The sequence below is a fragment of the Grampus griseus genome, assembly GCF_964374135.1.
Source record: "Grampus griseus genome assembly, chromosome: 1".
Classification (NCBI taxonomy): domain Eukaryota; kingdom Metazoa; phylum Chordata; class Mammalia; order Artiodactyla; family Delphinidae; genus Grampus; species Grampus griseus.
The window spans coordinates 287,315-431,493 of record NC_139017.1 but is presented as its reverse complement, the minus strand read 5'-3'; the positions used below and the strand labels follow the sequence as shown (position 1 = coordinate 431,493).

The window sequence follows — 144,179 nt, the reverse complement described above, 5'->3', positions numbered from 1 at the left end:
GTCTCCACTCTGCAGACAGATGTGCACTGGGAATTCCAGGGCCACCTGCCCCACCACCCAGCCAAGCCCACTTCTTACGATCAGACTCCAGCCCAGAACTGCAGCCACAGGACTGCAGGGCTGGGAGGGTCCCGGGGAGCCACCTAGTTCAACCCCTTCCATGTATAGGCGAGGAGAGCAAGAAACGGGCTTGCCCGAGGTCACACAAGGTCACACAAATGGGAGGCAGCACGTGGAATCAGACTCAGGCCTCCTATCTTAAACCAGGACCCTCACCACAGCACCCTGAGGCTCAGTGAGAAGCTACTGCGCATCTCGACTGGAGCAGAGCCAGAGGCACCCCCAGGAGGCGTCAGGTTAGACTCTCCCGGCAAGGGCAGCGAGGTGCACGGAGGGGTGCTACGGGCCATCACGGTGCAGACCTTTCAGAACCTCCACCTCATCCTGGACACAAGCGTGACCTTGGGAGGCCCCTGACACCCCCTGAACCCACAGGCCTCCTGTCCAGCACTGGGACTTTTCTCCAGGAGAGGCCTTGCCCCTACAAAGAGGGTGGGCGGTGTGGGAGATTCTGAGTCTCACAGCCCTGCTGCCTTGTTGGAGAAGGGAGCTACAGTTTCCCCAGAGGCTAGGTCACAGAAGGGATGTGCTGAGCTCACCTCACCTGCGGGCGGGCCAGGACTGAAGGGGACTTCAGACACCATGAACTCCAAACCCCCATTTTCCAGATGAGGATACTGAGGCCCAGAGGGATAAGTGAGCCGTCCAAGGTCATAGGCGGGGTTGGTATGGAAGCTTCCCGACTCCCCCCAGGCACGCTGCGAGCGCAGCTCCACACCACACCCCCCACCCCCGCCGCCCTCAGGAAGGGAGCGCGGAGCTGCCGCAGACAGGTGGGAGAACAAAGACGACTCATTTCTAAGCGCCCAGGCCCGGCAGGTGCGCCCGTGGGCTTGTTCACCCACTGCCCTGCCCCCACACGTCCCCGCTCCCCACTGGGGAACCACGCACCCCATCACCCGGAGATCAGAGATGTGCAGCAGCTCGTCCAAGGTCACACAGCAGAATGAGTAGAGCCTGCTCTCCTACTGCTCTGCTGCTCCTTCCCCACCCCCTCCTTGGTCTCTCCAAGCTCCGCCGCTTGCCAGGATCCTGGGGTCCTTGCTTCCCCCGATGTACCGGGCAGCGCGCTGGCTCGTGCATGAAAAAGTTTCGTGGAGAGGAAGGGGCGGAAGACGCCGCCGCCCATCCCCGGCCCGGACGGCCGCGGCCTGGCGGGGGGCGCGGAAAGGAAGCGAGCTCCGTGCTCCGCCAGGTCCCCGGCGCGCCCCGCTCCCTCACCGTCTCCGCGGGGGTCCCGCGCCCGCACTCACTCTCCAACGCGCACCCACTCCATCCGCCCCCCGCGGCGCCCTTCCCGCGGCTCTCGGAGAGGGGTTCCTGGGATAATTCAGGACACCTCCCCAGGGACCATCAGGGTAATTCCGGCGCAAGCGGACTCCCGGAGCCCCGTCCCGCACCCGGTTCATCCGCCGCGAGCGCCGAGCCCAGAGTCCGGGCGTCCCAGGTGGGCGCCTGCATCCGCCCGCGCCCCCGGCCCCGGCCGCCCCGCCCGGCCGCTCTTACCCGGGGACGTTCCGGCGCGGTGAGCCCGAGCTCTCGGCGAGGGCAGCGGGCAGGACGCCGCGCTCCCGGAGTCCAGGCCCCTCTCCGCCTTCCCGGTGCCCGGCCGCTGCGGCTCCGCTCCGCCCGCCCGCTCCCTCGCGCGCCGCAGTAGTAACACCTGCCCCGCGCCCGCCGGCCAATCAGATGCTCCTCACATCCGCCAGCACGCGGCGCGGGCCGAGCCTCCGAGGGCGACCCCCGCCGGCCGTAGCGCAGGTCCCCGCCCCGCGATCCTGCCCCCTCTCGGGCCGGGGCGGTGGCTGGCAGGAGGCGGGGGCGTGGGCGGGGAGGGGGAGAAGTTTGCGGTGAGCGGGGCCGGCCGCGCGACCCCAGAGCCCCTCGGGGAGCCCGTCGCTGCGGAGGCGCTCCCGCCCGCCGCGCGCCCCCTGCGACACTCCCCCCAGCACCCCGCCACCCACGGGCTTGGGGATTGGCTGGGAAGGACGGCGGGCGGGGGGCCTCCCCGCGATCGGGAACCAGCTAACGGGTGGGAGGGAGCCGATTTGCTTCGGGGGCTACGGATGAAGGTTTTCCTGAGTCGAGGAAGAAAAGAAAAGGGAGGGAGGCGAAGAGGAGCGGTGGAGACAAAAGGGGCGGGGGAGGCGGGGCGTCGGGCCCAAGAGCCCCGACAGCCCCGGCCCAGCACCCCCGCACCCGTCCGAGCACGGAGTCCCGACTGGTGCCCAGGGCTCTCCCCCCCGCGCCCCCCGCGTCTCGGGGAGGAGAGAACGCGGGCGGAGGGGCCCTGCGGGGGAGGAGGAAGCGTCTGGGGCACAGGATCCCGGACCGGCTCCCTCATGAGAACCCACCGCTTCTCCCTCTCGAGGAGGCGAGGCCTGGGCCCCCTGAACAGAGGCAGGTACTCCCCACACCCACAAGGCGGGACGGGCAGGGAGGACGCCAGCCCGGGGTCGCCTCTGTGCCTTGGTCTCACTCCTGAACCCCACACTGGGCCCTCAGCGCCCACCGCCCAGATCTCAGGACCCCAGTTCAGCCGCGCAGCACTTAACGCTGGCGCCAGGCGGCCCCCATCCCCACCTTCCCCCCTCCCCTCCGCTCTCAGCAGCTCCTCCCCGGTTGCTCCCGGTCTGCATACTCAGAATCCTGGATCAAGTTTGGGGTTCGACCCAGGAAGTGACACCCCCAAATCCTGTGTGTTGGGGGAGGCCTTACTCAGGCTTCGGGGCTCCTCATCTCCGCGGAGTCAGAGCAAGGAACCCCTGGAATTCCTGGTACCTGCAACCCCCCTTGTCTCCCTCCTCCCTGCGTCCCCAGCCCGCCAGCCACATCGCTGGGAGCCGGGCCACTGCAGTGCGGCGGCGGCACCGCTGCTCTCGCTGGGCTGCAGCCTCCCTTTAGAGCCAGCCAGGCACGGACCCTGGTCTGCAGAAAACGCTGACTCGGCGTTTCCAGGCTGCCAGCGTGGCAGAGGGCGTGTGCCACCCGCATACCTGGCTGAGGGGCACGTGGGCGGGAAGAGGGGGACAGGACTGATGCCCGAGACCCTCTAGTCAGTGCTGCTGACCCCTCACCATTCCTCCTGAGGGTCAAGGGCTCAAGGTCAGCTGTTCCGCAGGAGGACACCAGGGGGTTCCCCCCACCTCTCCACACCCCACACCCCAGCTGCGGGTCTCCCACACTGAGGGGGGACCTGTCACCTGGCTGTCCCTCTTCTGCTTCTCCCTGGAGAAGGAAATGCTTCTCCTTTGAAATCCCACAAAAGCATCTTTTGCCGCTGGACTCAGGTCAGACACTGGGATTTCCTGATGCCCAGGGTCCCGGGATGCCATCCTGCTTGATTAGAAAGCCTGTGGCTTAATGATTGGACAATCATGCTGCTGGGTGCAGGGGGATGGATGAAATGGCCCTCATGGCTCCCTCTGGTAAAATGGATCAAAAGATCCCTGAGCCTCACTCAAAGCTGCCTCCAGTAAAATGGTCCAAGAATTGATAAAATGGTCTCATGATGGGAAAACAAAGCATTTGGGCAGGGCTGTCTGCTCCTCCGGAGGGTACCTGTGTTTGAGGTTTGCGCTCCCTCCACTGCACCCTTCTGCTGGGGGCTGGGGTTCTGAAGGGTCAGGTGACATGTGCACAGGCAGGGCCGGGATCTAGACGGGGAGGTGGGAGCACCGAGGCCCCTTGAAAAGAGGCAGCTTGGAGCCTCTCAAGCACCAGAGGACCCCTCTCCCGGGGCGTGGGGGGGCGGCGGTGAAAACGGCTTACAGCCTTGATTTCACTTGAGTCTTTTCAACAATCCCAGAGGCAGCGAGGCAAGGACGGGACAGGTTTTCCCTCCACTGTGGCACAGGAAGTGCCCAAAGGCTTCCCAAGGTCCCGTCTCCGTGCCTCACTCGGCACGGAGTCGGGTCCCGTGACCCCACATACTGGCCCTCCCCTGGTCCACACAGGCTAGTGCACAGCTATAGCTGCGCCTCTTCCTCCCGGGGGCTCCTTACCTCCCCCCCGCCATTGCCCCTGCTACCCTGTCTTCCCCCGTCGGCTTCCGGTGCACGTCACTAGATGTGGCCCTTACCCAGCCCCCAGCCTCACCTGGCACTGCCACGCTTGCCTTCTGTGCTCCAGCTGCACTGATCCCCTTGCAGGTCCTTAAAGGGCTGTGCTCTTTCCTGCCACACACAGAACCTCTGGCCACGCTGTCCCCTCCACCCACACTGTCACCCACCACCCCCTTCATCCTGCCAGTCTTTCCCCGACGCCTCCTCCCCTGCACCATGCTTCTCCTCTGCAGCACCTGTCGCCTGTTCTTGTTCTTATCTCCCCGTCCCCAGACCGTGAGCTCCAGGTGGGAAGGACCTCAATAAATCTTAGCGGTTCTGAGGCTGGAATCCTGGCACTGCCGCTCGGATGCTGTGTGATCTTGGGCAACCTCTCTAAGCCTCGGTTTCTCACCTGCACCACAGGGATTCTAACTCTAATTCTAAATCAGAGTTACTGTGGGGATTCAAGGAGTGATGTACGTACAGAGACCAGCGCGATGCCGTGGCTGGCGCACGGTGTCAGCTTCTGCTGGTAAAGAAGGAACAGAGGGTGGACACGTCGCTCTACTGCCAGCCTTCTCCCCAGGGACCAAATATATCTGCTCTCCTTGACCCCCAGCCCCCTCTCACTTAGCGGCTCCTGAACCCTAACGTCGGCCCCCGGCTTCCGGGATGAGCAGAGAGCGGCTGCAGCCACTCCTTCCTTCCCCGCCCAGGCCTGGCCTCTCCAGTGCTGGCAGCCGGGTTCTCTGCTTTCTCCCTGCATTGGCCTCGGGTGCCAGCACAGCCCGGGTGTGGAGCCCCGGTGGCAGAGCCGGGAGGCAGGGTGGCCTCTGTCACACTCTGCGTCAGCATCTCCCCGAAAGCCACGTCCAGTGAAATCCGCGTCCCCAGCCTCTGGAGGGGTCCTTTGGCGCCTCCTCTGCAGAGACCCCCGAGCTGCCCCAGACCTGGGCTGAGGCCAGCCCTGCAGGATCGGGTGGGGGCAGTCAGGAGGGGGCCCCAGGGGCCTTGGTCGTCTCCCTGGGTTGGCTTCCTGTTGCCCTTCCATGTCCTCCTTTCTGTCTGATCTGGGCCTTCGTGAAGGCCGCTGCCAGGGAGGTGGACGGCCCTTCCCCAGCCCTATGGCCTGACACCCCACAGCTGGTCCCCTGGGGAAGTAGCCACGGTGGCCTGGCTAGAAACTTCCCCCAACCCCCAGCCCGGCCAGCTCAGTGAGGGGAGAGGGAGGAGGGAGGGAAGGGAGAAGAGGCCTCTCTAAAGCCTCTTGACCGAGTTCCTCCCCACTTCAAACCTGTCCAGACAAAGTAATGATCCTCAGCTCTTCCTTCCAGAATTATAGCAAATGGGTTTCTGCAAAGAGCTTCTAAATCCTGCAGTCACCGCCGTAACCACCACTCGTGCTAACGGTGGCCCTCCCCCTCCCTCCTCCCTTCCTCCCCCTGGGCTTCACTGGACAATCTAAGCAGCAGTCTGGGACCACAGACTTTGAAGGACGGGACCCTCACTGCCGTCCCGGCCACATGGTGGATGCTGTCGGGGTTAAGAACATAGGCTCCGCAGCCAGACGCTGGGAGTGAACCCTGGCTCTGCCGCTTAGCAGCTGTGTGACTTTAGGCAGGTTACTTAACCTCTCTGTGCCTCCTCTGTAAAATGAGGACAAAAATTGTTTGTGCCTCATACAATCACTGTGAATATTGCATGAGTAAAAAAACATTAAAAAACTTAGAACAGTGTCTGGGATGTGACGGGTGCCCAGTAAGTGTTAGCTCTTTTTTATATTATCTCTACAGATGGGTAGACAGAAAAGCAGCTCCTGTTTACCGAGTGCCTTTCCACGTGCCAGGCGGTTCGTATGTCGTGACACAAGGGGTGCAGGATGGGCCACGTCAAACCTGAGGAGTCTGCTGACACCCCTGATCCGAGAATTTATTTGCATCCACTTGATGTGGGGCTAACGAGCGGCACCTGGGGAAACAAACTGCGTCTACAGCTGGGCTCCAGGCACGGGTGGCGTATCTGCCACCCGTTAAATGGGGGTCTCGGATGAAGAAATGGTCAGAGAGAAGGAATGCAGCTGACAGTGAGCCAGACCCCACGACAGGGCTTGAGGGCCCGAGGGAGGGGCCCGACAGCAGGGGGAGAGTGGCTGGCCCTTGACCTCCTCTGACCCGGTGACCTGGGAAGCAGGGCAGGGCCCCGGCCACCTGCTGGGATACCTACCCCCGAAAGGAGCATTTCACCCCTGAGTGTTCTCATTCGCTCTCTGAAAGAGTGAGAGTGTCTCGGGGGGCACGAGACAGCCCAGCCGCAAGTGGACAAGCGGCCGCCCAGCAGAGAGGCGCCCCGCCGGGCAGCCTGCGGAGGCTCCTGGGACGCTGGCCAGGTGAGGCCGGCGGGGGTGGGGAGGTTTCCTGGAGGAGCAGGTGGACAGGTTCGGGTTCTGAGATGGTGATGATAGGAGACACACCGAGTGTGTGCTTAATGTTTCTTATTCCCATTTGACAGAGGCAGACAGAGGTCACAGGGCAACCTGCCCAAGGTCGCACAGCAAGGGAGCAGAAGACGCAGGGTATGAGCTCTGATGTTCTGCTCAGAGGCTGCACCCTGCCCGCCTCCGCCACCTGCTTCGCTGATCGATATTAGGCCCCTCATTCCTAACTGTAAGCTGGACGGGGTGTGGGCACTTGGGTCCTACCTAATCCTTACAGCTACCTTATAAAACGGGTGTTTGTCCCCAGCTCACAGCTGAGAAAACCGAAGCTCAAAAATGCAAAGGATTTGCCCAGTTCCCGTAGCTGGGAAGTGCCAGAGCCAGGGTTCAGGTCCCCCTGCCCAGGACCACCGGCGGCCATAAACCCAGTTCCAGCCTCCGCTGCGCAAAAGGCCACTCCCCCTGCCCAGGACCACCCGCGGCCATAAACCCAGTTCCAGCCCCCCCTGCGCAAAAGGCCACTCCCACACGCCCAGGACCACCGGCGGCCATAAACCCATTTCCAGCCCCCCCTTCGCAAAAGGCCATTCCCACATGCCCAGGACCACCGGCGGCCACAAACCCAGTTCCAGCCCCCCCTGCGCAAAAGGCCACTCCCCCTGCCCAGGACCACCGGCGGCCATAAACCCAGTTCCAGCCCCCCCTGCGCAAAAGGCCACTCCCACACGCCCAGGACCACCGGCGGCCATAAACCCATTTCCAGCCCCCCCTTCGCAAAAGGCCATTCCCACATGCCCAGGACCACCGGCGGCCATAAACCCAGTTCCAGCCCCCCCTTCGCAAAAGGCCACTCCCACATGCCCAGGACCACCGGCGGCCATAAACCCAGTTCCAGCCCCCCCTGCGCAAAAGGCCACTCCCCCTGCCCAGGACCACCGGCGGCCACAAATCCAGTTCCAGCCCCCCCTTCGCAAAAGGCCACTCCCACATGCCCAGGACCACCGGCGGCCATAAACCCAGTTCCAGCCCCCGCTGCGCAAAAGGCCACTCCCACACAGGCTTCTCCCAGGCATGGGAGCGATTCCAAGGTCTCTCCGGACTCAGGCCAGACATGCAGGCCACCGAGTTTGGGAGAGACCCCCAAGAGGAAAAGAAATTGGGTCTGAGCTCGGAGGATCTTCCCAGAGAGTTCGGGAAGCCAGGATAACTGACTCCTGTGACTGGGGGTGTGTAAACAGCAGTCCGACAGAGCTGGGACACAACCCCTGCCCGTAAGGGTCTGCATCAGGATGGAGCAAGGGGCACGGGCTCAGGGCAGCTGTCCACCTGGAGGCCTGGACCGGGAGGAGGGTGCCTCGAGGGGGCGGAGCCATGGGAACTCCCTGGGAAGGGGAGGTGCTCAGCCAGGGCGCGGGCACCGAGTGCTGACAAGCATGGAGGCGGAGGCACCGGGCAGAGCCGGGGGAGGGGGGGGGTTCACACACAGGCCCTCTCCCTTTACTGTGCTTCGCAGACTCTGCGTTTTCACTAACAGAAGGTCCGTGCAGCCCCCGAGACGAGCGAGCCCATCGGTGTCTTTTTTCCAACAGCCTTTGCTCACTCTGTGTCTCTGTGTCACATCTGGTAATTCTGAGAATATTTCAACCTTTTTCATTAGTGTTGTACTTATGATCTGTGAGCAGTGGTCTTTGATGTTCCTACGAGAGTAGCTGAAGGCTCAGGTGATGGTTAGCATTTTTACCAACAAAGTATTTTTAAATTACAGTATGCACGTTGTGTTTTTAGACATCCTGCCACCACACACTGAAGAGGCCACAGGATGGTGTAAACATAACTTTATGTGCACTGGGAGACAGGAAAACTCGTGTGGCCCGGCCGGGCTGAAGGGACCAGCTTTGACCCACACGGGCAGCAGGGCTGTTGGGTCAGGGGAGACGACCCCGCCAGGCTAAGGGGGAGACCCCACGCTGGGCAACTGGATGGGGTGAGGGGACACGGGGGTCGGACGGCTCCTGGGTCTGGCTGGTGACTGGAAGGGGAATGAGGTCGTTCATTACAAGCAGGGGCACGGTGGGCAGGGGTCTAGGGAGGTACGAGCTGGGAGTCCACGTGGGGAGCAGGGCCAGATTCAGGAGGAAATATCCAGGAGGCGCTTGGAAACGTGGCCTGGACCTCAGGAAGGGGGTTTGGATGGGAGATGTGCCTTTGGAAGACACTGATTCATAGAACATGGAGAAACACTTGCTCTGAAGATGTTAGTAACCTAACAAGGGACAGCAACCAGCTTTGGTCCCAGACTTGGACTCAGGCTGGTCAGTTCTCACCACCTCAGTGCTTCTTTCTCTAATAGCTTCTATCTCAGGTCTGAGCAGCTGTGAAATGCCCCCAAACCATCTCCTTTCTCTTTCCTAAAGGTCTCGGGTGCGAGTTTCTAGCCACATATCGTTCTACCCATTTTACAGAATTGGAAAGTTAAGGCACATCTTTACTAAGCCACGCAAGCTGACTGTGGAGTCTGAAGTGGTGTCCATCCCCACCGACCTCAGCCGGGAGAGCGGTTGTTTTTTTGTTTGTTTTTTCTGGGGGTTTTCCCCCAAAGGAAAGCTGTATTGACAAATCAGCCATTATCTACTTTAAGGAAAAGATAAATCAGTTATTACACCTGCATCCTGCCTTCCCACCACCAGAGATTCCGACCCTGAGGAAAGAGCACAGAGCAGCGTTCCTCCCAAGTCACGAGTGTGGACTGCAGCCACCGTACCCCCCACTGCGTCTGAAGTGACCAGCAGACACTCAGGTACCAGACAGCACATCACGGTCGACCAGAGAAGACACTGAGCTGACGGCCCCTCCCCTTCGAGAGTGCACAGATGCCGGCGAGGTCTCTGCCCGCTAAGAGCCTGTAAGGCACAGAGCTGCCCCTCCAGGCACGCCGGACCTGGGGCCCTGGGTGAGAGGCTGCTGGGCTGTGGCAGCATCGGAGCGGAAAGAGATCTCTGTAGCTCCTGAGAAAGGGCAACAGCAGAGTCCCAGCCGACCCGACGCCCTGGCCCTGACCTACCTGCGGGTCTGCCTGTTGCTCGCTGGCCCTGGCCCTCAGCTGAGCTGCTGCAGGCGATGCTGGGGAAGGGGTGCCGCCCCTCCGCGCCCCCCGCCTGGCTTGTGGGGAGAAGCAGGCGTGTGTCAGCGTGGTGGTGACGGCAGAGCATGGAGCGCTGGGGCCGTGCACACGCGAGGGCTCCAGCCCCCGTCTCCGCTGCCCCCCCAGGACCCACCACACAGCCCCTCAGCTCCATCTCCCACGTCTCCCTCAGTTGCTGGCGTCTGGCTTCCGCGGGACATGGTCCCAGACCAACGCTGACGCTCAGGCTGTCTTCTGTGCCTTCGGCCTCCGCGAGCACAGTGCACGAAGTGCGTGGTGACAGGAGTCTCCCCCACGGTGGGACGGCGGGAGCTCGCTGCAGCGCAGGGGTCCTCCGCCTCTCCGTCCACCAGAGTCACCTGAGGAGCTGGCAAGAAGGACCGCCAGCCCCCGCCGCAGACCCACCCCTCCATGGAAAGACCTCGACTGCAGAGCCGGGCCTGCCTCATGTTCCCGGTGGGGCTCGAATGAACGAGACACTGAGCTCCAGGTTCTTCTCCTGAAGGAACATCCGTGGCCGGTTCCCCGAGGGAAACACACAGGAAGCACAGTGCCTGCGGCTCGAGCTGGCCTTGGACGCACGCGCACCGCCACACCTCCCAGCTCCGCGGTGCCTGGGGCTTCCTCCCAAGCCGGTGATGCAGTCAGCCCCCCGCCAGCATCTCCGGGAGGCGCGCACCTCCTGACGGCACGACGGCCTCACACCTCCGTGCTGCTGCCCCGAGGACCTTGGTGTCACCCTTTCCGGCTGCACCCACCCGAAGCACCGTTCCCAGCTCCTGCGGCCCCGCGCCCAGCGCCGACTCTCCTGAACCTTCTGCCACACAGCCTCCCAGTGCCCACTCTCCGCCTTGACTCTCACTGTCTGGCTCCCCTCGCGGCCCAGACGCCGTCGCTGCCCCCTGACGGTCCTGTGCACACGCGTCCAGCACTGCACACCTTCCTGCACCACCCCACTGGCTCAGACCGTAAACCCCTGAGGCAGCACAGATCCCGGCACCTGGTGGGGCGTCATGAGCCTTGACCCTTAACCTCACGTGGGGTGACAAAGAGATCAGGCCGGGTGCAGAGACTGGGACAGGGCCAAGCGCACCCCCAGCAAACTCGTGCTTCAGTCTCCAGAGCGGGGGGCAGACTGGTGCTGAGGCAGCGCTGCTCCTGGAGAGCCAGACCTCACCGGGCCTCCGCGGTGCCACCTCTGTGGATTTTCTCCTCTTCTGGTTCTGATCCGGAAGCCCGGGAAGCTGGGTTCTGGGTGCCCTCATGGGGCGTTCAGTCCACTTAGGGACCCGGCACTGATCGTACAACCACAGACACACACGGCAGACCTTCGCTAAGGTCGGAACTGTGACAGAGAGTGGAATGGTGCCATAGGGCTATTAGAGGGCCTTCTCAGGGAGATCAAGGACAGCTTCCTGGAGGAAGCAGCGCCTGCGCTGAGGCTTGAAGGCTGCCCAGAAATTAACCTGGCAGAGTGAGCAGCTTCTGCAGGACCCGGGAAAGAGGTGGCCGTGGCCGGACCGGGTGACGGGATGTCGGAGGAGGAGAGTGAAGGGTTGGATGTAGAGGCGCGGGGGTGGGGGTGGGGGCACTCACAGAGGGGACGGGAAACCTGGAGCCGGCCCAGGCGTAGGCAGGTGGGTGAGAGCATGAGGTGGGTGTTGGGCCACCTGTGAGGCATCCAAGTGGAGACTCTAATGCGCAGGTGGGTGCAGGCGGGCTTCAAAGGAGGGGTCCGGGCTGAAGACCTGTTGTGACTCATCACTTAGAGGAGGGGGTTGAAGCTGAGGGGCCTGGACCCCCGAGACGGCGACCCTTCTAGAGGGACACGCACCCCGTTTCACAAGGCTGTCCGTTCAGCTTCTCCATCTCGGACTCACTTAGGTCCCGTTTCCTTTATCTGTTGTTAAACCAACAGCTGACCAAGTGCCCACGAGCCGTCGGTGACGAGCAAACATCGCTGTCAGCTGAGGCACGGGGTGGGGGCTCCCGCCAGCTTCGTGCTGTCTTTCCACGTCCCTCTCGGCCCTCAGGAGGCAGACATCCCTGCCCTTGTTTCCGGAGCAGGACGCTGGGGCTCAGAGAAGCAAAGCCCTGCCCGGTATCAGTGTTGGACGCCTTCTCACTTCCAGGGCTGCTTCCCCAGAAGAACGGCCCGTGCCCAGAGGGAGGGCGGCATCAGCCAGCCACCACCTCCATTCCGACCTACTCCCGACCTGCTCGCATCCCCGATGGACCAGCCTCTGCTCACACAATGCTGGCAGCCAGTGGCCCACTTCTCACATCGTTAAGCGCTATTAGAGTGGATTCCTTATCTTAACTGAAATCTGTCTCGCTGTGGCTTCCTCTGCTGGTCAGTCCAGCCGTCCAGGAGACGGTCATCCTGCCTCTCTGAGAACAGCTGCCGGGCCTCCCTGGATGCCTGTGTCTGGTCAGGTTCACTCCTGTTCCAGTGTCTTCCTTTGCCTCTCACATCCTGGCCAAACTCTTCTGGACAAGACCCAGTATGTCTGTGTCCTTCTTGAAACGGGATGTACAGAGGGGTACAACCCACCCTAAACGTGAGCCAACTCGCCCAAAATCAAGGTTAGATGGAGGCAGGGCCAATCTCTTTACGGTCAGTGGTGCATCAGGCCCAGGCTTGAGCGGAGCTAGTCCAGACCCACTGCACAGGAGGCGTGTCCCAGTTCTTAGGGGACCACAAGAGGCGCCCAGGACTGGAGGGCATCTTTCTGGACCCAGGAGTCTCTTCCCTGCAGGAAGGCCCAGAGCCTGCTTCCCGGGCCTCCCTCTGTCTGGGGGCCGGGGTACCACGGGGCCCTGGGGAGGAGTTAGGGAGGGAGCAGGCAGTCAACGCAGGGACCCGGAAACCCTGGTGGGTCCCCGCTCGCCTCTCCACCCCACACAGGATCCCGGGGCGGCAGGTGGGAGGTGCCCCAGGCCCGCCCCTTCCCTGGGGCCAGCCCAGAAGCTGGTCTGGAAGCCGGGCCGGGCCAGCAGCTGAGGGTGGGTTCTGCCTCTGGAGGGTGGGGAGCACAGGGCTCCAGGGAAGCTGGGGCGATGCCAATCGTGCTGACCCCATATGTGGCGTCGGAGCCCAGCTGCCCCACCCACTGGCCACCTGGAACAGCCAACCAGTGGGTCCCCAGCCACATCCTGCACCAGCCTGGGCTCTGCTTGGGACCAGCTCTGCCCCCCTTCACTGACTGACCCCGTCAGGGCATGTCCCCGCTGGGGGCCTCGGATCTCTGTTGGCCCAAAAAGCTGAGCCTAGATGGCGGCGCGGGCCCTTTAGCCCCGACAGTTCTGAGGGGTTCGGGGGGGCTGGCAGTGGGTGAATGACCGAGGCTGCCTGGCTCCTTTTGGAGGGGAGAAATGGTGAGCAAGGAGATTCAGCTAAAGGGACAGGCTTCAGCTAAAAGCACCCTCGAGGGGGCTTCCCTGGTGGTGCAGTGGTTGAGAATCTGCCTGCTAATGCAGGGGACACGGGTTCGAGCCCTGGTCCGGGAAGATCCCACATGCCGCGGAGCAACTAAGCCCATGAGCCACAACCACTGAGCCTGCGCGTCTGGAGCCTGTGCTCCGCAACAAGAGAGGCCGCGACAGTGAGAGGCGCGCGCACCGCGATGAAGAGTGGCCCCCTCTCGCCGCAACTGGAGAAAGCCCTCGCGCAGCAACGAAGACCCAACACAGCCAAAAATTAATTAATTAATTAATTTAACAAAAAATAAAAGCGCCCTCGAGGATGGGGACCCACGGGTGTTGGGATGAAGGCGGCGGAGGCCAGAGCCCCGGGAGCCGCCCCCCGCCCAGGCCCGCCCCCGTTCCCCACTCTGCACACTCCAACTCTGTCCCTCGGGTCCTGCCCCGGCCCTCAGGGCCAGGAGGCCCCTGGAGCTGCACGAGGACAGGAGGGCGAGCCTGAGGCAGGAGCAGCCCACACGGTCGCATCGGCTCTGCAATGCAGTGCTACGCTTTTTCGTTCGTTTTTTTTTTTTCCCTAAAAGTCCTCATTTCCCACGGAAAATGCAGCCAAGTGCTTCCAGAAAGGGGTGGCCACGCTGCCTGGGGACGCGTCAGCCCTTCTGATTCCGGGACCTGGCAGCCGCTCCTGCCCCCCCTCGGGCAAGCAGCTCTGCCCTGGGCTCTGTGGAAGAAGTAGGAGGGGCCTGGGGCGCAGCCAGGGGAACCTCAGGGATCACGGACTGCAGCACCTCTTAGCGCCGACCCCAGGCCTCTCTGGCTTGGGCTCCATCACACATGCAGAGACGCCTCAGATCCAGGGGGCTCGACCCCCTCCCACCACCCCACCCTCCTTCTCTCGCTCTGAATGAGCTTTCTTTTGGGGGGGGTGACAACATCCCCCTTTGTTGTGTCAAATAGCAAATCTGCTGCAAGGCTCTCTGGGGGGAAGGGACGCCTCCCCTTGCCCACTACATGACACACTTTCTGCACACACTCTGCCTCTCTGTTCTCCTCCTGTTCTTGGGTTTCATTTTAAGGGAACTTTTCGATCCAGCTCTGCCTTCCCAATTAAAAAGGTGATGGGTTCAGTCACCTACGGAAACAAACCCAAACCCGGGCCAGTGGAACGGGAAGACCCTGCCTTCTCCCCAGCGGCCCCAAGGAGACGGAGAGCAGCAGAAGGAAAGGGCCGGGGGAAGAACTGTGGTTCCGGCCGCTGCCCATGGCTGGGTGAGTGGCACCCCCCGGGGGGCAGGTAAAGCTCTCGGTGCCCTGAGCTCTCTCCCCACGACCGGGAGGGGCTGCAAGGTCCCGTCTGCCCTTCTCCTCTGACGGCAGGTCTCTCAGGCACAGATGGCTCTAGCTCGGGGGCAGCCAGGCCAATCTGGGCACAGCCCAGGGAGAGGCACTGCCAGTCTGCCATCTGCCACCCAGGTGACAGCCGGTGACGCAGAGCTCCGGGCTAGGAGGTCAGAGCCTCTCCCTGCTGCCACCAGCCTCCCAGGGCCTGGCAGGAGGTGCCTCTAGGCCCTGAGGGGCAGTAGGTCTTTAAATGAAAACAAGCCAGCTCTCTGCCTGGGAGACACTGCCCTCTGCAAGGTGTTTCCACCAGGGCACAGGCTGTGGACGCAAGTGACAGCTCTCTGCCCCGAGCTCGGGACAGGAAGGGGGTTGGGCCAGCCGTCGGGGGGGACACCCACCGGGAGTCAGAGGGAACCCCGTAGGCAGAGTAATGCTGACGAGCCTGGACTGTGGTTCCCCCCTCCTCTGCCTTCTGACCGTGGGTCCCAGGGCAAGTTCACTGACCCCAGAGCCCCGGTTTCCCCACCTGTAAAGGGATGGAATCAGCCACAGTCACGGGCTGCTGGGAGGGGTAAAAGGCCGAGCGCACCTGTGCCCTCAGCAAGTCATGCCTCCTGTTTACTGCAAATACCCCTGGACGCCCCACCTCAGCAGCTTCAGGCAAACGCCTGCCAGGTTTTCATGTGCATTAAACTCTCCTGGAAGCTCCGTGAATGCAGATCCCCAGGCCCGGCCCCAGAGATTCCCATTCAGTAGGTTGAGTTCAGGCACCCGGGGGATTATGACATTTTGAGAAGCAGAGGACAAGATGGTCCCCAGCCCGCGGGTGTGGGAGCGTGCGGGCGCGAGCCCAGGTCCTCACCACGTCCAAGCCCTGGCCCTGTCCCCAGCCCACCGCAGTCTGGCTCCTCTCCGCAGAGAGTCCCCAGCGCTTTGTTCTTCCTGCTGCGTCCCATCCCTTTGCACCCACGTTCCTCGAGTCAGGGACTCACGAGCCCCCCCGCCCCCCGGCTCCAGACTTTTTCTAGGGCTGGGGGTCAGACCGTGGGCCAAAAATACCCCTCACCCTCATGGCCCGCGTAATTCTTTATTCACTGACACGTGGACTCGTTCATTCTCCTCATTCATTTGCTCACTCATTCACTCAATCATTCATTCATTCACTCACTCATTCATTCACTCATTCATTTGGTCACTCATTCACTCATTCATTCAACACTTCTGCGAGCCTACTCTCCACAAGTCACGACACTAGGGGCCAAGGTTGACATGTGCAAAGCCCCCCTTGTCAGAAAAAGGCCAAGGAAGTGATGGTCCTTAGAAGCCACATGCCCTCGGGGACCCTCAGCTCCAAACCCAAGGGCAGGCTCAGGCTGACTGCCCCCCACCCCGCCCAGGAGGCGGCAAGAATGGGCCTCCTGGGCTGCCCTTGCTTGCCAGGAGGAGAAGCTGTCTGGAGAGGGGGATGGCCCTCCCCAGCGCACTCACCGTCACTGCCAGGTACAAAGTACTTTTTCCTCCGATCCAGCCCTGTCCCTTTACATAATTCTATGCCTTATAATTACGTGTGAGGACGGGCCAATTCCCCCAAACACGGCGCTCCCTGGATCCGCCAGGCAGGGAAGCTCGGCCATGGCCTCGATTCTTCCCGTCGCCCCGCATCCAGCCTCTGCTCCCAGAACAGGCTGCAGGCGCAGGCCACTCCCCCACCCACGCCGTGGAGCTCAGAAAGCACCCAACCCCCTCATCCTGCAGAAGGGCGACAGGCTCCGAGCGGGGCCTGATTTGCTCTGGGTCGGTCACAATCTAGTCCATTTCCTCCATTCACCCCTCATTCATTCATTCGCCCAACACCTTGAGAGTCTATCAGGTACCGAGGCCGTGCTGCGCATCGGACACACGAGGATGACCAAGACGTGGTCAGCACAACTGCCAAAATACAGCACAGGAAGTGCACTGAGGACAGAGAGGGGCCAGGGCTCCGGGCGAAGGCTTAGGGAGAGCAGGTACAGCACAGGAAGTGCACTGAGGACAGAGAGGGGCCAGGGCTCTGGGCGAAGGCTTAGGGAGAACGGGAAACACACCAGCACATGGCATGGGAAGGGCACCCAGGCACAGGGAGTGGCAAAAGGCTGGCGGCAGATTTGGGGCCAGGCCCAGATCCTCAGGTTCCGGTGTCTTCCTCCTGCCTCCGAGGCCTCGCTGCTCCCTAAGGCTTCCTGACCCCCTCCGTGGACCTGGGCCTGCCTCGGGGAGGGCTCTGCACGCAAGGCGCCAGAAAGTTCACACCCTCAGGTTAGCAGCGATGTTCAGAGCAGCCCTTCAAGGGCACGTCAGGGCCAAGGGCTGCCCTTCACCCACTCAGGGACAGGACAGCCAGGCTGCCCCAGGACATGGACCGGTGGTGCCCCCAGCTTCTCTGGGCAGGTGCCAGGTCACTGGAGACACTGTGCACGGAGATGACAGACGCAGCTTGGGCATCACACACCGCTTGTTTCGACCGCTGGCTCAGCCACTGACCATCTGAGGAGACGCGGCAAGTCAGGTCACCACTCTGAGCCCCAGATCGTCATCTGTGAGAGGGTCAGTAACAGCCATTTAATAAGGTTGGAGGAGTAAACAGAAGGTACACAGACGGTCCACATAAGTGCACAGGGTCAGCAGGTCTGTGTGATGGGGTGGAGGGACACGTGGCTCGTTCCTTCCCAGAGAAGGGGCAGCAGCAGAGGCTCCGAGTCCCCGGAGAGCCTGTCCTCCACCCGAGTCACTGTGTGGACCTGCGCGAGTTGCTTAACCTCTCTCGGCTTATCTCTGGCTGTCTTGGGTTTTGCCCTAGTGGAAATGGAAATACTTCCAGGGTTATTATGAAAATTAAATCCCCCTATGCACGGGAGCGCCTGCCTGCGGTGAGAGTGCAGTGAACACTTTCCTTCCTTCTACAGAACCAGGCTCCTGCGCCACCCTCCTCAGCATCATCTCAGGTTCTATGCCCTGAAGTTTTCCTTCCTGAGACTGAGGATATGGGATGTGGGGCAAGGGATGGGGTCGAGGTCCCAGCCCAGCATGGGGGGTACCCTTCACGGTCACCGAGAGACAGAACTCAGGCATCCTTCTGCTCCACGACAAGGGGCATCACCCTTGGCAAGAAGAACAATTCTCCCCATCGAGTGCCCCAGCTTTGCCTCCAAACGGGCTCCTCCTTCAGGATTCCCAGAGCCCATTCACGGCACCTCGGGCCTCTGTCTGCTCTGCTTCAAAACTCAGGCAACGTCTCACAAAGACATTTTATTACAGACATCATCAAACTCATGCAGAAGCAAAAAGAACGGCCTCCTGTGCTTGGCCCCCAGCTCCAACATTTATGAACATTTTCCAATCTTGTTTGCCTAGATCCCTCATGCTTTGTTTTTTTTTTTTTTTTTTTTTTCCTGGAGTATTTTAAAGTGAGTCCAGATATCATGTTATTTTTTCCCATAAATACTTCAGTATAACTAAAAGGCCTTTTTAAAAAATATCTCTCAACGAACTATGGTTACCGGGGGGAAGGGTGGGGTGGAGGGATAGACTGGGAGTTTGGGATTGACACGTACACACTGTTATCTTTAAAATAGATAACCAACAAGGACCTACTGTATAGCACAGGGAACTCTGCTCAATATCCTGTAATAACCTAAATGGGAAAAGACTTTGAAAAAGAATAGATACATGTATATGTATAACTGAATCACTTTGTTGCACACCTGAAACTAACACAACACTGTTAATCAACTACACTCCAATATAAAATTAAAAAATTAAAAATATATATATATCTTTTTATGACTATCTGGCCATTATCACACCTAGCACAGTAAGGTTCTTTAATAGTATTAACACCCAATCCACATTCAAACTTCCCTGATTGTCTCAAATTTTGCCCTTTTTTTCTAACTCCTATATTTTCTTCTAGGTTTCAGGTCTTATGTTCAAGTCTATTTTGAGTTGACTTCAGTATATGGTGTAAGATAAGGGTTCAGTTTTCCCAACACCATTTATTGAAGAGACTGTCCTCCCCCCTTTGTATACTCTTGGCTCCTTTGTTGTAAACTAATTGACCACATACATGTGGATTTATATCTGGGCTCTATTCTGCTCCATTGATCTGTGTGTCTGTTTTTATGCCTGTGCCATAACGTTTTGATTACCGTAGCTTTGTCATATAGCTCTTTTTATAATTTTATTTAGTTTTTTGGCTGCATTGGGTCTTCATTGCTACACACGGGCTTTCCCTAGTTGCAGAGAGCGGGGGCTACTCTTTGTTGTGCGGCTTCTCATCATGTGAGAAGCCCCGTGTGCGGGCTTCTCATCATGGTGGCTTCTCTTGTTGCAGAGCACGGGCTCTAGGCACGTGGGCTTCAGTAGTTGTGGCACACGGGCTCAGTAGTTGTGGCTCGCGGGCTCTAGAGCACAGGCTCAGTAGTTCTGGCACAGGGGCTTAGTTGCTCCATGGCATGTGGGATCTTCCCGGACTAGGGCTCCAACCCGTGTCCCCTGCACTGGCAGGCGGATTCTTAACCACTGCACCACCGGGGAAGTCCCTGTAGCATAGTTCTTATAAACTGATGGTTGGATCTCGAGGCTCCATTGGCTGCAGGTTAGATTTCTGCCATGACCCACTCATCTCATGTTCACCCCAACTCTCCTTCCCAGCACCACCGGCCCAGCCACAGCTGTGTGCCCTCTACACTGCGGCTTCCTCAACATCTTGTAAATCCTAGACGCAGGCTCTCTTTCACCTCTAGGCCTTTGCACCTGCCGTCTCCTTCTTCTGCTTCCCTGGGTGGGATGTAACTTTTCGGACGCAGTTCAGAGACACTTGTGTGGGTGGGTGCATCCCCTGCTGTGCCCACTCCCCCTCACACTTCCCGGCTCCGGGCTCCTCACTTACCTCTGTCCTTGAATGCATCCCCCACCCAGACTGGGAGCCCCTGAGCTGCAGGACTGACACTAGTCCTCTTCCTACCCCCAGGGCCTGGCACAGAACAAGCATTTAATCAGTGTTTAGGAGTGGACGCAACTTGCCCAGCAGCAGCGCTGGCTCACAGGGTGGTAGAGCAGTGATGGGGTTTTAGAAATGTTCTCAGGCCGGGCGCTGGATGAATGGCTAGCACCGGGCAGCAGCAGAAACCCACAGGCCAGGGAGAGCCCGCCTTCTGCGGGGGTGGGAGCAACAATCCAGCCAGGCTCTCCTGGGCCCCAGAGCCCGTCCTGCCCTCAGTGAACTGGAGACCAGCACTCCCCAGGCTGCGCTGCGTAAGGAGAGCCTGCTCTGCCTCGGGCTGGTGGAACTGTTTGGGGACCCATATCACAGGCCTTCAGGTGGAGTCCGCAACCACAGCCAGAGTTAAACGTCCCCAAATGTGTCCAGATGGGGCGTCTTGACTGGTCACAGCAGGGGCCTGGCAACATCACACGTCACGTCTTCCTTCATTTCTCTCCTTTCCGCTCATTACGGCCTCCAAGCACGTTCCCCCCACCCCCTTTGCTCTATCTCCCTTCCCGTCTGTCTTCACACCCATCACACCATCCCTTGTTCTGTTTTTCCACATTAATTGGTCATCAGTCCAACATTTATATTTTTATTACTCGTTGTGCTTATTCAGTAGAATTTCGTGGTCACAATTCCTAATTTAAGAAGCAGATAAATGGGACACCAATGTGTTTCTTCAAAGAGCTCACTAAAATAAGTCAGTTTTGTCAGCAGCTCTCAACAGGAAAAAAAGGTTATCTGGTCCCTGGTCCTTACGATGCCAAACAATTCATTTAACTTAAATTTCCCCAGGGATCTGACAGCTTCACTGGCTGTTTCAGCAGAATCTAATCCAAGCTACTAGGGGAAATGGTAAAATTCTCTTCACCCAGAGAACTTCCCATCCAGGAAACTGGGGCAGACTGACGCCCGCGGAGCAGCCCGATGGCTCAGGCCTCCCTGGGAACCTGCGTCTACTTTATGTCTCACGCTTAATACCAAGAGGAGGGACAGTGTGGGGGCAGGAGCCAAGCAGGGAAACTCTCCCCCAGAGGGAGGCGCTAGTAGGAAAGCACAGCTTCTCCAGCTGGCAGAGGGATGGCTGCAGGGGCAGGGGGCGGGGAGGGGACGATGAGGGCCAGAGTCTGGACCACCTGTTAGGAACTAGAGCCACAGAGGACACCCAGGTGGCTGCCGGAGCGGCCTCCTGAGCAAAGGGAGAGGGGCCTCCCCCCGCCCTCCAGCCTCAGCCTCCAGCCTCAGCCTCCAGCCTTGCCAGCGCCTACCTTAGAGCTGAACATGCCCAGGTTCCAGTTGGCAAAGGAGCCTGGGAGATGTAGTTCCCCGCCTTCAAGGCCGAGAAGAGGGCAGGTGGGGAGTGGGTCTCAGGGCAGCAGGCAACCAGCACAGCGTGTGTGTGTGTGTGTGTGTGTGTGTGTGAATGTCGGGTCTGGCCCGAGAGAGGCACTGACACTTTAGTGTATTCTGGTTTCCCAAGAAGCCCCACGAGGTAATGACCTGAGCGCAGAGCAGGGCCCTCCCCTCGCTGTCAGGGCCCCGACGCCACGAACGGGGTGGACAGCTCAGCGGGAGCAGAACAGAGGCCAGGGTCTCGGGCCCTCCGGGACGCAGTGCCCTGAGGGTCCAGCAACAGTGCAGTCGTACCCACGGACACGTGTAAGCAAACGCCACGCGCACGCCTCCTGACTCATACGTGCACGGCACACTCAGACACGCACAGGAACTGTGGCTGAAACTCCTCGCATGCGCTTTAAATCTTCTTCCTAACGTGGTCTAAAACTCTCAGATGTGGTGTGTGGGGTAAACAGGTAATCGTACCTGTGAAAGTGTTTCTAAAGTTCATGGCGCGTCTCACACAAGTGCAGAAACGGCACCTGGGTCGTACCGAACCTCTGTCTGGTCTGTGCTCCATCGGCTGGGAGTGGAGGCGACACAGACGTCACAGGTGGAGTCACTGTAAGGGTCACAGGGTTCAGAGGTGCCCCTGACCTGGGGGAAGGTCGAAGGACGGCACCGCCCCCCGTGGAGCCCCCCAGGACCGGGTGTCTCACGGGCGTGGCTCTGCGTCACCGGGAGCCCCTGCCTGTCAGGTCAGGGCGCGAGCCAGGCCCCGCTGTGGCCTGGTGACACTTCCCCGCAGCCGTGGGAGGGGCTCCAGGGAATGCAGCGCGCGGGCTCGGCGAGGGGCCTACAGCCGAGCAGCCCAGGAGGACGGAGGCCCAGGGACCAGCCTGGCACCGGGAGCCGGGGTCACAGCCAGGGCTTTCAGGGCTCCATGTGAGCCTGGACTTAGAACACAGCCCCTGCAGCTTGGCACGTCCCCTGCACGACCCCACCTTGGGGCTCTGCGGGCAGACAGAGGGGGCCCAGGGGCGCCGTTACCCCCAGACCCAGGCGGGCGGGTTGCAGGGAACAGAAAAGCTCTTTGGCCAAGTTTCCTTTGACACCAGGGAGCTTCTGGCTGACACTGGGGTTAGGTTCCTGAGACCCCCGTAGCTGAAGACCCGCAGACCCCCCAGATCCCCAGCTGCCATCTCAGGAAGGACATTCTTCCCGAGCCATTTACGAGTAGAAGGAAGGGGTCAGGCGGGGGGCGGGGCAACTACACCAGCCACTAAATGGAGATCAATGAAGTTCCTGCCAGGACTAATTACTGCACTCTCGAGCCGGGAGCATTTCTACCGGCCAAACGGCCTCGTCTGCCTTGGACAGTGTGGGTGGGATGTGCTGGTGCCTTAAGCCCCTGGCGTCTCCGGTTTGGACGCAGCTGTCAAGGAAGCAGGGTGAAGGGGGGCACAGCCGGCGGCCCGGGGTCGCGGCTCTGCACTGAAATTCATCACGGTTTGTCCAGCTCCCTCATCTTTGCTCAGCACAGGCCCTGAGCAGGTCACGCAGCCACTGGTGCGACAGGCGGGTCCACACGCGCCACACCGAGGCCTCCCCACCATCTGCTCGCGTGGGCAGTGCTGGCCGAGGCGAGTCCAGTCGGGACTAGTGACAGGTCACACCCACGGGCCACTGGCTGGTCTAGAGAAGCAGCCAGTGCAGCACAGCCCAGGGGTGCCGCCCCCTCACTTCCCCGCGGCTTCCACGGCCGGGCCAGCCCTCAGCCGGAGCGAGCGCAACGTGGTCTTCCTCCGACTCTTGAAGAAAACCTGAAAGAGGTTTTGGGGAGAACAAGGACCAGAAGCTCCGAGCTGCAGAGCAGCGTCTGCAACAAACCCCCAGCTCCAGATGCCAGCCCGGTGTGCCTCAGGCCGAGGCAGCCGTGTGTGTGCAGGACAAAACAGAGGGACCCCCTCTCAGTAAAGGGAAACTAGGCAGCTAAGATCAACCCTCCTCGAAGGCAGCTAGGAGAAGTGTGATGTAACACAACCATCATCTTAAAAGTATCCAAGATGCAACAAGGTAAGAAGGAGACACTGGGCTGAAATCTGGCATTGGGAGTCCAGAGGTAAAGGCACTTCTGTCCTGAGAGCGTCCGTCCACCGTCTGGCAGGAAAATCAGCTGAGCAGCCTCCTTGGGGTGGGGCCCACCCGGCAGGGACTCTGATAAAAACGCCTCATCACGGATGTGCATTTCAGAATGGACCAGACGGACCTCTGCTCTGACCTTTCACCCTCTGGTGATGGAAACCCAAGCCCTGAACTTGAATTAAGGTGCCTGCTTGAGGAATGCCCCCAGCACCTGCCGAAGCAAACAAAAATCCTCTCTGGGGGAAGAGAGCAAACGATTTGTCACACTCGATGCTCAGCAAAAAACTGAAGATGAGGTGCAAAAGGAAACAGAAGCCTTGAGTGCAGGCTGTCAGGAAGGACAGATGACAGGAGAGCCACAGGGCGCCAGGGGGTCAGGATTCGCAGGTGCCGACCCTAAATACGAAGGCTGTAACTGCTAAATACAATCAAACCCGGTGCACAGGGCTCCCTGCAGGTCTGACGCAGCTCAGGAGGAAACGAACGAACTGGGAGACAGCGCAGAAGAAGGCGTGGCGCACAGCGGCGAAAACTCGCCAACGCCCTAGGAAGGGTAAAAGACTGTGAAGCAGACGTAGACGTCACTGGAGTTAGAGCGAGGAAAGACAGACGACGGGGCAGAAAGGTCGAAAAGGATGCTCAGGGCTGAGAAAAGACATCAGCGCACAGATTCAAGAACCCCAGCAAATCCCAAGTAGAAAAAATAAAATAAACGTGCATCTAGACATATCAGAGAGAAAACAAAGAAGACAGTTCTAAAAACAGAGACCGGAAGACCAGGTGCAGAGTGGGAGAGAGGCAGGTGCCTCCTGATGTCCAGGAGCTGCTGGGACAGAGCTGACGAGACCCTGTCCCTGCTGGACACCCAGGCCTGCGGGTGGGGTGGGCAGAGTTAAAAAGAGCAAAGGAAACCTGGGGCCAGAAACAAACGTAAGGGTCCCCCGACGGCAGGTGGTGGGCCTGGGTCCCTGATCATTGTAACAAACCTCTGGAAAGGGGGAAGGTGCTTCTCAGGCTGGCTTAGAAACTGACGGAGGACAGAGAGCAGGACAGCCTCCAGGACAGGCCTGTGTGGCCCAACAGCTTCAGGGCTGGAACGCATAAGTTAAAAAGTGGGTGTTGGGGATGTCCCTCGTGGCACAGTGGTTAAGAATCTGCCTGCCAATTCAGGGGACACGGGTTCGAGCCCTGGTCCGGGAAGATCCCACATGCCGCGGAGCAACTAAGCCCATGAGCCACAACTACTGAGCCTGCGCTCTAGAGCCCACGAGCCACAATTCCTGAAGCCCACGCGCCTAGAGCCCGTGCTCTGCAACAAGAGAAGCCACCGCGATGAGAAGCCCGCACACTGCAACGAAGAGTAGCCCCCACTCGCCGCAACTAGAGAAAGCCCGCACGCAGCAACGAAGACTCAATGCAGCCAAAAACAAATAAATAAATTAAATTTAAAAGAAAAGCGGGTGATGACGGCCCAAACGATCATACAAAATCATGGGCCTGAAACCTCAGTTACCTTCCAGGAAAGAATCAGTAATCTGTGCCTAAATGAGGCCCAAACAAACCAAAAACCAGATCATCTTGCCCACGTACTCCAAGAGCAGTCTGCAGTGAGTCTGGACTCGACTAGCATCGAATGACGTGGCTGTTTCTGTGTCAAGAAGACCTACCCTCACGCTGGGACACGTCGGCTCCAGCCGTCTGCCCTGGGGTGACCTCAAGGGAGCAGTGTCGCCACACGCCTGGCCCCTGCCCCGCTCTTGGGTGAGCAGGGAGCCCAGATGCCGGCCGCCCCTCGAAGATTTACTGCTCTGTTCCCACCACCGTCTCCAGCCACCTCTCGTCTCTCAGCCGGTAATGCATTTTCTACATCCGTACAAGACGTATTCGAGGTGGGGAGGTTTATTCAGCACATTCAGGCCCAACAGAGAGGACGGCTCCTCCTCGAGTTCCGAGCGCGTTTGCCGTTAGAAGCCTGGATGGGCGACTCGGGTGCCGGGCGGCGGCGCAGGGTGGGGTGACGTGGGGACACGTTCACGCGGCCACGACGCTGCTCTGCCGTCCCGAGGGGACGGGCGGGCGTGCGGGCACCCAGGTGGATTTAATTACGCACGGGCCCGGCGTCAGCTGGCCTGCCGAGCACAGGGACACCTGTGTGGAAGGACGCAGAATTCCATGGACCGTGTTATCTGTATTCTGTGTAAATACAGGAGCCGAGCTTGCAGGCTGAGTGCACGTGCCACCACCACTGCGCAAGTCCTTACCTGTGCACCCGGCGGCCGTACGACCCACCGTGGACCAGATCATCCTGCCTCTGTCCAAACCTCTCCCAGAGCTCCTAGTCTGAAATCGCATCTCCCAAATCCCACCTCGAAGGCCTTCCACGGTCCAGCCCTGCCCTCCGAGCTGAGCTCGGCCCCCTCGCGCTGCCCTGCACGTGCTGCTCTGGTCCCACGGCACCACCCGTCGCTCTCAGGGCCCCCCCCCGAGGCCCTGTGACCACCCCGGGGTCTCAGTCTCCCCGGCTGCTGTAACAAGACACCGCAGACGGCGGCTAGTCAACAGCACTGATTTCTCACAGGCTGGAGGCTGGATGTCCAAGGTCAAGGCCCCGGCAGATTCTGCGTCTGGTGAGGACCCGCGTCCTGGTTCACAGCCGGCGTCTCCTGAGTATCCTCACGTGAGGATGGGGCGGGGGGCTCCAGGGCTCCCTTCTCATAAAGTCACTGACCCCAGCACGGGGCCCAACCCCCAGGGCCTCACCACCCGCAGAGGCCCGGTGTAGGTCGGGGGTCAGCGCAGGGACTCGGGGGCCCGGCCTTCAGCTTGGAGCCCCGTCCCTGCCCGTCTCGCTTTCTTCGGCGCACTCAGCCCGTCCGAGGTTTTCCTGACTGTCCCGTCTCCCACGGATGCGGGCTGCACAGAGAGCTGCTGCCTGTTTATCGCCAACCCCCGGGACTCTGTACGTGAGACCACACAACACACGTTGGGGAAAGTAAGAGGCAGTGAACGCCGTGCTTGTGGGGCGTGTGAATGAGAATGAGCCGTGTTGCCACACATTTCAGTTCAGTCATTCATTCAACAGACCCTCCGGGGCACCCACCAGACGCTCCAGCCGACGGTGGGGACTTGCGGCAGGCCCAGCTCCCACTGAGCTCACGGACAGGGACACGACCGGACGTGAAATCACGCGAGGCTCTGGATGCCGGCCCGGGGACGTGGTTGCACAGGGGCTCCTGGGCTGCGGGCACAGCGGGCGCAGAAGGACACCGGGCACTGCCTGACCCTCACGTGTGCGCGTCCACTCGCCGGGGTCTGAGCGCCAAGCAGGAGGACTGTGGTCCTGATGAAACACGTTCTGACCCCCAGGATTCCTCTCCGGCCTCTGCGCAGTCGGCCGGGCTGACACAGCCGAAGGGCACCGACAGGGCCGGGTGAGGGCTACTAGGCTGAGGTTCGGGCCGCCTGTCACCGGGCCTGGCTTCAGCAGGGGTCACTCTCGCCCTGTCCAGACACTCTGCAGTCCCACCCCGTCACGGGCCGTGCTGGGCAGTGCCTCGGCCTCCTTCACAGACGGGAAACCAGACCCTGAACAACCCCAAGGACCAGTCCCTCAGGGGCCTCTGCCCCTCCCACCCCTGCAGCCCGACAGGCGACATGCCCTGCTCCAGCCGTGACCCAGCCGGGGCCCCTCCCCCTCCCCCCATGCAGAGTCCACTCAAGTCCCACCCCCTGCACCCGATACGCACTTCGAGGCTCTGGGGACTGGAGGGAGGCCGGATGAGAACCCTGTGGCCCGGGGGGCCCAGAACATCCCTCCCGAAGCCCACCTGGCCCACCCGCTCTGAGCGCCACTCAGCTGACAAGCTCTCGCCACCCCCATGGTTGGTGTGTCTCTCCCGACGGGTTGCTGGTTTCTCCAGGGCGAGAACCTGCCTTATATTTTTTTTCCACCTTCCAAGTCCTGGCACACAGACCCTCCCTCAACTCATATCAACTGATTACGTTTCTCTCGGCCTTTTCTTACTGAGACTAATGCTTTAAACAAGTGGCATGAATCTTGCGTTTCATACCAGACAACCAGGCTCAGCTTTTTGGATATAACAGCTCTCATCAAAACAGAAGCTTTGGGCTTCCCTGGTGGCGCAGTGGCTAAGAATCCGCCTGCCAATGCAGGGGACGCGGGTTCGAGCCCTGGTCCGGGAAGATCCCACATGCCGCGGAGCAACTAAGCCCGTGCGCCACAGCTACTGAGCCTGCGCTCTAGAGCCCGCGAGCCACAACTCCTGAAGCCCGCGCGCCTAGAGCCAGTGCTCTGCAACTAAAGAAGCCACCGCGATGAGAAGCCCTTGCACCGCAACGAAGAGCAGCCCCCGCTCGCCACAACTAGAGAAAGCCCGCGCGCAGCAATGAAGACCCAACGCAGCCAAAAATAAATAAATAAAATTTTAAAAATTGTTAAAAAAAAAAAAAGCTTTTCACTAGGCTCGCATTTGGCCTTAATGATAAAAGGCTAAGCTGAAGCCAAATTCATGGATTTGCTGCTAATCGCTCTTCCTGGCTGCCTGGACCTGAACTAGACTTGACAGGCATAAAGGAGTCAGCTCAGTTCTGAACCCCATGACGAGATGCTAAGCAGGAGAAGCAAGCAGACGAAGAACACGGACTACAAAACGCTATTTGGGTAAAGGCTGTGGACACACAGCCGGCAGCCCGTCTCCCATCAACCTCCTCTTTCCACGTGACTTCCACACTGAGAGAGGCCTCTGTCCTCCCCTCGAAACAGGGTGGATTTGTGACCGACAGATCACGCGGAAGTGACGCTACATGGCGACGGTTAGATAACGAAGTGCGTTTCCACCTTGGTCTCCCGGTACACCTGCCCTCGGAACCCAGCCACCATCGCCCGGAGAGGGACGGACGTCACCCACCTCCAGCGGACGGCAGCGCCAACTCGCCACACGTGATGAAGCCATGCGAAGTGGACCCTCTGGGCCGTCCCGTCCCCGCGCAGGTGTCAGAGTCTCAGCAAGGCAGTCACTGCTGTCGCCGGAGCCACGGAATCAGGGCGGTTTGTTACCTGGCATCTCCCCAGTATTAGCAGGTCCTCTGCTGTAACTGATACCAAGGCCAGCCCGCCACGCTCCGTGGGCGGTCACAGGGACAGGACCGGAGGGGACGCTCCAGCGGGGACTGTGCCTTACCCAGGATGCTTTCCGTCCATCCGCACATTCTTGTGAAGGAAGAGAGCATGGGTATATTATTTGTGTTGTTTTTAAAATATGGAAAAAAACTGACGAGACATTCATTCTGTGAAAATGGATGTTTGTTGTATTTCCCTGCTATTTTAATTTTCTAAATTTCTTTTAATATGGTAGCCGGTGAAGACTGATTCTGTGACCGCGTGAATCCGGATTTAGGGTCCGTGACTGGGAGGCAGAGACTGTTCCTCCCGACGTGTCTGCACCCCTTCTCCCCTCTTTCCTTCCGTTCTGAGGCTCCCCGGACCCGCCTCATCACGGCATCGCCATCTCCGGCGTCCTCTCTGCCCGAGCCCCTCTCTCCTGAGCCGCCACCTGCACCGTCCCCCAGCCCGCTCCCCGCTCTCCCCAGGCTCTCTCCTGCCCGGCCCGGGCCCCACCTCCTCCGTGCGCACGCGCTCAAGCGCATCCCATCCATGAATTCACACGCGCGCCCACGCACGCCCCGCCCATCTGCACGCTAACCCGACTCCTGGCGCCGGCGGCCTGGCGGCCTCCGAAGTGATAGTTCTCGTCTGACCTCAGCTGCCCGTTACCCCCGTCCTTGCTGTGGCGCAGCACCCGTCTCCTGCCCTCCTGCACCCTGCCCCCCTCGGCCTGTACTCCTGGGGCTGACACCGCCACCCCTTCTCCTTCCCTCCCTGCCCCGCTCCCGAGATGCCCCAACAGTGAAGACCCCGCGCCCCCTCCCACACTCCCTCCCGCGCCCCCTCCCGCGCCCCCTCCCGCGCCCCCTCCCACATCCGATGGCCACAGCCAAGCTCTTCCCCACCCCTCAAGTCGCGTCCACCTTCCCCCTCCGTTTCTGTTTCAGCTCTCGGCATCGCCTGGTCCGGGGCTCGGGGCTCATCTCCGGCCTTCTCCTCCCCTCTCCCGCTACCAGGTCTGGGGCATTATTCTCCTAATCAGCCCCCAGTGCAGGCACACCCCCAGAGGCCCAGGCCCTCACCGCTCCTCACCTGGATCCCATTACCGCCACCCCCCAACCCCGTCTCCCTGCCGCTCGCCTTTAACCAGGAAGCACGTCTCTGCCAGAGAAAACTTTCTAACACGCACATCTGGGCCCACCTCACCCGTCATCATCCTCGATGGGTAAAACCCAACTCCCAGCCCTCACGTCGCCTCCTGCAAGCTTGCGTGCAGCTCACACCTCCCTGCTTTCTCCTGCGGGGCTCCCTCCGCCCAGGACGCCCCGATTCCTCAGGTGACCCCTACTCCTCCTTCAAGGTCAGCTCCAGTCAGAGTGTCCTCAGCACGACCTGAACCTCATCTCACGCCGTTGCCCAGGATACGGGCTCCTGAGAGCAGCGCGGTGGCCCTTTTTCCCGTGTCTCAGAATCCAGCATGAACATATGGGGCTCCATACATTTTGGCTAAATACAGAGCTTCCTAAAATCAAACCTGAAAATCCAGAGGATTCTGATTAATGTGGGCCGTCGTGTGACTGTTGCTGAAACACGAGAGCAGAACACATGGCTCCGCCCCTTGGACACTCGGCGCTGGGGACGTACCTCTGGGGTCAACGAACCCGCAGAGCCAGTGGCGACGGGGTGTCACTGCTGGAACCGAGGAGTGCGTCCCGTGGGGGCGTACCCAAATCCCGCACCCCAGTCTCAGCCCTGCCCGCGTCAGACACGCCTGGTGCCGTCCACCAAGTGATCCTGAGGACGGACGAGCCACAGGGGCAGGTGGACGGAGGGGCGGCATCCAGGGCTGTGTGCCCGCTGGGGGCCCCAGGCTGCAGGGCGCTCTGAGGGGCAGGAGGAGAGCCCTCGCAAAGGTAGCGTTTCACAGCGCTCCTGTGCCACAAGGCCAGGGCCACGGCCATGCCGTCCAGCCGGTGCCTGGGGACCGCGTCCCACACACACGTCCCTGGCCACACACGCACACACGTGCCCCTGGCCACGGCCGAGCATCGGGGCCCGACTTCCCTTGTTGCCACCCGCCCGCTGGCCTGACTCCAAGGCCATGGACCGTCCCTCAGGCCCTGCGGCCCCGGGGAGTTAGAGGAAGGGCCCTGGGGCGGGAGCCAGAGATGTGCCCACCCTCCACAGGGGGACCCCACGGTCCACTCGGGACGTCGAGTGGAGGCCCCACCGAGAGCCCATCAGCTTCCAGGGCTTCAGACCAGACCACAGGACCTTGGCCACGAGGGCAAAGCCGGGGCAGGGTCCCCAGAGCAGGATGGGCCCTCCCCAGAGCGGGGGCAGGGATGCCGCCCTGACCTCGGGTATGGACGGCAGGCCTCAGGTGGCTGCTTGGGGGACTGCTTCCGTCCAGCGGTGGGCAACGTGAGGGCTGAGCTACGCCCCATCTCCTAGCACTGCCTGCCGTGGAGTGGGAAGTGGGGTCCTTGGTGCCGAGCTTTCTGGAGGGCAGCTGTGAGCCTGGCTGAAGGGTCACATCTCAGATGGTGCCCTCGTCAGCGGCCCATCGACCAGCCAACCACGGGCCTTCTGGGTGCAGCATCCCTGATGCGGCAGGGGCTGCAGCCGGGGGGCCCCTCAGGCTCTGACACCACCCCCTGGCTCTCTGGGCCCCCATCCCTTCTCCCCGCTGAGACGGCCCCCGTGCAGGGCAGGAACCACTTCCCGCTGCATCAGCCCGGCCGCTCGCACAGAGCTGGCGCACAGTAGGTGACGTGCAGGGCATGCTGGCTACCTGGGGGCACGCACAGGGAGGGCAGGAGGAGCAGAAGCTGCCCTGTGACCTGACTCCGGCTGCCCCACCCTTCCCGGCCCAAACGGGCTCCCAGAGAGGCACCACCAGCTCGGGAGACTGGGCGCAAGTACAGAAAGTCAAACAGTGCGACACACAGCCACAGGGGTCACGGCAGAAGAGGGTGAGCTGCTAAAGGACGCAAACAGACAGGAAGGGCCGAGGGAGCTGCGTCAGCGTTAGAAAAGGCTTCAAGGAGAAGCGGGCTTTCGTCTGAGCCTTGAAGGTGGGGCGAGGATGTGCAAACCCAAAACGGCTCCTAGTGAGCGACGGCCCAGAAGTGGGAAAGCCTGCGGGGGGCGGGTCTGGGTGGCCTCATTGGACCCCCACGGTTCAAGGGGGGGCAGGTGGGGGGGAAGGCCGGCGAGCAGGGACCAGCCCACACACAGGACAGGCAGGAACCTGACCCAGCAGGCGAGGGCAGGAACCAGGGAATACTCAAGTAACCAGGCAGATCCCGGCCTCCGGACTTCCCAGCCCTTCCGCCTCAGGAAGAAAAGCACACGTGAAGGATCACAGCCCCCGCCTTCAGGAGACGTAGGGACGCTGTCCACGAATCAGTAAGGAAAAGACAGGTGACCCCGTAGCGAAACGAGGAGAAGACTTGGGGGGGCAAGAGGCACTCCAAGGAAGGCCGGCAAGTGCGCGGAAAGGGGCTCCACCGCTCAGTCACCAGCAAATCAAAGGAGAGACCACACACACCCACCCGAAGACGGCTGAATCGAAGACACCAAGGCTTGGCAAGAACGCGGGACAGGAGGAGAAACTGGCAAGAGTATTCGGGGAAAATGCATAACCGCCCATGAAACACAAGACGCACACAGCCGGGTCGCAGCAAGAGGAAGGCATTTATCAAAAGCATAGCAAGCGCTTTGAGCGTGGGGCGGGGCCCAGGCTCAGGACCCACGCAGCCAGAAAAGGCCTTGGCCGGCAGGGCCTGGGCGGGGCCTCTGCTTAGCGCCTGCGCGGAAGGGGAGCCGCAGCACGCGGAAAGGAGGGCCTCTGCAGTGGGGGCTCCCGAGCGTGAAGGACCACGTGTTCCAGCAGAATGTGCTTCCTTTAGAACTGCCGAACAGACTTTTACAAGAGTAAGTACTGATGATAATACTGAAAGAAATTCATCAATGTTTATGAAGGAGATGAGAGAGCCATCATCTATTAGATGAGAAAATGAGTCACCATAATAATGATGAATGAAAATACTGCTCATTAGAAAGTCAAGGGAGCTACCCTGTGAAACGGGGCTATCATTCGGCAGTGTTGAGTTTTCCCTTCTAAATGCAGGTTATAGGTTGTTACAAGATACTGAGGGACTCCCCTGGTGGGGCAGTGGTTAAGAATCCGCCTGCCAATGCAGGGCACACAGGTTCGAGCCCTGGTCCGGGAAGATCCCACATGCCGTGGATGCAACCAAGCCCGTGCAGCACAACGACTGAGCCCACACGCCACAACTACTGAAGCCCAGGCAGCTAGAGCCCGTGCTCCGCAACAACAGAAGCTACCGCGATGAGAAGCCCACGCACCGCAACTAGAGAAAGCCCGTGCACAGCACCGAAGACCCAACGCAGCCAAAGACAAATAAATAATAAATAAATAAATAAATGTTTTTTAAAAACATAGAAAGCAGGTTAATGACAGCACCAGACTGGAAACTACCTAAAGGTCATCAACAGTAGACAGACGGGTAAGTGGAGGCGCATGGACGACGAAACACGACTCTGCCGTGCGAGGAAATAAACCGAATGACGGGCAGCGAGACCGTGAATGTCGCAGGCGAAGCTCTGCGTGAAAGAAGACCGTCACAGGTGAGGGCGTTGGGGGCCGCGTCATTCCAGATCAAAACCAGGCAGAACTAGTCGATGGTGCCAGAGTGAGGCTGGGGAGATGCCCGGAATCCCTGCCCACCGTGGGGCGCCGGGGATGCTCTCTCTGTCCCCTGGTCTGGCTGCAGGTGGCGCAGGCGTGTTCCGTTTGTGACCCAACCGGGCTGGCAGTCTGTGCACTCTCCTGGACTGATGTTGTAGGTCAGGCAAACGTCTCTCAAAGGAGAGCACGTGCAGAAGCTTCTCCGGGGCACCTTCTCTCCGGCGTCACCCGGCCCTGGACGTACGGCCCCTCCTGAGCGTCACACGTTTCTTCACACGTGTGACAGAGCCTCCACCTCCCTCTCCAGCTCCCAGCATCTTAGCTGGACCCCTCCCTCCAGCCCTGACACCCTCCAGGAAAGAGCACTTGGTTGGGGGGTGGGTGACCTGCCGCGTTAACGCAGCAGTGGGCTGGGGGCTGGGGGCGGTGCCCAGGGGCCCAGCCTGCACAGGAGGGAGACAGAGCCCTGGCGCCATTGGCTCCTGGGATCCCACCCTCTCCCAGCAAACCGCCTGCCCAGGAAGTAACTGTGGGACAGACAGCACTTTTACCTCCTAAAGCGTGAAGTAAACGAGAATAGAGCCGTTTCTGCTCACCTGGTGGCATCACTCACTCTCTGGGCAAAGTGTGTCTAGAGGTTATGAGAGGTGGGGCCGGGGGTATGTGTTGAGAGAGACTGATCTCACTAGTGACCCCCTCCACCCCAGGCCCCCATCCTCACCGCCGCTGCTCACGCCAACAGGAAGTCCACTAGCGATTAATCCACCGGCGACGCGGGGAGTCACTGGCACCCACCTATCCAGGTCCAGGCATTCAGCACCCCATGCTTCCATACTCCCAATGCCGCCATCATTCTGGAAATTGGAGGCCCAGGTCCCCTGGTGTCTCTGCCCCCGAGGGCCCACCGGAATCAGCCTTTCTTAAACGTCCACAGTCTTTCCCATGTACTTCACCCCACTGCCCCACCTCACCCGCAGGCAGGGATGCCACGTGAGGGAGAGAGGAAAGTTCGGGGAAACGTACCCTTGGAAGCTGGTGTCTGGGTGAGGGGCCTGCGTTTCTCCTTTTTAATGCTCTGTTGCAAAATGCACCAGGTCTTTTATTTCAGTCCACACTGAAGCACATTCCAGGGCAAATTTCCTATCGCCTGTCACAGCTCAGGGGAAAAATGAACACACGTTTCCCAGCTCCATCACCTAAGGAAACAGGCTCGCGGCAGAAAGCATGTTCCCTGCAGGTCAGGTGAGGGAATGAGGTCATCGGGAAACAGTCTCACGGGGTCCGAGGCAAGTGCTGGGTGCCCCTGGGGCCGGAGAGAGGACCAGCTCGGGGGACGTGGCCGTGGTCCCCGTTAGCACGTGCTCCCCGGGTCCTCGCTTCTCGCCCTCCTGCTTCAGCCTGGCTTCTCCTTATCACCCCACCTCCCATCCTAACCTCGGACAGACAGGGTCTCAGGGAAAACAGACAACTTCTCTCCTTCTCGAGGGTGGAGTCCCTGCCACCTGGGTCTCCAACGGCCAAAAAAAGAGGGGCCAAGGTCTGGGGCAGGGGCTCCCCACTACCAGGTCCCCCACGAGGCCGAGGACAAGTTACCCTGAAACCCATTCCCGACACTCTGCCGGGCGGGGCAGGCGGAGGCCCACCACCCCTGACCGCCAGCCCTGGCCCTCCGCCCGCACACCCCCCGGCCACTCCCTGGCCCCGCACGCGGCCCAGCTGCGCCCCCAGCCCCTGCAGTCTTTGTTCTGTGACCCCCTCCGGCTCTCCTTCAGGACGCCTTCCTGACTTCCTTGGGCAGAACTGACAGCCCCTCCTTTCACCACTTTACCGTAGGAGTTCATCTCGACACACCGTCCTGACATGGCGCGGGGCAGGGACCGTGTCTGACACCTCCACACACGCAGCGCCTGGCAGCGCCTGCCCCCTGCCGAGTCCCCACTAAAACGTCGGCCACACGAATGAGCGAGGCTGGCAAGGACCCCGCCCGCCGGCTGCGTGTCCTCGAGAAGGTCCCCGGCCCCCGCAGTCCCGCACGTGCCGGGTGTGAGATGCCGCCCCGTCACGCCCTCCTGCCTAGAGCAGAGAGGAGCTCAGAGCACGGCCCCGCTGTGCGGGTTGTGGGCCTTCAGCTGGACTGGGGGCTGAGTGACTGGTGGGCAGAGAAGGGGACTGTGAGGGGGGCCCCCCACCCGACACTGGAGAGAGAGCCTGAGGGTGGTGACATCCCGGCCTGCCTGCACAGACAGGAAGGGCTCACCTCTGAGAAACAGCCTCGCTGGCTTGTTTTTAAAGAATAGCTCCTCTTCCATGCCATTAATTCTTCCCTTTGGGAACCTGAGACATCAAAGCTATGCTTTCTTCCCACTCCCGTGCCTTCCTATTTGCCAAGTCCTTTGCACCAGACACTGAACTGAAGCTGAAATAAGGAGAACGGCTGTCTCTTCAGCCATCACAACCCTGAGGGCACATTCACGGAGGGGGGACAGCGCCCCAGACGGCCGCCGGTCAGTCAGTGCCCCTCCTGCCGCGGCAGAGGCTGGGACAACAGAGATGCCATCGTGGGCAAGAGCTCGTGGCCACAGCCTCTGGTCCCTGTCACCCCTCGGACCCCGGGCTGGACTTCAGGGCACAACACCAACGTGCGTCCACCCCCCCCCCACCTGCATCGTGAACTCTGGCCACGCTGCTGTGAGTCTCGGTCGCCCCGTCTGTAAAGTGGGCTGATGCACTGCCTGCACCCTCCTCCTCCACCCCTGGCACCAGCGAGGAGGACCCTGTCACTAAAACACTCTGCCCACCCTGACGGAGGACACAGGCACAAGCAGGGCACAGTCCTGGGAGACCTTCTACTGGACGGCGCCCAGGTAGCAAGGGCAGACGTGCGTCAGGCTGGCAATGAGAGAGCTACCGAGGGATCTGGCTCTGCACCCAAATCCCCAATCACATGTTCCTCTCTGCCGAGCAAGCATCACTCACGGTCTCCCCTGCCCGCCACGTTACAGGAGAGCTTGCGGGGGGTGGGGGAAGTGCAGACCCAGGCGGCTGCAACAGGGGGGCGCGGGCTGGAGCCCGGGAAAAACTTCTCGACCACGGAAGGAGCTTGCAGGACATGGAAACAGATGGCCAGAGGAACCGGCCCATCTCTCAGAGTATTTCAGAACTGGCGAGTGTGGGCCGAGTTAGTCTTTGCGCCTGAAGCAGTGTCCGCAGGCAGCCCTCGCCCGCCTCCGGCAGTGACGGGAGAGCCGGGACAGCGCGACGCAGGGAAGATCAAACGGGGAGTCAGGGTGTGCAGGCCCTGGTTGTGGCCTGCAACTCCGTAGAGGGTTAAACGCTCATGGGAGCAGCTCCAAGGGGGCCGACCCCACACTGACAGAGCGGGGGGCCATGGAGGCTCCACCGGGGAAGGCTCTCCCTCATCCCCACCATGGAGCCAGGCCCCGCGCAAATCCTGGCCCAGGCTCCTCCCTAAACACGGTCTCTGCTGTACTGTGCACCCTGCAGAGCTGATCAGCAGCGGCGGGGCGGGGGGAGGAGGCTGGTGCCGACCCCTGAGCACACACTCCGAGCACAGCAGACTCTGCCCGACACACACACACACACACACACACACACACACACACATACATACACACACACACACACGCGCGCGCGCACACACACACACATTCCCATCCTCCCATCCCCCACAGGGACCAGCCAGCCTTCTCAGTCGCTGTGGCTGTAATTCTATCCCGGGATCCCAATGACATCATTTACTACCCACCAGCCATATGACCTTAGGCAAATCACTTAAATCCTCTGAGTGTCCTTCCTCATCTGTAGAGAAGGCCATTCTCCAGGACTGTCCACCCTCAGTGTCCCACTGCCTCGCAGACACCCCAGGGGCTGCCTGCCTGCCCCCTGCCCCGCTGCCCACCAGTTCACTGACATTCCAAACACTGGGCAGCAGAGACACCCCACAAAGCAGGCAAGTCCTGTCCCCAGAATTAAGGACTCTGGGCCCTGCCCCTCCCCCGCAAAGTTCACCCTGAGAAGGCTGCCCCACCGGCCCCCTTGCACAAAACCCCGTTCCCCCCGTGGAAGAACCCCCCACCCCAGGGCTCTGAGAGTCAGGGAAAGCCAGGAGTCCCACACGTCCCAGGAGGGCAGCGGGAAACATCTGATTACCCCAGCCTGCTCCAGCCCCGCTCAGTCTTTCATACAGGAGCAGTGGTCCATCAGTCACCATCAATTATTCATCCATGTCAGGGCCAGAGCCAGGCACGCAGCCCGGGAGCCGCTGGAGCGGGTCCCACCGCCACCCTACCTCCACTCCCCCAAAGGCAGTCGATCACCTCTCCCATCCCGCCCCCCCCGCCCCGCCCACCCGGGGTCTCACGAGCGCCCACCTCTGGAACGTGTACACGATAGTCAGATGGCTATCACCCCGCTGAACACATGGCCAGCACGTCACAGGCCAAGCTAAGGCCGGCACACAGGAGCCTCACAGCAAGGATTTCCAAGAACCAAGAAGCAGAGAGACCTGCTCTCTGTCAAGGTTGACAGGCATGTCTGGTGGCAGAGGTGCCTGCACAAAAGGTCCCAGGCTCCGTGTCCCCAGAAAGACGCCCACTGCCAGCCCAGCCCCGGTCCCATCCTGAAGGTCTCCTTTCCGCAAGGAGAGGTCACAGCATCCTGGACTCCAAAAGTCAAAGAGGAGGGACTTCCCTGCTGGTCCAGTGGTTGGGACTGCGCCTTCCAATGCAGGGGGTGCGGGTTCGATCCCTGGTCGGTGGAGGAGGGGGTGGTGCTGAGATCCCACATGCCTCGCAGCCAAAAACGGAAACATAAAACAGAAGCGATATTGTAACAGACTCAATAAAGACTTTAAAAATGGTCCACATCAAAAAAAAGATCTTTAAAAAATAAATAAAATAAAAGTCAAAAAGGACAGGCCCTCAGGACCGAGCCAGCAGTGCTGCAGGGCCCTCCAACAGCGCAACCACTGAACCCACCCGCGGACAAGGCCCTCCCGTCAGCATTCGCCCAGTAAACATTTACTCGGCATCTTCCAAGGGCCAGGCGCCAAACACGACACTAGTTTACACCCAGCACAGCGCAAGTCCTGGCTGACCGCCTTCCTAAGAGTGGGTCACGGTCAGTCTTTGTGGATCAGCTGCTGTTCACTGGCCCAGCAGGAGATGAGACGGGGAATCAGTTCTCCTTTGGACCAGAGCCTGGAGCTTGCAGCAGTGAGGCCGAGGCGCCCAGCTTGCTCCCCCAGGGCCCCTGCCCACAAGAACACTGTACCCATGCGTGCGCCCAGCTGTCTTCTCTGCCAGGATCTGCCTCACTGTCCCTGCCCTGCCCTACTCCCGGACCTGGTTCTGCCCACAGGTAAGGAAGGCAGCCGTCCACCCGGTGTTATGAATGGCACGAGGAAGCACTGCCCCAAATACAGCCCGGGGGGCGCAGGGGAGGGGAGGCCTGGGTGGCAGGGACACCAAGGAGGCACTGGCATATCTGAGCGGAGTTTGCAGGGAAAGGCACCAAAGGGGAGACAGCAGGTAACCGGACTATTGCATGGATTCTCCCCTTTGTTAGGTGAGTCCTGGAGGGTCCTAGTGACCCCATGAGGAGGGTGGCACCTGGGCTGCCTGCCTCTCATGACTCAAGGGATGACAGTTACACCTTCTGCCCTGGCCATGTGCACTAGACAGGGACACGGGAGGGCGTGGATTATCCATTTTGGAAGGTATGTGGTGGTCCAGGTGGAGCTGTGGGTGGGGAAGGAGAGAAAGGGAAGGAACAGAGGCGGAAGAGATCTCCTCCACCTTCAGGGCATCCTGAGCTCTGGAAGCAGAGGAATGAGCCTGTTCAGATGAATCGAGAGGCCGGAAAGCAGCGCTGCCCAGCTACAGGGCCCTTAGAGCTCTGGAGAGCCGCCAGCCCCTGCCCACCTGCCCCGGCAGCTGGTCCCGCCCCCTCCTACCCGGCCACGCCCCACCCCGTCTGCAGGCGGCCCCCAGCTCAGCCCTCACGCCCGCTCTGACCCACCAGTCTCGAATCCTGGTGCAGCCCCCGCTCCAGGGAGGCCCACCCCAGCCTCGCTTCCTGCTGGGTCCCCGCAAAAGCCTGCCCCTCCCACCAGCCCAGGCTGGTGTCCGCACGAGAGGAGTGGGCAGTGAGGCGTCAGGATAAGGGCCAGAGGGACCGAGTCGCTGACACTGGGAGGCCGCAGCCGGATTCCAGGGCCTGATGTCGTGTGTCGTGTGTCCCTAACGCCCACAAGCTAACCGTCCCAACCCAGGCCACGCGCGTGAAACTGCTCCTGAAGGCCTCCTGCTAAAGGAGTCCCAGACACGGGCTCACGGCAGAGGTGCTTGGAGCCCGTGCCCCCATCTTATCGTAAGAAGTGGGATCCAGGGGGAAAAGGCGGCTCGGCCACGGTCTCAAAGGGAGGGAACAGTATCCACCACACTGGTTGTCCCCTCGCCCCCGCCTCTGTCTCCGCCGAAGGTTAGGACGCAGCCGGGACCCTCCATCAACTGAGGCGCGCGGGGCTCTGTCCGTGGTGCTGAACCGCCGCCGCCCCGCGCCGCGCGGGCCTTGGCATTGCGGGCGCCGAGGGCGGGTCCATCCTTCTGCAAGGAGGGGGGATAAACAGGCAGATGTCCCAGAGCATGGGAACGGGGAAGCGCAGCACTCCAACACCCACCTCTGCTCGTCACCTGAACTGGGCGTGCGCACCTGAGCGGAGATGCTGAGATACGGTCCGTTCAGAGAAGTTAAAAGTGAGAAAACAGGACTGATCTGGTGAGTCCCAGGGTTCCCAAGGGGAAACTTTCAAAGAAGGAATTCACAAGAGAAATGTGGAGGATATGCAACAGGAGAACCTTTCAAGGGTGTGGGGGGATTCTGAAGGGTCCTGCCAAGAAGCTGGAGGTCAGGTGTCAGGATCTTTCAATGTCACACGTCCAAAGTCCAGAACCGTGACCGTGACCCTTCTGGGGTGCGGTCCTTGGAGTCTAGTGGGCAGAGTGTCAAAACATTAATGCACTGTCCACCCGTCCTCTGTTGGTGGCAAAGTAACTTCAGATTAGGTTTATGTGTTTCTAGCATAAACCCTGAGACTCGTTGGGAACATTTGGAACAACATCAGGGTTGTGTTGAAAAGAAGGGGCTGAGTCTATCCTGAGCCCCAGCCTGGAGTCCTTGCTGAAAAACCGAGAAGCTGTATTCCTCAGGGACCTGGTTCTCCACTGTCCCTTCACTACTGAGGTTGAGTGATGGTGGCCTGTTGCAGGGCAAACATTCCACATGTGTGAATGGACCACATACAAAAGAGCCGTTTCATGCACAGCCTCCTGGATTTAAATGGGCAGAACAGGTGGTGGGAGCATCTGCGAGTTCTCCTGCAGGTTTGACTCTCACAACTGAAGTCTCCTGATACGAGTCCACACACAGACACACACACACACAGACACACACACACCCACGCACACCACCCCTTACCCTGGAGATAGCGTCACAGCACGGATGAAGGGGGCTTTCACCCTGCTAAGCCCCTCTCGCCCAACGCTGTTCTCCCCACACACACACTGAGATGCACCCACTGAACACGGTGACACCGGCACGTAGCTCTCCCCACACAGACCCTAGGAGGGAGGCAGTTGTGGTGGTCAGTCTACCCTCTCCTGAACCTACCCTGGCCCAGACTCTCCTCTGGGAGGGAGGACTCACCACCTGCTCGGTCTTCTGTCACAATGTCTAACAACATTTATTGTTCAGAAACTCCTCTTGCATCCACTTGAAATACTTCACACTTTAGGTTAATCCTATTGCCTTTCTGACATCGTGAATCATTTTTAAAGATGTGGAGAGTCTCCCTCGTTGGAAGTGGGGCACGGACCCCCCCGACCCACATACACACGGAGAACCTGTGGCCACGGGTAACGACAACAAAAAAGTCCAAGGACACAAAGCCCCCTCGAGAGCGCATCTGATCCTCCCATTTCCAGGGACAGCACTGCCCCAGGGTCCCCTGAGAAGAAGCCCTGGAGGAGCCTATCTCCCACCCTTGTTTCTGGGTCTGAAACGTGAAACATCCTGGCCTCCCTTAACCCCCAAGCCCAGCCCCCCCCACCCCAGCAATCACATCACCAGCAACTAATACACTTCTCAGAAGCCATATTTCTATTACAGCAGGACAAGAGAGCAAAGGTGTGATTGGGCTCCATGTGACTGAGTGTGACAACTGCACAGTTAGCCACATGTGTCATCAAGAGACAAGAACTAGGGACAGTTCATGCTCAAAAACTCATTTCCAAGAGGACCTGACACCTCCCCCCATCTTTTGTTTACTGTCCTGCCTCCTCAGACTGTAAGGGCCGCGAGGGCAGGGACCCGTAGGCTCTGTTCCAGCAGAGTGCCTGCTCGTGGGTGGAATGAACGAGTGAGTGGGAGGCTGGAGGGGCTGCAGGCCTGGCCAGGGACACACAGGGAGGGGCTGTGAGGCCGGGGGCCCTGCTTCTCTACCAGCTCCAACACTGAGGACGGAGGACAGGCAATGTCGTGACTTTCCTTCCCTGGAGAACTCAAGCACAGAAAGGATGCTTGACACTGGGGGCTGGTTTGAGAGGCCCCTGCTGCAGGCGAGGCTTCAAGTTGCTGGAAGGAGGGAATGAGTCTACACGCTTTCGTACGTGCCTTTCCCCCCTCTTCCTTCCCCAAACACCTCTGTCACCGGGGCAGGGCGCCAGGTCCTGACGCAGACACATCATCTCACCCACCCCGCACCAAGCCCCTGCAGCCCCTGAGCGACGCCCTCCAGGAGGAGCTGCAGCCTGGACATACGGCCTCAGGGTCAATTTCGTCCTCAATTTCCAAAGGATGTGAGAGAGAGGAACCCGTGCCCACGGGCAGGCTGCCAGCCGTGTGTGCACAGCAGGTGTGCCTTGAGTGTTTGTGTGAAATCGTGGCTCCTTCCTACCCTGAGCCACATGCCCGGAAGTGCCGCAAACCCCAGACAAGAAGGAACTGCTCTCTGGAAAGGGGGCCGCTTCGGATCTCTCTCATTCATTAAGGGCCAGAGCCCAGGGCCCCAGAACTGAGAGTCCTGGGAGTCCCAACCCGCCCTAGGGAGGCCCTGCCATCCTCTGAGCACCTCCAGTCACTCTTGAGTTCTCTGCCCACTAGTGCCAGCCCAGGGCCCACCGTCAGCTCCTGGGAACAAGGAGGATGAGCCGGAGGGGAGGAGAGCTGGAGAGCAAAGAACTCCCGCTGCAGCTGGAAGACCCCACGGGACACGGCCAGGGTCTGAACGCCCACCACCCTCCTCAGGAAGGGACCAACTACTCCAGTGACCCTTCTCATCCGGGGCTGGCGGAACCCATCTTTTCCTGTCTTGGTCTTTCCCCACTCCTGGACTACGGCGGGTGTAGCCCAGGATGGCTGAGTCGGAAGCAGCCACGTGCCAGCGCGTCACTCACCTGGTGTGGCCGCGAAGAGCAGGACGTGGGGCCCCACACGGCCCAGTGCGCGGGTGCAGACACCTACCCTTGCCCGAGGCAGCCCTTCCAGCAGCCTCCAGGCCTCCCCGCCCTCTGCTCACCCTCCCGGGATGATCTGACCCCAGCCTCTCAGAGCCAGAGCCCGGAAGCCGTGGAACAGACGGCAAGACTTCCTGTCCTTCCCACCCCGGAGACCACGGCGCTGGATCTGCCTTCCCTACCCCCCTGCACCCCCGCTCGCCACCTACCCCTGGGGGGAGCCTGGGGACGCCTCCCAGCCTCTGCAGGGGGGGGACCTGGCTTCTGTCACCGTGACCCCTGGGCGCCCCTGCTGCTCCTCCAGCGGGAGCCCTGCTTGGCTGAGGGTGGGCCCGGGTCTCCCCAGGAAGCCTCAGACCTCAGGGCGGCTGCCGACCGCGGGCTGGGCCCTGTCCCCTCCCTGCCCCCAGCAGCGCCCAGGTCCCAGCATCAAAAAGCTAATCCAATCTTAGCTGTGCTCCCCTCACAGGGCCAGGATGGATCTGTGCTCCCTCCCTGCAGGGCCAGGGCAGCCTCATTAAAGGGATGCCTTTTCCTCCCCGTGGGAGAGTCACACTGGGAGAGCCAGCCCTGTCCCCTCTCGTCACTTAACCCCGCGCTTTCTGCTCACAGCGAGCCGGCCACACCTCCACCTTCCTTGGGTCCTGGCGGTGGGGCTGGGCGTCAGCCCCCAGCCCTCCTTCCTGGGAGCCCAAGCACTCGGCCCCCAGGTTCTTGTTTACCCTCCCTGCACCCCTCCCTCCAGGTGCGTACAGGGAACCCAAGGGCCTGGCCTCTGACCTCTGACCCCATCACTGGGCCTGAGGTGGGCTCACGTCAGTGGGCACAAGGGACCACAGCTGACAGTGAAGGGGGAGCCAGGCAGCCCCAGGAGGACAGAGATGCAGGACGGTGTGCTGGCTTTTGTGCAAACACACACAGGAGGTCACAAAGGTCACAAAGGGCTTCATTGTTGCAAACAGCAGGAAAGTTGCTCCCTCGGTCACTTTCCAAAAGAAGGACACGCCCGAGACTCGGGGCCATCAGTTCAGACCAGAGTCAAGGTCAGGAGGAGACACTCCACGCACACCTTCCCGCCCTCGGGGAGGGTCCTTGCAGTCCAAGGCTGACCTGGGGATGTCACCTCTGCTCCGGGAGGGGACAGACAGGCAGCCCCACGGGCCCCAGGCCACACACGCGTGCCCACCCCACCTGGGGCCGACAGCACAGCATCTGCGCTTCAGAGGAGCCCGAACCTAGGAGCGGGCGTGAGGAAGGGGCTACAAGGAGAAAGCGGAAGACAGGGGCTGAGAGCTGAAGGTGCAAGGCAGCCCCTCTCACTCGCACACCCGCCGCAGTCGGTGCCAAGTGTGCTCTTTCTCCACACCGAGCAGGAAGCTGGGTGCAGGGCCATCTGCCCCCCGCCTCCCCAGCGACCAGCTGCCGCTGTCACCCCCCTGCCCCTGCCGGGCAGCCTGAGCTAAAGGGCATGCAGGAGCCTGGGGTGTGCTTCCGTGACTTGGCCTCCGTCCCCCTGCCTCTGCTGGGCTGTGGGGAGGGTTAAGTGCCTCCGGCCCCCCATCCTCAGTCTCAGAGCCCCTCCCACTCCTCCGTTCATCTCTGCTCCCATCCCCCTAGCGCCAGGCTCACAGTTACAGCCGCTATCCTCGGTACTAAGTGCGTGGCATGGGTGAATTATGCTCTAATTGCAATATTCCCTAAGTGCTAAATTCCAGGGCCACGGCATCAGCCCAGTTATGGGAAGCCCTGCTAGGGCGCTCCGTGGGCTGAGGACGCCCTGTCCCACTCAGAGGCGCCTGGTCCCCACAAAGACCTCAGGGGAGCCTCCCCATGCCCGGCCACGGTCCTAGCCCGGTCCCGGGGTGCCCAGCGATGGGGTTCAGGCTTCCCAGCTTCTTGGTGGAGGGCACAGAGGGCTCCACAGTCAGAGGAAACCCGGCCTTGGGGGGCAGCTGTCCTGGGCCAGGAGCGCCTGGAGGCCCAGCCCCCAGGTGCCACGCCCTGCCTTGCGGAGGCGCTCCCACGCTGCTCCCTTCTGCGCCGGCACCTTTTAGGAGTAGGTCTTAGCCCATCTGCACTGGGAGTGGAAGGAAGGGAGCAAAGCAGAGCCTGTGGGTGGCTCTAGCCGCCCTCGCCGGCCAGGCCGGGAGCAGGGCTGTGAGTTCCTCGAGGATCCTGCCTTCTCAAGCCCGCACGTGAAGGACGAGCAGTCAGACACCAACTAGATCCCATTTCCCTCTGCTTTCCAAGGAGCCCCTCTCTATCCAGTCGGTCCCCACGGCCCCCAACATGCATGCGCACACATGTATGCGTGCACACACGTGTATACACACGCGTGTACCCAGGCCTATGTCCTGCTGCTGCTGGGAGGCAGAGGAAGCCTGCAATTAGAGAATTCGGACCTTGCGGAGGCTTCTGGTGCCAAGGCAGCATCCCACTCAGACGAGGCTACTGAGGCCGGGGCCCCACCGTCTCTCTGGCGCACCCACCACGGCTCCCCCCGCCCCCTTCAGGGCAGGCGCTCCTGAGGTTGCCCAAGCCCCATGGCAAGTCCCACGAAAACCCAGCACCAGCAAAGGAGGCCGACTCAACTTTGCCAAGGGGGCACCCCCTCATCTGGTAAACATCTGTTGCTCGTGCTCAGAGTATGAATGGCCTCATCCCTGAGGACCCGTGAGCGTGTTTGTCGAGGGCTCCACAGGCGGAGTTGGTGGGAAGGGGCAGGGAGGGGAGGAGAGCCCCCAGGACGCCCCTCGGTGGTGTGAGATTCTGAACAAGTCAGATAACTTCCCTGGGCCTTTGCCTCCTCATGGTGAAACGGGACAGGGATGGCTGTTCTGAGGACCGCAGTGACGAGAGATGCAAAGGCTTCGTCACAAGGGATGGACTGAGGGAGAGGAGGGCTTGATGAAGCAGCGGGTCGGCACCCAGCTCCGTGTCCCCCCGGCCATGCCGGCCACTGTGGCTCTGCCCACGGTGAACGCTGAGCTCCAAGGCCCCAGACAAGTAGCCAGAGATGAGTCTGTCCTGACTTCAAAACGGCAGTCAGGCTCCTTCTTCTCCTTTTGCCCGACCCCCAATCTGGGGGCTGCCCGGTAGCACCAAACCCTCTGAGGTTCAGTAACCATTATAATGGCCCCGGCAACTCGTACCCCACCTTCCTGAGCGGCCAGGTCTGGAAGGGACCTAGCATCCAACCTCCGGACCCTGGTGTTCGGTCAGAAAGTCCCACGGCCAGATAGGTGAGGAACTCTGGTGGAGAGTATCCGGAGAGGGAGCTTTCAGGACACCTCTGCGTCCCATGCGTTTGGGGATCCTCCTTGGTGTGTAACTTTGGACCCCTGGCTGAAGTTCAGACGTCTTTCGGGGAGGGGCTGACGGCCAGGGGCTCCCTGCAGTCCGGACTCACAATGACTGGCCAGGATCCAAATCTACCCATCACTCTGGCCACTACCCTGAACTCTCAGTTGCAGGGATGAAAATGAAGAATGCTGGGACACATCCTTCCCCAAAATTAAGCTTTGGTAAGACACGGCTGGGGAGGCATAAATAGCTACCTGCAAGTCAGATGGATGAAACGCTGGAAGAGCGCCCAAGGAAGCTATAGCTGCTCCTTCCCTTGAGTTTTTAAGAAAAGCCAAGGGGGAAGTGCCCAGTCCAGCTGCGGAACCCAGAAGGAGCCATCTAAGCGCTAGGAGGCAACACAATAATGATAAAAGCGCTTCCACAGTGCTCCCGGCACGTCCTGTGCACTGCTCCAAGCACGTTCCTGGAATTAATTCATTGGATCCTCACCAAGAACCTGTGTCACACGTGTGAGTTTTATCTCCATTCTACTGATGGGGAGACTGAGAAACAGAGTTTGGTTAACTTGCCCACAGTCGGGGTGAGTGGCAGAGCCCGAGGGAACCCAGGCGATCTGGCTCCAGTCACCACCCGGCCTCAAATAAACATCCACTGTGACACTCCTCCAGGAAGCCCCTTAGCTCCGCGCGGGCTTCCTCCTCACTGAGAGCGCAGGACTGGACCCCAGCTCCTCTGACCAAGTGGATGACGGATATCAACCCGCTGTCTGTGCAGTGATTGTTCACGTGGAGAGTTTAGAATTTTATCTGTCCAGCGGGCTATGTTAACAGTTACCAGTTACTGTGGAGTGAGTGTTACCACCTCTGTTTTATGGATGGAGCTCACCAGACCTGGTCAGGTTAGCCCATTATGTGCTCTCCAAGCATCCTGTACGTGCGCCTAACACCTGTCACAGCCGTGATTAATTACCTATGTAATTATCTGTTTAATTGTGTTACTCACTAGACCGTAAGTGCCATGAAGACAGGAAGCAGGTCTGTTTCGTTCCCGCTGAATCTCCACTGCCTAGCATAGCCCCTGGCAGATAGCAGACTCTCAGAAACTAACGGCTGAGTGATGCTCAGAGCAGCTAAGTGACTTGCCTCGGGCCCAAGGAACGCAAAATCCAAAATGCCAGGGATTCCATCTGCTGTGCTCACCGTGGCATCCACAGTGACTAGAACAGAGCCTGGCACATAGCAGGGCTCACCAACAAGCACTTGTTGAATTCATAAAATCACACTCTGTAATTAGTGGCCAGGAGATTTGAACCCAGGCCTGCAGGGCTCCCAGCCTCTATGCTTCGCTGCCTCCTATGTCAACCACACCGCCCCCGTACTGAGTGAGCACCTGCTACTCTTCCCTCTGGCTGCCATTCCGGTTCTGAAAGAGTGTCCCCATCACCCTGGACCCTGTGTTGTCCGGCTCAAGAAAAGTGAGCCCAGCTTCAGCTAGAACCTACATCATGAAAGTCCAACTACCCAACCGCAGCGCCAGGTGAAACAGTCCCTCCTCATCTACAGCCTTGGACCACCCGTGAGGACGCTCCGTCCAGGGAGGGGGCGGCGAGTCCCACTGTCCCAGCCCAGGAGCCCCAGCCTCCTCCCCCCCATCCCCACCGTCCCCACACCCGCTCCCAGTCCACACACCTGCTGCCCTCTACCTGAGGGGACCCAGCTGAGCGCCCAGCAGGAGACAGAGGGGCCAGTAGAGGTCGCACTTGCCTGGGGCTGGGGAATATTGATTGGCTTGGAGAGGACAGGGAAGAGGCTTCTGCAGGTCTCTGCTGTGCCAGGGACAGCCCTGTGGCATCTGCCTGGAAGCCGCCTGAGGGTGAAAGGGAGGATGCCCTCCGGCTGCAGTACAAAGTCAGGAGAGCCTGGCCCAGCTCCAGAAAGGGTCTCCCTGCCCCTGCCAGGTCTGCAACTAGGGGCGCGCTTTGCCCAGGGATAAAACCAACACCAGTTATGAGATGAAGCCAGTTGCAAGCTCTTCTGTAGGGAAAGGGCAATGTTTACAAACACTAACACCTTTCTCTTTCCCTGGTCCTGATCGGTGGGTATCAGGTCCCAAAGCTGAAAAAATGAAAATTGTATTTGCATAATCCCCCCCACCTAAAAACTGTTGCCTGGAAAAAAGTCCTGGACTGCGGAACAAAACAGACTCTCAGTACAGCAGGCTGGGCTCTACTTCCCAGGGACGGAGTGCCCGGTCCACGAGAGGCTAGAAGTGGAACGCTTACCTCTGCGTCAGCTCCTCCTTGGACAAGGCAGGGAGGGGAGGGGGCGAGCCTCAAGCCCAAGAGGTGCCCAGAAAAAGCCGGGCCCCCCAGAGTCATCTGTCCAAGAGCCAGCAGGGCAGGGGAAGTTCACCTGCAGCGCGGAGCCTGGGGTGAGGACCCAGGTAGCACTGGTCATTCCCTGGGGCCGTGGAGAGGAGAAGGGCTGGGGCCAGGTTCTCTGGGCCAGGCTGCAGCGTGCCGGGCCAGGACCCCTGGCGCTGACTCACCCCCAGAGCCCAGACACAGGCCGCAGCTTGCAGTGCCTGCCAGGCCGCTGCTCACCAGGACGCCAGGCACGTCCCACTGCATCAGAGCTGCCCTGCCCCTCCCACCGGCCCCTGTGCCTGGGTTGCAGGGGCACTGGGCACGGCTCTTTGGCTTCTCTGGTGGTAACAGAGATGCTTCTAGCAGCCTGGAGACTGGACTTGTCGGACCTAAGCAGGGGGAGATGACTTGGGAGGATTAAGGCTGCCCTGTTCTTACGGTCACACCCTCTGATGAAGTGCCCAGGTTATGGGGAGCTGGATGGGTGGGTCGAGGACCATCTATTATACATGGGAGCCTCCCCCCAGGGCCGAAGCAGGGGTGGGGTGGGGGGAGGGGGCCCCCCAGCTCTCCAGGTCGGACCCTAGCCCACCCTCCCGTCTTTCTGGGTAGCCCTGGATCCTAAGGACTTCCTGGGCCTTGAGCCCACCCCACTCCAATCTGGGCAGCCCTCTCTCCCCACTGCAGTGTCCCCTTCTGGGCCGCCGCCTCCTCTGTCCTTGTGCCGCTTTCTCTCAGCCACCACAGGAGAAAGCAGCAGTGAGTACTTAATCCTCTACCCTAACAGCGGCGGGGGGAGGATGCTGCAGAGGGGAGAGATGGGGCTTTGGCGGCCCCCCTCACACACACACACCATGGGCTGGGGGTGTCCTGGAGGCACCTGTGGAATGTGGGAATGAAAAGGGGGAAGGAGAAACGATAAATCACCTATCTTTTTAGTTAAAAAATAAGCACCCGGTGTCCTGAGACGGGGAGGGAATAGAGGCAGGGGAAGGGGGAACCCCAAGCGGGAGAGTAAATGAAGGAGCCCAGGAGGTGGGTGGGTCTGGGCGCCCAGCGGGGGCGGAGGGCTGCCGTGGGACGGGACGTCCTAGGTCTGCTGAGTCATGAGATTTGGAGGAGGTGAGGGGCGCCTCCATCCCCTTCGCGGCCCTTGTCCCAGCTCCTCCGGACCCTCACTTCCAGACAATCCCCGTACTTTGCCTCCTCGCCTTCTCCCCATCCAGGGTCTCCGCCTCCCGGAGCTCTAGGACGCTCCCCGCCCGCCCCCCGCCCCCACGACGGCGGGGCCGGCGGTCCCCAAATCTTGAGGCGGGGGCAAGAGAACCTCCGTTGGAGACCGCTCAGGCGGCAGGGGTGGGCGAGACGCGAGTGAGGGTGTCCCGGAGACGCGGGAAGGGCGGGGGGCGCAGAGGCCGGGGGTTCAAGGGACGTCGGCCGCCCCTTTGCCCTGCAGCTCGCCCCGGGGTGCCCAGGGCAGAAACCTGCCCCCTCCTCCCGCCCCAAACCGGCAGCGCAGCCGACTGCTCGCCGCTCGGGTCCAGCTCCCCAAACGAAGCTTCATCCGGACGCGTGCAAACTCCCCCCAAAGGACGGGGCGGGCGCCAGGCCCCCTTGGCCTCAAAGTTCCCCGACCCCACCCACCGACGGGAGCAGACCCCACCCGAGGCCCCTCGCCTCAGTAGCAGAAACTTCGGAGGCGGAGGCCGGTGCCCCCCACGGCGCGGGGGTACGACTCACCGGGGTGGCCAGCCAGGAGAGACCCGGATCCCCGAAGTGAGGCGCGGCGGGCTGCAGACGACGGCCGAGGGGGCGTCCGCTCCCGGCCCGGAGTCCCGCTGCGCCCCGGCCCCAACTCGGCCCGAGTGTCTTTGCCGCAAGACTTGCTGAGCTTGCAGCCTGCGCCGCTGCCAGGGAGGCGCGCGACCCGTGGTGCGCGCTGCAGTGCGGGGAGGAGGCTGGGGGCGGGGTCGGAGGAGGGGGCGGGGTCCCAGAGGAGGGGGAAGGGAAGGGGAGGAGGGAGAGGGGACCAGGAGGAGGGGGCGGGGTCCGGGGAGGAGGTGGAGACCTGACAGGAGGGGGCGGAGCCCGGGAGGAGGGGCAGACCTGACAGGAGGGGGAGGAGTCCGGGAGGAGGGGCGGAGTCCGGGAGGAGGGGCGGAGGACGAGGAGGAGCGGGGCGGTCTGGAGGAGGTGCAGGGGCGGGCCTGCTCTGAGCAGACCCGGGTACCCCTTCGCGCAGTCCCTCTGAGCCCGCCCCCTCCCCACTTCCTGCTCAAGGTCACGGCTGCTGCTCAGGGTCAGGGAGAGTCGAACCGGAACCGGGTCTCGTAGTCCCCGCCCGAGATGGGCTGTCTCCGTAGGGCCAGCTCCTTCGCCCCAGCCTCCCCAGCCCACTGCAGCTCGAGGCTCCATTATTGGCCTCAGGAGCCCCGTAGCCATTTGGGATCTCTAAGCCCCTCTCCTCGCCGTCCTCCTCCTCCTCCTCGTAAGGCCACCTCTACCTGCAGTTGTCACCTGGAGGGAGGGGCTTCTGAGCCTAAAGGGTTGGGGAGGAAGGGGAGGATGCTTGGGAGAAGTTAAAGGTGCCTGGGGCAGGTGAGAGAACGGGGAGGGTGGGCAGGAGGAGGACCCAGAGGGAGTGCGGATGACCATTCACCACATGACAGGGGTTTCCACACGCGCTGGCCTCTCAGTGCCAAGGACAGCCCTCTAGGTGGGTACGAGGGCGGTTCGCAGGGAGGAAACGGCCCCCGATGGTACTTTGGCCAAGGAGCCGCAGACTGTCCGTGGTGGATAGAAGGGGCAGGGGTGGCAAGCGCCAAGTGGAGCTCTTCCTTCCCGGGCAGCGGGAAGGAGCCAGCGCCAGGAGCTCCTGGCAGCACGGTGCGACTATCTGAATATTCACGAGCTCATTTCCAGTCAACTTTACAACAGGACTGCGGGCACCTGCCTCTCCCAGGGATGCCCAGAGAGGTTCCCGCCAGAATGCGCCTGACCTGACGTCAGTCCTCAGTACATACTTACTGAGTGAGGGATGGAATACCGCAGTAGGCGGGAAGCAAAGAGAAGGTAAGCTTTGTGGAGAGGGGAGGGGGGAGGCGGGGAGAGAAGCAGGGCTTTTCCAGATCACTTGGCCGATAATACGAGGTAGAACATGGAGGCCATCCCAGCCAGCTTGCCTCAAGGGGATGGAAGGCCTGGGGGATCCTAAATGAAACTGAAGCTGTGCCCGCCCAAGGCCTGGAGGTCACCCCCACTCACCGGGCAAGGGGCAGAGGACGAAGCCGGGAGTGGAGTCTGAATCCGCGGCCACGAGGGAGGGTGTCATCAGGCTACCCACCTCAGCCAGTGCGTCCCAGGACCCCGCTGCTTCCCTAAAAGGCTCAGGTCACTCCTTCCTGCTCTTCCCAGCTGATGGTGAATCTGCAGGACGCAGGCCAGAGAGAGGGCTGCGGTCTTCCGCCACAGAACCCGGCCAGGCCAACTGGGCCGCCTTGCCGCCCACCACTCCACTCAAAACCTGTGTCGCCTACTGGCCCCGCATCTGTTAAATGAGCCCGGGGACCTGGGGCAGAGGGAGCCAGCCTGCCTCCCAGACTATTTAGAGAGTCAAGGCTATGGTCAATCTAGTTACACGAAAAATGTGGTGTCCCTGGCCACGGCCTCCATGTTCTTTTACTTCATCAGGACCAGCAGCGTCGGCCACAAACCTGACTGGGAGCTCAGCACCCCTGGCGTCCACTCCCCGGGGCTCAGGGGCTAGAAAAGGAAAGGGTGGGAGGGATGTCCACCACCCACCCGCCAGTTATTAGATACTTCCTTTTCAACTGTTTATCCTTTGAAAGAAGAGTCCGTGGTCGTCCTAGACCACCGTCTCTGAACTGCTGCTCAACTAGGCCACCAAGGCAATCCCTCTGTCTCCGTGCAGTACCATTTGAACCCATGAAGATGGGGGAGGGCTGCCTAGTTTTGAGAGTTCTCCAGGGAGAAAGAGCCCATAAGCCCCCGGTTACGCGGCTTCTCCACTTTCTACTGGACAAGAGCTTCCTGCTGTTTCATTTCTGGTTGTTCCCAGGTCGGAGACAGGGCACAGAGGGAAGAGCAGCATCTCCCCCATCAAGGCTCTCCCCGGGGACCCAGACTCCCTGCCCCAATGTCCACCGGCCGCTGATCTGCTTAAATAATCCCATTTTTGCCCATCTTCTTCTCTTACAGGTCTGCTGGCACTTGGATTGCTCCCGCCCTCTGTTCTGGTGATGTCTTTGTCCTCACGAAGCTGTCAAAGCTCTGCTGTTGCCATCAGAGCAGATAGAACACAGCCAGAGCCGCCATAACACCGCAGGGCCTGGGCAGCTCCCGGGCTCTGCTTTCTCTTCACACCCCTCCCAACATAAACCGCTCCCAACCCTGCCCTTCCCATCCTCCCGCGGCACCCCCGCCCGCCCCGCCCATCCTGTCACTCTCGGGAGCAGTTTGCATTGTTCCTGACAATTCGGCAGACCTTGGTGAAGCTCTCCACTGAGACACCTGCTTTCCTGCTTGTAAGAGAGTGAAGGCTTCTAACACTTCTGTGCAATTCCTGCCACTCAGGTCTTGGCGACCTTCATCTAATCTGATTTCGTAGACATACCAAGCTTAAATGTATTTTGAATTTACTTACATCAACATATTTCACACTAAAGTCCACTTAATTTTAGCTATTGCATAAAAATGCTTTTAATACAGAAGACATTAACTCATTAGATGGGGCCAAAAAATGAAACATGGATAAAGTTAAATATCATACAATTCACATAATATCTTACATTTTAATTTAAAAAACCCCCAAAACCCAAAAAAGCCGGTGAAGGCCAACTCCTCCAGGAAGCTGATTAAGTGAACTATAATTGTTTATTCCCCATGCAATGAACAAAATAAAAACAATTTTTAAAAGTGAGTCCAATGAAACTTTTAAATACTACAGAATGGGGAGGGTGGAGGAGGCCTTCTCATCTCTAATTTCACACTGCCAGAGAGGGGGCATCTTACGGTTTTCAGGACCATACCTGGCATAGAGAAGAAACTAAGTCACAAAGATAACGATCTCAGATTCTCATCAGATCGAAGGACCTAGTGAACATCATGGGGCCTTCCTCTTTTCACATTCTTCCATCCCCTAACTTGGCTGAAAGTGAACGTGATTTCTCTTCTTTCTCAGAGTCAAAGGGAGTAATAATTTTAAACACCGGATTTTATCACTGTATTTCCTCCTTCCTCGGTGAAGCTCCAGTCAGTCCTGTGTCCCAGGTAAATCCTCTGAGCCCGGGTTCTCACTCCTCCAGGAGAGGAGAGGTTTCTCCTGGACTAGGCTGCCCCTTCCCCAGACCCCCCGGCCCTCTTCCAGTGAATCCAGAAATGCAGGAGGGGCTCTGCACAGAGGGGCATGCCCCCCGGCGTGTGCAGGGCACGTGCTCCGAGCTGGAAACCACAGCGGGCAGGACGACTCCTCTTTCCCAAGGGCAACCATGGCTCTCAGGACACTGACCATCGAGGGGGTGAAAAGCAAATCAGTTGAGACATTTTCTGAATAACTCACCCGGGCCCTTTACCATGCCCGCGTCCATGAACTCTCTCTGTGTTGAGGTCGTGTCTCAGAGCGGCCTGGTGGGGCCCGGCGAGGTGAGCACCGGAAGCTAGAGGAGAGGACAGCAGGGGGAGAGGCCTCGATGGACACAGGGCCGGCTTGGGTGTCCCAGGGCCACCAGCCACCCTTCTCCGGGCCTCGGGTGCAAATCTGGAGCAAAACCTCGACTTCAGCCTCATTCGCGTGCCTCATCTTGTCCAGTCAGAGCTCTCCCATCACTAAGGATGTTGTCTATCAGGCACCCGCCAGCGGCTGGCGGCACGGAGGCCAACACTTGCACGCCGCCCAGGGCTCATGGCCTCCTTAGAGAAGACGGTGGAAGCCACGTGCACCAACTGGAACCCGAGAGAGACCCCCAGGGGGACGGCAAGGGTCCCGCAGTGACTGACCAAGTGACTTTCCAGTGCCTCCAGGCCAGATGGCAGCAGTGGGTCAGGTGGACAGTTAAACTGGGGGGTCGGACAGGAAGCCGCATGGCCAGGGGCGCGTCTCCTAACTCTCTGAAGCTCAGCCCCCGAGTCTGTCAGATGGAGACTCCAGCACCTACCGAGGCACTGCTGTCACCACTGAGAAAAGACTTCAGAAACCCTGAGCAGGACCTTGACAACAGGCAACTACTGTTCTGATGCTTTAGGGACAGGAAAATAGCCCCACCGGGGGCCACGTGTGCTAGGACTGGGGGGTTGTGCAAGGTCAGACGCGAGGGCAAGACCACGGTGGTTGGGCTCTACACCAGGCTGTTAGGATTTTCTTCAGAAGAGAACGGAGACCACTGAAGGCGTCTACACACAGGAGGAACCTGGTCAAGTTTGTGGTTTAGAAAAGCCACTCATGTCAGGTGGTTGGAGGCCCAGGCTGGTCCCCTCCCCTGCTGGCTTATCAAAGGGGGCCGCATGTGTGTTGCCGGCCAGTTTGGGTTCTGAAGCCCAGCCGCCTGGGTTCAAATCTCAGCTTGCCTCCCACAGGCCTGGGTCCTTAGCAAGTGAGTTCACTTCATGCGAATGAGGGGAGGATCAATGGAGGGGGTCCAAACACCCGGCTCAGAAGGGGCTCCATCGGAGCCAGGGAGTACGTCACTCTTATGTCATTCTCGTGTGTGTGTATGTGTGCGTACGTGTGTAAGCTCACAAGCGGCACGGCCTGATGGGTCCTTTATCTGGGCTGCGGGTGTTGACTGTGGACTTCTGCCCAGATAAGGCCCTGCTACCACAGAGCCCTTGCTTCAGGCCGGGCCAGTCAGGCCAGTCACCTGGAAGCCACGGCCCTCCCATCGCTAAAGGCCTTGTTCCCTGGCGCTGACTTGCTCTCGTTGCCAGGATCTCAATGGCTATGCCTGGCCTCCATCCCAAGTGATGTGCCTCTGCCCACCCCAGGAGCCCCTAAGGGCAGGGTGCCGGAACCCAGGCCTGCATCCTGAAGCAGCCGATACCCAGACCTTAACGAGGCAGCTGAAATGCATTTCCAACTTGAATTAGCCAAACAAGTTTAAGGCGAAAAACAAAAGGTCACTCAGTTCTCTAAAAGTAAGGCTTCTGTGAGCTGCACCCTACTGGTGGTGGAAGAAAACCCACAGCCTTTAAGGGCATCAGAAACTTTGCTGTGGAGTTTTTAGGAATTCTTTATTGCTCTGGGGAGCCACACATCCCAAACGCTAGGCTCAAGGATACACAGAGGCCTTCCATCTTGTTTGTACGGGTCCAGACTCTTGAATCAGACTGTCTGGGTTTGAATGCTCGCTCCTCTATACCAGCTAGATGGCCTTCAGTCTTAACCTCTCTGAAATCCAGTTGCCCATCTGTGAAATGGGTACGAGAGTACTGACCTCATTGGGAGGCTGCGGAGATTGAGTCACTTTATGCAAGGCTTTCAGAGAGTGCCCAGCATGTATGAAGTGTCGGCTTTTATTATTTCTCGTCGTTGCTCGCCCCACACATACATCTTGTTCTGGCCACACCGGGCGTCCTTGAAGGTGTTTTCTCTACTCACATGAGCAGAGTTTGTACCCAAGGGTCCCACTCGGAGGCAAGGCCTGCCCCTTCCCCAGAACAACGTGCAGTCAGCATCTCTGATTCCCTTAGGTGGGAACTGGGTGGCAATTGGGTCGGGGGTGGGGGGGCGGGGAAGGGAGTCAAGTGGGCCAGGCCTTCATCCTCAGCATGGCCACACGGCCAGTTTGTAGTGAGATAACCCAAGGGCAGCTCTTCTCTGACCCCGTCACAGTTGTGACGCCCATGAGAGCAAGAAATCCTAAAGATCTGTTTACACAGGCCCCTCCCCCACTGGACTTGAGGTGCTCGGGGACGGCAACCACGTTCTGTGGGCCCCGAATCTACAAGATTCGCGCGGGGCACAGAACTGGGACCAGCAGCAGCTTGGGTAGAAGGCCTGACTGCCCATCTGAAGTCCACGACTCAGTCTCCCCTAAACGGAGCAGAACCTCTAAGATGCTCCACGTTGCAGCCGCTGGCGTAGAGGCAGGACGGAGAGGCCCAGGCAGGGCTCCAGCAGGGGCCGCAGCGGCCCGGCTCAGGGACCTGTTAGGAAAGCGGCCCGGCGCCGGCCCTCTGCCGCCCTCTGCCGCTCGCGAGACGCTCCTGCAGGATTGTCCTGAGGGCCACCCGACTGTGTCGGCGCATTCAGAGACTGCGGTCGTCGACCAGAACTGTGATTGCCATGAGCTCAGGCTAGGACAGGAAAGCCGGGCCGGAGGCACAATCTCCTCAGGAACCTGGACGTCCCTCCCTCGACTGATACCCACCTGCTCCCTATTTCCAATTCTGAAGCTCAGGATTAAGGGCACAATTTGCCATCAAAATTCCGGCCATGGCCGCACACCCAAGGGGGAATGTCAGCTCCGGAGCGGGGGTAAAGCCTTAAGAACGGCACCCGGCCGCCGTAAAGCGCTGTGCCGTGCAGCGGTCTCGGCACAGTGGGAAGGCCTGGCTGCGTTATTTCTAGGACACAGGCTTGGGGTCCGGCTCATGAGTGCCCCCGCAGTCCTGCTCAGGCCACACCCCCACGATGCTTGCTCGGGGCTCTGGAGTCCGGAACCAGCTGGGAGGCTCCCGGTCAGCACAGCTCAGTCCTCTGCCGGCCCAGCCTTTCCCTGTGGTCATCCTGTAAACTGTGATCCCTGCACCGAGGGCCTCGGTCCCCAATCCCTCCCTCCCCATTTCCCGAAGACTGAAGTTGGGGAAGGGGGCATGCGAGGCAGGGCTGGAGCCTTGGTAACGTCTAAGGCGGCCAGAGACTGCCTGAGCCCACTCTGCTCCTCTCCTGGCCGATCCGACCAGGGAAACCTCCGCCCGCACCCACGAGCAGGGCTCCAGGGACAGAGCCTTGGGCGGCGGTAGGGTCTCGCTGAGCCGAGAGCCCCGTTCCCAGGCACGCTGCCTCATTCCCGCCTCCGTCTGCTCTGCTTTCTGGGAACTGCTTGCCCTTCATGCAGCAACAAGTGCCCTCTAACTTGCTCACTCTCCCTCCTTGAGAAGTTTCTTGGAGGGCGGGGGGTGGGGGTGGGAATGAAGAGAGCAGGAAACGGGCTGGGCACCCACGACCACTACGACCTCAGCTAGTCAATGTCTCGAGCACAACAAGGTTGGGAGGCCCGTGCCCAACAGACCCTGGCCTCACGGGGAACACGCAGAGGCACAGTAAGGCAAGCACCATCACAGACACACCGCTGTCCTTGATATCTGTGGGGAAAAGGAAACTTAGTGAGGAATTTGGGGGGCGGCTAGATTTCAAGGCATCTCTGTAACGTAAAAGCCCCTCACAACCAGGGCCACAAAGGCACAGATGACTCATCGATGGCAGTGACCTAGATCATCACACTTGCCCCCTCTAGTCCCTGCTGTCTAGGAACAGAAAACAGTGGGGCACGGGCAGAGGGGTGCAACAGGCTCGCCGGCCCCGGGCAGCACGCTCCGATCTTTGAGAGCCCCGAGGCTGGCTCTCACTTAGAGTAGGCATAGAGCCAGACCAGGCTCATCCAATTCCAAAGCCCACGCTCCTAGGACTGCCACCCCTCAGCTCTCACACCCGTGAGACAGGGATGCTCGCCACCCGCGCTGAGAACAGAAGCCCCGGTGGGCCGCACCCGGCCGGCAGGTCAGGACGGCCCCGCCCAGAGGACGCCGAGCTATCTCCCAGGAGCTTATGAAGTCTTGCAAGAGCTGGACCAGGTAGCTGTGAACACAGCAGATGCCCGACTGGCCAACGGCAGCTTCTTCCCGGCTCGGGTCTTCCCTGGCCCGAAGTCGGCCCTCTTCCGGTCTCACCTGTTCCTAGTTGCCCACGAGTCAGTCTGTTGTAGCCATTATGTTTTGATTATTACATAAACCTATGAGTGTGAAGAGCTGTTTTTATAAAAACTAGATTGAGTTGCTTTAAAAAGTTGCTGTTAAATTAGGTACAGGTGAAAACTCTAACAAAAGACTGGAGAACGTAAGTATCTTGAATTCTAAAGTCAAATTCCTTCACAATGTCTAAATTCTTTATCCATTTTAAAGGAAGCCGAAACTGAAAAATCATACACAATGCATGTGATTACTGTAAAGAAAAGCCCTTGCCTCTCCAAACTAATTTTTCTCCATTTTAGTTTAAGTGGATGGACATACAACTTAGGTAAGCATATCTTTTTTCATCTGTTAACTGACTCTTTGATGAACTGTCCAACGACCTGTTCCGGCCCTATGCAGAAGGGGCCTCCTCCTGTGTATGTTCCTACCAGGATCACCGGCAGACAGGAGCCAGTGCTTTTGAACCCGCACTCCCCCCGACCCCAACATCCGGCTAGGGGAGCTTGCAGGAGCCCCACATTTCCTTGCGGGGAGAGGGTGTCTTGGGCATTTCTTTTCAACAGAGCAAATAACATTGTTCCCTGATAAAGGCCATTTAAAATTTCTCTGTGCTCCCATTCAAGGGAAACAGAAAGAAGGGTCCTTTGGCCTCCACTCACCTGCAGCAGCTCCAACGACCTCGCAATCCCATTCTTCCATCCAACGCAGCGGGTCCTCCTGAAAGTTAAGAGCACATCGCTCGCCACCCTTCATCCTAGTACAAGTAGCCCAGAACAGAAGAGGGAGCTGGGTCACCATCTAAAGGTTCCATCCTAACTGATAAAAAGGTGAAGATGTATTCCTATGTAAGCAATCTTGAAACACGAAAATGTTTACAAAAATTTGGAAAAAGTGAAAGGTACACTTTACAGATGGACTCATGCTTTGGAAGTGGATTTATAATGGTACGACTTCATACGAGGTCCAGGCAGCTTCTCTGTCCCACGGAACCGCCCAGAGAAGTTGAGGGCCTCAAAGGATCCATGTGCTGGGCTGGAGAGGGTGGAAGATGGGAGCCATCGCCCCGGTGCTCAAGGAAAGGCACCGGGCTCTTCATCCTTTTCCTCGGCTCTTCCTCCCAGCAGGTGAAGTTCAGCAGAAAGGAACTGTGTTCTCTGCATCTTTACGCCGAGGAAGGACCATTCTAACAGAGGCCAACGCGCAGCACAGACTAGGCACAGGTACTGAACAACAACAGGCAACGACGGTTAAAATCCCTGCTGTGCCATTCCGCCTCCTGTCCCAGGTACGTGGCATCGACAGTCCACCCCAGTCTGTGTCACGTGTCAGGAACCCCAGGTGGGGCTGAGCCCAGAAAAACACCCACAGGCACGAAAGCCTGGTGCAAGCCGAAAGCGGGTCTCCATTTGAGAGGGCGGTGAGATTAAAGCAGCGGCGGGGCCCATGATGAGAGCCCAACCAGAGGGACAGGGGGGCCGGGCTTCAGCCCTCCAGGAGACACCCATCCTGTCCGCAGGCTTACCCCTGCCCAGGGACCCATGCTTCCACCGAAGACCTCAAGTCTCATGAACACCTCTGCCTCTCGTTACTAGAGCGTGCAGGCAGAACAAAGCAGGTTTCTACCAACTGCCACAACCTCAGGTGGCATCTCTGGCTTCAGATTCGCTCTGAGAGGGGTAAACAAGCCCCTCCTCCCAGGATGCTGAAACGAAGCGGTAAAGCAGCAGACCTTCCTTTTACAGCGCGTCCAAATCCCAGGCTTCCTGCAGGACAGAGGCGACACACAGGCAAGCCCTTTGCGCTCGGTGAGAAATCCTACAGCCTGATTTGGGAGGAAAAACAAACACAGCAGTCACGGCACTGAGGTGGGGGCACCAGATTCTTCACCCACGTGCCCTCCTGGCTTAGGCTCCAATCTCACTCAGCCCTTTCTTCCTCACACCTCACGCAGCTGCAAGACCCGGGACGGAACAGTGTCAGCTTGCGTGTGGTACCGTCTCGCACGTGTTGCCTCGTGCTTCCACGAGGGTACAGGTCAGCCTCACAGCTCACACGCACAAGCACGGTTTGTAGATAACACACCCCACTCTGGGGTCTCGGTGGGTCCCTCACAGAAGGCGTCCATCGGGGGTTCGTGTTTCCACATCGTGCTGGCGTGCAGGTAGGATGGAGGCTCCAGGAGAGCCGTCATCATTCACTAGCAGGATAACTGTTGGCACGTGACAGGCCTTTAACTTCAGTATCGACGTGTGTAACAGACCATGGCCCCACCTGGGTGGGAGGTGGTTTACATACACACACTCCTGCCCACCCCCCCCTAACCGGGGCAGAGACTCTTCAGCACAAGGGTGCTACTGTCAGGGACCCTCCAGGTGAAGAAGAAAAGCTCGTGGGGCAGGGGAGGTGCACAACAGATGGGCAGAAGCTCCCTCCCTACAGGCAAAGGCTTTATTCCAGGAGCAAAGTCCCCTTTAACCTTATGTTCTCCGTGGAACTGGGAGAGTCAGCATCGTGCCCCAATGTCGGGGAGTCTAAGAATCGGGGTGCTTAAAAAGGCCAGAAACCAGCAGAGATTGGCACAACGTTGTGAATCAACTACACGTCAATGAAAAAACAAAGGCCAAAACCCCTGCCACTCCAGATCGGACTCTGGAGATTGCTCTTCTCCACTGGCCCCAGAAGCCCATCAGACAAGGAGAAATATGACAACTCTGGGAAAACTGCAGACGATTCAAAGTCATTCTTAAAGAGATTTAATTATCTGAATTGCATAAAAGGGGGCAGTACACATTTAAATCTCTGCTACATCACAAACTGCTGTTTTTGTTGTTTTATTAAAGACCCACTGTTTCTACCCATCTTCAGGTTTATGGCTATATAATGGAGGGAAAACAGGTATTATTAGCAACAGGATAGCAAACAGCAAGCAAGAGTCTGTTCACCAGAATGTCTTCTCCACTGCAGAACAGAGTCCTTTAAAAGAAAAGGCAGAGAAAGGCTGTGAGCCATCCATGACCAGTAACAACAGTGAGAGAGAGAGCGAGATATAGCAAGGAAAGTGAGAGGGCAGAGCCTGGGTGTTCAGAAGTGTTTCCTCGACCCACACCCTCCTAGCTCTGTGTGAGGGTGCACTCTCCTTAACATCTCCCCTTCTGACATCTCAACCCTACACTAAGTTTCCCTGTCAATTCAAATATAATAAAGACATCATTCCCACGAGGAGGGCCGATCTGAGGACTGGAATGATTTGCCAACATTCTGAGAAAGCTTATTTAAAAATAGCATGGCTTTTAAGACAGGTTCTATTCCTTGAAGACGGGAGGAAAGAGGGGTCTTTGTGAGTGGGGACTGGAGGCATATGGCCCACCGAACAGAGCAGGATACAAAAGAATCCCCTAATGTCTGCAGGCTACCAGCCACCGCTACTGTAGCCTGGCTGGGCAGAGGCAAAAGCAAGCAACCCCGCCGCTCTTCAAAGCCCACAGGTGGAGGGGCAGAAGCAGATGTAGGCTAATGGCTCTAAATAACCAGCATTTAATGTTATATTAGGACCAAGGATTTATTCCACAATATAAACTGCAACATTTGATACAAGCTACCAAAAAAACAGGCGAGGAGGGAAGGAGCAAGGAGAAAGCCAAAATACAGCTGTGGCAGGTACTTACAGAGCAGCCTCTTTTCTATGTCACTAGGTCACCAGTGACACTAGAAACTAGACGTTTGCGTTCTGACATCAACCAGATGCTAAAGCACCAACACACTGTTTGGAAGTTTGTTTTGTTTTAATTCCAGCCACTGAAACCAACATGGAAGTTATTGCTTAGATAAATAAACCTAGTCTACCAGGAAAAAAGAAAAGTGGATAAAAGAAACAAACAAGACCCCCAAAAGTGAAAAACTTAAGCTCCCCAATATGGTAACAGAGTAAACAAGAGAGAAATTCCTCAAATGAGGATTTACTGGAATTTCTGGTGCTCTTCTGGGCACTGAAACTGAGTTGGACTCTTAAGCCGGTAAATCCCAGAAAGAGGTAAGATTTTAATGCTGTACATGAAAGGTGCAAGCTCCAATCCTTCCACATTGGTGGGAACCCCTGCAAAAAACAGTCAGCATTTCAAACCTCAACAATCACAAACGGCTCTTAAGGAAAAAAATACAAAAAGTGTCAAAAAATTTTTTTAGTCGTTTTTTTCTTTTTTTCAAAGAGTTCTGGAAAAATGATCCCGTAAGGAATAGAAATAGCACCGTTCACAGGCTGGTTTGAGTGCCAGGCCTGCAGCTTTGCTGCGACCCTGGAGGAGTCCTCTGGCCGGGTCCTGAGTTACAGTCAGGGTCCGTTGCTCTAGCTCCGGCCTGGCGCGCCCGGCGCCGCACAGCACGCGCACACGTAGTCCTCCTCCTCGGCCGTCTCGGGACAGACGCCAACACAGACCTGATGGAACCACCGATTGCAGCTGCCATCACACTGGACCCAGTCCACCTGGTTACAGAGAGCAGGGAGACGGGGTTTTCAGGGGGAGAACAGGCCCGACAGACACCAGGCAGGCAACTGCCCCAGCACTGGGACCTCGGGCACAGCAGCCCAAGCGACCGAGTCAAAGCCAGTCTTCAAGTGGTGACTGCTCTGGGGCTAAGACAGCGCCGCCCTGTGACAAGGAAGCAAAGGGCGTGGCAGCAGCATCCCTCCCACCTTCTTAGCGCTGGGCGGTGAAAGCTGGAGGAGCAGGAAAAGGAAAAAGGGCAGAGGAAGAGTTTCTTCAAGAAAAGGGAGAAGACCCAGGAGCGATGTGAGAGCAGAGGTACCAGTGGGGGAGGGTGAGCAATCCACTCAGATGGGCTCAAGGCAGGTAAGCAGGAGAGACCCGGCCAGGCGAGCTGCAGCTTACAGGGTTTCTGAGTTAAGGGAACGCACGTCCTCCGCGGCCCAAACCTCACTGACCTCGTCTCCCTCCGGCTGCAGGCAGCTCACGGCCGGGCAGACGGCGTCCTCGTCCCCAGAGTCCTCGTGCTCCGAGCAGGACGCGTCTGCGGGCAGGGACTGAGCGTCGGCAGAAGGGACCAGCTCATGGCCACGTGCCCGCTCTAACTTGAAACTGTTCGTGTCCTTGCGGTGGCTCAGTTTGATCCTCTTCTTTTTAGGGGTCCGCGTTTTGGCGACTCGATCCCACCGTTCACTGGAGAGACCTTCTCTTTCCAGGCGTCTCTTCAGTTTGCTCTCGAGGCCGCTGACTCCGTCTCGCTTCCCACGGCAGCCGTCACTCTGGGTGGAAGATGGCAAACTCCATTTAGCCCCTCGCCAAAACCAGTGATGCCAAGAACTGGCTGCACGAGAAGCGGGTGCTCCCCATCGACACCGACACGTGCTGCACCGCCCCCCCCCTTCACATCCTACAGGACCACCTAACTTCACTGTTTAGTCTACCAAAGCAACACTGGAAAACAGAAATGTCACAGACACAATTCGTTTCAAATTAGCCAACCAGCTCCGGGAGAGGGGAGATGCCACATTCTTTTGGCCAAACCCACGAGGAAGTCCCTGACGTCCACAGAGTGTTTTCTATCTAGGTGTTAACCCACAGACAGCTAAGGAACCAAGGCAATACCTTGCTTCTTTATGCACATCTCCACCCCTTATAGGAGGAAGGTGCATTAACTGAACACAACTGATAACAGTGCTACGCTATTTGGTGTCATAATGAAAAACAAATCCTAAATGCCAGCGTCTGCCCTCATGCTGTTTTCAGTGAGATTCCTCCCTATCTGACTACATTCTCAGGGGCATTAAATGTTACAGGTCAGCAAGTTCACTCACAGGAAGCAGCAGCAGCAGCATCTTACGCTGCTAAGAAACAGGACATTATTAGTTATCCCCTTCAAGTACGTCAGCACTCAAAACGGGCACCCTTGGGACTTCCCTGGCGGTCCAGTGGTTAAGACTCCTTGCTTCCACTGCAGGGGGCATGGGTTCAATCCCTAGTCAGAGAACTAAAGATTCCGTATGTCGTGTGGTGTGGCCAAAAAATACCCAAAAAACAAACAAACAAAAAAAGGGTACCCTTGGTCTAGTCACCTGGTCCTCACACCAGCTGCTGGGTTCGGTTTAGAAGAGTTAAAGCATTTGTTACATGTTGACTCCAAGAATGAAGGCTTTATCCCAAAGGCCTTTCCAGCTATAATTACATTTTCATCTCTACAGTAATTCTCTTACTGAAGAAAAATAATCCTGCTTCTAGCTATTAACACATGGAAATGATGAGAAGCACACCTTGCTAAAAAGAAAACACAATTTCACACAGTGGCTTAAAAACCAGCATCAAAATCCAGGTTGTGAGCCCAAAGTGCTCAGTGACAGCCGTTGGAGCAGGGCTGTGGGGCAGGTGGTCTGCATCCTTTCCTGGACCAAAGACAGCATCTCGTCCCCGAGCTATTGAAGGATGATGACACTCCGAAGCACGCTGCCGCCCAGACCCCGACGCCCACCTTCTCACTGCTGGGTCTCACTGGAGAGCTGCGGTCAGCTTGCTGCGCGGGGCTGGGCTTTGCGAGTAGCATCTGGTAGAGCTCCTGAATTTCAGGAAGGGACACCTGGAGCAGCTGGGCCTCCATCAACAGCTCACTCACTTCTGGGCTTAGACCTGTCGGAGACAAGACCGGATCACGGTGACACCCACCTGAGACATGAGTGGAGGAAGACCACCGCTCCCATTACCACCCTTTCCCTTCAAGTGAGGTTCACTCCACAGGCCCAGAGCCACAGCATAGCAGGCCCAAACTGGACTGTGTAAGTCCATCAGTGACTAGGAGGACTCCCGCTGATGCAGGAGGGAGATACCTCTGCTTTCACAGAAGCACAGAAGAGCCAGGGCCTGGGCACTCTGAGTGGGCCCAAGGTTCCAGGCACAACTCATGGGGGAGAGTTGCCCTCAGGGAAGGACAGGAGGAAGGAGGCAGGGTCTCTAGAGCCCCCTCAAGTCTCCTAAGTAATGAAGCAACAAGGGAACCCATGGCTTAGCATCTGATGACCAAGATGCTTGGTGTTTAATTATCAGTTGGCATGGGACGAACCCTTTCATCCCTGAAAGCAACGGATATAAAGACTTCCTTTCTGTTTCTTTTGCATTTATGAGCCTTTAACTACGATTCTTCTCCTACCTTGCAAATACATAGTAATCCATATCCTACATATGAGGATAAAATCCTTTTTAATGGTTCCTAGTTTATCTGCAACAAAAACCTACTGCACCATCACTTTTTACTCTTCAGCCCTCAAAATCATAACAATAATAATGGTGATGATAATAATAAATACAGACCATGGAGGGGGATACAGCTCCGTCCAGCAGAGAAGGGAGAGTGTAAATATGAGGTTCTGCCGTCCCAGGCACCGGGCAAGGAGAAGGACGTGGAGGCAGGAGGCTGAGATAGCTGGCGGAAGGAGAACATCGCACAGTGAGGCTTCTCCAGGGCTGAAGCCACTCCCACCACCCCAAGAGAAGTAGCTTGGGTTATCAGGCAGCAACCAGCAAAGAGAAAGGTTTGATTTTCCCAAACTGAAAGAAGTCTCCTGGCATCTCAGATTTGGCCAAACCAACTCATATCCACCAAGCCTTTGGTCTTCCTGGTTGTACCTGGACTGACTGCAGAGGTGAAGAGCACCACTGGGAAGTAAGTCATTTTCTCTGCGTGGCAACAGATCACACAGCCTTTTAATCTCTAGGTAATCCTCCTTCTGAAGATTATAACCCGACTGACACAGATGTGTACCCGCTCTGGGTAAACCAACTGAGGAACTGCCAGAAAGCATTCACACCCACGTCACCACCTTCACCAGAGCTTATGAGAGGAGCTGGGAGAAACAGTCCTTTGACCACAAATTACTAAGTAAATAACAGCCGTGCCTTTCCCTTTTATTAACATAGGTGAACTCCTAGCACATCGTGTGTAAGGAACACAAATGTCTCCAGCGTAGGCTGCCCAAATACCCACAACTCAACTATGAGACAGAAATGTAACACATCGTTTGCTAAGTGCCAGGCACTGTATTTCAGAAGCCTGGGGAGAACTTAAAAAGACAAGGAAACAAATACAACAGAGACCAATCTTCTGTCCTTGTTCCTAATCTGTATGACCTTCAACTCCTACACTTCACACATCTCTGCTGGTGCAGCACAAGGGACGCGTAGTATCTGCAAGAGAATCTGCCAGACTTGGAAGTCACCAGGTTAACATTATGAGAGGCCTGAGTACTGCCTGCCTGGCTGCACTCCTTGTCTCCCACGGAAGAAGACAGAAGCCCGGCCGTCCCAGTGACACTCAGGGGAATCTGGCTTTGGCAGAAAGACCACAGATGGTATGAAACCCACCGCCTCTGCTCTGAAGCAACTTACTAACACTCAAGACACATCAAAAGCTCTTCTTCCTCAAAAGGCAACCAGAGACAGGAGGAGGCACTTTCCCTTTCTCCTCGGTGACTTACACGAGAGGAAGCAGGAAAAAAACAGCCAAGCAAAGAATTTTAAAATACACGTATATTAAAAATACATCTGGGGCTTCCCTGGTGGCGCAGTGGTTGAGAGTCCGCCTGCAGATGCAGGGGACGCAGGTTCGTGCCCCGGTCCGGGAAGATCCCACATGCCGCGGAGCGGCTGGGCCCCGTGAGCCATGGCCGCTGAGCCTGCGCGTCCGGAGCCTGTGCTCCGCAACGGGAGAGGCCACAACAGCGAGAGGCCCGTGTACCGCAAAAAAAGACGAAAACAAAAACAAAGAAACACATCTGGTTCCCACACATCAATGGAAAAATCCCATGCGCATACGAAGAGGTGAAATCTGCTCCACAGGACGCGTGCCCGGCTATCGGGAGCAGAGGGAACTGAGGCAACGCGGCAGGTGCGCGCAACCCTCGAAGGTAAAGCGGGCGCTGGTACCGGCGGCACCACCAGAGCTACCGGCTCCGGAAGAAGGCACAGAGCTGAGTCCGATAACCAGCGAAGGAGCGTTGCGGCTCACCTTGCTTGTCTCTGGCGCCTGTCCTGCTGCGGCCTGCCGTCTGCCACATAACAGTCCTGAGCCCGTCCGCTCCTGCGTGGGCTGGAGGTTACCTGACGAGAGCAGCTGTCGGGCTTTGTGCTGCCAGTTCACGGTTCTTTCAATCATATACCGCAGCGCATCTCCCTCGGGAAGGCGAACTCGGATACGCTGGAGGGAGGCCAGCAGGGGCAGAATTTTCTCTAATGGAGGTTTCTCTGACCTCCGACAATGGGGACACAGCCAGATCCGGGGGCCCTGCGCAATACTGGGTACTGCCACACAGCCGGTGTGGAAAGCATCCCTGCAGAGTTCACACTGGATCATGGGGGCAGCTGGGGCCTTCTGACACAGGCAGACCTTCATCTCCACATCCTGGACTGGCGACAGCAATTTCCCCTCATTGGCTTGTCTGAGAGACTGCAAGGCTTCCATTTCTCGTAAGCGGGCTTCCCCAAGCGTTGCCATCTAGAAAGGAGAAAACAATCAGGGACAATGTCACAGAGAACTCAGCCTTCTCCTAAAACTAGGGTCCTGGTGGCTAAGAACACCGGGCTCCAGAGTAGACTCTGCCTGCCTCACTAAGTCAGGTGGGCAACAACATCCCACTGTGGCTAAATTTCCACACGTATAGAGTCGGTAACAGTGCCCACCTCACAGGGCCGCCACGACGATGACACGGGCTGTGTGACAGACGCTCTGACTGGTACCCAGCAAACCCTCAGTGTGAGCAGCTACCTAACACACACCATTCTTCCAAGTCCAAATTCCTCACACATTTCTCTCTTAGAAAATGTACCTCTCTTGAAAGATACAGGCTTTTCACAGTCTGGGTGTACTAATTTCTGAGGTTTTCGATTTGTTTTCAGTTCCAGTAGCTTTTGAGTTCTTCCAGAAAGGCACTTTAGATGAGAAAGTCTGTTAAACAGCCGTAGTAACCTGTGTCTCTTACTGCCTTTAACATTACACCTTACATGTGTGCTGGACACCAGAACTGTGTGTAGTGAAGCTGGGTCCCTCACGAAAGAAACAGAACCACTTCACCAGACTTCCCTTACACACATGCACACACACACACTCACACGCTGTAAGATCACTAGGGCAGAGATAAAAGCAAGCTGCTTTTCTGCAGAAAGTGGCAAGTATACTCATTATAAAGTCTTTTCTCTCTGTTAAAACGAGAGCCATGTCTCAGCAAAGTTCTGAGTTCAGTTTATCTGTATAAGCGACTTGAAAACACAAACATAATCAGCTTCACAACAAAAAGCTGAAGTGACACTGAACATGTTTCTGACCAGTACGTGCAAGCTGCCCATACAAGGGACTTCTACGTGAACAGACCAGGCGCCCACTACATAAACCAGTCCAGGCATTACAGACTTATTCACCTCGCACCATGAAGTAAAAGCTGCCTAAGGGTGACCAATTCAAATCACTAGCTATGTCAGAGTTAGTCACTACCCCCTCGAACTTAACACATCCATCTTCCACAGCGGAAGGCTGGACCACCAAAATGCTAATACTTCACTGAAGGAGAAATACAGAGCAACAGGGGGTAAACATAGGCCTTTAAAACTGAGCCTTCCCCTTTAGAAATAAAAACTACAGGCTGCAGGAACCATTCCCTTCCCAAGTCTATTCCTATAAGCAAGTCCTTAAAACGTTAATTTGTCATAGTTAAACCATTCTCGATGATCGGATCCAGCCACCACCAGATCCATCCCGATTCACCAGAAGAGGAAGCTGAGTCCTAAGGCCAGATCGACTCTTCTGGATGAGAGAAGAAAATGTATGAATGATGGATTAGGGAAGAAACAGATCCAGAAGTAAACCACCTAACAAACCTTTGGTATATTTAAGAAACCTACTTATTTTTCTAGCCAAAAACAATGTACAGGCGGCATATACGGGTTATGTGATCACAAAGTGATCAACAGGTAATGTACAGAGGTTCACAGACTAGATCAGCAAGACCAGACAAGCAAAGATCAAGACAGTGTCTTTACAAAAACGAACCACATAACAGTGGAAAGTAGCACCTTGAAAACACCAGAATTATGCTCAGGCAGCCGCATCTGATTAGAGCCTGAAGTAAGGGACAAACATGCCAAAGAAAGTCTGTGTCAAAATACACAAACACATCAGGGCAATCCCATGTCAATCACAAGAGAGGTCAGGCAGCTACGAAGGATCAGACCATAAAGAAGGTGCCTGGACCAAGGACGAGCCCAGGCCCAGTAGCAGCTATGTTCCTGCTCTGGGATGGACAATGCTTTGTGCCTTCAAAACCATCCTGAAAGTCTGACTTCATCAAACCAAAAAGCTTCTGCACAGGGAAGGAAATCATCAGCAAAATGAAAAGACAACTTACAGAATGGCAGAAAATATTGGCAAATTATAATTTGATAGGGGTCAATACCCCAAATCAATGAAGAACTCATACATCTCAATAGAACAAACAAGACAGCATCACCACTACTAAAAACAAAAATCCAATTAAAATGGGCAGAGGATCCAGTAGACATTTTTCCAAAGCAGATATACAGATGGACAACAGGTATGTGATAAGATGCTCAACATCACTAATCATCAGGGATATGCAAATCAAAACCACACTGAGATTATCACCTCACACCTGTTAAAATGACTGTCATCAACAAGACAAGAAATAACAAGTGTTGGTCAGGATGTGGAAACAAGGGAACCCTCGTGCACCATTGGTGGGAATGTAAACTGGCGCAGCCACTGTGGAAAACAGTATGGAGGGTCCTTAAAAACTAAAAATAGAACTACCATATGACCCAGCAATTCCACTTCTGGGTATACATCTAAAGGCAACAAAAACACTAACTTGAAAAGATTATCTGTACCCCCATGTCCAGTGCAGCATTATTCACAATAGCCAAGATATGGAAACAACCTACATGTCCACTGATGGATGAATGGATAAAGAAAATGTGGTATGTATATACAATGGAATATTATCAGCCACAGAAAAGAAGAAAATCCTGCCATTTGCAAGAACATGAACTCTGAGACCATCATGCTAAGTGAAATAAGTCAGAGAAAGACAAGTACTGCATGATCTCACTTGTATGTGGAATCTACAAAAACAAAACAAAACAAAACAAAAACAACCCCACAGATACAGAGAGCAGACTGGCAGTTGCCAAAGGCAACTGGTGGGGGAGATGGGTGAAGAGGATCAAAAGGTCAAAATAAGTCCTGAGGATGTGATGTACAGCATGGTATGACTATAGGCATTAATACTATGTTATATATTTGAAAGTTGCCAAGAGAGTAGATCTTAAAACTTCTCATCACAAGAAAAAAAAACTGCAACCATGTGTAGTGATGGATATTAACTAGATTTACAGTGCTCATTCTGCAGTATATACATATACTGAACCATTGTACTATACACCTGAAACTAATATAATATTACAGGTCAACTATAGCTCAATTAAAAAAAAAATTTTTTTTTAATTTTCAAAAAGCATCCAGATCACATAGCTGTCTTCTTCTGTTCTGATACTCTGCTCACTAAACATTAGCTAGATACTGCTTCACCTTCCTGAAGATGATACAATCTTTGAATCAACAGGGCGTATGCTAAATGCAGGTCAGACTCAAGTATCCAGTGCCCTTTTAGGTGTATTTCTTGTTGTAAACTAGTAAGTTGGCATTGCAGTTCACATATCCGTTAGCCTGGGTGTCCTGAACCTGCATCCCTGGACCAAGCCTTGGGCACTGGAAAGACTATTTCTGAATCTGGGAGGCCTTCCCTGAGTCCTCTGCACCACTATGCACCTTCCATTCAAAACTTTTACAAATGACAATTCTCCCAAGGCCGCTCTGGTAAAACGGAGCACTTTTAAAGTTAGTCTTCTACTTGCCTTCCCAATATGACCAGTAAGTAAGAGAGAGTTAGAGATTATCCTCCCCCATGGAGAAAAGAGGAGGAGAAACCCCAGTACGTACAGCTGAAGCAGTCTCTCTGCTTTCAGTCAGAGCTCTCTCCAGGTCACTCAGACTCTCTACTCTGGGGCTTCTCTTCTTGCCACTTGGCAAGGGCTCCTTTAACTTTCTCTGCTTCCTCTTCAATCCCCAAAGGCCAATATCACATCGAGGACACAGCACCTAATGTGGACAAAGCACCACCGCCGGTAAAATGGATTTCAGATGAAGCATTAGTAAGTCACCAAATAAAAGCCTAAGGAGTGGGAAGGATGTGAGTTTCTTAGTATTTTCTGTGTAACATGCCTCCCTGAAGCCAGAAACTCTCTTCTACAAAGGAAGGAAGGAAGGAAGAGAGGGAGGAAAGAAAGAAGGAAATCTCACAAAAAGACAGACTTTGATTCCAGATTCAATCAAACAGTAAGTAAAAAAATGTGATACAGAATGATCCCAGTCATAATGTGTGACCAGCATCAGCTTACCAAAAAACACAAGAAGTGCAACTATAGTACTTTGAGAGGTGGATGAGATCTTTTATTGCGCTTGTTAAAAGCAAGTGGTGAAGCATGGCCAAGGTTAAACGTCCAATTTCAACAAACTGAGGAACTTCAAGGAGGAAAATTTCTTCCTTAGACAGTGAATGCTATCCCTAAACATATGCAGAAAACATTTTAAGATTCTTCTAAGTTTCAATTGAAAGTTTCAGTAGAAACTTAGAAGAATCTCCCTGGCTCCACTGAGAAAAGTAACTCCTAGAGCATAGATCAGTCAGTGATGCCACCTCTGTGTGTGAGGGACTACATGTTTTGCCAGGCTAGGGGACCCAAGGTCTTGTAGGTGGGCTAACTGCAAACTTACCTCCAAGAGAGAATAGGACGAATTCTCAGTCAGGAATGTATTAGCAGCACATTCTTTCCAAACGTGAACCTCAGCTACTAGTGACTCCAGTCTCGGTAAAGAATTCAGATGCACCGGGATAGATCGTCCTCGTGTAACAAGTTCTATCAGTGTGTCTAGCACTGGCACACGTCCTCCAGCCTAATAAATCAAGGCGAAAAAAATTACTTCTATGTAAGTGGGAAAAGTACCAGTCGGACCGGGCCTACCCCATGATTTCAACATATTAAATTCACGGACGGGTGCTGACAAAACCTGCCAGCTGACCGATGGTGGTGGAGGTGGAGCAGTGTGGGTTCTTCCACTCGACAAGGAAGAACCTACTTTGTGCTGGGCCCATGGATACAACTTTGGACCTGGCATATACTGTGCTCCCTTTGTTCAGACTGTTTATGCCCTTGTCAATTCACTTGTCATTTTGGTCCCTATGGATGGTGTGAAAAAAATTCAACAGAAATGTAAATTTGTAATAACTCAAAGGATTTCCATACTGACTTAGAGAAAGAAAAGCAACAAAACAAATATTTTACTCCAATTCACTCACCAATGATGAATTACAGTAACTCAGTATAGATTATTGAGGAAACAAAAAATGAGTTGTGAAAGCCCACTGGCTCTCCAACTTTATTATTCATTAAGAATCACCTTGGGGGCCTTCTATTTATTCTCACAGGATTGAAACTGTAAGGGCATAGGTATTCTGCTGGATGCGTAAAAAGGTGACTCACAAATTATATGCTATGCCTATGGTATTCCATTTAGAAACATATGGAGTACTCCCTAAGTGAACAGCAGAATACTGGATGACCTTTTAAAATAAATAATCCACTAAACACGAAGAGGTTCCTTGTTGTTGGTCACACCTCTCTACTAGTCCTTAAATATATGACGCAAGGAAAGACCAGGCTATTATTTCAGGAATGGAGCAAAACTTGCTTTTCGTCCTTATGGACATTGTTGCAAACACCGTACTAAGCAGTGCATACATTACAGCACATGAAGGGAGCAAACCCACCCAGACATGTGTCCTTGCTTCTGATTTCATATGCTCACCTCTCCTCGTCGTCATGACCTCACCTTCTGGCTGCCAGCAACCATGAGTGGAAGGGGGGACCGTGACTGTACCCGCTACAGTTCCAACAACCACAGACAAGAGCCTGCATCAAAAACCTCACTGGGGAAGTTTATGTACACAGCAAACACTTTCCTTGGTTTTTTCTTTGGCGGGCTGGGGTCACCCCTTAATTATGTAATATTTATCAAACAATGTATCTTCTCTTCCCTATTAACAAGAATAGATGTCCAGATGTTTTGTTGAAAACACGTGGCTAAAACTGTCCTGTTTGGCATTTCTCATTAGCAATTGGTTAATTAGCACCACTTAAAATTACATAGATATTCAGAAGACCAGATGGTATTTTATTCCTAGAATCTGATGGCTTCAACAAAACAGAATTTGAGCCTCAAGAACAATATAAATTAAAATTTTAAAAACCTATCCCATTAAATAATTCCAAGATCTTTTTTCTCAATAGGACCGTAAGACCCACTGGTTTATGATCGTTAGAAAAAGGAAGACACTCCCACCAACCACTTTTCAAATGAAGTTATCCAGCTGAAAATTGGGAAGAACATAGAATATATTCTGTCTATACCTTAATAATGTTACAAGTGAATTTAATTTTCTATTTTAACTTATAAGTAAGTCTTAGCAAGTACAACATCTAGCACAGGGGCACAGACACTCAGTGCTGATTACTTTGGACAGTTACTTTAGAACGTGCTCATCTCACTGCTTTTGTAGGTATGGAGCACATTTAAGTCATTACTTGGTGAAAGTCCTGGGCCTGAGGGCCTAGTTTGGCCATGTAATCATGTATCAAGACTCACTGAATCTGCTACTCTTCATTATGTAAACTCCAAGTAGTTGGCAAGCCAGCAAGAGATAGCTGTACTTGTCAGACGTTAGAAACTGTGTTTCTCCCACAACTTCATTTTTAGCTCTTTTTCTTCAACCCCAACCAAGTAATTAAGTCTGTTATGGGAGGGTCCCAAGCTCCCAGAAAAGGTTGGTTAAATTACCTAAGCTTTAAATACTGAGTTAACTAGTCAGGACAGTAGATGGGGTGGGTTAAGTGCATCTACACAAGGTTGAAGAGAATCAGTAATCCGGCCAACCCAAACACTGAACCTGTGTAGTGAGATCCAACATATTCCCCTTTGCAAGTGTTTACATTACTGCTCTTTACAGATGCACTTACACACACGGGACATTTTGTAAACCTACCTGCAGGGCCTCTACGTCCTGAAGCCAGTCTCTGGCTCTCTGCACAGAGTCTTTCAGAGCCGCACCATTGGGCAGGTACGCGGGGATCTCCTCGATCTCCTTAACCACCGTAGCAAGGCTGTTCAATGAATGCCGAGGCCTACAAAAGCAAATGACACTACTCAGCTTTTACACTGTGGCTCACTTTTCTCGTGGTTTACTTACCAGAGAAAATAGGAAAATCACTTCAGGGACTTCCCTGGTGGCACAGTGGTTAAGAATCCACCTGCCAATGCAGGGGACATGGGTTCGAGCCCTGGTCTAGGAAGATCCCACATGCTGCGGAGCAACAAAGCTCCTGCGCCACAACTACTGAGCCTGTGCTCTAGAGCCCGTGAGCCACAACTACTGAGACTGCACGCCACAGCTACGGAAGCTCGTGCGCCTAGAGCCCATGCTTTGCAACAAGAGAAGCCACTGCAATGAGAAGCCCGCGCACCTCAACGAAGAATAGCCCCCGCTTGCCACAAAAAAGAAAAATCACTTCAAAGGAAATTCAGAATAGCAAATAACTCAGTGAAGCATTTAAGTTCTACTTATTTCTGATTTGACATTGGAATAACCATAAACTTCCACTTGCAAAAGATAACTTAGGGATAATTTACGTTATGTTAAACTAGATACGCTATCAAGACTCACACAGCTTCACTAAGAAAATGAAAAATCTCCAGGATATCAACATACCAAAAGCACAGAACCCAAAACTTTTGTACTCTCTGCTCAATGACCACTATTTTAGGATTACAAAATAATGTCTGGAACCTAGGTATTTCTTGTACTTTATCTTGTCAGTTGGAATAGTAAAGATCTGTCAGACAGAAAGCAAGAATAGGGAGGGAATCATCTTCTCCCCTCAGATGGTTAGCTTGAATCCAGCCCACCTCTCGCGTATAGATAAGGTCACAAAGCAACAGCACTAATGTGGAGAATTACGGCACCATTTTCATCTTAAAGACAGTGCACACTGACTCTCAGATGTTTCTCTTTAAGACTCCTTGGGATCTTTTTCATTAACTGTGGGTTTAAACAGTTCCACTTATTTGTAAATGCTTTCTTCTCTCAAAGATGTTATCCTCGAGGTCCAGGGAAATTTCATTAAACCGACTCTAGAAAAGGTATTTCCATTTGAACCATTCATTTCACAATCGGTTACGCAAGGAAAGAAATTAATATTCTTTTGCCCAAGCTCCAAAGCAGCTCCGAACAGCTCAGCTATTTCTGCACACACAGCTCAGTTACTGTGCCCACGTGCCGCCCTACTCCCCATGCTCCGTGCTCCCGGACGGACGCAGTGCCAGCCTTCCCCGGGCAGAGGCATGGGCGTGCTTGTTTACCTGGCCTTGAGGAGACTCCTGGCTTTGTCATCCCAGTGCTCTGATACCGTGAGCAGTTCTTGAAGCCGTGCCATAGCCTTCTCCACAGCTGAATATGGGGCCAGACCCACCCCCAGGTCTATGAGACGTCTCATATCATCTAAGGTGAGGGAGCTGGGGTCTAGGCAAGCCTGCTGCACCTCCTCCAGCCAATGGGCCTGCTCCAGCCGGACACGCATCTCAGCAAGCTGGGGAAGCTCAACATCAAATTCAAAGCTGACGTCTAGCAAGTCTTGCAGCTCAGCGGCACTGGGCATCTCTTCAGAGAGCAATTTCTGGCTATGCTGTTGGAAATCTTCTACACGATTCAAGAGATCCTTAAAAAACACAGATTGTTGCATCAAAACAATATTTTCAGTAACTGGCTTCTTGAAAACTCAGAATCTTCAGTGCATGTTCAACGTGACCCTCTGCCATTTCACTTGATTCTAGCAACAATACAGGTAAACAAGGTAATGAATACATAAGCCAACTGACAGTTACACAAGTGACTCTAAGAGAGACTTGTACCAACTATAGTAGCTGGTGGTCACTGTGAAAGGTAAAAATTTCCAACCTTCTCTCTCCTCTGCAGGCCTGTTACAATCTCTTTATATACACGTACCACTCAACGGGTTACTAAAAGCATTTGCAAATAAATGTACAAATTAACCACAGGGGAAGACAACTTGATCATGTGACCTGGGCTTGTGTACAAAACACAGGAAGGCGGGCACCCCCACCTCCCCATCCAGGTACCTTCAGCAGTGGCGTCTGACTGAGGACACAGGGCAGGGCGTGCAGCTGGCTCACGAACTGTCGGAGCTCATTCACTGTCAACTGATTGTGGGATTTCCCTCCACCAGATCGATACCTAGACAGACAAAGGCCCAAGGAGACTGTATGAGAGCAGGTTCCCCACCAGCCCCAGACTCCAATGTCATGGGTAAAACCAGCCACAACAGGCTGCCAAAGAGCCCAAGCCAGGGCGTGCACAGTGCCCACCTCGTCTGCCTCTTGCCGTTAAGCAGCTGCTGGGCGACAGAGGCACATTTCTCCGCGTCCTGTGTCACTAAGCGGAGGTGACGTAAAAGATCGTTGTCCGGGAATTTCTTCATCTCAGATTCCTCAATCAAAGCCTTAAAGCTGACGAGGCCTAGGAATAAAGAAAAGATCACCTTTTCTGTGATCATTATGTATGAAATACTGGTATGAAATATAGAGGGGGAGGTTCGATTTGATCAGTTCTTACCTATGGATATTTGCAATGCTTTACCTCTAATAAATTTATTCTTTTTTTTTGGCTGAGAGTGGAATACTTTAAAAAGTGCCTAGAGCTGCCCTTCAATGTGAAAATGTTTAAGAAACAAAGAACCCCTGCCTTGTCAAAACAGAGCAAATGCAATTCTTCTTGTGGCTGGAACCACCTTTTCCTCCTGCATTTTACTCTGCACCTGGCAGGAAACTGGTGGGCTCAGAGACAGTGACCTGCACCCACCCCTAAACAGGAGAGGGAAGAGTCACCTGCTGAGCGACAGAAAGGAAAGCAAATGAAAACGCTTTGAAGGGAAGCAGTAACTTTCAAATGTAATAACAAGAGACAGAGACTTTGACTAGAACTAAGAAGTAATAAACCAGCATTTCACAGACTCTTAATTTAATGATATGCTGTCTTTGTCCTGAGATCTAGTTCAAAAACAAGCAAAACAAACAAAAACCTTTTCTAAAGGTCCATATAAAATGTGAAATACTTTTATTTCTGAGACAAAGAGGTGTAAAGGTTATTTGGTAACAATACGATATTTGTTAAATACACGATCCTGCAAAACTCATATATCAAGACTTCACTTTGATGTAAGGACATATGCCTCCTTCACTCTTGGCTTTAAAACCTCTGCTAAATGTCCAAACCTGGCTGGACAGATGGGCTAAGTCAGGCTGCTTCAAGTAATCCATTTGCTGATAACTTCAAGTTGGCTATGTTACAATCAGTCCCAATTTGCCAATCACTAAGTCACACTTTCTATATACCACCTACTTTTCTTCTTATTAATCTTCGCCTCCAAAGCTTCGTTCACATTCAAGGCCCATTCGTTGTAAGATTCTGCTCGAAGCTTCAGTGCATTCATCATGGGGTAGAGATCATCCAGAGTGTATCTATACCTGGAAACAGAATAGCAGGCTTAGCTCTGAGACATGGGGGTTTGGAGGAAATCCGATGTTTTACACTAAGGATTTAGTGTTTTCCATAGAAAAAAAATCATTCTTCCTACTCACCGCAGTTTATATTTATAAGAAGGACAGGAACATAATTCCTTTACATGATGCAGGCAAACAAGCAGGCCAGGTTTACAAGAACAGGAGATGGCAGACATGAAGCATGTGGTTTTGCATTTTACACACTGACGCTCATCATCTGGCAACAGCTCAAAATCCATTCTTTCTGAATCAATTACTCCCTAGAATAAAGTGTGTACTTTAGAGATCTCCAAAGGATAATACAATCCATCAGCCCCCAAGACAAACATGTAATAGTTGAGCTTAAATTAAAAAAAAAAAAAAAGAGCCTTACCAAAGTAGAGAGTAGAGAGTGCGTGATTAAAAATGTGTGGGGGAATTCCCTGGTGGCGCAGTGGTTAAGAATCCGCCCGCCAATGCAGGGGACATGGGTTCGTCCCTGGTCCGGGAAGATGCCACATGCCGCGGAGCAACTAAGTCTGGGAGCCACAACTACTGAGCCTGCGAGCCACAACTACTGAAGCCCGCGCGCCTAGAGCCCGTGCTCCGCAACAAGAGAAGCCACCGCAATGAGAAGTACATGCACCACAACGAAGAGTAGCCCCCACTCGCCGCAACTAGAGAAAAGCCCGCGCACAGCAACAAAGACTCAACACAGCCAAAAATAAATAAATTTTAAAAAATGTGTGTGGACCTAGCAAATGTGGGCAAGTTAATCTATTTCACCCATCTAGGGAGAACCCCTTCTGGACACGGTAGGTCCTTATGTTTGGCCATTTTGATCTGAGTATGAGAACAGTTATTAACAGGCCCATAAAACTACGGAGATTAGCTGTTTATTCTACTCCAAATTGGCCTTGTCCATATTTTGGGTCTAGATAAGAGCAAAAGAAATGCATATACTTTCTACTACAGCGAACATGCTATACAGGGCTTCAGAGTAATGTTGCTGGAGAATCCACAAAAAGAACAAATATAAATGAAAGGAAAGAAGATGGGGCAGGTAAAAAAGACTACCGTGCAGGAACTGTCAATGTGAAGACGCTGAGTGGTCTATTAGCCTCTTATATGGGAAGTTCTTGGAAAAGGTTCGACAATCTGTGCAACAGAGACTGTAATCGTAACAAGGAATTTCCCAATTGATACTGTCAAGATAAATGAGGTCTTGAACCAGGAAGTTTCTTTTTTTTTTTTTTTTTTTTGCAGTACGCGGGCTTCTCACTGTTGTGGCCTCTCCCGTTGAGGAGCACAGGCTCTGGACACGCAGGCTCAGCAGCCATGGCTCACGGGCCCAGCTGCTCCGTGGCGTGTGGGATCCTCCCAGACCGGGGCACGAACCCTTGTCCCCTGCATCGGCAGGCGGACTCTCAACCACTGCACCACCAGGAAAGCCCGAATCAGGAAGTTTCTACTGTACTTTGTACCACCTGACATCTAGCCCTTCTAGGATATACCTTTTGTTATGGAAAAATCAAACTTGTACCACTTTCTCTCCTTATCTGGAACTGGATCCAGATCTAACTCTGAGAATGCCAGAGTCTGATTAAGTCAGTTTATAAACCATCAAGGCTCCTTTGTTTTACTCTTTTATTCTGTATTTCAACCTTTTGACCATTTCACTTCCTGCTAATCAGTAAAGTAAGGAAAACCTAACAAAAGAATTTTGGTTTTAATCTGGAATTAGTCGTTAAAAAGGACTTTGTGATGCAGATGGCTAAAATTTTGTTTAAAGATTAAGGATCAACTCCATGGATTTTGGTTGAGAATGAATCATATTAGTTCACCCAATTTTTTTTTTTTTTTTTTTTTTTTGCAGTACGCGGGCCTCTCCCGTTGTGGAGCACAGGCTCCGGACGCGCAGGCTCAGCGGCCATGGCTCACGGGCCCAGCCGCTCCGCGGCATGTGGGATCTTCCCGGACCAGGGCACGAACTCGTATCCCCTGCATCGGCAGGCGGACTCTCAACCACTGCGCCACCAGGGAAGCCCCAGTTCACCCAATTTTAATTTGTAAATTTCTACATCTGGGAAAAAAATTATGCGTGCTCAAAGTTCCAAAGACCTTGGTAAGACGCTTAAACCCTCTGGGCATTGTTTTCCCAATTGTACAATATCAGGGGAAGGTGAGCTGTTGGTTCAAGGTGAGCTCCACGGAGCCAACATTCTAAAGAGGCACATAAAAGAAGAAAAAAAAAATCAATGTGACTATTTGTGGATATGACTGTCCCAAAAGAATCTACAAAAAACTACTGGATTTAGCAAGGAGGTAGGATACAGAGTCAATTTTGGAAAGTCAACTGTATCTGTTGTGGCCTCTCCCGTCGCGGAGCACAGGCCCTGGATGCACAGGCTCAGCGGCCACGGCTCACGGGCCCAGCCGCTCTGCGGCATGTGGGATCCTCCCGGACCGGGGCACAAACCCACATCCCCTGCATCGGCAGGCGGACTCTCAACCACTGCGCCACCAGGGAAGCCCTCAATTGTATTTTTAAATACTAGCAATAAACAATTGGAAATCAAAAAAAATTTTAAAGTACCATTCATAATAGTACCAAAGAATAAGAAATACCTAATTACAAATCCAAGAAAATATGTGTAAAATCTGTGTGCTGCAGTCTACAAAATACTGAAAGAAATCAAGAACACCTAAATAAATGAGGGGATAGACTATGTCCATGGATTGGAAGACTCAGTATTGTTAAGATGTCAATTCTCCCCCAAACTATCCATAGGTTTAATGCAGTTCCAATCAAAACGCCAACAGGCTTTTTGATAGAAATCAGTAAGCTGATTCTAAACTTTATATGGAAAAGCAAAAGAACTAAAATAGGCAAAACAATTTTTAAAAGGAACAAAGTTGGAGGACTCACACTACCTCATTTCAAAACTTATTAGAAAGTTACAGTAATCAAGACCATATGGTATTAGCAATAGGACAAATGCACAGACTAACAGACTAGAACAGAGTCCAGAAGTAGCTCCACACATGTGTGAATTAATTTTCAACAAAGGTGCCAGGGCAATTCAATGGAAAAAGGAGTCTTTTCAAGAAATGTTGCTGGAACAGTTAGACAGCCATATGCAAAAACAATGATCTCAACCCACACCTTGCCATAAACAGAAATTACTTAAGAGGATTCAACACTTAAATGTAAAATCTAAACCTAGAACATCTAGATGACTACACATGAGAAAACCTTTGGTCAGGCAAAGATTTCTTAAGAAGGACACGCCGAGAAAGATCCAGAAAAGAAAACACTGATAAACTGAACTTCATCAAAATGAAAAACTTCTGCTCTTTGAAAGACACTGCTAAGAGAATGAAAAGACAAGCCACTAGCTGGAAGAAAATACTTGCAGAACATTTATCTGATAAAGGACTGGTGTCTAGAATAAAGAGAAGTCTCCCAACAATCCAATGAAAAAGGGGTAGAGCAAGACATGTGAGCAGACACTTCACCCAAGAGATACATGTGCAGGTATAAATAAATACATGATAAGATGTTCAATATATCATTAGCCATTAGAAAAATGAAAAGTAAAAGCACAATGAGACGTCAATATACATCTATTAGAATGGTCTTAAAGGAAATGAAGGAAAAGTTTCCTTAAAATGGTTTCAAAGTGCATAAGAACTTTACTAAGTAACACCCAATGACATGCAGTTGGGGTTCCAGAAACCTTACCAATTTACGAACAGTTTCCCTTAGAGCCTTCTCGTCCTCAATCATAATGGCCATGTCTTTCTGAACAGTTGATGCCACTACAACGTCTAGTACGTCCGCCTTGGAGGCCATCTTGCAAATCATCTCGTCGTGGGAAAATACACAGTAGCGGTGCAGCAGGCGGTAATGCTCTACGCACTGTCGGCCTAAGGGCAGCTGTGCCAAAAGACAGGGAGGACACGTGACATTCATCTCTCTCCTTCCTGTTTCCTAAGACTCCTGACCTTTATTATCAATTACCAAATATCACATCTTGGGTCATATATTGATATCATATATCAATCCTAAAACTAGACTCTAACAAGCCTTGGACCTTTTAAAATCTTTGCACCTCAAGGATCTGGCAAATTAGGTACATTGATTAAAATCTGGTTTAAAAACCCAATGTATTAATAATGCAGTAATGTCTACAACAATGTAGAATCTAATTGGAAATATGAATTTACACATTTCCTGAAACAACTGTGTGGAACTGGTGTGGTTAATCTACTTCAGGGAACAATAATGCTCTAAAAACTATAGAACAGAAAACAATTATAGATGTAGGTATTACTACTGGGTATTATTTTATTGGGCCAACTATTTTGGGTTGGCCAAAAAGTTCATTTGGGTTTTTCCCTGACATGTTACGGAAAAACCTGAAGGAACTTTTTGGCCAACCCAGTATTATTTAAAAAAAAAAAAAAAGGCACTGAAGGTCATAATTTATTAGATTTAACACCACACCCACTTAAACTAGGTAGTTCTTAGGCAAATGAAAAGTATTAATACTAATATAAAAACTCCACTTTACAACTACCTGAAACCAAATGTCATTAAAATTTACTGTGTTTGGATAATTTAAGCCAGTGCTGCATAAAGTACAGTCTTAAGACTGGAACTGGTTGTTATCAGTTTGCAATGAGATACTAAGCTTCAGCCAAAACGTCGCTCAGCAGACTCTTCACCAGGTCTTGGCTGACACTGCAGGGCCAGGGCCTCTCCTGCTGGGAAGGTACACAGCTGGCTGACCTGCCATTTCAGCAGCAACTGGTTTAAGCAACTAGACACATGACAGTTTCTAAGCATTCTATACCATTTCTGCAGGAAAAACGGTAAATGTGAAAAGGCTTGCTAGGTCCTAATTACACACCCAATCGACAGTGCAGAAGTTAACGGCCTCAGCGAAATTAAAACCTTGATTGAAACCGCTGTGGTAGGCTCTTGGAAATGTGATCACAAACTCCCCAGCACACTGATTAGTTCGGTAAACCTAAGGAGACAGAAATTGGAGATTTTCAGCGACATCCTCACGAAAGACAATCTAGACATAGACTATCAGATGATTCTCCAGAAAGGGTAGGGAAAAAAGTATGGCTGAATATTACCTAAAGATATTCATTTCTGCCACAAGATGGAGTAGTTCCCCAGACTGCCAGGTTGATAAGTATCTCAAGAGAAAACAGCTTACACCACAAAAATCTGGCTACATCCAGGATCAGGACACATCTTTCCAAATATTATCATACTGAAATAGGATCTCCTACCACCAATTGAAGAAATTCCACTCTATTTCAAGGATCTCATTCCACACAGAGATCTTCTTCATTTGGGCCTCAAACTTACCTCCCACCAGCAATTCCCCTTTTCCCTCTACCCGAAAAACACCTATATTGCTCTAGGCACAAAATCCTCAGACTGAACGAACTACTACATAATAGTAATAATATTAGATGTCTTTTCAATACATATCTCTCCACCAGCGGTTCTCCAAAATGTAGTTCCCATTCCAAAAGCAGCAACAGCAACTGGGAACTTGTTGGAAATGCCAATTCTCAAGCAGCACCCAGGCCACAAGGCCGTGCAACTCGGGCTGAGGCTCCGCCCTGTGCTGGAACACGCCCTTCCGGGCTCTGACAGGCCAAGTCTGCAGTCGGCAACAGCGGCAGGAGCACAGCCCTCCAGCCCTCCAGCCCTCCAACGGGAGGGCCTCCTCCTCAACTCTCTGCCACACGAACTCCCCTTCAGAGCCCATGCCTTGGTTCAAACGCCATTAGGAGCCCTTTCCAGCCCTTTCAGAGTTAATGGCTCAGCCCCCGAGTCAACACCACTGTCAAACCACACCACTCTTCCGTGATCTGTGTAAACGCTGTCTTTCCCTTACACTGTGAGTTCCCGAATGCACGAGTTCATTCACCTACCTCTCTAGGTCCAGAGTCTAGCCCCACGTGGTTTGCTCAACTATTAAAGAACAGGGCGAGAGGTCTCTTCTAAAGCCAGCGACTCATAACAGATCAGAAAGACCCATCAACGTAGGGCGGGGGTGGGGGGGGTCAAGATGGAAAATGCCAACAACGAGGAGATGGTGGTATTTTGATGACTATTGGTCCTTATTTTCTAAGCTTTGGCCCATGAATATTTTATGATCCCTCAAAGAAAATTCCTTTCCATTTGCCCCCATTTACTGGCCTGTGAACCCAAAAGCATAAAATGAAGGTCGCAAGATCAAGAATTCCTCTTAACATTGTAAATGTATCATTTACATTTGGTTGAGCTAACTAAGATGGATTCTTCAACTTCATACATCTCAATCTGGCCTCCCAAAATGCCTTCAGAGTTTCCTCCGAAAGGAAGCCACTAAGCAAAAATAACTGTTACTTCGTAGAAAAACCTCATAGGAAAAAGCACCAATAAGCATCTTTCAGTCTAGAGTGGGAACCCTGAAATCCAAGCTCAAGACACTGAAATAAATTTTCTCTTAAGCTTAATTAGGGGCAGCAGGGAGAATGTACGATCCACCAAGCATGTCACCATGTAAATTCAATGAGTTATTTTCTAAAGTAGGGATGGAGTATGAAGGATTCTGACACAAGAGTTTAGATCTAATTATATCAATAACAGAACCTAGCCATTTTCAGAGTAAACTAATTTATACTAACAACACTTATTTTTTACGGTTTTTGTTTTGCTGTGTTGAAGGTCTGAAGTTATAAACAAAAGTTATAGTTTAGAATGCAGGAATGGTGATGGTGTACAACCTGTGAATGTACTCTGAACTGAACACCAGAAAGGAAAGGAAGAGACAGCCTCACAGTCACTATTGCAAAGTAAGGCTGCTCAGCAATCTAGTCATCAGCTGCAACAACTCAGCTTTCTATGGTGTCTGAGGATCCAGTCCCACTGGCTTAATGCAATATTGTACTAAATGACACCAAACAGCTGTTTCTACACAGCCAAATCAGCTTCATAAAAACGTGAGCAACAGGGAAAAAGAGAAGTGGGGAGTTAAGCCTGGGTGGCAGGAGGATTGACCCAAAACATACAGGCACTTCGTGAGTCATCAGGGTATTGGGGTTCATGATGGTGACGAGCTGGTGGAGGAGGTCGGGCTGGGAGATGAAGAGCTCCGGGGCCAGCCTTTTCATCACCGTCTCCAGCTGCTCAGCAGCGTACCCTGGGACTCCATACCAGGTCTTTGGCTCACCCCTAAAATAGATTGTAAAAGCAGATCAATCTCAAAATTTACATGAAATTTCAGTAGCTTCTTCAACTCATACACAAAATCAACCAGCAAACACCAATGCAAACAAGATGGTTAACCAGTTCCTACTTTTTAGATCCTGCTTTGTAAGGCAATGTTCAAACTGAAGAAGTATCACCAGAAATATGATCTGAACATATGTAATACATTTTCCCTCTTCAAGGATAAAGTTTAAACATGAGACTTCCCATCTGAGGTCCCTCTTTTCCCTCCCATTTTCCCTGACCCTTGACCCTTCAGAAAATGTAGATATCTAGCATTTCTAAGAATATAAGGTATTATGTTAGCTACAGGGTATGTGGTCACCACAATTTCCTACAGCAACTAGCAAGGGATGGCAACTCTCCGCCCTGACAGCGAGTTAAACCAAACTCTAAGTAAGGCGATTAGCATTTCTAAAGAGCTCCTCTTCAAAGCACATTTAACTGTCAACCAATTAATCTGTAACATCCCTGTGAGGTATGGTAAACATCATTTCACAGCTGGGAGCAATTGCCTGGGGAAGCAGGACTGACTCTCGGCACGTAAAAGGCCAGCTCCCTCTTTCTTGTGGTACATCCTCAAATTCCCTGTGTGGGAATTTAAGTGAGTTACAGATCTTCAAATATTTTTGTACTCAGAAAGCAAGGGAAATGGAGGGGAGGGAAACAGATGTGAAATAAAAGCTTAGAAAGCCCAAATATCCGCCCCAGCCCACCACACACACACACACACACACAGACACGCGCGGATGGGGCGCATTCTACCTACGGTGCACAGTGATGCTAGAACTCAGCAGGCCGTCAGGAGCAGTCAGTCCCGAGGTCCTGGAGGACCCACATGCCCCATGCCCCACTCCTCGCCCAAAGGGCTATCTGGGCCACCAAGCCCACAGAACGGGAAGGGGTTTCCGCAGTAAAAGCAACTTGGTGCTTTCTAACCTTTCTGCGAGTAAAGACTTCTTTGACAATTAGTGAAAAGCTGTCTTATCTTCTCCCCAGAAGCCTGTTATACTTGAAAACTCATGTGCAAGTGCAGGGTTTCATGGATTTCCTATGGATTCTTAAGAACCTTTGTCTTAAATTGTTAGGATACCTGCCCCATAGTAATAAAATAAAAAAAAAAACCTATGGTAAAAAAAAACCTCATCACTCTTCAGACTCAGTTAAGAGATGTGTCACAACTAAGAGGTGGGTAAGTTTTCCAACTCAGCGTGCATACCATCTGTAGGTTCTCTGGAACCCCTTACCAGTGCAGGTAGTTAATGGAATAGCTCCAGTGGTCTTCAATATGCCAACAGAAGGAAGAAAAGCACATTCCCACGTACAACCAAGGAAGCTTCATGCCGCATATGTCAGCGGTGATGTGAGCGAGGACAGACTGCTCCATCACTGGCATGTTGTTCAAATTCCAGCCACTGTCAAGATATTCCTAAAAATAAGGAGAATATCTTGACATTATAAATAAAGTATAAATAAAGGTTTATACTTTATACTTAAATTCTTTATCATGCTAACATTTTGGAACTCTGCTGGTTTCAAAAAGCAAGCTGAAAAGTCTCCTTCAAAATAAAAAGAATGGCGGGGGGGGGGCCACTATGCTTACCTCCTGGATGCCCATAGATTACTTCTGCCCAGCTCTGCGCTTTACATAAATGGACTTGTGTGTGTGTGTCTGTGTGTGTGTGTCTATATTATGTGTGTGTATCTGGTTCCAATCCCTCAGATTTTCTTCAGAACGAGCAACCAAAGTTACAGAATCGGAAGTCGAAGGGAGGTAAGTGATTCTCCCTTATCATCTAGTTGGGACTAGAATTCTTCTATGGGTTCTTTCTGCTATTCTTGAAATCATTAAAAATCTGGTAATTAAGGATTTGCTGAAAGTATCATAAATTACTTCAAGCCAACCAACAAATTTCCATGACTATCTCAAGTTCCAAGTGACATACGTGTTGTAGCACAGCTGCTACTAGCCCAGCGTGATGACCTCTGGATCAACAGTGGGCTCGCTCTAAAGGCGCCCCCTGCCCGTCCCGCCGGCGCCCCCGCAAGTCCACATGCTCACAGCCACACCTACCTCCTCCTCAGGCGAGAGCTTCACTTTCCCGTCTCTAACCGGGAAGCCACTGCCGAACTCCTTCGAGGCGATATCAGCTCCATATTCCACGGTAACATCCTCTTCAATAGTGCTCACCAGTCGCCAAAATTCTTTCTCAACCAATTCTGTGGGAACCATCTGCATACAAAACAAGGAAGTAAAGAGAGTGACTCTCCTCAGACACTCACAAACTGCCGGTGACCAATCTGACTAGACAGGCTAAGTGACAGGAATCCCAGGATAGCAGCCTGAGGAAGAATTGTACATGACGTCCCAAGTGTTCCTCAACTGGCCCCCGACAATTCAGACATGAACCTCATTTTCTAAAAGGAATTTTATAACCAAGAGCTGACTAAGAATTCATGTTCCTCTATCAACAACCTGGCCACTACTGTAAAAGGACTCAAGGAAAGCAAAGTGCTAAGATTTAAGAACTGGAGATGTTTTTCTGTTTTGAGGAATCTAATATACAACCTGGTTGACTTCTGTTTAGTAACAGTAGTTAGCTTAGCTGTATTTGAACAATGCTTTATCCTCTGAAATGCGTTCAAACACATCACCTGAGTCCACCCTCTCACTCTTTCCACTAGACCTTGCGGAGAGTAGTGTGGGCAGTCACCAGGAAAAGGCAGGGTGCAACAACTCTGCGGCTGCAGGCCCAAGTGTAAAGGGCTGGCCAGGCTGAGTGCTTAGGATCTGCACTAATCTGATATGAGGCCAGAGGCCTGTCCCTCAAAGTGCAAAAAGCCAACCACAAATACAAGAGGCACCAGGACTGGTTAAGCGAACATATGGGGAAATAATATGTAATGCAGGAGGGGTAAAAAGAACTGAAAATTCAAAGGGAATATTACTTGAATTTATAAGTCTGTTAAATAAGGGGACATTTTAAGTAACTTAACAGTTAATGTTAGTGATGTGAGGCAAAGCAGGTTCACTCATACACTGCTATGGTCCCGTAAATGATACAGCTATTAGATGGAAAAAAAATGGATAAATATTAAGAAAATAATCCAATTAAATAGACGCATACAGGACTTCCCTGGTGGCGCAGTGGTTAAGAATCCATCTGCCAATGCAGGGGACACAGGTGGGCTCAACAACCAGATCCCGACTGGTTCCCGGATCCCTGGTCCGGGAAGATCCCACATGCCGTGGAGCAACTAAGCCTGTGTGCCACAACTACTGAGCCTGCGCTCTAGAGCCCTCGCGTCACAGCTACTATAGCCCGTGTGCCCTAGGGCCCACGTGCCGCAACTACTGAAGCCTAGAGCCTGTGCTCCTCAACGAGAGAAGCCACCACAATGCAAGGCCCATGCACCGTAAAAAAGAATAGTGCCTGTTCGCCGCAACTACAGAAAGCTCACGCGCAGCAATGAAGACCCAACACAGCCCCCGCCCCCCCCCAAAAGGAGATGCATACAATGTCTGCTATAGCACTTTGTTGCTAGTGAGGAAAAACAGCTTAAATATCCAGAAGTATGGTAGGAAACCATTCATTTTAGTGTACTCATTTGATGGAATAGTAAATGCTGAATGAAGCATGCTTATGCTTCTAAGGGAATAAAGGAGAATTTAAAATACTAACGTTTAGGGACTTCCCTGGCGGTCCAGTGGTTAAGAATCTGCCTTCCAATAAAGGGGACGTGGGTTCGATCCCTGGTCGGGGAACTAAAATCCCACATGCTGCAGAGCAACTAAGCCCGCGTGCCACAACTAGAGAGAGCCCCGTGCTCCAAAGAGCCCATGCACTGCAACTAAGACCCGACGAAGCCAAATAAATAAATAAATATAAAATCCTAAAGTTTACAGTGCTAACTTATGACAACATAACAAGAGGTAAATGTGCCCCCAGGGCACAGCACATGGATTGGCACACAGGAGTCATTCAATAAATTTTGCAAAGTTTTCTTTGAATTTTATTTGTTGAGCTGAAAGGATTGCTGGTGATTTCCTTTCATTGGTATTCTGTTACTGTCGTTATATGATTTGTCTCAAAAAGCCTATCTTTAATCAAATGAAAAATTAGAATGCATTTTGAAGTACTGTGGAATGTTAATACTACCGAACAAATTAAAGGTTTCATTGTGCAAGACAATGACTGACTATCAGAGATAAGGGCCAACTCAAACGTCTTCAGATATACCTTTCCCCAAAAGTTATTAAAATCCTAAATTGAAGCAGTTATATATGTACATACATGGACTGGCATGTTGAAGTAATCAGATTTGAACGCATCTGCCATTTCCCCGAAAGTACGGAGGGTATAGTCCCTGGCTGCCTGTTCAAAGCCAAATGCTTCTTGTGGCTTACTGCACTCCTGTCAAAACACAAAGAAAGAAAAAGGAAAGATATTTATTTATATGTATATTTACTTTTGGTTCACATATATATGTATATATGAGAAATTATATATGTTTACTAAAATTACTTGTGTAGTGTAATTCCATTTGTGCAATTTCCACTTGGATGAATATACATCGAAATATTAACAGTGATTATCTATGGACTATGAAATTATCTATTTTTTAAGTTGTTCAGTGCCTAAGAATTTTTGCAAAGAGCATGCAATGCTTTTTTTAAATGAAATTTTTAAAAATGTAGTTATTAAAATGTTTTTCTGACTCTCAGCTTGCTGCATAGCTGCGTAGCTCACTTCCAAGACCTCTTTCCTATTCAGGCCCACCCCAATTTTTGTCATGATACTCCTTATTATCAATTGCCAAATCTAAAACCGGAAGGTGAAGAAAACACCTTCTTAAGGAAATTTTCTAATGCCACCTCTGCTATTAATTCTGACCTGAGCCAAACACTTAGGACACCTCCAGTCTCCCTTGGGAACATCATGGAGCGGCGGGATCAGGCAGAAGGTGTGGTAACTGTCATCACACCCATCACACAAGAGAAGCCGGTCCTCATCGTTGCCACTGCCACACAAGAGGCAGACATACAGGTCAACCTGCAGCATGAAAATGGGCACAGAACACAGGGGCATGAGCTGCTGTTTGATTCTGTGAAACTCTAGGAATGAAATGGATCTGAGGCATAATCTAGTCTCTCCAATATGCTGCAAGTGAAAATGTTTCACCCTCTATAAGGGACATGTTAAATAGAAATGTTTCACCTTCTATTATGGGATATTTCAAAATATCTCATGCATTCCCAACTCTGAAGAGTGATCTCCAAGATTTCTCAATTGTGTGTTTTAATTAAAGTTTGTTACTTAAATATCCAGCTTTTAGTAGCTTACAGAAAGATAGTCTTCTAGAAGAATAACATGTTAGGCAATAAATTATCCACCTAACCAAAAACAGAACTAATAAAGGAAAAGTTCAATTTTGCCATGTTAAAAGGCAAAGATTTTACAGTTTTTACAAAACTTAGTTTCCTTTTAACATGGCAAAACTGAAGTTAACTAACCACATTAAATTACCATTTTACATTCTAATTAGTCATAGTTAAGAAGTTCCCCCAAATACACAGTAATAAAACTACACAGTCATTACCTACTATGCGTTGTATCATGTTTCCCCAAAATTCCTATGTTGAAGTCCTAACCCCCAGTACCTCAGAATGTGACTGTATTTGAAGACAGGGTCTTAAAAGAGGTCGTTAAAAAGGTCATATGGGTGGGCCCTAATCCAGTATGACTGGTGTCCTTGTAAGAAGAGACTAGGACACAGACACACACAGAGGAAAACCATGAGGACACAGGGACATGACCATCTACAAGCCAAGGACAGAGGCCTCAGGAAAAAACCAAGTCTTCAAACACCTTGATCTCAGACTTGTAGCCTCCAGAACCGTGGGAAAATAAACTTCGCTTGTTTGAGCCACTCGGTCTGTGATATTTCATTATGGCAGTCGGAGCAGACTTTTTTGTTGTAGCAAATAGAAACCTGGGCTCTGCTAGCTTTCTGACTGCTTTGTTTGTTTCTGTGCTGGGGCAGAGGGAGATGATATTTATGAACAGAACATTTAATTGGAATAACTTCCAATTCCAAGATCAAAAGCACTGTCATCAAGCTGCTCCCAGGTGCTCAGAAGGGGGCTGAGGAAGAGAGCTTGGCTTTTTGTTTCCACCTGAGTGAACAGCTCCCCAGGCCTCTGACCCTGCTAGGCCCTAGCCTCCCTCCTACCTGCGCACTCCTTCCCTTATCCTTCCTTGCTGTAAAGTTGGAAAACATCATCTTGATTTCTGATCTACCTTCAGCTCGCTTGGAGGTGGGCTAGTCGGTTATCGACAATTCTCCATAGGATTGAGCTCACCAATATTCAGTGCTAAACTGAACGTCCTCCAGAAAAATGGCTGTCAACGCCCCCAGCTGTTACTACTGATTTCACGACGCATCCGTGCTTCCCTGTTTATAAACTGATACTACAAACCACCTCGAAAGGTCTCTTCATTGTGAGACACTGAGCCAGCAGTCCCAGGTAAGGCACTAAGTATAAACCGGGCTGTAAAAGTGTTTAAAGATGTCGACTCACAGCACTGGTGGTTTTTTTCGCTCGACTCCTGGGTTTCTCCTTCTCGCTCTCTGTAATACACTCCTTCCTCTCAGCAGGTTCTTGTTTGAGGCTGCTTTTCCCGTCTTTCTCTGTAGGAGGCAGTCCAGGTCAGCACTCCCTCTGCTCTGTCCCGTCAGCTCCCTCCCGTGCTCATCCCTCCTGCTGCTGGGGTGCCCCGGACACAGTTCTCTGCTCGCTCCAGCGCAGCAGCACCCAGAGTTACTACGTTCAGGAGCTCCGTGCTGCCTACTTTAGGGTGACGTATAACTCTCACACCATTCAAATTCCAAGATACAAGCACAAGATATGATACCAGATGTTGCTCAGGTCTGTATGCTTTCAAATTGGGAGCCGAAGATATGCTCTTCTAAAGACTAAGACATAACATATGCTGGTGAAAGCAAATTCCTCTTGATCTTGACCATAAGACACTGACTGTTCACCAACAGCACCCCCTCCACGTTACAGATTATCCCTCCATGATCTAAGATTACTAGCCTCTCTAGCTTCCTGGTTTCAAAGACTGAAAATTTTCTAAAACACTAGCTATCAATTAATGAGCTATTCTGCGGAAGGTATTGCGCTAAATGCTTTCCATCAATTGTTATTATATCAATCATATAACCCTTTGCAACCAATCTGTTTCAAAGACAAGAAAACTGACATTAAAAGAAGTCAAGAAGTATCTCTAAGGTCATACAACTAGTTAGTGGCTGAGCCAGGATTCAGATTCAGATCTGTATTTTTACAACTCCATCTACTTTCCATTACATTGTGCTGCCTTTCCCACTAACTCATCAGTCACTAAGAAAAGCCCATTTCAATAACTACTTCTTCATTACTAAGTGCCTGCCTATATAGAATTTCTCTCAAGACAGTGTCAAACCTACCTTTCAGTGGCTGACATCAAGCAGTGACCAGGCGAGCATCTGTCAATTAAAACTCAGATTAAGAAAGCCTGCCTGCCTGCCATGCCTGAAACAAGCCTATCAGATATTCAGTCAAAGGCACCTATGCTTCTCACAAATCACTTCTTTACAATTAATGCTACTGAACCAAATTTCAAAGTATTGGGTTGGCCAAAAAGTTTGCTTGGTTTTAAGTAAAAATAAGACACATTTTTCATTTTCACCAAGAACTGTATGGAACAACATATTCACTGACCGAATGAACTTTTTGGCCACCTCAAAAGCAACTAGTTACAGTTGAGAAATTCAATCACATTTCTAATATGCATATATTCATTTGTTTATCTCTCTTTCCAGTCATCTAATTATGAAAACAAGGATATTAATAAGATTTTATTTCTCAAGGCACAACCCAGTGACTGGTATGTAAAGTTGCTCCAATATTTTCTTAACTACCAGATGAATGATTGTTTTTACTTATTCACTCTTCCTTCCTATTCATGGATGAACTTTCTTACCATTTTCACACTTTGGAGCTGGACATCCCATTCGACGTCTCAGGTTATGAGTTCTGGCTTCTGCTGTCTCTTCTGGTTCTATTTTAATATTCATGGCCTTAAAAAAATTTGTCATATACATGAATATTTCCTTTAAAAAGACAGAAATCTTCTAAAATCCAATTGGAATCACAAAGTGCCTATAATCTTATAAATTCTCTCTATTAACAGGACATTCAAAACTCTCTCCCTTAGAGCAGAGATTCCACCCTTAATATTATTATTACTTAAGGAATGAATGAGGAAACTTAGAAGTTAGGAGTATTCTCCACTTCAACAGGTCAAAAATTTAGGAAAAAGTCAAAGGATCAGGGATGACTTATAGGAAGTGTTACTACCCAAATTGGGAACAGTGTGTATTTCCTCCTAGAAGCCCCTCAGTTCTCATCTACTCACAACTTACAAAACTTAGCCAAATCCTGAACAGTTACATAAATAACGTAATTTCATCAGCCTAGAAGAGTTTGCTGGCTCTTCCAAAGTATGACAGCATTCGAGGAAAACTCAGCTTCCACAACAAGTTTCTATTAATTCTTGTAGTGAACTGTCACTACAAACTGCTCCCCTAACACCGCTGAGTCACGGCTCCCTCATCAGTGAGAGCCTGTGAGCCAGTCTCAGTACCTGGTGTCCACGAAGTGCTCATACTGGTTGATAAGCAAAGCCTTGTCTGCTCTGGGACACAAGTGACATTGTGGAACTGTGCCTGTGTTCATTCATGCACAATCAGGATATCTACTGCTAACACGATTTCTTCCAGGGCCATACCATCACCATGATGTGTCATCAAGACAGACCTAGGCATCCACAGCACTGGGCATGTCTTACACATTTAAAGATCAAGATGTGCTCAAACAAGAACTGACTTTAAGACGAATAAACCTGCAGCCTGCTTGTGGGTTTCAAATAACCATATATGTTCCTATTCTGAGGGATTCTCACTTCAAAAAAATGGAGTCGCTAAATTTTTTCGTATCTCCAACTTACCTAAGTGAAAAGTAATTCTCTTATTTATCCATTTCCTCAGAAAGCAAAATGGCTGATTTTTTTCATCCTCACCAATAATTATTAAATAACCCAACTATTGATTCAGAAACCTAACTAATGCCATGAGGCTTCCCAGTTCTAAACTGTTCCTAATATATTAATCACTGACTCTTCATACTCATATGTCCATCAAGGAACCCGAAACCTACCCAGCTCTGTGTGGGAACAAGGTAACTGGGAGAACACTCTTCTCCCTTTCCAGGAGAAACCTCTCAGAGCAGAAAAATCTAAGAGCAACTTGTCTTTCTTAAGTCTTTCACTCCTCATCTTCCCTCAGGCTTCACTCTCATGTTATCTGTGTGTTACATCACCAGCCCCCTTGCTCCCTGAATATTTTCTGGCTTAGCATAAATGTTTGCCACAGATTCCATACTCCTCTTCAGGAAGTCTGAGAAAAATAGCTTTCACTACCTTCTTCGTAACCTCTCAAAAACAGTACTTTTCAGCAAAAATCTCCAACTTCACTCCTACTAACCTTAATTCCCAATAAATCTTGCCCAACATCACAAGGGTCACAATGAACGCCTATTCACCTATTCTTCCTAGCCTCTGACCATTAACCATGCAGCAGCTGACTGTCCAGGCAGCATAAACCTAGAAAGATTTCAATTCCTCACCCCTCTGACAGTGCAATTCCCCCAAGTGTAAAAGCCAGAGTATAAACAGCATCCCTCTGTGAGGTTAGTAAAGTTCAATCTATGAAGAGCACGTGCATGAGAGAAATCCAGGGTCAGACACACGTTAGCACCGGGACTTGAGGCCTGTCTGATCAACCTCACGAGGCTCTCACCTCCGCTCTCATGCGTTTTGCTCGTCGAGCTGGGGGACACGTTTCCAAGGGCTGCACAGACTGCCTCTGGGGAATATCATGGGGTTTGTACTCCTTGTCCTTTGTGTCTGTGGTCAGGTTTGGCTTCTGCAGACACTGGAAATAAAACACAACTGTACTGATGAATTCTCCCCCACCCCTTTTTTAAAAAAATAAATTTATTTATTTTTAATTTTGGCTGTGTTAGGTCTTCGTTGCTGCGCATGGGCTTTCTCTAGTTGCGGTGAGCGGGGGCTACTCTTCATTGCGGTATGCGGGCTTCTCATTGCGGTGGCTTCTCTTGTTGAGGAGCACAGGCTCTGGGCGCGTGGGCTTCAGCAGTTGTGGCACGCGGGCTCAGTAGCTGTGGCTCGCGGGCTCAGTAGTTGTGGCTCGCGGGCTCTAGAGTGAAGCCTCAGTAGTTGTGGCGCACAGGCTTAGTTGCTCTGCAGCATGTGCGATCTTCCCAGAGCAGGGCTCGAACCTGTGTCCTCTGCATTGGCAGGAGGATTCTTAACCACGGCACCACCAGGGAAGTCCCTTCCCCCTTTTTTAATCTTAAGAGAATTTCACTGGATTTTTGCAGGGTATATTTTACAATGATTTATGGAAATACATAACAGGTGTGCAATTTTTAAAATCTAAATAAACACAAAGACAAGTCTGCAGTTACCAACCATATACACACACATATAGTTATATAAACAGCTTGACTTTTTTTCAGGAGGTGAATGGTGTTGCTTCAATTCATTTAATTGTTGCTATCACCTCATCAGGTTACAACAGGCCACAGCAGGCTCGAGGCAGTCTCCATGAGCCAACAATTATCCCTGCTTGCAACTGTAAATTAAGTGAAGGCCCAAACTGCTAGAAAGGCCCCCTGTATGTTCCCCAAATAGCTTTCCATAATCAGAATATCTCATTTTTAAAATGTTTACAGTAATAAAATATGGAATCCAGTAATTTTTCTAAATTTTACAATCCTGTAGGTTTAAACATAATTAGCAACCTTCTATTATCAAAAAGATATCATTTGAATTGAGAAAACAGATCATGTGACTATTATCCCTTACTAAAGCTTTCCTTTTCTTCAATATATTCCTACAAAGTCTAACTCACAAGAAAAAGGTTGATAGCCCACAGCAATAACTTTGGTTCTGATCATACAAGAATCTCTTCTTGCTTTGATTTTTCTTTTTAGTTTGATTCTAAGCTCACCGAAAAAGAGTATTTAATGCCAATACAACAAAACACAGTGACCACAAAATATTACCACTGAATCTAATATGAATTTCAAGTAAATACCACTCCTTTATAAGAGGTCCTACAAATGCCACAGGAAGCATTTTTAAAAGCAGGCTCCAAAATGTAACCACTGAAGGTCTACTGTATTATCCATACTTGTAATAAGATACACTGAAACTATAACCTTCTACAACTCTTGGCTCTGCGAGCACCATTACAACCATGCAGTGTCACTAACATGGTTGGCTCCTTCCTCCTGACATTTGCAGAAAGAATCCAGAGAATGGGGAGAAGGACAAAAGAAAATACAGAGCAACCATCTAACACAATCTATTTCTGACATTTAAGTAATATGTACTATTAAAAAAATACTAGAATAGATTTCTTGATACTCTAAACAAGAACGAATCTACCACTGGGAGCACAACCTATAATATTAAATATTCTGCTCCTTCTAATTAAACCTACACACTGATCTGATCTAGAAACATCAACTCCACTAGTATGGAATATCACTGCCCACTCCACAACAAGTCCTCAATTGAGCGTTTAGAGTATGTTCAATGAAAACATGCAGATGGGAAAAAAACCTGTCCTCCATCTAAATTAACCTCCTTCGTGTATTATATACACTTTCTATTGAGACCTGAAAGTATGTGTGATTGTGGAGATATGAACTGAGCTGAATCACAGACATTTTATTAAGTGGATGGTCAGAAATTCAGATGTTATATATGTGGTTCTCATCTCCCACTAGTCTAAATGGTTCTGTAACCCATGGCCTGCCTGGCTGTATAAGGACTTTGAAGAACTAAGATAAAATCAAGCTCAGAAGCTCTTTAGAATATATATGAAGAGATTATTTTGTTTCAAACCAGGATTCAAAACATACACTTGATGTGTTTGTTTTATATTTAATGCTATCGCATGCCAACTCTTAAACCTTTGTTTGAGAAACTGGAATTTAGAGGTGATTTATATCATCACACCGTAATGACACCACCCTATAGGGGCAGAGCAATCCCTTAAGACATTTAGAAAACACAGGGATACAAGACTGAGGCTTCTGTCCCGTTATCCAGCACATCACCACACAACTTCTCTCAAGTTTCCCGAAACTTACTTTAGGCCTAAGTTTACCCTTTTGCAACAGTTCCTTCATTGTGCACTCTACCCCTGCCCCCTTTATTACGGGTTTATTCTTTAAGAGCAGTTTTAGGTTTACAGCCTAGTTGAGAGGAAGGTACCTAGATTTACCATACACCAGCTGTCCCCACACATGTACAGCCTCTCCCATCATCAACATCCCCCACCAGAGTAGTAGAATTTGCTACAACTGATGTAGCAACTGATTAGCTACAACTGATGAACCTACATTCACACATCACCCAAAGTCCACAGTTCACACATCAGGATTCACTCTTGGTGCTGTACATTCTATGAGTTTGGACAAAGGTGGAGGATCATCTAGAGTACTTTCACTGCCCTATCAATCCTCTGTGCTCTGCCTATTCATCTTACACTCCTGCCCTCAGCCCCTTGCAACCACTGATCTTTTTACCGTCTCCATAGTTCTTTTCCAGAATACCACTGAGTTGGAATCATACAGTACATGCAGTCCTTTCACATTGGCTTCTTTAACTTTCATAAAAATATGCACTTGGGACTTCCCTGATGGTCCAGTGGTAAAGAATCCACCTTACAATGCAGGGAACGCGGGCTCAATCAGTGGTCAGGGAACCAAGATCCCACATGCTGCGGGGCAACTAAGCCCATGCGCCACAACTCCTGAGCTCACACACCTCAACTAGAGCCTGCGGGCCACAAACTACAGAGCCCACGCGCTCTAGAGCCCACATGCCACAACTAGAGAAGAGAAAAAAACCTGCACACCACAACTAGAGGGAAGCCCATGCACCACAACGAAGGATTCCGCATGCCACAACTAAGACCCAACGCAGCCAAAAATAAATAAAACAAATAAATAAATCCTAAAAAAAAAAAATGCACTTAAGTTTCCTTCTTGTCCTCTCATGACTTGACAGCTCATTGTTTTTTAGCCTCCATCATCTGGCTGTACCATAATTTGTTTATCCATTCACCTACTAAAGGACATCTTGCTTACTTCCAACTTTTGACAATTATGAATAACAAACCTGCTACAAATATCCAGGTGCAGGTTTCTGTGTGGCTATAAGTTTGCAACTCCTTTGGGTAAATACCAAGGAGTGTGATTGCTGCATTGTATGATAAAAGCACGTTTATTAGTTTTCTAAGAAATTGTCCAACTGTCTTCCAAAGTGGCAGTTCCATTTTGTATTCGACCAGCAATGGAAAAACGTTCCTGTTGCTCCACATCCTCGCCAGCATTTGGTGTTGTCATGTTCTGAATATCGGTCATTCTAATGGTGTGTAGTGGTGTCTCATTGCTGTTTTCCATTCTTTTTTTAAAAAAATATGTATTTTAATTCTCCTTTCCTCTAAGGATTATTTTCAAAAATCAGAAATGGGCATAAAAATTTATGCACAAATAATTCAGCAAGAAGAGACATTCACAGAAGGATCAACAAAATGAAAAGGCAGAGTACTTTGTACCAGATGAAGGAACTAATAAAACCGCAGAAAAACAATTAAATGAAGTGGAGATAGGCAACCTTCCAGAAAAAGAATTCAGAATAATGATAGTGAAGATGATCCAGGACCTTGGAAAAAGAATGGAGGCAAAGATCAAGAAGATGCAAGAAATGTTTAACAAAGACCTAGAAGAATTAAAGAACAAACACCTAGAAGAATTAAAGAACAAACAGAGATGAACAATACAATAACTGAAATGAAAAATACACTAGAAGGAATCAATATCAGAATAACTGAGGCAGAAGAATGGATAAATGACCTGGAAGACAGAATGGTGGAATTCACTGCTGTGGAACAGAATGAAGAAAAAAGAATGGAAAGAAATGAAGACAGCCTAAGAGACCTCTAGGACAACATTAATCGCACCAACATTTGCATTATAGGGGGTCCCAGAAGGAGAAGAGAGAGAGAAGGGACCCAAGAAACATTTGAAGAGATTGTAGTCAAAAAATTCCCTGACATGGGAAAGGAAATAGCCACCCAAGTCCAGGAAGTGCAGCGAGTCCCAGGCAGGATAAACACAAGGAGAAACACGCCGAGGCACATAGTAATCAAATTGACAAAAATTAAAGGCAAAGAAAAATTATTGAAAGCAACAAGGAAAAAATGACAAACAACATACAAGGGAACGGTTAACAGCTGATGCCTCAGCAGAAACTCTACAAGCCAGAAGGGAGTGGCATGATATATTTAAAGTGATGAAAGGGAAGAACATAAAACCAAGATTACTTTACCTGCCAAGGATCTCATTCAGATTTGACAGAGAAATCAAGTTTTACAGACAAGCAAATGTTAAGAGAATTCAGCACCACCAAACCAGCTCTACAACAAATGCTAAAGGAACTTCTCTAAGTGGGAAACACAAGAGAAGAAAAGGACCTACAAAAACAAACCCATAACAATTAAGAAAATGGTAACAGGAACATACATATCGATAATTACCTTAAACGTTAATGGATTAAGTGCTCCAACCAAAAAACACAGGCTTGCTGAATGGATACAAAAACAAGACCCATATATATGCTGTCTACAAGAGACCCACTTCAGACCTAGGGACACATACAGACTGAAAGTGAGCAGATGGAAAAAGATATTCCAGGCAAATGGAAATCAAAAGAAAAGTGGAGTAGCAATACTCATATCAGATAAAATAGACTTTCAAATAAAGAATGTTATAAGAGACAAGGAGGGACACTACATAATGATCAAGGGATCAATCCAAGAAGATATAACAATTATAAATATATATGCACCCAGCATAGGAGCACCTCAATGCATAAGACAACTGCTAACAGCTATAACAGAGGAAATGGAGGGACTTCCCCGGTGGCACAGTGGTCAAGAATCCACCTGCCAATGCAGGGGACACGGGTTCGAGCCCTGGTCCGGAAGATCCCACATGCCGCGGAGCAACTAAGCCCATGCACCACAACTACTGACCCTGCACTCTAGAGCCCGTGAGCCACAACTACTGAAGCTCTCACGCCTAGAGCTTGTGCTCCGCAACAAGAGAAGCCACTGCAATAAGCATGCACACCTCAACAAAGAGCAGCCCCTGCTCACCACAACTTCGTTGCCTGCGCACAGCAACAAAGACCCAACACAGCCCAAAATAAATAAATAAATAACTTTAAAAAAAATAATAAAAAAATTTTTTAAAAAAGAGGATATCAACAGTAACACAATAATAGTGGGGGACTTTTAACACCTTACTTACACCAATGGACAGATCATCCAGACAAAAAGTTAGTAAGAAAACACAAGCTTGAATTGACACAATAGACCAGATAGATTTAATTGGTATTTATAGGACATTCCATCCAAAAACAGCAGATTACACTTTCTTCTCAGGTGCACACAGAACATTCTCCAGGATAGGTCACATCTTGGGTCACAAATCAAGCCTCGGTAAATTTAAGAAAATTGAAATCATATCAAGCATGTTTTCCGACCACAATGCTATGAGATTAGAAATCAATTAGAGGCGGATTTCCCTGGTGGCACAGTGGTTAAGAATCTGCCTGCCAATGCAGGGGACATGGGTTCGAGCCCTGGCCAGGAAGATCCCACATGCCACAGAGCAACTAATCCCGTGCACCACAACTAATGAGCCTGCACTCTAGATCCCGCGAGCCACAACTACTGAGCCTGCGCGCCACAACTACTGAAGCTTACGCCTAAAGCCTGTGCTCTGCAACAAGAGAAGCCACCACAGTGAGAAGCCCACGCACCACAAGGAAGAGTAACCCCAGCTCTCTGCAACTAGAGAAAGCCCGTGCCCAGCAACGAAGACCCAATGCAGCCAGAATTAAATAAATAAAATAAATAAATTTGTTTTTTAAAAAAATCAATTACAGGGGGAAAAGATGTAAAAAACACAAACACATGGAGGCTAAATAATACGTTACTAAATAACCAAGAGATCACTGAAGAAATCAAAGAGGACATCACAAAATACCTAGAGACAAATGACAATGAAAACAAGAGGATCCAAAACCTATGGGATGCAGCAAAAGCAGTTTTAAGAGGGAAGTTTATAGCAATACAAGCCTACCTCAAGAAACAAGAAAAATCTCAAATAAACAATCTAAACTTACACCTAAAGAATTAGAGAAAGAAGAACAAACAAAACCCAAGGTTAGCAGAAGAAAAGAAATCATACAGATCAGAGCAGAAATAAATGAAATAGAAATAAAGAAAACAACAGCAAAGATCAATAAAACTAAAAGCTTGTTCTTTGAGAAGATAAACAAAATTGATAAACCATTAGCCAGACTCATCAAGAAAAAGAGAGAGAGGACTCAAATCAATAAAATTAGAAATGAAAAGGAGAAGTTACAACAGACACCGCAGAAATACAAAGCATCCTAAGAGACTACTACAAGCAACTCTATGCCAATAAAATGGACAACCTGGAAGAAATGGACAAATTCTTAGAAAGGTATAACCTTCCAATACTGAACCAGGAAGAAACAGAAAATATGAACAGACCAATCACAAGTAACGAAATTGAAACTGTGATTAAAAATCTTCCAACAAACAAAAGTCCAGGACCAGATGGCTTCACAGGTGAATTCTATCAAACATTTTGAGAAGAGCTATCATCCATCCTTCTCAAACTCTTCCAAAATATTGCAGAGGAAGGAACACTCCCAAACTCATTCTATGAGGCCACCATCACCCTGATACCAAAACCAGACAAAGATACTACAAAAAAAGAAAATTACAGACCAATATCACTGATGAGTATCGATGCAAAAATCCTCAACAAAATACTAGCAAACAGAATCCAACAACACATTAAAAGGATCATACACCATGATCAAGTGGGATTTATCCCAGGGACGCAAGGATTCTTCAGTATACGCAAATCAATCAATGTGATACACAATATTAACCAACTAAAGAAGAAAAACCATATGATCATCTCAATAGATGCAGAAAAAGCTTCTGACAAAACTCAACACTCATTTATGATAAAAACTCTCCAGGACGTGGGCAAAGAGGGAACCTACCTCAACATAATAAAGGCCATATACAACAAACCCACAGCAAACATCATTCTCAATGATGAAAAACTGAAAGCATTTCCTCTAAGATCAGGAACGAGACAAGGATGCCCACTCTCACCACTATTATTCAACATCGTTTTGGAAGTCCTAGCCACGGCAATCAGAGAAGAAAAAGAAATAAAAGGAATACAAATTGGAAAAGAAGAAGTAAAACTGTCACTGTTTGCAGATGACATGATACTATACATAGAGAATCCTGAAATGCCACCAGAAAACTACTAGAGCTAATCAATGAATTTGGTTTTGCACAGAAATTTCTTGCATTTCTATACATTAACTACGAAAGACCAGAAAGAGGAATTAAGGAAACACTCCCATTTACCACTGCAACAAAAAGAATAAAATACCTAGGAATAAACCTACCTAGGGAGACAAAAGATCTGTATGCAGAAAACTATAAGACACTGATCAAAGAAATTAAAGATGATACCAAGAGATGGAGAGATATACCATGTTCCTGGATTGGAAGAATCAATATTGTGAAAATGACTATACTACCCAAAGCAATCTACTTTGCTTTGCAAAAGTAGATTCAATGAAATCCCTATCAAGTTACCAACGGCATTTTTTACGCAACTAGACAAATCATCTTAAAATTTGTATGGAGACACAAAAGACCCCGAATAGCCAAAGCAGTCCTGAGGGAAAAAAATGGAGCTGGAGGAATCAGTTTCCCTGACTTCAGACTATACTACAAAGCTACAGTAATCAAGACAATATGGTACTAGCACAAAAACAGAAACATAGATCAATGGAACAAGATAGAGCGCCCAGAGATAAACCCACACACCCATGGTCAACTAATCTATGACAAAGGAGGCAAAGATATATAATGGAGAAAAGACAGTCTCTTCAGTAAGTGGTGCTGGGAAAACTGGACAGCTACATGTAAAAGAATGAAATTAGAACACTCCCTAACACCATACACAAAAATAAACTCAAAATGGATTAGAGACCTAAATGTAAGACCAGATACTATAAAACTCTTAAAGGAAAACATAGAAGAACACTCTTTGACATAAATCACAGCAAGATCTTTTGTGATCCACCTCCTAGAGTAATGGAAATAAAAACAAAAAGAAACAAATGGGACCTAATGAAACGTAAAAGCTTTTGCACAGCAAAGGAAACCATAAACAAGACGAAAAGACAGCCCTCAGAATGGGAGAAATATTTGCAAATGAATCAACGGACAAAGGATTAATCTCAAAGTATATAAACAGCTCATGCAGCTCAATATTAAAGAAACAAACAACCCAATCCAAAAATGGGCAGAGGACCTAAATAGACATTTCTCCAAAGAAGACATACAGATGGCCAAGAAGCACATGAAAAGCTGCTCAACATCACTAATTACTAGAGAAATGCAAATCAAAATTACAATGAGGTTATCACCTCAAACCAGTTAGAATGGGCATCATCAGAAAATCTACAAACAACAAATGCTGGAGAGGGTGTGGAGAAAAGGGAACCCTCTTGCACTGTTGGTTGGAATGTAAACTGATACAGCCACTCTGGAGAACAGTAATGGAGGTTCCTTAAAAAACTAAAAATAAAATTACCATATGATCCAGCAATCCCACTACTGGGCATATACCCAGAGAAAACCATAATTCAAAAAGACACATGCAGGCTTCCCTGGTGGCGCACTGGTTGAGAGTCCGCCTGCCGACGCAGGGGATACGGGTTCGTGCCCTGGTCCAGGAAGATCCCACATGCCGCAGAGCGGCTAGGCCGGTGAGCGATGGCCGCTGGGCCTGCGCATCTGGAGCCTGTGCTCAGCAACCGGAGAGGCCACAACAGTGAGAGGCCCGCATACAGAAAAAAAAAAAAAGAGACACATGCACCCCAATGTTCACTGCAGCACTATTTACAATAGCCAGGTCATGGAAGCAACCTAAATGCCCATCGACAGATGAATGGATAAAGAAGATGTGGTACATATATACAATGGAATATTACTCAGCCATAAAAAGGAAATTGAGTCATTTGTTGAGACGTGGATGGACCTAGAGACTCTCATACAGAGTGAAGTAAGTCAGTTAGAGAAAAACAAATACCATATATTAACACATGTATGTGGAACCTAGAAAAATGGTACAGATGAACCGGTTTGCAGGGCAGAAGTTGAGACACAGATGCAGAGAACAAACGTATGGACACCAAGGGGGGAAAACCACAGTGGGGTGGGGATGGTGGTGTGCTGAATTGGGCAATTGGGATTGACATGTATACATTGATGTGTATAAAGTTGATGACTAATAAGAACCTGCAGTATAAGAAAACAAACAAACTAACAGGAAACTTATACTAAACTTTCTTTGGGTTATTTGTATGGAAATATGTTAATATAAATGTTTCAGACATTACATGAAATTTCTAAAAATCTTGTATGTTCTGGTATAATGTTATAAGTCATAATTCTAGTTACTACTTTAAAATGTACATCTCACAAATAACTAAATTTCCTTGTCAATTGCATTATTATGAACTTTCATCAAATCTTTAACCGTGGTCATTTTTAAGTCTTTTGTCATTTACAGACAGTTCTGGGTGTACTCTGATGCTTTTGCAAAAATGTTCCTATAAAAGGGTTTCACCTTCAAGGAATTCATGGAAGAGACTGACAAGTACAGGTTTCTGGTAACTGACTATACTGCTGAACTGAATGAATAAGCATTTTCAGAACTCTAACGGAAAACTGATGAATTCATAAAAGTGCTAACAAAAGATCAATATGAAAAAACAATTAATTACATGGGACTGAGTGAACTGATGAGGATGATTATAATTTTTATGACTTTCTGTTTGAATAAAAAAAAAATCCCACAAGGACTCAGAGACAAAAAATATACAGATCAATTTTCACAGCAAAGTAAAGGAGCTGTTACAGTTGAGGATTCCTGAACTGAATGTCAATATTATGACATAGTGTGAGTGTGTTTCGTGTTTGGTAATTGCAATCATTGTTACTCCTGTTGTGGTCATCCATTTACAATGCTTGGTATCAGTTGATATATCTCTTGTAAAAATAAAATACAGTGTGGTGTGTGAAAAAAAAACAACAGAAAATAAAAGAATAAAAGTCAGGAAGAGCAGGTGAACTGAAGAACACCATCTTTCACACAAGGCTCCACGAGGGTCCCCAGCGCTCCTCTGGATGCGTGATATGTGGCCTTACAAGAATTAGAAAAGGAAAATTTGTCCCATATCTTTACTCTCAATTAGTGTTCACATGCAGAATGCTATAGTGACTGTTCGTTGAAAACTTACAGGTAGTTTTCACTACCTATATGTCAGGCACTGTGTTGTATCTTATATGCATTTTATCATTTCATTTCCCTACAAAACACTATAATGTTGACACTATTAATGACACATTTTACAGATGAGGAAATTAAACCTTAGTATGCTTGAGTAACTGGTACAAGATCTCACAGCTGGTAATTATGTATTTGTATGGTTTGGTTATTGCACAATCATCCCTTTGGACTGTAACTTGTATAAAGACAGAATTGTATCTGTTGATGCCTCTATTCACCCCAGAGTGCTTAAACTATTTAACAGGGTCTTCATACATATATGTTTAATAAATATTTGTTCAACCACTGAATAAAAGAATAAATGAATGAAGTTGGGAAAAAAATTAAAAAATAAAAGGATCACACACCATGATCAAGTGGGATTTATCCCAGGGATGCAAGGATTCTTCAGTATACACAAGTCAATCAATGTGATACACCATATTAACCAACTAAAGAAGAAAAACCATATGATCATCTCAATAGATACAGAAAAAGCTTTTGACAAAATTCAACACCCATTTATGATAAAAATTCTCCAGAAAGTGGGCACAGAGGGAACCTACCTCAACATAATAAAGGCCATATGTGACAAACCCACAGCAAACATCATTCTCAATGGTGAAAAACTGAAAGCATTTCCTCTAAGATCAGAAACAAGACAAGGATGTCCACTCTCATCACTATTATTCAACATCGTTTTGGAAGTCCTAGCCACGGCAATCAGAGAAGAAAAAGAAATAAAAGGAATACAAATTGGAAAAGAAGAAGTAAAACTGTCACTGTTTGCAGATGACATGATACTATACATAGAGAATCCTAAAAATGCCACCAGAAAACTACTAGAGCTAATCAATGAATTTGGTAAAGTTGCAGGATACAAAATAAGTACACAGAAATCTCTTGCATTCCTATACATTAACAACGAAAGATCAGGAAGAGAAATTAAGGAAACAATCCCATTTACCACTGTAACAAAAAGAATAAAATACCTAGGAATAAACCTTCCTAAGGAGGTAAAAGACCTGCATTCAGAAAACTGTAAGACACTGATGAAAGAAATCAAAGATGACACAAACAGGGCTTCCCTGGTGGCGCAGTAGTTGAGAGTCCGCCTGCCGATGCAGGGGACACGGGTTTGTGTCCCGGTCCGGGAAGATCCCACGGGCCACGGAGTGGCTGGGCCCGTGAGCCATGGCCGCTGAGCCTGTGCATCCGGAGCCTGTGCTCCGCAAGGGGAGAGGCCACAACAGTGAGAGGCCTGCGTACCGCAAAAACAAACAAACAAAAAAAAGATGACACAAACAGATGGAGAGATATACCATGTTCTTGGATTGGAAGAAACGACACTGTGAAAATGACTATACTACCCAAAGCAATCTACAGATTCAATGCAATACCTATCAAATTACCAATGGCAGTTTTTATGCAGCTAGAAGAAAAAATCTTAAAATCTGTATGTAGACACAAAAGACCCCGAATAGCCAAAGCAGTCTTGAGGGGAAAAAACGCAGCTGGAGGAATCAGACTCCCTGACTTCAGACTACACTACAAAGCTACAGTAATCAAGACAATATGGTACTGGCATAAAAACAGAAATACAGATCAATGGAATAGGATAGAAAGCCCAGAGATAAAGACATGCACCTATGGTTAACTAATCTATGACAAAGGAGGCAAGGATATACAATGGAGAAAAGACAGTTTCTTCAATAAGTGGTGCTGGGAAAACTGGACAGCTACATGTAAAAGAATGAAATTAGAACACTCCCTAACACCATACACAAAAATAAACTCAAAATGGATTAGAGACCTAAATGTAAGACCAGACACTATAAAACTCATAGAGGAAAACACAGGAGGAACACTCTTTGACATAAATCACAGCAAGATCTTTTGTGATCCACCTCCTAGAGTAATGGAAATAAAAACAAAAAGAAACAAATGGGACCTAATGAAACTTAAAAGCTTTTGCACAGCAAAGGAAACTACAAACAAGACAAAAAGACAACCCTCAGAATGGGAGAAAATATTTGCAAACGAATCAACGGACAAAGGATTAATCTCCAAAATATATAAACAGCTCTTGCAGCTCAATATTAAAAAAGCAAACAACCCAATCCAAAAATGGGCAGAGGACCTAAATAGACATTTCTCCAAAGAAGACATACAGATGGCCAAGAAGCACATAAAAACTGCTCAACATCACTAATTATTAGAGAAATGCAAATCATAATTACAATGTGGTTATCACCTCACACCAGTTAAGAATGGGCATCATCAGAAAATCTACAAATAACAAATGCTGGAGAGGGTGTGGAGAAAAGGGAACCCTCTTGCACTGTTGTGGGAAAGTAAATTGATACAGCCACTATGTAGAACAGTATGGAGGTTCCTTAAAAAACTAAAAACAGAATCACCATACTACCCAGCAATCCCACTACTGGGCATATACCCAGAGAAAACCATAATTCAAAAAGACCCCTATGTTCATTACACCCCAATGTTCATTGTAGCACTATTTACAATAGCCAGGTCATGGAAGCAAACTAAATGCCCATTGACAGACGAATGGATAAAGAGATGTTGTACATATATACAATGGAGTATTACCCAGCCATAAAAAGGAGTGAAATTGGGTCATTTGTAGAGACGTGGATGGATCTAGAGACTGTCGTACAGAGTGAAGTGAGTCAGAAAGAGAAAAACAAATATCGTATATTAACGCATATATGTGGAACCTAGAAAAATGGTACGGATGAACCGGTTTGCAGGGCAGAAATTGAGATACAGATGTAGAGAACAAACGTATGGACACCAAGGGGGGAAAGTGGCAGGATAGGGTGATGGTGGTGGGATGAACTGGGAGATTAGGATTGACATATATACACTAATATGTATAAAATAGATAACTAGTGAGAACCTACTGTATAAAAAATAAAATAAAATTCCAAAAAGAAAAAAAGAATTCAGCAACAGGAGAAATCAAATCAAGTTCTGGGTATAAAAATGGAATGACACAGAGTCATTAAAATCTGTATCTTCAGGCTTCCCTGGTGGTACAATGGTTAAGAATCCGCCTGCCAATGCAGGGGACACGGGTTCGAGCCCTGGTCTGGGAAGATCCCACATGCTGTGGAGCAACTAAGCCCGTGCGTCACAACTACTGAGTCTGCCCTCTAGAGCCTGCGAGCCACAACTACTGAGCCCGTGTGCTGCCACTACTGAAGCCCGAATGCCTAGAGCCCATGCTCTGCAAAAGAGAAGCCACCGCAACCAGAAGCCTGAGTACCTCAACGAAGAGTAGCCCCAGCTCTTCACAACTAGAGAAAGCCTGCACGCAGCAACGAAGACCCAACACAGCCAAAAATAAATAAATTGAAAAAAAAAACCCAAAAGACCTGTATCTTCAAAAATATACAGTGACACGTTAAGCAGGAAAAATACTGTATATGTAAAGAATACACTTCCAATTTGTGTATATGTGCATAAAAATAGCCTTGAAAGAAAAAACAGATGAGAGGATTAGAAGGGATTTATTTTCATCATACTTTCCTTTGTTTTTATACTTTCCACAGTGAACATGTATCAGTAGGCCCTTCAACAGATATTTATCTGTGTTGTAGATGTAATGTTTGTAAACGGTATCTTTGAATACCTGTTCCTTTCAGACTATGATTGTATAAATGCTTACCCACTTTTCAACTATGAAACTTAGGGCCTCTCTAAGTATACAGACGAGCTATTTCTAAACCCATAAAGCAGAGAGACTCTCTCTCTCCCTTTATTCTTCTAACTTCTACACCGAGATAAGAAGGTTCAAAGGAGAAAATCTATTGTGGGCAACTGTATGTAGATCTGACTATAAAACAGAGACATAAAGGCTCCATATACAACATTTTAAACAATTTCATCCATGGGTTCACTAAACATTCACACAGTGCACATTTCTTTAAACAAGTTTCTGAGTATTAGTCACATTTTCTAGGCTAAGAAGAAAGCCCACCTGGAATCAAGGGAGAGAGAAAAGAAAAACACAATGCTACGAAAACCTATAGGATTTAAGCATTCCAGATGGTATGTCTGTATCAAGACAGAGTTTTGATTAGCAGGTTTACCCTCGGAAACTATGCTGTGATCTTCCTCCCTCTCTATAGCACAGTAACAATTTCTAAAATTACAGGGCTCACTGCTCTAGTGTAGAATATCTCAAAGGGTGTAAACAATTATGACATTCTGCTTTCTACCAGGGCCTAAAATAAGTGGGAAGTTTTTATAATATTGTTTTGCTTTTAATTAGAACAAATGTTTTTATCTGAATAATTTGGCAAATACCACCTTTGTAAGGAAACAAACACAGTTACATACGAACTATTAGCAGAGGGCTCCATGAGCTGTCCAGCATTACTGAGTCCCCTACTCTCTACCAATGTCAACATTCTATGAAAATCTCCTTGGAGACCTCAGAGACCTCAGCTGGCAAAAGAGAGCAGGCAGGCAAGTTATTTCACATGTTGTATTTTCATGTGACCACCAGGAATACACTTTAAACAGTAAGCGAATGCAAAAGCATAAGCCGCAACAAGTAGGTAATAACCAACTGCTGTAAGAAAGGAACATCTATAGCAAAGTTAATACAGATTTCAGTTTTTGATAACAAAAGAATATTTCCTCTGTAACCTTATTCACTCCAAACCTTCTTAGTATGGTTGCTCTCAAAACAGAACTAAAACATTGGAGGAAAAAAATCCATAAAACAAAAGTCTTCCAAGCAAGTCTTCCACCCATAATCAAGGCTTTTTCATTCCTCCCAAAGACCATGTGCCAATAAGCAGTGAAATAAAACAGGTTAAGGCTAGCCCCACTCACCCTCAAACTGTCTCCAGACAGGAATAAGTTGTAGGGGTTGAGAATTCGCTCATAATGCCCTCTGATATGGGAGCCCACAGCTTTGCCAGGAGCAAACCCCATCTTGGTGGCAATTTTGGTCCATTTTCTATCCTTGCAAACAACTGCAAATCCACCTTCCTCTGCAACTAACTGTTAAATAAAACAGCAAAGGAAATTAGTTTTTGGCTGTGGTCATCTTTTAAAAATACATTTTCCAAGTAAAATATATATATATATATGCACTATTAATTTTAAACTAGAAATTTTAAACACTGCTTTTAACAGCATATTCCATAAACTTTTTGTACCCCTCCAAAAGCTACTTCTCAGTTCCCCAAAGCAGCCAAGATCTTCCATGAGGAAGAATTAAATTAGCAATGAAATCTCTGATAAAGAAAAGGTTCTAGTAAACTGAGGAGTAGCAAGAACGGCAGCATGTCTGGTGGAAATAATGCAGGCTTTAGACTGAAATGAACTTTAAGATAAGAATTATAACTCAGCCTTTTCAGTTGGTCAACTTGGACACTGAAAGCCTCTGTTGTCTTGTCTACAATAAAACAGACAGGAATATCTAAGAGGACCATTACGAAGTTTAAAAATTACCAAAAAACAGGTGGCAGCAAAATATTTCACGAGATAAGGCTTTCAGACCAGACAAGCAGAGATCAATTTAATCACAAAACTAAATGAAGAATTTATTTTACATATTTCAAGCAGTAAGTTTCTTATTTTAAGGCAAAGAAGATCAAATTCATGCTGTCAGAAAAATTATTCAATGAGAAAGATGGTCATTAGGCTTTTACCTTATTAAGCTGAAACAAGTCCAAGATCTTCCTCTCCACATGTGGAATTTTCAGAGTACTTCCCTGTAATTCCCAGTACTTTGCAATCTGGTCCAAGAAATTTAATTTTACACGAGTTTGAGCCTAAATGACAAAGAACTGAGTTTTACTTTTACCTAGCTTATTATAAAGCTCCTGTCTATTACCTGTGCATGTGATATTTTCATCCTTAGACTATTTAAGTGCAATACCACTTATGAATTCAATAGGGGAAACTTCCCCAAAATATACAGAATAAAACTGGTTAAATAATTATACGTTAACAAAAATTTAATTCAGCCCCTACCATGTGCCAGGTAAGTAGTAGTTACACACTCAGTAAGTCCTCTCGTAACATAAATAGGCGACCTGAGAGGTGCTTTATTTATGGAGTATCATAAGTAAGATTCTATATGCCCCTTTCGTCCTTTTACAGTTTGGGTATTTTAAAGTCTTGTTCTCTAAGAATACCAATTTTCTGATTTGCTCAAACACAAATCTAAAAGCAGATTTACAACAGAACCACTTATCTTTAAAGTCCTGATAACTTAAAGATAACAGAAAACCAGAAACTTTCTTAAATGTTATTCCCTTAACAGATTATTAATGTCACCTACAAGTCATTTTTTAAAATTTTGTCATTTTTCTTTCCTCTCATTGTGAAATTAAGTCAGACAGTTTTAAGACTTTTATCTTGCACAAGACCAAAATTGAGATCAATATTCAGAAATTCCCAACCACGTCAAAGTTAATACCCACCTCCCCATCTTTCAAGCTCAACATGAAAATACATTGAAATACTTGAAAATACATACACTAGATGCTACTACTGCCAATGCCCACAGAATTCCAGTGGGCATATGTGCCATTTAAGTTAAGAATGTTTGGTTTAGTATAGAAAAACAAAACATGGTTCAATATGAAAATCAGATTAGCAAAACATTCATATAAACAATGAACCTCTATGCTATCAATACCCAAGCCTTATTCACCCAGCACTTTAGGGCTTAAGTCGCCCACAGACTAAAGAAGAAATACTACCTCTTCTCTAGAGAATCCCCTGTGCTATTCACTCCTCCTAGGAAAAGTAAAGTGTGTTATTAAATCTAATTGAAGACATGTATTTTGGAAGAATATCAGAGCTGGAGAATCTTTTCCATTAAATGGTTCTGAAAGCACATGCCTTTCAAAACCTAAACTCTATTGGTTGTCACCTAGATTGAGAAGGATTTAAATGCATTTATTAATTAATAGGCTGGCAATTACTGACAAAAATCAGTGTTTTTAATGAAACTGGGTTGGTTGCAAAGGCTTATCGCCATTTGTTTTACCATGATTATCAGTTACTAGCCATGTTTTCGCTTCACTGAAACCACTAGATTTGTGACACAGCCTCTTTCAAAGAAGCCCCCGCTGGAATACAGGCAACCAGCATTGTAGTTAAGACATTACCTCCAATTCATTCAGCCTCTGGATACGTGGGGTAAAATGAAGTTTGTCAACATCACATGCAAATGGTGGCTGCCAATCCTAGTGGAGAAGCAAAGGTTTTCATTAGAAAAATTTATAATTCTGACATTTAAAAAATGGTTTTAAAGTTAAAACCCTGGTTAAGTAAAGCATGTTATCTCTAATGAGTCAGAACACAGGGCAGTAGTTTCTTAACTCTTTTTCCACCAGAACAGCAGAATATGTATGACGATCCTTCTCCAAATGACACATTCTGCACACACCCCGCCTAGCACTCCTCCAACCAACAACGTCACTGAGCCTCAACTGCCGTTGAAAAATCATCAACTCAGGCAAAAAAAGACTTTGACTCCTCTATTCCATAAGTATCTCTCCTCCTACAAAATAGCTATATTAATGTCAAATTATCTACAGACTGTATTTTAATATATGTAACCCAGTTACATTAACTTTTTTTTTTTTTTTTTTGGTGGTACGCGGGCCTCTCACTGCTGCGGCCTCTCCCGCTGCAGAGCACAGGCTCTGGACGCGCAGGCCCAGCGGCCACGGCTCACGGGCCCAGCCGCTCCGCGGCACGTGGGATCCTCCAGAACCTGGACACGAACCCGCGTCCCCCGCACCGGCAGGCGGACCCTCAACCACTGCGCCACCAGGGAAGCCCTACATTAACTTTTATTATAAAGTTGAGGATAAGTTCTTCTGTGGGGGGAAAAGAAAAAAACTGACATCCAAAACCAATTTTAAGAATCACCCTTAACATATCTACTGATACAGGTTCTTGGAAGAATTGCTATCAGGAGAAAACAGACAGGAAGGAGAATGTGTATGGACTGTTGTCTGTAAGTGGAGAAAACTGGAAACAACTTAAATGTTCATGATAAGAGAATAGTTTAAAGGCATAAAAATTATGCTGTGTTAATAGGTAGAGTTTCAGTTTGGAATAATGAAAAGGTTCTGGAGACGGACAGTGGTGATGGTTGTACAACACTGTGAATGTATTTAATGTTACTGAATTGCATGCACCCTTAAAATGGTTACAATGGTATATTTTATATTATTCAGTATTTTAATATTTCAACATAATTTTTTAAGACAAAAACGTTCATGCTGTTATATAGCTCTATTGACACTGAAAATTTTCCTTATATATATTTTATGAAAGAAAGAAAAACAGGCTGTGCAATAGAAAAACAAAACACTGGAAAGAGACAGCAAAATGGTTAACAGCGGTTTGTCTTTGGTAGGATTATAGGTGATTTTTCTTTTGCTTCCTTACCCATCTTAAATACGATCGGAAATATATTAAATACACTAAGTAATACCTATTAAATAATAAATTATTTTAGAGTAAGAGAACAAGTTAATACAAATGTTGGTACATCTGTAAATAACAATAAAATACTCTACAGCAGTAATAAAGAATACCTAGATGTTATAAACATGGAAAGATAGCCAACAGTGGATGAGTAAAAAACTGAAACATGGAAATTTGTGTTAACATATGTAAATTTTAAAGACTGTTGTAATAGGAAGGGGGAAAGAGGTTATTTACTGCAAGTTTATACTGCTGGAGTTTATCACTGCTTTTAGTTTAAAAGTAAAACAGGTTTTGTTTTTGTGATACAAACACTTAAGTAAAAATGCCCACCAGCAATGCCTGATTAAACGTTATGTTAAAAAGTAAATTTTACAATTGTTTTTCAAAGGAAAAAAGCGGATTACAAATTGGTACAAAGCTATTTACTACCACCCCAAAAAAGAATAGGAAGAAAAAAAAGAAAAGAAAAAATGGCAATACTGTTTAAGAAGTCAATGACAGATCAGGACTTCAAGTGCCTAATGCTGTCATACAGCCTCTTCAACAAAGACTATGGCTAATGTTTAAATGCCAGTTAAAGATATACTGTACTGCTAATAAACTTAAAAAACTACTACCTACACCATCCTGGGTCAAAATGATTACAGTGATTTTTGTTTACCTTGATAACTAAAGATAAAGAAAGCAATGTGTTTAATTATACATAATACAACGTAGCAGAAGGAAATCCCATCGCTTCTTAATATTCTGTGGCAGGCTAATGGAAGACTTGATATTGCTCAGAGCTTTGCTTTCTAATACTTTATAGAAGCTGTAGGCTTTCTGAAATGAATTGATCTGGGTTGAAGGTTAGACCAAAAATATATCAAAGACAATGTGTCAGAATATACAAGTAAATGATTAACATACTGTCCAAATGACCTGCAATTTTTATAGATTAAGATTTATGAGTAATGTATAATGATATCCTCCAATGAATCAAATATGCCTTCTACTCCCAAAATACGATACAAAAATTAATCTCATCTTAAGTCTACATATTAAAGTTTTATAAATTAAGGTGAGCTGTGTCTTTGTATGTATGTATGTTATTTAATTTATACTTGTTTTAGCCTGAACCCATTTTCAAATAAAATAAATCCTAAAAATCAAACATCAAAGTGAAAACACTATGTATCTGTCACTAAGGAAGTTCACACAGTGGGTATAATACGTTTAAAACTAAAACTGTGTCAGTAGATCATTCCTTCATTAAACACAGATCACTGCAAATTGTCTCCTCCTCTGGTTACAAAGAATGAGAGAAAATGGAATAAATGTCATTCGGTTTTGAGACTTTGTCAGCTGTAAAGCTCTACTCCAATAAAACGATTACATATTATTTGCAATGCTCACTGTCATATTAGAACAAAGATATTCTTGGCAAAGTCTGGCCTCTTTGGGCCATGACTTCTACATGCAGAAAAAAGCCATTTACACAACACTGTAAATCAACTAATTTCAATAAAAAGATTTTTAATTAAAAAAAAAAAGCCATCAGGGCTTCCCTGGTGGCGCAGTGGTTGAGAGTCCGCCTGCCAATGCAGGGGACACGGGTTCGTGCCCCGGTCCGTGAAGATCCCACATGCCGCGGAGCGGCTGGGCCCCGTGAGCCATGGCCGCTGAGCCTGCGCGTCCGGAGCCTGTGCTCCGCAACGGGAGAGGCCACAACAATGAGAGGCCCACGTACCGTACAAAAAAAAAAAAAAAAAAAAAAAGTAAATAAAGAGGTAACAACAAAAAAAAGTCATCAGAGAAGGAAAGAGACCATATTAAAGCCTCTAAGAAGTGAAAAATTTCAAACAGGAATATAATCCTCAAATTAAGTAGTCAAAAAAACAAATTAAGTAGTCAAATAAATAATGAAAATCTCCATTTAGAAACGTGATAATTTTTGGTTTGACACTTAAGTATCTAAAAGGGATATCATGTAATCTAACCAAAACTTTTAGCCTCTACCAATAAAATGGTTCATAAAATCATTTTTTTCCTAACATAAAAATAGCATTTCCAGGGCTTCCCTGGTGGCGCACAAGTTAAGAATTCGCCTGCCAATGCAGGGGACATGCGTTCGAGCCCTGGTCCAGGAAGATCCCACATGCTGTGGAGCAACTAAGCCCGTGCGCCACAACTACTGAGACTGCACGCTAGAGCCCACAAGCCACAACTACTGAGACCGCATGCCACAACTCCTGAAGCCCGCACATCTAGAGCCCACGCTCCACAACAAGAGAAGCCACCACGGTGAGAAGCCCGCACACCGCCACTAAGAGTAGCCCCTGCTCACCGCAACTAGAGAAAGCCCACACTCAGCAACGAAGACCCAATGCAGCCAAAAATTAATTAATTAATTAATAATTTTTTTTAAAAAAAACAGCATTTCCATACAAACAAGATAATAGACTGCAAGGAGTTCCATGTAAATTCCCTGCTAAAATTCATCTTAATTTCCTTTAAAAACTTTAAAATGGTTTTATTTTAACCCTTTCAGAATAAAAGTACAGCTATATTATTTAAAAGCTCAATTATTTTCCTGAGCATTAAAAAACATATTCCTTGGGAAAGCAGTTAAGTAGGCCATCGACGCTTAAAAACCCTCAGAGAGGCCTGAGAAACACCAGGTAAACATTTTCCTTAGTCCTAGCACTAACCAAGCAAAAGTAAGTTACCACACATTTAACTGAGAGAAATGTTTGAAGTTATAAAATTGGCCAGTATGAAAATAACTTTCATCGAATGCTAAAGATTTTTCAAAAACACCATGAAAATTCACTCTGTAAATGATCCACTGTTAGCATCCACATACTTAACATACTGGAATACTGTTTTAATCTTTCTAGAGGCTGACATCATTTTAAGACCTAATGATCAGCAAAACAAGAAAGTATACCCTCTACAGAGCTCACTACAAGTTAGTTCTCTGATTCCCTGCAGACAAAACCAATTAAAAATCAGCCTCAAAAGCACATTCTGGTTAGTTTACAAATAACATGAATTAAGAACCAAAGCATTTTTCTAATTGCGTATATTCTATCAAACCCAGTCATCACTGAATAAATGCACTCACAGGATTTTAATCCAATGCCAGCAGAGGTAAACTCAGTGTTGTTAATACAGGTTCTTATAGTTTCTGTGTTATCAACATTACCACAGAACTTCGGGGAAACTTTTAAGGATCCAAACAAAGAATTTATCTTAGTATTTTAAGGCAAGTTAGAAAAGCTTTCTGTTGAGCCTAAGATTTATCAACCTTAATAAAGATTTCAGTAACACATATATGAAATACAATTTAAAAGACTACTTTCTCATCAATTAAATGGTCTGTCAGTAAGATATCCTTAAGACACCTGCACAAATGGAAGAGGTAGTACACGGCACAGCATAATCAGTATAAATTCCCACTTATAAATGACAAGATCAGACGTACTGTTTACGAACCCCCAGGCACCTATGCGGCTCCTGACAACACTGAAGGCGGTGTCTGTCAGGAAAGCTCTGCAATACAAAAGGCCTCGTTCCAAGTCTTCCCAAAAAGGTAAATAGAATGCTAGTGCCGCTTCTTACTTCCCTCCGGGCAGACTTGGCCCCAAGCAGCTTTAATTAGCCACCAATTTGTTCAAAGCCTGTTTAAGATCTCCGGTCCTCAGTGAGCCACTAGTAAAAACACTTTATTTTGAGGATTTCCTTTTTAGACTATGGAACCACACTTTTATACCCTAAAGCCTAGGCATTTAAATTGTAAATAGAACTGAGTGTATGTGGATTTTTCTGGGAAGGCTCACAGCTTTCACCAGGGTCTCAAAGGGGTCTGTAACCAAACAAAGGTCCTGAGAATATGTCCGGCTTTCCTTTAAAAATTTTGCACCTTCAGGTTCTTATCTCACTACCCCAACCCACTTTCTTTCAATCCCTTCTCTTTTTACTTAACCAAGCATATTAATAATGGATAAGACACTTGTTCCTCAGAAGGTAAGCAGGCGATTAGTATAGGACCAAAAAAAAAAGAGCAACGCACTGAAAGTCATAAGACCAGAATTTGCGATTCGTTTCTCTTACCACCACTTCAGGAATCTCAACTTTTCCATCTGTAAAGTACGAACAATAGCTACTTTCAGGACTATGGTAAGAACTGAAATTACAAATGTAAAGTTTGTTTTATTATAAAGCAAAAATAACAAGTATTACATGACATTAAGTTCTGACCACTGAAATGTAATTTTCCTCTAACAAGAAGTGAATGCAACCTCAACTTTCAAGGAGCAACTGACCTCTGAAGTTTACCTTTAAGGACCCCATCCTTTCAGCCTAACTCTAGTTAGCATCTAGTGGCCAACCAGCACTTTTCATCATAGCAATTTCAACACAGGTTAAAGAGTTCCCCTAAATAAAGCAAACATTTTACAATAACTATAAATGGAGTATAACCTTTAAAAAAGAAGAGAGCTTCCCTGGCAGCGCAGTGGTTAAGAATCAGCCTGCCAATGCAGGGGACAAGGGTTCAAGCCCTGGTCCGGGAAGATCCCACATGCCGGGGAGCAACTAAGCCCGTGCACCACAACTACTGAGCCTGTGCTCAAGAGCCTGCGAGCCTGCATGCCACAACTACCAAAGCCTGCACAACTACTGAAGCCCACGCGCCTAGAGCCTATGCTCTGCAATGAGAAGCCACTGCAATGAGAAGCCCGCGCACCGCAAGGAAGAGTAGCCCCCGCTCACCGCAACTGAAGAAAGCCCGCGCACAGCAACAAAGACCCAATGTAGCCAAAAATAAATAAATATATAATAAAGTTCCCTTTAAAAAAAGAAGAAAGCAACATTTTTTTTAATTAAATTTATTTATTTATTTTTGGTTGTGTTGGGTCTTCGTTGCTGCGTGCGGGCTTTCTCTAGTTGCGGCGAGCGGGGGCCATTCTTCATCACAGTGCGCGGGCCTCTCACTGTCACGGCCTCTCTTGTTGCGGAGCACAGGCTCCAGATGCACAGGCTCAGTAGTTGTGGCTCACAGGCCCAGTTGCTCCACGGCATATGGGATCGTCCCAGACCAGGGCTCGAACCCGTGTCCCCTGCATTGGCAGGCAGATTCTCAACCACTGTGCCACCAGGGAAGCCCAAAAGCAACATTTTTTAAAAAAGAAATAACAGTATATTTGGGAGAGAAAATAACTTTTTGTTTTAACTTGCATCCTGACTTTTTAAAGATAATTATATATATTATGTATTAAATCCCTCTGTGTACACATTGCTATTTTATACATTTAACTCAATAAAGTCAGAATAAACATATAAAATTAAAAGCAAAAACAAAAAAGGGCTCCCCTGTATCATCCTCATCTGTCATTTCTTCAGTGCTGAGTTTTAAGGCACAGTGGTGCCCTTTACCACCTCCTGTACAGTAGAACAGATGTTAAAGAGGGTAGGCTCTCAGTCACATTGCCTGGGTTCAAATCCTGACTCTACTGTGTGGGTCTGAACTAGGTTCATCTTCCTGTGCCTTACGTACATGTAAAAAGGGGAAACCAGGAGGCTTAAATAAAATAATAGGGGCAAAGCCTTTAGACAGGTGCCTGGCATTTACAAAGTAAATGGTAAAAAAAAAAAGACAATGATTAGGGAATGTTCATGTTGCAAAGCTTTGTAGTTTCCAGGAAACCTACTGCAACCTTGTTTTTGTTTTTGATTGGTTATGTTTAACACAGTGGTTTTGATTCTCTAATCTTCATTATAAATCTGTATAAGATAGAATTCATTAATATATACTACTCAAGGTCCATTAATCTATTTTTTTGCTGTACTCTTTTTCCAGCATTGAGATACATGCATCTTGCTTTTTAAAGTCAGAGAATGTACTGTCATATTTCCATGCTTAAAGAGCTTCCTAGGGGATTCCCTGGCGGTCCAGTGGTTAGGACTCTACGCCCAGGTTCAATCCCTGGTCGGGGAAATAAGATCCCACATGCCGCGTGGTGTGGCCAAAAAAAAAGGAAGAAAAAAGAGGGCTTCCCTAGTGGCGCAGTGGTTGAGAGTCCACCTGCCGATGCAGGGGACATGGGATCGTGCCCCGGTCCGGGAAGATCCCACATGCCGCGGAGCGGCTAGGCCCGTGAGCCATGGCTGCTGAGCCTGCGCGTCTGGAGCCTGTGCTCCGCAACGGGAGGGGCCCCAACAGTGAGAGGCCATTGTACCGCAAAAAAAAAAAAAAAAAAAAAAAGAGAGCGCTTCCTATAAGATTGTCTTAGGTTTATTAATCCAAGGGTAGAGGCATGGATCTGCCAAGAGAGGAGCTGCTAGGGTGGCAATGGAATTCAGCTTCTGTAACACAAAAAACAACACTCTAGTGGGCAAGCCTACATACGGTCCCATATCAGTATTTTATACTGACCAAGCCATTTCCTGTATATCCACTACATAAAACTTCCTGATACTTTTTTCCTAATACAAAAGTAACGCTTACTGATGAAATTGCAGAAAAAACATATAAGGAAGAAAAAATGAGCCAAAATCTCAGAGAAAAACCTGTTACATTTTGTTACACGTCCTTCCAGTATTTTTTCCAAAATGCTTATCTTCATAATTTCAAACCAAAAAAAATTATATTGCCTTCTACTTATTACTATACTGGGAACATTAACATTTCATTGTATTGATACTTAAAAAATTTCTTAGTATTTGACATTTAGGCTATTTCCTTTACTTTCCAATGTTATTCATTATAAACAAAATATCTATACCTTCTAGGAAGCTTGTTTCAGCTCCATTCAGGGTCACATTTTACATACTGCAGTTACAGGAAAAAAGAAATCAACATGATCACAGTGATTGCAGATGCCTGCCTGAGACTGCCTTTTATTAATGATGGCGTGTTCTGCCTCTATAGAGAAGTGTAAAAATGGTTATTAAGGAAGAATCTAAAATGAAAACTACCTTCCTAGAACAGTGCTATGGATGTTCAATAAATGTTACTGAACAAGTAAAAAGTCTAATTAATTTTAAATGTCTCTGTAAAGCTAAAGATTAAAAAATATAAAATCAAAAAAGCTCTGCTAAAAATTTGCCAATGAAGGAAACCCGGTGACAAGAATTTGGAAACAAAGAGAACAATGTTTTAGTAAAAACACATCATGCGGGCTTCCCTGGTGGCGCACTGGTTGAGAGTCCGCCTGCCGATGCAGGGGACATGGGTTCGTGCCCTGGTCCAGGAAGATCCCACATGCCGCGGAGTGGCTGGGCCCGTGAGCCATGGCCGCTGAGCCTGCGCGTCCGGAGCCTGTGCTCCACAACGGGAGAGGCCACAACAGTGAGAGGCCCATGTACCGCAAAAAAAAACAACAACAAAAAAAAACACACACACAAAAAAACACATCATGCTCCTTATTTAGATACGGGCAACTGTATCAAGCGAGGTTCATACTGTAGCACAGGGTTTACTTTAGTTAAGTGTAATACAAAAACTCCCACAGCTTTAGTGTTTAAATCATTCCACAGCCAACAGAAAAGACTGCAAGAATAAATGTCCCTTTAAAAAAAAGAAAAAAATTTGCCCATATACCCAGTCAGTCCTCCTCAAAACGGTCAAGGTCATCAAAACCAAGAAATCTGAGAAACTGCCACAGCTAAGAAGAGCCTAAAGAGCCCTGACAACCAAACGCAATGTGGTGTCCTGAATGAGATCCTGGAACAGAAGAGGACGTTAGGTAAAACCTGAGTTCATCTGTGTAAGTTCATGGACTTGGGTTAATAACAACAGTGGTTCACTGATTATAATAAATGTGTCATACTGATAATGCAGAATGGTAAGAAACTGGGAAATGAGGTGAGAAGTATATGGGAACTCAACTATCTTCTCAATTTTTCTGTATATCTAAAACAGTTCAAAATAAAAAGTCAATCATTTGGATCAATTTTTATCTTTTGTGTTCCAAACTCTTCTGATTCCAATAGAGCGCTCTCAAAAAATGAAACACAATCATATCTTTAATATAAAAAAATTTAAACTTGACAAAATGAGACCATAAAGGCCCACTTCGACAGTTCAGTTGTTACTGGCTATGTGGAAAAACTTACTGTTTGCCTTTTTGAAAACACTTTAAAATTTTCACTTCACAGAAGCAACAGATAGGTGAATAAGGGAAGTTTTTACCAAACCCTCTACTGGTGTTATAATATCCTCTTCAAAGGTTGAGCACAAAGAGAAACTGCTTATGCATAGGTCCTAGATTTATTCCTATTCAAGCCTTTGCAGAAGTTAAGTTCCTTTTTTAGTACTGCAACTCTCAAATTTTTGGCCTTAGGTCCCCTTTAAACTCTTAAAAATTGACGGCTTCGAAGAGTTTTGCTTCAGATGGGTTCTATCCATTCATTTTTATTGCATTAGAAATTAAAAGACATTTTAAAAAATTCATTTAATAATAAGCAAAGAATTGGTGAGAAGAGTTTTATTTTGCAAATCTCTTTAATGTCTGGCTTAATAGAAATAAGCTGGAGTTTCATATCTTCTGCTGTCAATCAGTTGTTGTATATGTTGTTTTGGTTAAAATATATGAAGATAAGCTGGTCACAGATAAACATTTTGTTGAAAAGAGGAAGTTCCCGCGGACCTGCTGAAAAGGTCCTGTGAACTCTCCAAAAGTCCTCAGCCCAAACCTTGGAAACAACTAACAGACCCCTACAGGGTTCCCCATCCAATCTGCCCCTCCAGAGAACTCTGTCCACACAGATTTTAAAAGCGGCCACTTCAAGTGTTTTCTCCATTCACTAACAATGATTTCTTGACCTGCTTGTGTAATGCCAACGTTTTTAGAAAAGCATATGGCAACCCATTCTTCCCTAAAGTCCTACCACCAAAAAGAACCTGAAAATACCAATGCAATCATTTGCAAACATACACGGACTTTTGATAGTTGTACTAAGATAATAAGTACCAGGAATAAGAACATTTGTTAAAGTTTTAACTCCTATAGGTGGGGCTTGGTAAGAGCCAGTTTTCAGTTTTACACAACTTCTTGTTTAAAAGACTGTTTTAATTTCTGAATATTAAGTATTTGGGAAGGCAAAGCATTGTTTCTATGGACCATCTATTAGTAAATGAAAATACACCAGTAAAAAAGAGACATGTCGGGACTTCCCTGGTGGTCCAGTAGTTAAGAATCCGTCTTCCAATGCAAAGGATGTGGGTTCGATCCCTGGTTGGGGAACTAAGACCCCACATGCCGTGGGGCAATTAAACCCACATGCTGCAATGAAAGATCCCGCGTGCTGCAACTATGACCGAGCATGGCCAAAAATAAATAAATAAATAAATAAATACATAAGAGGCATGTCATGGTGTTTACTTATTAAGCATTAGTCCCAATAAGTTCCTTTTCCACCACTTTTAATAAATCTTGGAAATGATAATCTGTATTTATACGGCCTCTAAATTACTTAAATTTATTATTGTTAAAGCCATATGAAAACATTGATATAAAACAGTCCTCCCATTGATACTGCTTCTCAAACCTCAAAGAAATAGTTTCCTCCCCGGCCCCTCTGTACGAACAAGCTAAGTATAATCTGGTTTATAAACAGTAAGAGGGAATAACTAGATCACATGGAGGCCATCTTACTCTTCCAAAATGTCCTTAATAGATAGCTACCAAAGTTACCTGGAGTGATTCATACAGATTTTTGCACATCCCAAAAGTCTCATCAAGCCTATAAGGGAAGTATCCTTTTAAATTCACAGAGGGGGCTTCCCTAGTGGCACAGTGGTTAAAAATCCACCTGCCAATGCAGGCGACACAGATTCCAGCCCTGGGCCAGGAAGAGCCCACATGCCACGGAGCAACTAAATCAGTGCGCCACAACTACTGAGCCTGCGCTTTAGAGCCTGCAAGCCACAACTACTGAGCCCTCGTGCCACAACTACTGAAGACCATGCACCTAGAGCCCGTGCTCTGCAACAAGAGAAGCCACCGCAATGAGAAGCCCACACACCACAATGAAGAGTAGCCCCTGCTCGCCACAAGAGAAAGCCTGCACGCAGCAACGAAGACCCAATGCAGCCAAATAAATATATAAATAAATTTATTTTTTAAAAAATTTATAAAATTCACAAGGAAGGATTCTAAGAAAGCTAAATCCCTAGAACAAATCATCTTCCACTGAAATGGGCTGACAACATGATGGTCAATCATGAAAAGTTAACAGGAAAGCATTATTCATTTCAGGCCATTCACAGACATCTTATGGTCACTGAACGAGTCCAGAAGAAATTTCAGATCCTTCTCCCTTACAGCAATTATAACTGGTGCAAACGTTACTTCAATATGCCTACACCAAACCATATTATGATCAAGTAGCTACAGTGCCACGGTTCCCCCCCTGCAAGGAAATTAGTTAGTAAGTAGTTTTGATTGTTTTCTTTCATACCTAGGATCCCAGTGAGGAAAAGGCAGTTTTCTGACAGAAAACTGAGACTGCTAAAGTTAAGAAAAGATTACATACTTCAGAAAGGTTCAAGAAATGATTTGTCAGGCTTCCTTGGTGGCGCAGTGGTTAAGAATCTGCCTGCCAATGCAGGGAACATGGGTTTGAGCCCTGGTCCAGGAAGATCCCACATGCCACGAAGCAACTAAACCCGTGTGCCACAACTACTGAACCTGCGCTCTAGAGCCCAAGAGCCACAACTACTGAGCCCACATGCCACAGCTACTGAAGGCCGCATGCCTAGAGCCCATGCTCCACAACAAGAGAAGCCACCGCAACGAGAAGCCTGAGCACCACAACGAAGAGTAGGCCCCGCTTGCCACAACTGGAGAAAGCCTGCGCGCAGCAAAGAAGACCCAATGCAGCCAAAAATAAATAAATATTTTTTTTAAAAAAATGATTTGTCAAAAAAAAAAAAAAAGATTTGTTGGGGAAGGGGTTTAGGAACAAGGTTGAACTCTGCCCCCTCAACCTTCACTCAGCAACACCCAAACCCACCTGGGCACCAAGGGCAGGGAAAGTTAAACATCCCACACCCTAACTTTAAGGCCTCATTAGATCTGTAAACGCTTGCTGCTCTACACCTTTAGTACTTTACAAACTGGTGGTCACTCCTGGACATTCAAAGTCAGGAAAGGGACAGTAGTGACACTAAAAATCAGCCTGAGCCTCAGAGAAGATACTAAATCTTTGTTTTGTTTGATGTTCCATCTCAAGACACATTTGCAACTGCACTAAAAAAACAAACAAAAAAGAAACAAATAGTAAGCCATACATTTCACTAAAAGCAAATTTAACAGCTCTTCAGTCCTGCTGCAATTAAGATAACATTAACTATACGTCTAGCAATAAAAGTGGAAATAATTTTAGAACACATATGATCCCTAATAGCCTATCTGAAGTAAAAGACTGAAGCTTGAACCTGAACTGGAATTGCTAGGAAGCGGCTCTGTTTATCCCACTGCAGATCATCTAATATTTACACAAGGACAACCTGATAGTCTATTCAGTATACTCTAATTCTGACCATGCTTCAAGGCTAGATCTCCTGTATGAAAGATAAAAGGGTGTACTATTACACAGGCAAGCTCAATTTAGGATGGTAGATAAATAAATCTCATGTCCAAAACTCTTAAAATAAATTTATAATGTATCTCAGTGTTACTGTTTTAGAGAGAGCACTATCTTATTTCTTTCACATTTATTGCCACATTTAATAATCAATTTGGGGAATCCCCTGGAGGTCCAGTGGTTAGGACTCTGCGCTTTCATTGCCAGGGCCCAGGTTCAATCCCTGGTGGGGGAACTAAGATCCTGCAAGCCATGCGGCACGGCCAAAAATAATAATAATCAATTTGACTTAAAAGATGACCCACTTTAACCTAAAATATGAGGAAGTTCCAGCCTGATAAAACTGGTCCTCATTTGAATGGCTGCCTGGTATCAATGGGACACACTATAAAAACTCTTCTATTACCTACTTTCCCAGATTTTAAATAGAGGATTTTACAGCTGTGTCTACAGCTGAGACTTAAGAAAACCATCACCAAAAAGTCATGTAAGTCTGAAATACAGGCTCAACAAACCAGCTTTCTTCTCTCCTTGGCTTCCCTGCACATTTCCTGCGGCCTCCAACTAGATCCTCTTTATTCCTTAAATGTTGGTGTTTCTGCGAGTTCTCATGACCCTCACTCTCATTCTACACTCCTATTTCCTCCCTAACCCAATGCTTTCCCAGATGCCCCCAGGCAGCCCCCTCTCCCCATACTCCACCCACCTCCATATTCCCCCAACCCTATTATCTTCAACCATTCTATATGCAGTTTCCATTACTTGCATACATCCTACTATATAATCTAATTACTGATCTTTCTCACCAGCAGATTATGAGTTCCTTTAAGTCAAAGTTGTAAACTGCAGAACCTTAACACAATTCCTGGCACTTACTGACATATCAATAAATGTACTGAATTGAACCCATAACCAACCCCAAGGACCCAATCCATTTCTTCATTCACCAGAGCTGACGGAAAGGATTCCTTAGTTTCTTGTAGTGGAGCTGAGAATTTCTATTAATTCAAAGTCAACAGGTAAGAAAATTCCTTATATTAACAGCTGCCTAAACCTCATCAGGGAATTACCTAAACTAGTAGTTCTCAAACCTAGCTGAGCTTTCCAACGGCCAGAGGAGCTTCTTCCATATTCTACCAATTGAAGCTAAGTGGTCACTGAAACTGATGAGCCAGGAGTTTCCACACAAATGAGCCAACCAACCAAAAGTATATGGAATGGCCAAGCTCATACACATTGTTTAGTTAAAAAATAAGGACACACGGTTTACTTAAAATTTTATAATTACATTTTACAGGCAACTATAGCAGACAAAATAAAATGGTACTGTACTTTGTTATCACATAAGGGCAGCTTTCTAGTACTGATTTTCCTTCAGTGCGTTAGGATAACCAGAAAGAAGCAAAGGAAGATCACACTCTCCTTCCCCAAAAGCCCAGCTAATTTCTGGGATCTACGAAAGGAGCCACTGCCCACCACATATTAGAAAGAAGAACACTGAACTTTATCTATAAAATTGTCCTTGGAATTCACTGGCAGTCCAGTGGTTAGGACTCGGCTCTTTCAACGCCATGGGCCCGGGTTCAGTTCAGTCCCTGGTCGGGAAACTAAGATCCTGCAAGCCGCACAGCACAGGCGGGGGAAAAAAATCCTACCTTAGCAGCAAGAACTAAGTTAACAAAAGGGAAAAGGGAACCCTCCTACGCTGCTGGTAGGAATGTAAATTGGTGTAGCCACTATGGAGAACAGTATGGACGTTCCTTAAAAACTAAAAACAGAGTTACCATAGGATCCAGCAATCCCACTCCTGGGCCTGTATCTGGAGAAAACCACACTTTGAAAAGCTACATGCACCCCAATGTTCATAGCAGCACTATTAACAACCGCCAAGACACGGAAGCAACCTAAGTGTCCATCAACAGATGAATGGATAAAGATGTGGTACATATATACAATGGATTATTACGCAGCCATAAAAAAGAACGAAATGATGCCATTTGCAGCAACATGGATGGACCTAGAAATTATCATACTGAGTGAAGTAAATCAAAGACAAATACATGATATCAGCTATATGTGAAATCTAAAAGATAACAGCAATGAATCTATGTACAACACAGAAACAGACGCACAGACAGAGAAAACAAACTTAGGGGTACCAAGGGGGAAAGGGAGGGTCGGAGAGGGATAAATTAGGAGTATGGGATCAACAGATACAAACTACTATACATAGAATAGATAAGCAACAAGGGTTTACTGCATAACACAGGGAGCAATATTCAATAGCTTGCAATAACCTATAATGGAAAATTATATGAAAAAGCATATATATAACTGAACTACTTTGCTGTACACCTGAAACTAACACAATACTGTAAATCAACTACACTTCAATTTAAAAAAAAAGAATAAAAAGATTCATAATTTTCCATCTGCCGTCTCATGTAATCCCAATTTCATGTGGATATCGGCAATATAAATAATGGTTAAGAGTACTGTGTGGGCTCATATCAGGCTCCTCCACTTAGCAGTCAGGTGACCTTGAGCATGTTTACTTACCTCTTTATGCCTCATCATGTAAAGCAGGGCCAGAATTATCCTCATTTTAAAAGGCAGGTTAGGGCTTCCCTGGTGGCGCAGTGGTTAAGAATCTGCCTGCCAATGCAGTGGGCACAGGTTCGAGCCCTGGTCTGGGAAGATACCACATGCCACGGAGCAACTAAGCCTGTGTGCCACAACTACTGAGCCTGCACTCTAGAGCCCGTGAGCCACAACTACTGAGCCCACATGCCACAGCTACTGAAGCCCACGCGCCTAGAGCCCGTGCTCCGCAACAAGAGAAGCCACCAAAATGAGAAGCCTGCACACATAAGAGTAGCCATGCTCGCCACAACCAGAGAAAGCCCACGCACAGCACAAGGCAGCCAAAAATAAATAAATAAATAAATTTATTAAAACAAACAAAAAAAGGCAGGTTAATGGAATAAAACCTTGAAATTCCAACCTCAAGGCTGGAAGCTCAAGGATAACATGAAGATAATGGAACACACATCAGAAGCCAAATGTTTGGATTCCTGCTCCACGATTTTTCCATGAAATCCCTATTCTCTGCAAGTTTTCACGTCCTAGCTAGCTAATACCAACCGCCAAAAACAAATTACCTTGGATCCTAAATCAAACTTTAAACCCTGTTCCCCTCAAAAAAAATCTGATGAGCAATTATCTATTACCATAAGTCAAGGATGTATTTTACACTTGGAAGACAGGAAAAGCCACAAGGTTAGCAGTAGAAAAAAAAAGTACTTATAGAAAGAATGGCAGAATGGGCTGCCATTAAGTACAATCTTTAAAAACCCCAAACTCACACCCTACACAAATCCCCGAAGCCAGCCTTCCGCTGGAAAATCTGGTGGCTGTTCTCAATTTGTCCAAAATATTGCATAAGAGCCTCTCTGGGAGAGGAAAAAGCTTGGAATATCTGGAATTTTACAAAATGGAGGTTATAGTCCCAAAATTCTTTCTAGACCTTGCTCATCTCCATGGCCTCACCCCCTGTCCCACAAATGAAAAGACACCAGTATACAAATCCTAAGAGATCCTCACTCTCCCCGTCCAAGTTAAAGCCTGGCAAGGGTGACATGTTCCCATCTGGTTTAAATATCACCAAATGATGAGTTGGTACAACCGCACAGAAAATTGGGAGGATCTTGCCTTAAAGACCTTGAAATTATGTGGTTTTGACAGGATTTGTCCTTTGTCTCTGGAGTTAGCAGTGGAGTAGATGGCCATGTTCAGGTATCTGTATGCCTCATAGGAACGCATGCTTAACAAAAGCTTCAGCCAACTGCTAAAAACACACTCAGGTTTAAACTTAGTTCTCTAACACTACAATCTGATCAAGCTCTGAGGTGGCAAGAATTAATGTAGGAATGCACAAAAATCTGCCTAGGGCCACACAAGGAACATAGCTGGGAAGAGAAGCTCAGCCTAGCTACGTGCTCGCAATTAAACAAACACTTTCAACATTTAAAGATTTTAAAACTTCGTATGTACACCACTAGACAGTGTTTTAACACATGCAGAAAACCGTATTGAGTGAATTGCTTGATTCAAGACAAAAACAAAAAAGCCACAATAGTAGAAATACAATATATATGGGTCCACCTAAGAAGCAATGTTATGAGATCCCATAACATATTTGAACAAAAAAACACGGTGGGGCTTCCCTGGTGGTGCAGTGGTTGAGAGTCCGCCTGCCGATGCAGGGGACACAGGGTCGTGCCCCGGTCCAGGAAGATCCCACATGCCGCGGAGCGGCTGGGCCCGTGAGCCATGGCCGCTGAGCCTGCGCGTCCGGAGCCTGTGCTCCGCAACGGGAGAGGCCACAGCCGAGAGAGGCCCGCGTACCGCAAAAAAAAAACTAAAAAAACCCCACGGTGAATCCAAATCTGTATGATCATATAGAAACTCTAATTAGATTTTAAAAAAAAAAAAGTCTGCCTACTTCTTAGTAAAAGAATAAATATAATCGGGCTCTGTCCTGAAGACCAAAATAAACCTTTTCCCTGACACCTCTTCTACTTTTCTCCTCATTTTACAAGCAACTTATTAAAGACTCAATCTACTAACCCTTCAGGCAAGAATTGGGACTATTTAAATTATGTTAGACAAAATATAATGCTCTCCATCTGCAGGGCTTCCACAGCATCACAGCCTTCCCACACTAGGGAAAATTAAATAATTTTAAACACTTCTTAAAGCTTACCAACCTCCTGCCTGTATAACACACATACACTGCAAAATTTCTGAAATAATTTATAACAGCTCTACCTGAAAAAACTTTTTTATTTCAACTAATTTAAAAGAACATCCAGGTACAGAAAAGCTTCATCTTAACCAACAGAAGAATTTACACTTTGTATATTCTAGTTTTGATGTTGGGCTTTTGACTTTTCAAGTTTCACTTTTAAAAATCCCTTCACTGTAGGAGAAGTGAGGGATATGTATTTGGCACTAACCCTCGTCTCTCTAAATCTGTCCCCAGACCCTTCTTAGCAGCGAGCAAGTAAAAGCTTTGGAATTTAAGCTCCTTGCAATCCATCAATTAATCTGGACAACAGCTCTAAGTCAGTGTCAGATCTCCTTATAGCAGATAAGAAGGCATACACTGGAAAAAAATAACTTTGTCCAAGGTCATGATGGTATTAGATTCAAGACTCTACCCACTCATTTAAAAAAATTTAGAAACACTGACTCCTTCTTTTACGTAATAGAAAAAATAAAAATCCACATACACTCCCCTTGATAAAGCTTATTTTTATCCCTGCAAAATATTTCTTAAAATTTACATCAGTTGTAAAATAACATTTCCAAATGAAATGGAATCAACAAGTTTAAAAAAAACCTGTTTATTATGTCACCTTCTGCCTAGTGATGTTTAACTTAGTTCCTGAAAAATGAAGTTATTATTTGGGGAGGAGAGTGCTTAGACGTTAAGGGGTTATTTACAGAAAATATTTTTCAATGGCTTGACTTTTAACTCACTTCTTTTGAACATCTGAGGCTACCTAAGTGTTCATCAGCAATTCTGCTGAAACAGGAACTGCATCATCGAGGCTGGAAGTGGAACCACCATCTTCACAGTAAAGTGAACCTAATGACATCCTGACCAGCCACTCATTAGACCCTTTGACTCTCATTTCCTTCAAACTCCTTTTCCAGAAGGGACTTCGTTCTACTTCTTGGTCACCCCCAACTTCCAGCTCTATGCTGCTGAGATGACGTCAGACAGGAAAATGGACCAAGGGCAGAAAAGGGAGCGACAGGCACCACCTCCAACCACCACCTCTGACCACCACGCCTCTGCATCCAGGAGCTGGCCTGACAGCGGTCAGGTTCCCACACAGGCTCCAACAAACGTGTCACAAAGCAACAAAGGCCCTGGAAAGACTGAGGAATCCAATCCCCATCCTGATTAGGCAAAGAGTGGCCATCTCTCACTAAAGGCTAGAAACCTCATTCCTAATTGCCCAAATCTCACTCACCCTGAATAAGACAAAAGCTAAGCCAAGTTGTTCTCTACACCTGAGGTCACTAGTTTGCTCTCAATTCCAACACTGCTGCTCTGCTTTCCGTCCTCTTACACCCAGGAAAATACGTAAAGGGACTATATTCTCTACACTTTTGTGTATGCTTGAATTATTTTCATAATTTAAAAAATGTCATTTATACCCTGGAAATGAAGCCTCTAGCAGAGCAAAGTAACTGGTCTTAAGTCCAGAAAGAAAACTTAAATGATTAAAAGAAATAAAACAGAGGAACAGATGGGATGACTCTAGGCCATGTCCAAAGGCATAATATGGCAATAATGCTTTAAGAGGAATGGTCTACAATTAAAATTCTGAATGTTTAAAAAAAATTTTAAAAGGCAAGAATACATTTAGTCAAATTCTTCCATCTTACAGTTACGAAACAGAAATGTCCCACTGCCCTAGAGGCGGCTTCTCCCCATTAGTCTTCATAAACTTGGGAGACTGAAAAAGCAAAGTCACCACTGAACTCATCTAATATTTAATGACAGAAAAAGCATTTTTAGAAGAATTTGTTTTAGGTGTACAAAGGTAATGTCTCATTTTTCTCTTTAATCCCATGCTAGGACACAGCAGTTGATAAATACTTAAGAAATCCTTGTTAAGCTGCATACAGTTTTCATGTCTTAGACAAGTTTCTCACAACTCAGATTTTAAAATCCAGTTATTAGTTTCTCAAACCCTAAGTAATCGAAAGTAAATGAGAGTGGCCCAGTGATATGGCACGGACCCACTCACCCCAAAGAGACTCACTGGTGTGCTTCTGATGATTCCTCTTCAAGGGACCCAAACTTAGAACTTTCTGAAAGTATAGTCAGTCCTTCAGTTCCCAACATTTATTCCACATTATTAAAACAAATTTTTTTGAGACTGCAGTGATCTTCTACACATAAAACAGGTATATTAGCATAATCTCCAAAGAATATCTAATTCTCTTAGAAAGGAAAAATCACACCACCAGCTCAATGCAAGGACTGTACAATGAGGAAAGCAAGGTCTTTCCAGGTTACTGGTTTTTAAACCCATAGATGGCCTTTGCCAAGAGATACACAAGTAGGCTTCGTGGAACCTAAATCCAGGAACCTAATTAATCAGCACTTTCATTTGGGGGCATGAGGTCTCCCTCTATCCTTTTCTACAACCAAACTTTAATGTGGCCCAATTAAAACAACGAGAGGTTACCAAAGCCTGCAAAAAGCTCCCATTTACAGCACACAAACCAGATTCCTTTTTGTTTTTATTTTAAATTGAATAGTTCACAATGATATTTTTGCCTTTCTAAAAGAAAATTCTCTCACTGGCAGATTTCTGTCTGCCTATATTAAAGTATTGTAAGCATCCTGAACTTTGTTATTGTCTCCCAAACTAAACAAATAAGTAAATGAGTTTACTACTGATCTGTCAATCGGAAATAAAAAAAATTAAGGACCTTAGAGACAAAGAATGAAACCGAGGGTTGATCATTTTCTCTAATTTTCCTTATCAGTGTCTCTCAATAATGAACTCAACACCCCAGCTTTAAATCAGAACATTTATTAAGACTCTTCAAAGGCAATTCTCTAGTCATTCTGCTCTTTAGAAAAGGTTTAGACTGCATGTTTAAAAACAAATCCTACAACCACAGGAAAGGAAACTTTTCCAGTGGGGGTGGGGATGTAAACCTAAAGCTGTCTCATATATTTGCAATATCACTCACATTCCATTCTAAGAGTCTATTATTAACTTGTTGATTAGTTCACTAAGAGTTACAGCTAGATGGATGTCTGTGAGTGTGACCAATCTACCACTGGCAAAGTCAAATTTAGCCAATCACCCATTCAAAGGCTACAACAAATGAAGTTTGTTTTTACTTTAAGGCAGACGCACTTAAACTAAAACTGCAGGACTTAATCCAGCCTCCTACCAAGTGAGAAAAAAAAGTTCTTCTTTTGAGAGGTATAGTTCTAAATTTCTCTTTAAAAACTAGTTACAATTGGGTACAGGGTTTCTTTTGCGGGTGATAAACATGTTCTAACACACTGATTGTGATGATGGTTGTAAAACTCCATGAAAATACTAAAAACTACTGAATTGCACACTTTAAATTGATGAATTGTATGGTAAACATATTATGTCTGAACAAAACTGTTATTTTAAAAAAGTAATTATAAGTTCTTCCTTTGCTCAAGGATATTTCTATTGATAAGCTTTTCCCCCAAATATTAAAAGGTTTACGGTGGCAAGGAATCACAACTAGAGAAAAATTTCATGACACCAAAGAAACTGGAAAAACAACAGAGAGGATTAGGCCACAGTCAAGCAAACCTAACATTAGGGAGAATGATGGGCTGGAATGAGAGTAAAAGAGCTCTGTATCACTCACACCTCCCCCCCCCCCCCCCCGTACAAAGAGAAGTATATTTAAGTTCCTTCATGTTCTAAGGGCGGAACCAACAGGCTCAATCAAAGACACTGACTGGATTAAGACACTGACTGTATTAGAACATTTGAAAGTTTTACACTTTGGCTATGAAGCCTAAGGGATCAAACTAATGACCACAGGAAGTTAAAGTTGAAAAATGTGTCTATTGTGCCATCTGGGGTTTGACTTAAATCTCTAACGTCTGGACACCTCCAGAGAAGAAATTTGTGGAATCTGCCTATCTATGGCCAAATGTTACATGTTTGAGAGCAACAGAGTAAATTACTGAAGCCATCAAATATATTCCTATCAAACTCGAGAGACTGAGAAAAGTATTTACTGAGCAGTCCACTATTTTTGCCTAATAGTTATACCCCTAAAATTAATCATCCACAAATACCACAAAGTGACATGGAAAATTTGTCCTTAAAAAGAAATCTAAGTACATCAAGAAGGAAATGAAAATTTGCATCTAAAGGTAACAAACCAGAAGTCAGATTAATTGTAAATTGGAAAAAAAAAAAGTCCAGGAAACAAGCCTAGTTATCCTACATACTTGATGTAATTTGAAAATAGGTTTGTTTACTACCCTCTTTAAACTTATAACTCAGGATCTGAATAACATCTTCTTGATTTTATTACCTTTTATCATACTTATCTTACTATATTTTCATTAACAAATTTCTGTGAACCTCAAGTTTCAGTAGCAAAGCAGTTTAGAACCATCACTAAGAAGCAGCTATAAATTGAAGCTACGTTAAGTACCATTAATTAAAGATGCAAAGTTAAGGACAAAAGGAAATAGAAATGCTTTGTAATTCTTCCCCTTATCTCCGAGAAATAAAATACCAATAAACCCAATCCCCATTTTAATACAGTCACTTGTATTCCAAAAACTTAGTGGTAACAAATCATCTAGAAACACGGGCATTATATAGCTATCGCCATGGAAAATATTTATCTCTTGGTTTGTTGTTGCTTTATTTCAACTATATGAAACCACTTGTTCACAGTTAGCTTTCTAAAAGAAAACGGTTTCTAAAACAAAGACTTGTTTACATCTCCATCTCTTAAGATCCCTTTGTTCCAACAAGACCCTTCTTCAAGAGCTACAACTTCTGGAAAGGTTTCCCTTTTTGCGGTTATATCAACTAGAAATACTCCCAAACTCTTTCCAATTGGCACAGGAGTTTGTTAAACAAAGGAGGAAGAAGCCTCCTCCACACAAAGGAGGTCTCCAAAACAGAGCACTGGTTATGTTTGTGGATTATTTATTTGTGCCTCTTTAATACCCTTCCTCGGCTGTAGTAAGTACCACTCTCAATACAAAATGGTGGCCATCACGTCTGTCTGACATTCAGAATGGGGAAAGGCAGAAAGATCACACATTTTGCAGAGCTTACCATTAATATTCTGGCCAAGATGCTGAATTGAGTAGCCAAACCTAACCAGAGCAACACTATCTTTCTAGGAAAAGAACCCGACAAAAGGAATAGGAAAAGAAAGTAGATAAAGGGTTTACCCCAGCCCTAGTGCACCACAATACCAACATGGAGGACAACTCCCCCCCAGGAACCGACTGCACACTTGGGCTACCGAGAACTTGCTCAAGTTGCCTAGTTTCAGAACGGACGCCCATGGATGCGAACGCGGACTATTCACAGTCCCCGTCCCTAACGCTGACACAAAGCTCCGCTGCTACCTGTCCATGCCCTGTTCTTCCACAACTAAAACCCTGGCCCCAATCACCGCACAACTTCTGCAGGCCTCTGCGCTCCAACCGACACGCACTTCCCTTGAGCAACGACAATCAACCTTGTCTACTTCTTGAGAGAAAGGCGTCTATTCTCAATCATCTCCCCCATCCTAACTGACCAGTTATTCCCGGAGACAGGTATTTCACCTCCATTTCAAACTAGTCCAAGAAAAACTCCAATATAGAGTCCGCATTTCAATTCGGGGGGAGGGGGGACTTGGGATCAGACAGACTCAGTCGGGATCTCCCTCGACACAGCTCTCCAGGCTGAGCGGTTACGCACAGAACCCCTCAACTCCAACGTCATTACAAAGAACAAGCCTAAGAAAGAAAGGGGCGGGAGGGGGGGCTTCCTCCGAGGGAGCGGGGGCAGAGCGGGGAGAAGCTTCTCAAACTGTCGGAAAAGCAGTTAAACCTCCGGCCAACGGTCCCGGCCCATCCAACTGCTGAGGCCGCCTCGGCCGGTCCGAAAGGTGGGCACAGCCCAGGGGTCCGGAGTTTGCGGCCGGGGGCTGGGGGAGGGGGAGGGGAAGTGACGGGAGAGGAGGGGAGGGGGGAGGGGAGGAAAGGAGGAGGGGAGGGGGCAGGGGCCGGCAGGGCTTCTCCGCCGACGTTGCAGCCGTTGGTGACCGTTTCGGGAACACCCACCCTCACGCCCACCCGGGCAGGGGGCTGCGCTGGGGCCTCCGCTCCGGGTCGGGACGCGGGGCGGCCTCCGCCTTCGGGGCTGACACCGCCCGCCGCGTGCAGCTCTCGGGGCGGGGGCCGGGGAGCCTCTGGGCGGCCGCCCCCCGAACCCCACGCTCACGCCCCCTCAGCACGTCCGCTCGGCCCGGCCCGCGGTGCCCCCGTCTGGCTCCGTCGCCCCGCCTAGTCCCCGGCCCGGGGGGCCCGCCAGGGGTCCGGGCCGGGGCGGGGGGTCCGGGGCCGGAGGGTGGGGCGCCAGGTGAAGCCGCCCGGGCCGCCGCCGCCTCCACACAAAGGACCAGGGGCTCCGCCGCCATATTGAAAACTTTCCTCCTCGCGACAACTCGCGGGGCGCGCACCCCGCACCCCCGGCGCCCCGCACCCGCCGCACCCGCGCCCGGGGGCCTCCGCGCCAGCCCGCCCTCCGCCCCGCGGGCTCCGGCGCACGGCCACGACCCCGGTGCCGGTGGTGGTGCTGCCGCCTCTCCGTCCGGATACGAACCCCGGCCGCGCTCCGTCCGCTGTCCCCTCGCCCCGCGCAGAGGCCCAGCCGCCCGCCGGCCGGCCGCGAGCCCCGCTCGAGACTCACCGGCGGCGGCCGCACCTTGCAGATTCCTGTCTGCTCGGCTATGGGCCGAATCTTGTGGATGAAGGCGAAAGGGTCGGCGAACTCCTCCCAGCTGGGCTCGAAGACCGGGCACTCGGGCGGCGGCAGGAACTCGCCCAGCGGGCCGGGGCCGCCGAGGGCCGGCGCGGGGCGCGGGCCGGGGGCCTCCATCCTCGCGGCGCCGCGGACGCGGCTGAGCGACGGTTCTTGGCCTCCTCCGGTTCCTTGGCCTTCCTCCTAATCCTTCTCCTCCTTCTTCTCCTCCTCTTCCCCTCCTTCTCCTCAGCCTCGGATCCGGTTCCTCAGACTCCGGCTCCTCCGACTCCGACTCCGACTCCGACACCGACCGACGACGCCGCGCCGCGCCAGCCACGCCGTGCGCCTCCGCCGCCACGGCGAGGAAAAGGAGTCCCACCCCACCCCCACCCGGCCCGTGCTGAGCGCCCGCCCCCGGGCCGGGCGGGGCGGCCCCCGGGGGACGGAGCTCGTCCTCACGGTCCAGCCCACCCGGCACCCACTGACCACTGACTACGTGCCAGAGCCCCTTCCCTCCCTCGGGAAGTTACAGGTCTGGGGGAAAAGCCGGGCCCACGGGTGTACGCTCCGTCCCGTCCCGCCCCGTGGGAAGCGCCGTGGTGGAAGTGCAAGGACACCTGGTCAGACCCCGAGGGGCGCAGGGTGTCGGGGACGGAGGAGGCTTTTCCAGGTAGAGGGAAGAGCTTGAACGTGACAACAGCCTGTAGGTGAGACAACAGTTAGGAGGACAATAAACTAACACTCTGATCACTTCATCTCCTAGGCCCTGTGCCACGTGCTTTCATGATTAATCTTTAATATACACAGCAACCCTACGAGGCAGGTACTCGTTTCCATTTTACAAATAACGACAGAGAGGCATAGGTTGATTAAGAAATTTGCCCAAATTCCTAGGTTAACAAGTGGTGGAGACTTCACTTATTGGAAGGTAGGGTGTTGCAGGGAAGTGTGGTCCGCGAGCAATACACGGCGAAGCTGGATATGAGAAGAGCGGGAGCCTTGAAATAATCCAGATGAGGAATGATGGGGCCTAAATTAAGGCAGTGATGCTATTCATTAGGAGGGAGGAATGCAAATGGAGAGCATAAAAGTGACAAATTGGGGAGGAGCGATTCAGGGGTATAGGTACATGCCTGAGTGGGTGCGGCCACTGGCATCGCTGGGGAACAAGAAGTCAGTCTGGGGAGGGAGCTCGTGGGTCCACTTCTGGCCATGTTGAGTCTGAGGTGTCTGGGACAGTTGGAGATACCCAACAGGCTCAGCGTGTAAATCAGAAGGGGAGAGATCAGAAGTGGAGATGTAAATCTGGGAGTGATTAGCCTGAATGAGAGCCCTTCTTTATCTGATGCTTACTGTGTGTAAGACATCCTTGTAAATGCCTTGTGTGTAGTGGTATATTCGCTCCTTGAAGCTTCACTCCCACCCCGCTTGGGAGGCACTGCTATTACCCCCATTTTGCAGAGCAGATCATGAAGGCACTTTAAGAGGTAAGAACAATTTTGACACATGGTGGGGGGGGCGTCAGGTAATATCCTTCCCCAGAAAAGGGGAGAGAACTCAAAAAGTAGGACTTCAACATTTAAAAAGGCCTCTTTTATCCAGAAAGCAGCCAAACCCATGGAAGGACCGTTTGCCAGGGCCTCCTTCGTAGGTAGGTGTCAACAGAGTTCTAGCCCTGCTTTTAGATTCACCTGGAGTAAACAGATCTCATCCTTGAGGATTCTTCGACTAAAAGGCCGGCGAGGGGAGAAAGCTCCTCTTCAGTAAACTCTTAAGTAAACCGAAAGGTCCTTGGAGAAGGCAGGCCTTATTTGTCTAGGGCTTTGGGACCTACCTAAGCCATGACAATGGAGACTGAGGCCAAGGGCAGCTGGCATCCTAGTAGAGAAAAAGTCATCGGTGTAAGAAGGATATGAGATAGCAAGTTAGAATCTAGGTGCGGGGGATAGAGGAGTCGGCTGCAAAAGATGGTTTTAACTTTGCTGAATCTTTCAAATTTTTTCACAGTAAAACGCTGGGGAGAAAAAATCCTCGTTGTTGCTCTTTGCCTTGGGCGGTCTGTGCTTTAGAGGGTCTCGCTAGACTTGATTTCCTGTCATGTGCTCTTTCCTAGGAGCAACGTTAAGACTATTTTCACACTTAGCATTGGCATCCGCCAAGCCAGGTAGGCATAACTTTGAGGAAAACTCTAGACACGTACGGATTACAACCGTGATGCAGGACAGCGAACCCACAGAAAACTCTCCAGTCCCCAGCTGCCCGCGGGCCGCCCCCGCCCCTCCCGGCCTCGCGTCCCCAACTTCCGGTAGCAACCCCAGCCACGGGATTTCGTGGCTCCAGACGGCGCAGCGGCTGTCGGCTCCCCGCGGACGCGTCGTGACGCTGAGAGAGGGTCGGCCGCCGGGCGGCGAGGGGACCATAGAGCTGCTCCGGAAAAAGGCGCTGCGCCCGCGGCCGCTCCTCCCGCGGGGAGGCGGAGACGCTCCCGGCCCTTTATGATGTGTGTTTACATGCGCGGAGGGATCCACCCAGCTGACAGCGGCGCCGCGCCGGTCCTTCTTTTTTTAAAGAGCCCGGCCGCGCGCGCTGATTGGCCGGCCGGCGTGGGCGCTGATTGGCCGGCCGGCGCGGCGCTTGGGGGCGGGGCACGCGCCTCATTGTCTGCTCAGCGGCCGCAGGGCTCCCCAGTGGCTGTGCTGCGCTCTCGGTCGGAGGTCCGGTTCTCTGGGCAGCTGGCCGCGAGGCAGGGGCGGGCCGGCGTCGCGGCCGCGTCCGGTGCCGCGGCCGGTGGGTGGCAGTCCCGGCGGCCGGAGCGTAACCGAGCCCTGTCCGGGTGCCACGTGTCCAGGAACCCCTCCTCACCCGGGACGACACCCCGCCCCGCCGGGCTCCGTCTCCAGCCGCCGCCTGTGTGCGGCCCCGGAGCCTCGCACACGTCCCTGGGGTCTCTATCCTCCTCCTGCCCGCTCAGCCCCCAGGCCTCCCGAACAGCCTGCCCGACCCCACCCGGCCCGCGCCCCTGGCTCTGCATCCTGCACCCCGGGCCGGCCGCCCGGTGATGGGGCGCCCCCGCGTTCCTTCCGGGCGCCGCAGACTCGCAAACTGGGGGGGCGACCTGGTCCCGCGCCCACCTCCGGACTGGGCTCCAGGAGTGGGGAGGCCGGCTCCCCGGCGGCCGCGAAGGGGGCGGCCCGCGCGGCACGTAGCGCACGTGGAGGGCACCTCCCGCCCCGAGGCCGCCGCCGCCTCCGGCTGCTTTCCTGGCGCGCGGGGTGGGCGTGCGTCTGCCCTCCGCGCGGCCCCCGGTCTCTGCGAGCGTCCTTTGCACAGCGCTCATCCCTCCCCAACGCTGCTGGACCTCCTCTCTCCTCTCCTTTCCTCTAATTTCACCGACGCACAGGGCTTTCCTTAGCCTCCTCACGATCCAGCTCGGCCCCTCCCTCTAGTCCACTGTCGTCCTCTCCCACCCCTTTTGGGGCCCGAATGCTTGGTGTCAGATGTCCCCTGTGGAGACAGACCCACAGACCTTGAGATCTCAGGATGAGCTGCCGCCTTGGTGGTCTCCGTGTTTTGCTTTATTTTGTGCACTCCCACGGCGTCTCTCTATTCCTGTTCCTTTAACCAGGCATTTGTCTTTTTCCACTGCCATCCCTGCCCTCGTGCCGTACACAGGCAAGGGTCTCCACCGGACTGTAAACCGCTGCAGGGAGGGAGTCACGGCCTCCAGCCCGGGACCAGGCACGTGGTAGGAGCTCCACACGTTTGTTGAAGGGGAAGGGAAATGGCCTTTAGTGTCTGTGGCTCTGTCTGGCCGAGGATGGAGTTTTGGACCGGACAAGGAGAAGAATCTGGTTGCCCAGGGTAAGCAGGAAGAGGTCTCACAACAGATCAGTGGGGGGGGGGGGGCACGCACTGGGATGCGCCCCTGACATTCCCCAGCTCCCCCGCCCTGCTTATTTCCCTGGAACCAGCAACCCCTCCTGCTCTGCTGCACGTCTCTTTGGTGGGACTTCTGTGCTCCCGGTTCTGCCCCAGCCGCAGCTATGGGGGCTGCCCTTGCAGATCAGCTCCCACGGAGACAAGGGTCTCATCCCTGGGCTTCTGTCCCTGGGAGCATCCTCTCTTCCTCTCCAGTCATGGGACCCCTTCTCTCTGGCTCAGCCCAAAGGGATCCAGGATCAGGACTTTGGTTTACCTGGGTGTGTGGGTCCCTCCCCAGGAAGCCTCAGTCCTGGTGCCGCCAGCCCTGCCCAAAGGGCTGGGGCAGGGTAGCAGCGTTACCCACACTCCCTTCGGGGTGTTTCCTCCCATTCAGGTTGGGCCACTTTGGAGGTTCTGGACTCTGCTGGGAAAAGGTGAGAGGCAGAGAGAAGAACTCAAGTTCCTTGTTCACACTGCAGCCGCCACTGTCACCCCTAAGGAAGGTCTCTGGACTGAGGACCCCTCTCAGCATGCTCTAGGGCCTTGGATGGTTGGAATGTTTGAAATTCTCTGCATCCAGGATGAAAGTCTTGCAACAGGAATAAAAGGACTTCTACACTAATTATATCTGAACTTGCCAGAGCACTCCCGAATCCACCGTGCTCGTTTGAAATCCAGCGTTCAACCAAATCCTGTCACATGTCCGGCACAGGGTCTGACACAAAATCCTAACGCTGAGTCCCTTTCTTCTCTCCGCTGGCAGGAAGGGATGCTATCTGCACACCTAGAGATACTGTGCGACCAGGAATAGGACCACACCAGTGGCTGGGGAGTAATTCATAATCTATGGGACATACCAACCCCGTGAAGTAGATGGGTGATACTGTCGCCATTTTTCAAATGGAGAAACTGAGACTCAGAAGAGTTTATTAGGCAAAATCACACAGGTAACAACAGAGCTAGGACTGGAATGGGAACACTGGAGCCTGTGATCTTCCCTAAACACCAAGCTGAGGAAAGAGAACATGGAAACCCCACCCCAAATCTGACCACCAGCTGGCCCTGCAGCTGCCAACATGTGTCCATTCTCTCCCCTCTAAGCCACGCTGGTTTCACACTTTCTGGACTGTCATCTATAATACCTTCACTTACATTCTAACGGATTCACAAAACAATACTTGACCTTATACAGTGACGCACGTGCCGGTTGAGACTCATGAGGTTGGCTTTGTAACCTGTTATGGATTCTGACCCTCAGTTGGAGAAATGCTGCTTGGAGGTTAGTTTTTCCTGTTGTTTGCTAGCTTTCAAGAAGATGTAGCTGCAGTAGTTTCTTCACACCCACCTCACCTCAAGGTTTGGCCATTGCTCCTTGCCATGTCTCCCCTACATCCTCCAGAACGCTGTCCACATCACATACAAGATCAATCCCTATTGCTTATCTCTTCAGTCTGTTTTGTACTGTTTATCATTCACTTGGCTGCAATCTTCTATTCATTTCCCTCCTACCTCTGCCCACAGCCCTTCAACTCAAGGGGTCACTTTGTGCCCCATCTTTTCAGGTGCCCAGTATAAGACCAGGACCTAGCATAGTCTTCAAGTCTCCCAAGACCTGACTTAGAGCAAAGGCCAAAGACTCAAATGCCTTCAGGGGACAGAAATAAATGAGAGAAACCAGCCAGGTGGACTCTGAAGAAGAGAATGCACGTCCGGCGACCGGGGCCATCACTGCTCAGGCCAGGGTGGCAGCAAGTTGCAATTTTCCAGAGAAGCCAGAAGTCTAATTATTTATGCAATCTCTCCTGATTTTTAGATGTTCAATCTTCAATCAAATTTCTAAAAAACAGTGTGTGGCCCAACCAGACATGCTTGTGGTCCGAGTGTGTTCTGCGTGGAGCCACCTCCCTGGAGAGGCTGGTGGGATGATGAGTTTGCTGACCTTCAGGGAGAACAATGGTTACCAAGGGAGCACCAGAGAGAGATGCTGAGGGCTAGAAGTGAGCTCCTGCCCAGCTCCCCACCTCCCTGCCGGGGCTCAAGTTCATGCTTCTAGGCTGGAAGGAGAGCTCTAACTTGCAGCAAAGTCTGGAGCCCACACCTGGGACACACCATGGCAACAGCATCTCAGACGGCTCACCCCGATCTGCGCTGCTGCCGAGGGACCTGCCAGGGCTTGTTTAGTATTTATTTTCATTTTACATCCACTGTGCTTCAATTAAAAAATACCTATTTTCCCCTCTTCCTCCACTGTTTGCCCCCTCTAAGGCCCTCAGAGGAGTGCGAATGAGGTGCCAAGATGCAGAAGTGTTCTCAAAGTGCTGTGCGTCTGTTTAAGAGTCTAAAAGTAAAAATTTGGGTGGGGATTTAGGAATAAAGGGAGATGGGCGTCTCAAATATGACAGAAAGGAAGGCATCGCTGGTCTCCGTGTTCGAAAAACAGTCATTGTTAGCACAAAAGTGCTGACATTTATTGAGTGTTTGCCGTATGCTGGGCATTTTCCTGTGGAGGATTTCTTCTCATCCTCATAAGAACACCTGAGAGTAGCCATCGTTATCTTTAGTTTCTAGATGAGGAACTGGGGCTCAGAAAGACTGAGTCATTCGGCCAAGGTCACCTGGCCAGGAAGTTTAGCAGAAGCACATTCTGGCCCGAGTCGGGGTCTACGTCGAGAATCTGAGCTCTTAACCATCGCACACGTATTGCCCTCCTCTGTTGTACTGCCCGGTCCTCCTGGCACTGCTGTGTCCCTGGCACCTAGCACATGTGTGTGGAAGAGGGAGATGACCACTCACCGTATCGCGTCATCCCGATAACTAGTGACTTAATACACACCTGTTGAGCTCGCTCTCTGGGCCAGGTGCCGTGCGAAGTGCTGTGGATGTGGCATTGGGTAAAACAAAGGCCAGGCCATCAGCCTAGTGGAT

At 50.1% G+C, this 144,179-nt stretch overlaps 1 protein-coding gene across 1 annotated transcript; it reads right to left on the bottom strand.

Moving 5' to 3' along the window:
* Positions 1 to 60,772: 60,772 nt before the first annotated feature.
* Positions 60,773 to 137,468, bottom strand: KDM5B (lysine demethylase 5B; the record flags this gene model as incomplete). The annotated part of the gene is made up of 27 exons (XM_082649690.1): positions 60,773 to 62,468; positions 62,928 to 63,248; positions 64,469 to 64,623; positions 65,302 to 65,413; positions 66,995 to 67,480; positions 70,994 to 71,152; positions 71,828 to 72,007; positions 74,154 to 74,292; positions 75,527 to 75,882; positions 76,304 to 76,418; positions 76,550 to 76,700; positions 77,583 to 77,707; positions 77,822 to 78,003; positions 81,468 to 81,662; positions 82,639 to 82,758; positions 84,809 to 84,971; positions 86,255 to 86,436; positions 87,082 to 87,240; positions 89,303 to 89,422; positions 89,903 to 90,061; positions 91,591 to 91,700; positions 93,038 to 93,134; positions 94,914 to 95,048; positions 110,554 to 110,724; positions 111,378 to 111,500; positions 112,848 to 112,925; positions 137,280 to 137,468. 27 exons carry the CDS (start codon positions 137,466 to 137,468, stop codon positions 62,331 to 62,333), a joined length of 4,620 nt encoding a protein of 1,539 aa, XP_082505816.1. The 3' UTR covers positions 60,773 to 62,330.
* Between the last annotated feature and the right edge of the window lie 6,711 nt (positions 137,469 to 144,179).